General features: G+C 41.1%; 1 protein-coding gene across 1 annotated transcript; it reads right to left on the minus strand.

Moving 5' to 3' along the window:
• Positions 1-5,571: 5,571 nt before the first annotated feature.
• On the minus strand, positions 5,572-110,635 carry LOC147376727 (T-lymphocyte surface antigen Ly-9-like). Its single transcript, XM_086394076.1, has 6 exons — positions 110,573-110,635; positions 109,706-110,006; positions 90,228-90,524; positions 20,374-20,751; positions 6,144-6,440; positions 5,572-5,609 (listed from the first exon to the last, which is right to left on the minus strand). Exons 1-6 carry the CDS (start codon positions 110,633-110,635, stop codon positions 5,572-5,574), a joined length of 1,374 nt encoding a protein of 457 aa, XP_086250202.1.
• Positions 110,636-144,179: the final 33,544 nt, after the last annotated feature.

Here is a 144,179-nt window from a genome sequence, read left to right on the forward strand (position 1 = left end):
TTCTCTGTGCTCTTTTTCTGAGTCTGACTTCCATGATTCTCTTTACAATTTGGGGCTCACATTGTCCTCTGCACATATTTCTGGTCTCACTTACCAGCTCCTTACTCACCTAAATTCCTTGCTTGTAGTTCCAGAATGTGTCCTGCTACCGCAACCTATTGTACCTCTGAAAATTCTGCTTCCCCATCACTAGCCCTTCTTAACCATGTATCCTTGATTTTCTGTCTTATTCTCTATGAAGAATACTTCTCAATCACTGCTAGATTCATGGGGATATGAACATGCATACACATATATGACTCTGCCCTTAAAAGAGCCCAATGATTGGTTTGAAATCTGTGCTGTTGACTTGCAACTTTAATATATTTTCAACAAGCAGTCTATTTTTAATTTCTGCACAGAGCTCTACACTGATGTATTCACCCTCCCCTCCAGCATCACCTCCTTTAAGGTGCTGTCAATAGCCACCCCCACAATGAGTGGTAATGTTCTGTTGTAGATTTGTCTCTTCCATAGACAGGAATACCTTGATGACAAGAGCCACATTTTGTCCTCCTTGGAATCCATGGGCCAAGTACAACTTCTGGCCAAATTCTGATTGTAATCAGTATTTTATTGAATTAATGAATGACCTTGTAATCCTGTGTGCAGCCTCATCCTCTAAAGCATCCTCAATAATCTAGTATCTAGAGATACCTGATGTGTCAGTCTCGCTTAAAAGGTCTGTTACTTAGCTTCACTTCTAAATAAAGGCAGAAGTGTCAGATAAATTTCAACAGTCCCTTGGCCACACTAGCCCTCTAACCCACCTTGACCACATCTCCTCACTGCCCTATCATCCTACCTGCCTCAGTTGGGTACTGGCAACTCCCAGGGACTGACCTTTTGACACATTTTCTGAATGTGGTACTCCTCTCCGGAATGCAAAGGCCTACCAGGATGGTAAACTCCTACTCCTCCCTTAAGTCTCATGTTACACATTACTTTGTCTGAGAAGGAGCCAGAAAGTCCTGTGTACAAACTATAAAGCTCTATTGCACTGCAGTTTCACTGGCTGGCAGACTTTGGCTGGTATCTTCTCAGTCTTCCCCGTGGGTGACCACATCTTGTTCATTTCAGTATCTCTGGCATCAAGCAGCAGTTCAGGACCTGCTTGAGTGAATGCCATGTCCTCCCACTCAGCTTCTGAACCAGGCCCTTCGACCTCTCCACCTGCGATCTCCCCTCAGCAACGGCTATCTCAGGTTCTTTCCTGTCTTAACATTCATCCTTCTCTCTGTGTGAGAAAAACAGGTTTGCATCAAGAGACCAGTGCTGTGCCCCTGCAAGTCATCCTAGGTGCTGTCTTGGTCATGCTGTTGATCCTCGGAGGTGGACTGTGCCTTTGGAAGACATGTGGTAGTTCAGTTCAGTTCGGTCACTCAGTCATGTCCGACTCTTTGCAACCCCATGGACTACAGCACGCCAGGCCTCCCTGGACATCACCAACTCCGGGAGATTACCCAAACTAATGTCCATCAAGTCGGTGATGTCATCCAACCATCTCATGCTCTGTCATCCCCTTCTCCTCCTACCCTCAATCTTTCCCAGCATCAGGGTATTTTCAAATGAGTCAGCTCTTTCCATCAGGTGGCCAAAGTATTAGAGTTTCAGCTTGAAAATCAGTCCTACCAATGAACACCCAGGACTGATCTCCTTTAGGATGGACTGGTTGGATCTCCTCACAGTCCAAGGGACTCTCAAAAGTGTTAAACAACAAAGTTCAAAACCATCAATTCTTCTGCGCTCAGATTTCTTTGTACTTCAACTCTCACACCCATACATGACCATTGGAAAAACCATAGCCTTGACTAGACGGACCTTTGTTGGCAAAGTAATATCTCTGCTTTTTAATATGCTATCTAGGTTGGTCATAACTTTCCTTCCAAGGAGTAATTCTCTTTTAATTTCATGGCTGCAATCACCATCTACAGTGATTTTGGAGCCCCCCCCCCAAAAATAAAGTCAACCACTGTATCCACTGTTTCCCCATCTGTTTCCCATGAAGTGATGGGACCAGATGCCACGATCTTAGTTTTCTGAATGTTGAGCTTTAAGCCAACTGTTTCACTCTCCTCTTTCACTCTCATCAAGAGGCTTTTTAGTTCCTCTTCACTTTTTGCCATAAAGGTGGTTTCATCTGAATACCTGTGGTAGCAGATATCAAGTAGCACGCTGCTGCTGCTGCTAAGTCGCTTCAGTCATGTCTGACTCTGTGCGTAGAAGGTTACTAACACTACAGTAACACTTCCCTCTTTCTTTCTCTCTCTCTCTCTCTCTTTCACTTTCTTATCATTGACTTCACACCACCAGGTTCCAGTCCATTAAAGGAACCCAAAAAGTGACCAGGACAAAACTTGACCCATTATAGGCTCTGAAACTCCAGCTCAGTCTCTTGCTGAGTTGGCATAACATGGGTCAAAGTAAAAGGCCAGGGGCAGCTGGGGCTGAAACTGAATTGGAGAAGCGGGTGTCTGAATGATGTCAGCATTAGAGTGGAGGTGTCCCAAGAGTACCCTGTTTTTTCAATTATCTTCATGCTCTGGCCTGTGTTCTGGATCACAGAGTAAACAGTGGTGAGAGGCAACTCTTCTTTCAGACATTGCTCACTGATACCCTGGGAATAAAAGACAGTGTATAATAAAAGTAGATGAAGTATAAAGCAGATCCAAATTTGGAAAATTCAGCAGTGGCCATAGGAAAGGACAGTTTTCATTCCAATCCCAAAAAAGGCAATACCAAAGAATGTTCAAATTACAACACAATTGCTCTCATTTCACATGCTAGCAATGTAATACTCAATATCATTCAAGTTAGGAGTCAGCAGTACATGACCAAGAACTTCCAGATGTATAAACTGGATTTAGAAAACACAGAGGAACCAGAGATCAAATCGCCTACATGCCTTGTACCATAGAAAAAGCAAGGGAATTCCAGAAAAACATCTACTTTGCTTCACTGACTACACTAAAGCCTTTGACTGTCTGGATCACAACAGACTGTAGTAAATTCTTAAAGAGATGGGAATACCAGATCACCCTACATGTCTCCTGAGAAACCTATATGCACATCAAGAAGCAACAGTTAAAACCAGACATGGAACAACAGACTGGTTCCAAATTGGAAAAGGAGTACATCAAGGTTGTATATTGTCACCTTCTTACTTAAATTGTATGCAGAGTACATTATGGGAAAAGCTGGGCTGGATGAATCACAAGCTGGAATCAACATTGCTGGGAGAAATATCAGCAACCTCAAATATGTAGATGATACCACTCTAATGGCATAAAGTGAAGAGAAACTAAAGAATCCCCTAATGAGAGTGAAAAAGCTGGATTAAAATTCAACATACAAAAAACTATGATCATGCCATCCAGTCCCATCACTTCATGGCAAACAGACTGGGAAAAAGTGGAAACAGTGACAGATTTTATTTCCTTGGGCTCTAAAATCAGTGCAGATGGTGACTGCAGCCATGAAATTAAAAGATGCCTGCTTCTTGGAAGAAAAGCTATGACCAAACTAGACAGCATATTAAAAAGCAGAGACATCACTTTAACAGAAAGAACTGTATAGCCAAAATATGATTTTTCCAGTAGTTATGTATGGATGTGAGAATTGGACCATAAAGAAGGCTGAGAGAGAACCAAAGAATGAATGTTTTCAAACTGTGGTGCTAGAGAAGACTCTTGAGAGTCCCTTGGACTGCAAGATCAAACTAGTCAATCCTAAAAGAAATCACTCTTGAGTATTCATTGAAAGGACTGATGCTGAAGTTGAAGCTCCAATAATATGGCCACCTAATGCAAACAGCTGACTCATTGGAAAAGACCCTGATGCTAGGAAAGATTGAGGGCAAGATAAGAAGGGGGCAAAAGAGGTTGTATGACATCGCTAATTCAATGGACATGAGTCTGAACAATCTCCATGAAATAGTGAAGGATAGGGAAGCCTGGCATGCTACAGAACATGGGGTCACAAAGAGTAGGACACAACTTAGTGACTAAACAATAAACAACAAAGGAACCCACATGGAACCAATGCTGCTGACACGCACTGTTTATGGATGCCCCCCAAGTTCCCAGTACTACACAGGCCTTAGATGTAAAATTTCCCAGTTAATACTGTTGATAGTTCAGAAAGAGGCAGTGGGACCAGTAGCAGTGATTAGGTTTGATAAGCACAAATGCAGCTGCAGAGGAACCTGGTACAGCCCTCGATGATCAGAGCTCCCGCCTCTCACCTGGTACGTGCCTTCTTGATACTCTTCTTAACTCGGCTCTGTCCCATTGCCATCATGGTTCCTCTGGTCCTCCTGCAGTGCTTCTCCTGAGTCACACACATACACAGAGTGGAGATTGAATCTCAGTCTCAAAAACCTGTGCCCAGTTCCATGGTTATGACCCCAATGCCATTATCACACCCACCAGCCCTTTTGCAGGGGGAAATCTCTGAGCAGCAAAGTGAAGAAGAAAGGGTTTCAGTGGAAGAAAGGAGTTATCTGAGGAGGAAAAAGAAGTGCAACTTGCTTCTTCCAGTATCCATGTTCCTTTCCCTCTTATACATTTTCCAAACGCACAGTCCAGTTCCCCGGAAGTATAGCAGAAGCACGGTGATCCATAGGACCACTCCTAGGGGGCCAGAAATCATCTGTCTGTGTGAACCTGTTTCCCTCACACAAAGAGAATGGAGAATGGCTAAGGGAAGACAAAAATTTAAATATCCATTGCTATAGGGAGATAGAAAGAACACATGGAGAAGTTGAAGTGGTAAGAGTGCAGTAGGTTCATTCATAACTGAACTGAGAAAATACCACCTGTACACATGCCTTCAGGGTGGGCCTTCCAGAGGAGGTGATGCATAAACTGAGTCTTGAGGGAGGAGTAGGAGTTCCCCAGATATTCAAGGTGGGCACAGAATTTCAAAAGGAGGAGCACCATTTCAGGGAATGTTATTGTCAGATCATCAACCCTGGGGGTTGCCATCACCCCACACTGCAAGCTGGAGAGGGACAGAGCAGGAAGGAGCCAGATGAAGAGGATAAGAGGGAGAGAGAATCTCTTTCCCAAGGGTCTTGCTGAATATTTATTTTATCTGAGAGTCCATGATGAGGCTGAGGGGAGGGTAATAGGGGTTTAAGTGATGCTGACATATCAGATCCCTCCAGCAGGTCAGGTATCCCTTGTGGAGGATGGGTTAGAAGGACAAACTACATATATTCATTCCCGATTCAATGAAACAGTGAATGTGAGCAAACATTGCCAGAATCTTTGCTTGGGTCAAGAATTCAAAGAAAACAAGACATGGCCTCTGCCCTCAAGGTGTTCTAAGTTACACAGGAGACAAGTCCATAAACAGAATTCTTAACTCAGTGTGGGGTGGCCTTAGACCAACCTTTAAAAACATAATGTCTATGCTGGAAGGTTACAGCACCTGCAAGGCCTCGAACCAAATGAGATGGAGGTTCCTTTTCTCGAACATTATTAAGAGCAGAACCATAACCAAGCACAGGACCCTGTGTAACCATATTGATCACTCCGCCATGAAGCTGGCCTTAACTGAGAGACATCCTTCAACAGGAGTAAATAAGAAAGTGAAGGGTTCCTGACTTTGGAAGACTGATGGTAGAGGAAACGGCATTTCCAGAGGGTCAGAAGCTTGTAATAACAAGACTCATTCAGGGTCTCTAGTTAAGCAATCCAGTGTGGAATACATGAGGAGAGAGACATGGGCAGAAAAGGATTTGAGCCCTGGATCATACAGGGAGACACTGGAGGTCAAATCCCTCAGATGACACAGTTGACACAATCCAATTCACTTTTTCTAAAGACCACAATAGACACACAATGAATGATGAATGAGTGTGGGGAGAGGTACTGGAAGGCTACTGTCTGGACCAGCAATGGCAAGAGGTGGAGAGGAGAGCATGGATGTGAGAGAAATTCAAAAGCAGAAGCAAATTGGCTGTGCTTCGCAGGCTCCTGTATCGGGTGACCCTGATGGAAGGTGGTGCTAATAACAGAGTGGGGAGAAAAGCCCAGAGCTCTCACCCCAGTACACTTGAACTCCAGGAGTGTCCCTCCCCTCTGGCAGGTTGCACTCACCATGGGAACAGACTTGCTCGAAGTCTACAGAGACAGTTTTCTTGTCCACATAGTTGCTGACCACACAGGTGAGGCTGGCATTGGGCTGACTCAGAGGCAAGTTCATAGTCAGTTGCCAGGTGTTGGGGGCTAGTTCTGGTGTCTCACTCCACACCAGCTCCCTGGGAAGGCCCTCGCTCTCCCAGGTCACATTCAGGTCTTCTCTGTTTCCTGGGGTCTTGCACTCCAGGGTGACATTGCACCAGCTTGGTGTGATGGATGATGACTTGACCAGGATCTCAGGAAGGATCACGGGCTCTGGGACAGGTGAGACAAAAGAATGGAGCATCACATGTGTGGAGAACATGGCAGTTCACATTCTCTCATCCATTGTCTCACTGAAGCTCAGGCAACCTCCCTCTCAGGATGGTAAATGCATTTTCCAGAAGAAACACCATTTTCCCCAAATCCCAAATATGCAGGAATGACAAGAAAGGAAACAATTGAGGTAAGCCCTATGTGATCTCAGTAGATTAGCAAGCCTTAAAATTCTTCCATTAAAAAGAAAAGCTATATGCTGGACCTCACCTTCCAGGATTCATTGTATATAAGAAATTGGGATGTTTCCTTCTTTCCAGGGAAAGAAGTCAGGGAAGGAAGGAGTTGACCTGTCCAAGACCATTGCCCTGCTTCTCCTGTTCAGATGATGCCTGGGACTGCACAGCCCTTATGGAGCATTGACATATGGCCTGTGCTGAGATGCCAAAAGTAGAGACATTTCTGAGAAATACAGTGGTAGTGACCAGCAACTACAACCCAAGTGTGATCAGAACATGCCACTAAACTTGAGGTCCACACAGGCAGAGAAGTCACTGACAAGTTTGTCATAGATATCACATGGGAAACTAAAGCTGTCAAAGTCACTGTCATAGCAGATATTTCCCTATGCAACAGAAACTTTAGGGAAAAAAGAGTTGATTAAATGAGGCTCTTAAGATGTATCACTGTGTAAATTTCCCCCTATATCTATTGAGCATTTGAGAGCTAGATTTGAGGGGTCTTTGTGAGCAATTGTATCTCTGGCCTTTCCATACCAGAGTTTGAGCAAGCTCCGGGAGTTGGGGATGGACAGGGAAACCTGGTATGCTGCAGTGCAGGGGGTGGGAAAGTCAGACACGACTGAGTGACTGAACTGAATTGATACCTCTGACTGGTGAGAAGAGAGAGGACAGGGAGGACTGCCTACATGTGGATTTCCAAATTGTGGTAGATGAATAGGGCCCCAAATCCAGAACCTCTGAATGTGTTAGCTTATTTGGCAAAGGGAAATGAAAGTAACAGATGAATTAAGGATATTTATTAACTGACCTTCATATGGGGAGATTATTCTGGAATATCTGGTTGGAACCAAGGTAATTACAAGGGTCCTTACAAGAAGGAGGAAGAAGAGGAGGAGGTCAGAGAGATCAATGTGAGAAGGAATTGTCCCTCCATTGCTGGCTCTGAAGATGGACAAGTGTGACCATGAGCCAAAGAATGCAGGCAGCCACTAAAAGGTACAAGGTGAAAGAAAATGTTTGTTCCTCTGGAACCTCCAGGAAGGCACACAGCCCCGACAGCACTGAGAAATGGAGCATTTCCTGCCATGTCAATAAACAAGGATGTCACAGCCATCAGCGATTCCAGCCCCTAAATGTGAATTTCTGAGCTCAGAAGGGACCCAGGAAGAACAGTGCCTGTTATCTTGCAGCCATCAGTCATTTCCTATGGTGATCTCTGAGGAGTTGGGGTGGTGGGGGCAGGAGGTGTGAGAAAAAGCCCCAGAGAGCTGAGATGAATATGAAAGGAGTGATTTCAGTAAGCCCAGACTTTTGCACCTTCCCACACATAGAAGAAAATTAGAGATACCAATGGAACATTTCAGGCAAAGATGGGCTCGATAAAGGACAGAAATGGTATGGACCTAACAGAAGCAGAAGATATTAAGAAGAGATGGCAAGAATACACAGAAGAACTGTACAAGAAAGATCTTCATGACCCAGATAATCACGATGGTGTGATCACTGACCTAGAGCCAGACATCTTGGAATGTGAAGTCAAGTGGGCCTTAGAGAGCATCACTACGAACAAAGCTAGTGGAGGTGATGGAATTCCAGTTGAACTATTTCAAATTCTGAAAGATGATGCTGTGAAAGTGCTGCACTCAATATCCCAGCAAATTTGGAAGACTCAGCAGTGGCCACAGGACTGGAAAAGGTCAGTTTTCATTCCAATCCCAAAGAAAGGCAATGCCAAAGAATGCTCAAACTACCGCACAATCGCACTCATCTCACACGCTAGTAAAGTAATGCTCAAAATTCTCCAAGCCAGGCTTCAGCAATATGTGAACCGTGAACTTCCTGATGTTCAAGCTGGTTTGAGAAAAGGCAGAGGAACCAGAGATCAAATTGCCAACATCTGCTGGATCATGGAAAAAGCCTGAGAGTTCCAGAAAAGCATCTATTTCTGCTTTATTGACTATACCAAAGCCTTTGATTGTGTGGATCACAATAAACTGTGGAAATTTCTGAAAGAGATAGGAGTACCAGACCACCTGATCTGCCTCTTGAGAAATTTGTATGCAGGTCACGAAGCAACAGTTAGAACTGGACATGGAACAACAGACTGGTTCCAAATAGGAGAAGGAGTATGTCAAGGCTGTATATTGTCACCCTGCTTATTTAACTTCTATGCAGAGTACATCATGAGAAATGCTGGGCTGGAAGAAACACAAGCTGGAATTAAGATTGCCGGGAGAAATATCAATAACCTTAGATATGCAGATGACACCACCCTTATGGCAGAAAGTGAAGAGGAACTAAAAAGCCTCTTGATGAAAGTGAAAGAGGAGGGTGAAAAAGTTGGCTTAAAGCTCAACATTCAGAAAATGAAGATCATGGCATCTGGTCCCATCACTTCATGGAAATAGATGGGGAAACAGTCGAAACAGTGTCAGACTTTACTTTGGGGGGCTCCAGAATCACTGCAGATGGTGACTGTAGCCATGAAATTAAAAGATGCTTACTCCTTGGAAGGAAAATTATGACCAAGCTAGGTAGCATATTGAAAAGCAGAGACATTACTTTGCCAACAAAGGTCCATCTAGTCAAGGCTATGGTTTTTCCAGTGGTCATGTATGGATGTGAGAGTTGGACTGTGAAGAGTCTGAGCACCGAAGAATTGATGCTTTTGAACTGTGGTGTTGGAGAAGACTCTTGAGAGTCCCTTGGACTGCAAGGAGATCCAACTAGTCCATTCTGAAGGAGATCAACCCTGGGATTTCTTTGGAAGGACTGATGCTAAAGCTGAAACTCCAGTACTTTGGCCACCTCATGTGAAGCTTTGACTCATTGGAAAAGACTCTGATGCTGGGAGGGATTGGGGGCAGGAGAGAAGGGAATGACAAAGGATGAGATGGCCGGATGGCATCACTGACTCGATGGACATGAGTCTGGGTGAACTCCGGGAGTTGGTGATGGACAGGGAGGCCTGGCGTGCTGCGATTCTTGGGGTCGCAAAGAGTCGGACACGACTGAGCGACTGAAGTGAACCGACACATAGAAAAGTGCTAAATTCCTTGAAATATTTGTTTTTCTTTAATTAACAATTATCTTCTGATGTTCAGACTACATGCCCCTTGTTGCAAACTTCTACATGACCTGACTCCTCCTCCTGCCTCCTCAGAGTAGTTCTCTCAGGGTTACTTGAGATGCTGTCTCTCAGGCTTGAAGTCCTAAAAATGTCCACTGAATAAAACATAATTCTCAATTTCTAGATTGCGACTATTGTTTTTTAAATCGACTTGATTTAGCCCAGTGAGACCCCTATCTGGCTTCTGATCTCCAGAAAGATAAAATAATACTTTTGTGTTTTAAGCCACTAACTTTACACTAATTTGTGGTAGAAGCAATAGAAAATTAATACTCAAATCAAATAAACTGAGTCCTATAAAGAATAATAATTATTATGACAAATACTAATGAATAACTATGGATGGAGGTTCATAACGTTGTACTGGAGGTGGTGCTTATAATCATCCCCAATAAGAAATGCAAAAAGGCAAAGTGGTTATCTGAGGAGGCCTTAAAAATAGCTGAGAAAAGAAGAGAAGTGAAAGGCAAAGGAGGAAAAGAAAGATATATCCATCTGAATGAAGAGTTCCAAAGAACAGCAAGGAGAGATAAGAAAGCTTTCCTTAGTGATCAATGCAAAGAAATAGAGGGAAACAATAGAATGGGGAAGACTAGAGATCTCTTCAAGAAAATTAGAGATACCAAGGGAACTTATCATGTAAAGATGGGCACAATAAAGGACAGACACTGTATGGACTTAACAGAAGGAGAAGATATTAACTGAGGTGGCAAGAATACACAGAAGAATTATACAAAAAAGATCTTAATGACCCAGATAACCATGATGGTGCTCACCTAGATGGCATCCTAGAGCCAGACATCCTGGAGTATGAAGACAAGTGGGCCTTAGGAAGCATCACTACAAACAAAGCTAGTGGAGGTGATGGAATTCCAGCTGAGCTATTTCAAATCCTAAAAGATGATACTGTTAAAGTGCTGCACTCAATATGCCAGCAAATTTGGAAAACTCAGCAGTGGCCATGTTGCAAAAATCCAACTGTTGATACTAAGCACCACACTTGGAGGCTTGGAGAACTCAGGTTTATTAAGCCAGCTGTCCCAGATGAGCTAACACTCTGAAGTTCTGGGAGCCCAAACTCAGGGTGAGCTTTACTCTTATAGGTTCAGTACACACAATTACACTTGGCACTGGTTGATTGGTTACCTGGTTGCTATGGGATATGGGCAGTTACACAGCACGGGAGTTGCTATGGGTTATGTGCAGGGAATTGCCAAACAGAAACTCATAGAAGCAGAAACAGAACATTCCATACTTATCAGAACATCTTATGGTAATAGTCGATTGCTAGGTTGTCTTGTTCCTATCTTGGTGCAGCAAGCATATTTTACAGAAGTAGAACTAGCATGCAGTTATTTCTGAGTGTAAGTTTTAAATTTTCCTCTTCAGTCTCCCCTCTGGAAGCCCCTTAAATCGTATAAGGCATAAACTTCTTGATTTTCTTGGCCCGGGAGCTGATAACCTCTCAGGGCTAGGAGGTGTGTGGTGCTCTCCGTCTGCGGCAGCTTCTGCTAGGCTGGAAACTGTCCTCATGATTGATTAATGGCAAAAGGCACGATAAGAGGAGACAGGTCCCAGGGAAGAGTAGGACTATTCATACTAGAGTTTTGAATCATCCTAGATAAGAAAACCATCCCTCAAGTAGCTCTCCAGGATTCCATCCCTTCCAAATCTGGACTGGAACATGAGCTATTTTAGTCATTTTCCTGGTTATTTCTTCTATGACCTTGCCTTTATCATCTATCTGTAGACAACAGTTGCTAAGATTGAACTTCCCACTGATGCCTCCCCTGCCCACCCTGACGCTGTAGCCAGTAAGTAATCTAGACCAGGTGGTTCTGATAGATAACATTATGTATCTTGGTTTGTTGTTCTGCCAATAAGTTATGAAACTTGACCATTTCATTAGTAAAGATCTCAACCGCTGCCTGGAGCCAAATAATTCTGTTATGCATGTAAATTGGGGTTCGGTAGCCCCAGGACCCATCTTCTGCCCAATTGGCTGGCACATAGTATAGGATTATGCATTCAGGAGGCCATTTGTCATCTTTCCAATTTCCAATCTGTAGAGATCTGCGCTTTTTGATGAGGCCTCTGTCCTTATAAACTGGGACTCCCAGTGATTCACCTTGGGCTAGGGGAAGCAGGAAAAAGGAGAGATGGATAGTCCCCAATAAGCATGCCTCCTGACCAGTTGGCTGGCAAAATTGAATATGCATTAGCCCCACAAATCCAATATAGTAATCCTTCTGGAGCAGGAAAATGGCCTTCACTGGACAAGTCATCCCATTTGGTCTTTAAATTTGGGAAGCTTGCTAGAGGGTGAGGATTAAGCTCTGCATAGTTTGTGTTTCCCCACCAATCAGAGATGTGAGTAGTTGCATTATAATATCTTTGGCCAAGACAAGTGAGGCTTCCTACCAGAACATTGAATATTGGACCCACAGCGCCAGACAGTTCTTGCCAATTATGGAAGTCTTCAAATGCCAAATTCTGACCCTGGTTTTCTTGAATTCCCCTGAGCTGTTGAAGGGTCTCTGGGGATTTGATTCTTTAGCTTCCCAGGGCCATTTGTCTCCCATCTTAGTTACCCCACAGAGCAAGAAATAACCATTAATGTCTGGGCTATGGTCTCTGCTAGAGCTAAGAACAGGTTTTTAGTTTTGACTGAAACAGGAGGGGGACCACTTTTTATCTCTTCATTAAAAGAATGGAAGAGCTTGTGTGTAGATTCCAGGAATGGAACAGAAATACTCCAGAAATCCAACACAGTTCTTGGGTCAGCACCTCTCCCATTGATATAAATACCGATTTTGAGACCATTTTTTTCATTTTGAGTCCACGGGATTGAAGATAGTGAAACTGTCAGGATTATCCATCCCTAGTTCACAACTGGGGCCAACAGTTCCCTTTTGAAGGAGAGTTATCTTCTTTTATCTTTCCAGGTCTTCCATGTGACACAGCTCCAGTGAGGGCAGTAAGCCCAGCAATCACCATAGCAAGAGGAGTGGGTGGGTGCTAATTCACATATATATTTGTCATTGTATTCTTGTTCCCATGATAAGCCCCACATTTTATAGTATTCCAGGGGTTTCTGTTAATAGCAGCACACACATCAAAGGGTACCGACACCAGAAGTTCTAAATTTGTAATTTGTGTCTGGTTAATCAGAAGCCCTCCTTCTTGGTGCTGAACCTCTAACCAATCTTCATTAGATGATGATCTGGGTGTCAAAACAAATATATTGGCCTTCTTGTTGACAAATAGAATAGGTTGCCTTGTTATGAACATAGGTTTCTTGGGCCTCTCCTTGGCAGGGGAAGTGAGTATGGTGAAGGAAGGCCCAAGTGACCCCCTGACCTGATCTAGTCATGTGAATACATGGAGTACATGTGGGATCTGTTTTACTTTCTAATACACTATAGCTCAGCAGGATATAAACTGCTATTATACAAAACATTTGATTCCACTTAATAATCCTGTTACTTTGGGAATAGATTGTAGCCAAAGCAATCCCTCATGTTTGACCCACAGAAAGCACTAACGTCAGTGGTGCAACCAGTCCCTACCTGGCAAGGGGTCATCATAACTCTGACTCTCAGATGTCCCTCATCAAATCCTTCAAGTTTCCACCATGTGTGGATGGACCAGCCAGCCCTGGAGTGACTAGAGCAGGGTTGAAGATCTTGGGCAGGATTTGGGCAGGATTTGGGTGTCTATGAAGGAAGTGGCTGGTTCGGATGAGCCTCAGTAGTCCAGTTCTCTCGCCCTTCTAGAGGCACTGCTATCTATACCCAGGTATGGTGAATCCTGTAACTGAAGTGAAATCCTGTAACTGGAGTGAAACTTGTAACTGAACAGCAGTAGGGGTCACCAGGACGACTGTTTGAGGGCCTGTCCAGACTGCCTGAAGTGGTTCCTATTTCCAATCTTTAACCCATACCTCATCTCTGGGCTTATAGGAATGAACCCAATTGCCCAGAGGAATGGGAGGCCTTTCTAAGGTTTCTCGAGTGATATGGCGGAAGGCTCTTCCCAGGGCCTGAGGTGTCAGGATGTCTTCAGGTCAGCTAGTTTTTGGGAGTCCCTTGAGCTTCCCTATCACTGGGGGTGGTCTCCTGTATAAGACCTCAAAGGGAGAATAGCCTGAGGACCTCAAGGTGCTCTGGGCTCAGAGCAAGGCTGGGGTACCATGTCAACCCAAGGAAACTGGGTCTCCTGACAGAGCTTAGCTAACGTAGGCTTGAGGGTCTCATTCATGTGCTCAACTTTCCCTGAGCTTTGTGGCCTGTTAGCAGTGTGGAGCTTCCATTTGATTCTCAGTCTTGGACAAAGTCTGGATTATCTCAGACACAAAGGCTGGCCCGTTGTCATACCCTATGGAGAGAGGTAGCCCATACCTCGGGATTATCTCTCTTAGTAGGGCTTTGGCCAACTCGTGTGCCTATTTAGCTTGTCTGAGATAGGCCTCAGCACATCCCGAGTAGGTGCACACTACCACAAGTATCTATAAAACTCCTAGAGGAGAACATAGGCAAAACATTATCCAACATAAATCACAGCAGGATCCTCTATGACCCACCTCCCAAAATATTGGAAATAAAAGCAAAAATAAACAAATGGGACCTAATTAAAATTAAAAGCTTCTGCACAACAAAGGAAACTATAAGCAAGGTAAAAAGAGAGCCTTCAGAATGGGATAAAATAATAATAAATGAAGCAACTGACAAATAACTAATCTCAAAAATATACAAGCAACTCCTGTAGCTCAATTCCAGAAAAATAAATGACCCAATCAAAAAATGGGCCAAAGAACTAAACAGACATTTCTCCAAAGAAGACATACAAATGGCTAACAAACACATGAAAAAATGCTCAACATCACTCATTATCAGTTCAGTTCAGTTCAGTCGCTCAGTCGTGTCCGACTCTTTGCGACCCCATGAATCAGTACGCAAGGCCTCCCTGTCCATCACCAACTCCCGGAGTTCACTCAGACTCACTTCCATCGAGTCAGTGATGCCATCCAGCCATCTCATCCTCTGTCATCCCCTTCTCCTCCTGCCCCAATCCCTCCCAGCATCAGAGTCTTTTCCAATGAGTCAACTCTTCGTATGAGGTGGCCCAAGTACTGGAGTTTCAGCTTTAGCATCATTCCTTCCAAAGAAATCCCAGGGCTTATCTCCTTCAGAATGGACTGGTTGGATCTCCTTGCAGTCCAAGGGACTCTCAAGAGTCTTCTCCAAACCACAATTCAAAAGCATCAATTCTTCGGCACTCAGCCTTCTTCACAGTCCAACTCTCACATCCATACATCACCACTGGAAAAGCCATAGCCTTGACTAGACGAACCTTTGTTGGCAAAGTAATGTCTCTGCTTTTGAATATGCTATCTAGGTTGGTCATAACTTTCCTTCCAAGGAGTAAGCATCTTTGAATTTCATGGCTGCAGTCACCATCTGCAGTGATTCTGGAGCCCCCCAAAATAAAGTCTGACACTGTTTCCACTGTTTCCCCATCTATTTCCATGAAGTGATGGGACCGGATGCCATGATCTTTGTTTTCTGAACGTTGAGCTTTAAGCCAACTTTTTCACCCTCCTCTTTCACTTTCATCAAGAGGCTTTTGAGTTCCTCTTCACTTTCTGCCATAAAGGTGGTATCATCTGCATATCTAAGGTTATTGATATTTCTCCCAGCAATCTTGATTCCAGATTGTGTTTCTTCCAGTCCAGCGTTTCTCATGATGTACTCTGCATATAAGTTAAATAAACAGGGTGGCAATATATAGCCTTGACATACTCCTTTTCCTATTTGAAACCAGTCTGTTGTTCCATGTCCAGTTCTAACTGTTGCTTCGTGACCTGCATACAAATTTCTCAAGAGGCAGATCAGGTGGTCTGGTATTCCTATCTCTTTCAGAATTTCCACAGTTTATTGTGATCCACACAATCAAAGGCTTTGGTATAGTCAATAAAGCAGAAATAGATGCTTTTCTGAAACTCTCAGGCTTTTTCCATGATCCAGCAGATGTTGGCAATTTGGTCTCTGGTTCCTCTTTCTTTTCTAAAACCAGCTTGAACATCAGGAAGTTCATGGTTCACATATTGCTGAAGCCTGGCTTGGAGAATTTTGAGCATTACTTTACTAGCGTGTGAGATGAGTGCGATTGTGCGGTAGTTTGAACATTCTTTGGCATTGCCTTTCTTTGGGATTGGAATGAAAACTGACCTTTTCCAGTCCTCTGGCCACTGCTGAATTGTCTAAATTTGCTGGGATATTGAGTGCAGCACTTTCACAGCATCATCTTTCAGGATTTGAAATAGCTCTACTGGAATTCCATCACCTCCACTAGCTTTGTTCGTAGTGATGCTTTCTAAGGCCCACTTGACTTCACATTCCAGGATGTCTGGTTCTAGATGAGTGATCACACCATCGTGATTATCTGGGTAGTGAAGATCTTTTTTGTATAGTTCTTCTTTGTATTCTTGCCACCTCTTCTTAATATCTTCTGCTTCTGTTAGGTCCATACCATTTCTGTCCTTTATCGAGCCCATCTTTGCATGAAATGTTCCCTTGGTATCTCTATTTTTCTTGATGAGATCTCTAGTTTTTCCCATTCTGTTGTTTTCCTCTATGTCTTTGCGTTGATTGCTGAGGAAGGCTTTCTTATCTCTTCTTGCTATTCTTTGGAACTCTGCATTCAGATGCTTATATCTTTCCTTTTCTCCTTTGCTTTTCGCTTCTCTTGTTTTCACAGCTATTTGTAATGCCTCCCCAGACAGCCATTTTGCTTTCTTGCATTTCTTTTCCATAGGGATGGTCTTGATCTCTGTCTCCTGTACAGTGTCATGAACCTTAGTCCATAGTTCATCAGGCACTCTACTCATTATCAGAGAAATGCAAATCAAAACCATAATGAGGTACCATTTCACACCAGTCAGAGTGGCTGCTATCCAAGAGTATACAAGCAATAAATGCTGGAGAGGGAGTGGAGAAAAGGGAACCCTCTTACACTGTTGGTGGGAATGCAACCTAGTACAGCCACTATGGAGAACAGTGTGGAGATTCCTTAAAAAACTGGAAATAGAACTGCTTTATGACCCAGAAATCCCACTGCTGGGCATACACACTGTGGAAACCAGAATTGAAAGAGACACGTGTACCCCAATGTTCATTGCAGCATTGTTTATAATAGCCAGGACATGGAAGCAACTAGATGTCCATCAGAAGATGAATGGATAAGAAAGCAGTGGTACATATACACAATGGGGTATTACTCAGCCTTTGAAAAGAATACATCTGAATCAGTTCTAATGAGGTGGATGAAACTGGAACCTATTATACAGAGTGAAGTAAGCCAGAAAGAAAAACACCAATACAGTATACTAACGCATATATATGGAATTTAGAAAAATGTTAACGATAACCCTGTATGCAAGACAGCAAAAGAAACACAGATTTTTGGAACAGTCCTTTGGACTCTGTGGGAGAGGATGGGATGATTTAGGAGAATGGCATTGAAACCTGTATAATATCATATAAGAAATGAATCGCCAGTTCAGGTTCGATGCAGGATACAGGATGCTTGGGGCTGGTGCCCTGGGATGACCCAGAGGGATGGTATGGGGAGGGAGGTGTGAGGGGGTTTCAGGATGGGGAACACGTGTACACCCATGATGGATTCATGTTGGTGTATGGCAAAACCAATACAATATTGTAAAATAATTAGCCTCCAATTAAAATAAATTAATTCAAAAAAAGAACACTTGCAGGGCTTGACTTCAGTGAATTCAATTTCTAAATCTTCAAAAGGCAGTGTCCCAATTGTCTGAACCCCTGGGCTGGGTCTTGGTCCTTGGCTGGCATGGTTTTGCGTACAAGTCACATACCTAGCACTGATCTGGGGACACAAGGTCGGGAGCTTAGGAACGAAATAGTAGCACCTCAGTAAACTTTCCAGCACAGTTTTCTTTAAGTGAGTTGTCTCATGGTGCTGTTTCACCAGCTGGACTGCTATATTGCTGGAGACAGAGAACCTTTGGTTTGGAAGCCTCCACCAACCCTCTTTTTCTTTTATTCCTCCCTCATCGAAAGCCCATAGATCTTCTTCCTTGGTATATCTCAGGGATGGAGGCAATTTTGGTGCCAAGAGTACCTTAGAAATTGACTTAGGGCCTATCGTGGGACTTGGTTGGGTTGCTGCCTTCTTGGCTATGGTCAGCCAATCAATTCCCTTTGCTAACTGGATCAGTTCCTCTTTGATGGCCTTTGCAATGGATGACTGCCACTTGGGAAGGCTTTCAGACTGCCTCTAACAGCTGAAGGATTTCTTCTTTGTTTTTGATCTCCTTTCCCCCTGCTATCAGTAGTCCCCTTTCTTTATCAAGGACTCCATGAACATGTAAAGCAGCAAAGACGTACCTTGAGTCAGTGTAGATATTGACTCGCTTTCCTTCAGTGTGCCTTAGTGCCTGGATAAGTGCCCACAGCTCAGCCCATTGTGCTGCCAACCCTTGTGGAAGGCCTCAGAATTTACTATCTTGTCTGTTGTTGTTATTGTGTAGCCTGCCTTGTGTTGTCTGCCCTGACGAAAGTGCTTCCATCAGTGAACAGTTCCAGTTCTGGGTTTTGGAGGGGAACATCCATCAGGTTTGGCCAGCCCAAGTAAATTTCATCTATGACAGCTTTGCAGTTATGATCAGGGGTTCCTGCCTCCTTAGGTAAGAAGATTGTGGGATTCAGCATCTGCACAGTCTTGAGGTGGACCCGAGGGTTTTCACAGAGTAGTCCCTGATTGGAGAAGGCAATGGCACCCACTCCAGTACTCTTGCCTGGAAAATCCCATGGATGGAGGAGTCTGGTAGGCTGCAGTCCATGGGGTTGCTAAGAGTTGGCTTCAACAGTACCTGAACTCTGGGTCATCCCAGTGCACCAGCCCCCAGAGTTCAGGTACTGTTGAAGCCTATTTTGGAGAACTTTGAGGCAAAACCAATACAATCTTGTAAAGTAAAAAAAGATAATAATAATAAAAAATTTTTTAAAAGCAAAAACAAAACAAAACAAAACAAAAAAAAAACAAAACAAAAAACCAGTACCTGAACTGAGAATTTCCAGCTGTTCAAGCTGGATTTAGAAAAGGAAAAGGGACCAGAGATCAAATCATCAACATCTGTTGATAATAGAAAAAGCAAGAGAGTTCCATAAAAACTATTACATCTGCTTTACTGACTATGCTAAGGCCTTTGACTATGTGGATCAAAAAAAAAAAACTGGTAAATTCTGAAAAAGATGGGAATACCAGACCACCTTACCTGCCTCGTGAGAAATCTGCATGCAGGTCAAGAAGCAACAGTCAGAACTGGACATGGAACAACAGACTGGTTCCAAATAGGGAAAGGAGTATATCAAGGCTATATGTTGTCACCCTGCTTATTTAACTTCTACACAGAGTAGAAATGCTGGGCTGGATGAAGCACAAGCTGGAAACAAGATTGCCAGGAAAAATATCAATAACCTCAGATATGCAGATGACACCAGCTTATGGGAGAAAGAAAAGGGGAACTAAAGAGCCTCTTGATGAAAGTGAAAGAGGAGAGTGAAAAAGCTGGCTTAAAACTCGACAACAAAAAACTAAGATCATGGCATCCAATACCATCACTTCATGGCAAATATATGGGAAAACAATGGAAACAGTAACAGACTTAATTTTCTAAGGCTCCAAAATCACTGCAGATGGTGATCACTGCCATGAAATTAAAAGACACTTACTCCTTGGAAGCAAAGCTATGACCAACCTAGACAGCATATTAAAAAGCAGAGACATTATTTTGCCTACAAAGGTCCATCTAGTCAAAGCTATGGTTTTTCCAGTAGTCATGTATGGATGTGAGAGTTGGATTATAAAGAAAGCTGAGAACCAAAGAATTTATGTTTTTGAACTATGGTGTTGGAGAAAACTCTTGAGAGTCCATTGGACTGCAAGGAGATCAAACCAGTCAATTGTAAAAGAAATCAGTCCTGAATATTCATTTCAAGGACTGATGCTGAAGGTGAAGCTCCAATACTTTGGCCACCTGATACAAAGAACTGACTCTTCCCAGCATCAGAATAGTCTCTGATGCTGGGAAAGACTGAAGGTAGCAGGATAAGGGGAAGACAGAGGATGAGATGGCTGGATGGCATCATCCACTCTTTGGTCATGAGTCTGAGCAACCTCTGGGAGTTGGTGATGGACAATGAAGCCTCGCATACTACAGTCCATAGGGTCACAAAGAGTCAGACATGACTGAGTGGCTGAACTGAACTGAACTGAACTGATGATAAATGCACTTACCCCCAAATTTTCTATCTCCTTTTCCAAAACACTGAAATGATTTTATCCCTGGTTTGAATCTCAGATCTGTTCATGTCTGGTAAACCTACTTATCCTAATTCTGAATGAGAAAATAGGATATGAAGACTGGTGTCTTGAAGGGATCCTGAAAAATGGGGCCTGTGTGAAACTCCTAGCACAAAAGCAGGAGGGAAGCCTTAGGGTGGGGTGAGGAGGTGTCACTTACCATAGACAGTGAGGTGGAAAACCTGGGTAAGTTCTCTTCCTCCAGTGAACCTGGCTCGAGCCCGGTACTGCCCACTGTCCTCTTGGGTCAGGTTCTCAATTTTCAGGGATGTCACATTGGGCACATGGACCCTCTGCTGGTACTTGTCCTGGAGGATGACCCAGGTTAGGTTGTCTGCCCAATGGTGGACTTGCAGCAGGACTCTGTAGTTTGACAGAGGACCAAAGCTCCATAAGACCTCCTCTGGGTCAGCTTCTTGCTTCTTGATCACATGAAACAACACAGAACCTCCTTGTATCCCATACATGGGAACAAATGCAGAATCCTGAGCCTCAGAACCATGTGGTCCAGAACTATGGGCCACTGTGCTGCAGATGCCTAGGACAATGGAGATGGAAACTGTGAGTAATTTTTCAGTTAAGAAGAAAACAGAAAGCAACATAACTTATCTTTTTCATGAAATCCAACCAATATACTCTCCTGATTCTTGGAATGCAAGTACAATGAATTTGAAATAATTCTGGAATCTAATCCTGGTTCTTGTGGTGCCTAATCTTGAACAAGTTACTTAAACTTGCTAACCCAGATTTTCCTTGCTTGGCTGATATTGATGTGTGTGAATTATGTCAGATCATGGTCTGAATCACATTTTCAGGTACATATAAGTGTGAAATTGTAGAAGGAGCTCCCAAAGTATCTCCCAAAGACCCCCCCTTCCTCCTGTTCTCACCCTTTTGACACCTCTTCCCTGGAATATGGGCTGCACCTAGTGATCTTCTTCCAAGGAACAGAATATGGACACAGATGGATGTCACTGCATGATACTAGGTTACACAAGACTGTGCTGTCCCTCTTCCTTGCACACACACTCTTTCTCTCCTTCACTCTCTTTCTTTCTCACTCTGAGGAACCCAGCTATCATGTTGTCAGCTGCCCTAAGGAGGGGCCCACATGGCAAGGCACTGAGGGAGCCTCTGGCCCACAGCCAGGGAGGAACTGAGGCCCTCAACTCAACAAGCACAGAAACTGCCTCCCATCATTAATCGCACAAGTAAGCTTAGAAGCAGATCCTTCTCAGATGACCCTAGGGCTGATGCAGCCCCAGCCAAAACTTTGATTTTAGTTGGGGACACTTTGAGCCAGAGAGGACCCAGCTGAACTACCCCTAAGCCCTGACCCACGGAAACTCTGAAACCATATTGGGTGGTGATTAAGGCACTACGTTTTGGCGTGACAGGTTATACAGCAGTAGACACCTAATACAAATATGAAGGCTGCTCTCCTTCCTGTTCTTTACAGGCAGTGTAGTAGTCAGGACAGATAGACTGTGCTGTGTAAAAAACAGTTATAATACCTCAGGGTCTTAGAACAAGGGGTGTTTATATCACCCACCCCAGGTCCCAAAAGAGAGTGAGAGAGAAGTCCTATCACACATGGAGGAGGTGCCACCTCCTTGTAGCTGCACCATGGAACTCAGCATCCTCACAGGCTCCCAACCCCCCAGCAAGGAGGGGAGACAGGAGAATCACCCAAGAGTTTTCCTGCTTCTGTCCAGAAATAGTGTGATTTCTGTTTTTGCTTTTTTGCCAGCGCTGGTCACAAGGCCCTGGCTAACTGCCAGCTACTCGAATATGAGAGGGAGCAAGTGAGCATTTAGTGAACTCTGCAGTCCATGCCACCAAGTCAGCACTTCCCAAAGAGTCTCTGAGAGATCGCAGTGGGCCTTACTCAGACACTTTAGTGCAGAACTGTGACCAGTTGGCACATTACCCTCAGGGCCAATTGCTCCAGAACTTACTTTCCACCTTGAGGCTTACATTCCAGGGACCTGATACTCTCTGCCCTTTAGGAGACCAAGGTAGGACAGGGAAAGTGCCACAGAATAACTTTATCCTGAAAGGAAAAACAATCTCCTTCTTCCAGCATGTCAAGATTTGCCTGGGTGGGCCTCTGACTGCCGGAGACACAGTCTTCTCTCCAAATCAGTACATTCTCATCTCAAACCTGCCTTCCTCCTGCTGTACTAATACCCATTCCTGGTCTCACTGGAAGCAAAGAATAGCTCATACCAGCATTCATATGCACAGGTGTTTAAGATATTTTTGTATTCATTTAATCACCAACTCATTTAAGAAGGCATTTCCTCAGGATCAGGCCTTCACCACAGTCCTTTCAGCTCCTCTTACAGAACTCATAGTCCCTCTTACAGACCTTCACACTGACCTTAATGACCTTTTAGTCCCAGGTCAAAAGGCTTCACAACATGTATATTAGGGAAAGTGGCTCATGAGAGCAAAAGGTATTCACTCATCCATATATCCTGTCTGGCTCCTCAGAGCTCCTCTTTTGTCCCTTCTTTCCACACTTCACTCCCCTATGAGACCCTAGTGCAAGACTAAGTCTGGTGCAAAGGACTGCTGCCCTGTAGAGCAGTAGTCACCAACCTTTTGACACTAGGGACTGCTGTCATGGAAGACCATTTTTCCACAGACTGGGGATGGTTTCAGGATGATTCAATCGCATTACACTTATTATGCACTTTATTATCATAATAATACATTGTGACATATAATTAAATAATTATACAGCTCACCATAATGCAGAATCAGTGGAAGGCATGAGCTTGTTTTCCTGAGCTTTGGCAGTAATTTGAGTGATGGGGAGTGGCTGTCAATACAGATGAAGCTTCACTCACTCACCTGCCACTTAGCTCCTTCTTTGTGGCTAGGTTCCTTACAGGCCAGGGATCAGTGCTTGTCCATGTCCCAGGAATTGGGGGCCCCCACTGTAAAGCACACACCCTGGTGTGAGAATGGACACCCCCACACAGTTCACAGGAGGTCAGTTGAGAAAAACTGGGCAGAACTTTGCTACCAGTCCCTCTAAACAAATCAGGACACAAACACTGTGGCCAGCAGGTGCCCATGAAACAGACCCCTATCCTTCTCTCATCAGAAACAGCTGGCACAAAACTTGATCTTAGACTATAACCTCCAGAACTAAGGGAAAACAAATTTCTGTTGTTAAGCCACTTGGTCTGTGGCATCTTGTTTTAGCAGTCCATGCAGTGTAACACAGCCTACAAGTTTTAGAGAGAATATATTCCTGCTGACACCTTGCTTTTGGACTTGTGAGCACCAGAACTGAAACCATACATTTTTGTTCTTTTATGTCATCCAGATTTGGGGTTCTCATGAAGAGATTAGTGCCTATAAAGGAAGAAGAAGAAGAAAGAGAGAAGTTGTCTCTCCCCTCCACCATTCTCTCCCCCTTTCTCTCTCCACCATCTCTACATGTCTGTCTGTCTTTCTTATGTAACCTTTGAGTCTCAGGAACTATAGGAAAAACAAAATAACTCTAACATATCTCTCTAGTGAAATAAAATTGACAGAAGAGAAAGCTTACATTTTACTGTTGACACAAAAGTACTTAATCAAACAGGATGCAATGTCATGCAAAGTTCATTGTTGTTTCAAAACATCTGTTTACAAATGCTTTCCAGGTGGCACTGGTGGTAAAGAACTGGCCTGCCAATGCAGGAGACTTAAGAGACATGAGTTCGATCCCCGGGTCAGGAAAATCCCCTGAAGGAGGGCATGGCAGTCGACTCTAGTATTCTTGCCTAGAGAATCTCATGGACAGAGAAGCCTGGAGGGCTATAGTCTATAGGGTCACAAAGAGTCAGATACAACTGAAGCAACATAGAATGAATGTTTGCAAATGCTCTCTAATCCACTGAATTTTGTATAACTCCGAAAAGTTCATATAATGACTGAGCTACTAAATCCAAAAATTAAAACAATAAAAGTTTTCCAAACTTTCTTCAGAATTGATACTTCACTGGGTCTTATTATTTCTCATCAATTTTTATTTAATTTCACTATAAACACATAATCTGTGATGAAGTCATAAATGAGATATACAGAGAACAAGATGACAGAGGAGTAGGTGGATGCAGAGCACATCTCCCTCCACAGATACCTCAGGAACGCACCTTCAGACACAGAAGTGCTTGCGGAACACCACCTGAGAGCAGACAGGAGTGCCTGGCCACTGGAAAAGCATATATGGAAGCATGAAAAACTCGGTAGGATGAAGGAACTAGGGGGGGGGGGGAACAGTGGGACTGGACCCGCCCTCAGTGGTTGGGGGAAATGAAGCAGAGGTCTGACCCCATATCAGGGCAATTATCTGGGTAAGAGGAGAAACATTTAAGGCTGAGAGTGAAACAGCTGATCTGTGGCAGCCTAAATGGAAGGAGAATCAGACAGTCCTTGGCACAGTCATACCCCAGACAGGGACACAGGTCCCCCAGAAGGCACAGTGTCTGGGAGCTGGAGTGCAGGGATTGTGGAGCAATCCCAGGGCGAGGGCTGCTGCTGACTGCAGAGAGGCAAACCTAGGGGACATGAGGCAGCAGGTTGTGGTGGGAAATGCCTGTGGGGAAACTCAAGCAGCCATGGAAAGCAATACTGCTGAGTCATGCATCGAGGGTGGAGCCAAGGGGGTTTCACAAGTGAAATCCAGGGGCACCTTGCTTTGGCTTTTTTTTTCCAGTGTCTGCTTCAGTTAGTTGTGTTCTTAACTGGTAGATATCATTTTTGGTTTCCTTTGTTCACCAGGTCAGTCTATTGTACTTTATTTTTGTTTGTTTTGATTTTGCTTAGGGGTGTATATGTATATGTGTATATTCCATTATTTAAATGATTACTTTCCTGATTTTGTAACTGCCATTTGTCAATCAAAAAATTCCTAGAAACAAATGACAAATTGATGACAACTCAAGATCCATGGGATGCAGCAAAAGCTGCTCTAAGAGGGAAGTTCATAGCAATACAATCTTATCTCAAGAAACAAGAAAAACCTTGAATGGACTACCTAACTTTACACCTAAAACAACTGGAAAAAGAACCAAAAAAGTCCCAAAATTAGCAGAAGGAAGGAAATCATAAAGATCAAAGTGGAAATAAATGAAAAAGAAATGAAAAAAATAATAGTAAAGATTAATAAAACTAAAAGCTGGTTCTTTGAGAAGGTAAGCAAAATTGACAAACCTTTAGCCAGACTCATCAAGAAAAAAGAGAGAAGAATCAAATCAACAAAATTAGAGATAAAAAAGGAGATGTTAAAAGGCAATGCAGAAATACATAGGATTATAATGAAAGACTATTATGAACAACTATATGGCAATATAATGGATAACCTGGAAGAAATGGACAGATTCTTAGAAAACCTCAATCTTTAAGACTGAAGCAGGAAGAAATAGAAATTATGAACAACACAATTACAAGCACTGAAATAGAAGCTGTGATCAAAATTCTCCCAAAAAATGAAAGCCCAGTAACAGATGGCTTCACAGAATTCTATTAAACATTTAGAGAAGAGCTAATGCCTATCATTCTAAAACTCTTTCAAAAACTTTCAGAGGAAGGAACACTTCCAAACTCATTCTATGAGGCCACTATCACCCTGATACCAAAATCACACAAAGACAACACACAAAAAAGAAAACTATAGGCCAATGTCACTGATGAGCATACATGCAAAGATCCTCAACAAAATTTTAGCAAATAGAATTCAACAACACATTAAAAAGCTCATACACCATGATCAAGTTGGGATTATTCCAGGGATGCAAGAATTCTTCAATGAACACTAATCAATCAGTGTGATACATCATATTAACAAATTTAAAGATAAAAACCACATGATAATCTCAGCAGATGCAGAAAAACCCTTTGACAAAATTCAGCACCCATTTATGATTAAACTCTTCAAAAAATGGGCATAGAAGGAACCTACCTCAACATTTCCTTCTCCAGTGGACCACATTCTGTCATACCTCTCCACCATGACCCATCCATCTTGGGTGGCCCCACACAGCATGGCTTAGTTTTATTGAGTTAGACAAGGCTGTGGTCCATGTGATCAGATTGGCTAGTTGTCTGTGACTGTGGTTTCAGTCTGTCTGCCCTCTGATGCCCTCTCTCAGCGTTTACCGTCTTACTTGGGTTTCTCTTACCTTCGATGCGGAATATCTCTTCACGGCTACAGCAAAGCAGTGCTCCAATGGAGAAGGGAATGGCTAACCACTTCAGTATTCTTGCCTTGAAAACCCCATGAACAGTATGAAAAGGCAAAAAGATAGGACACTGAAAGATGAACTCCCCAGGTCGGTAGATGCATAGTATGTTACTAGAGATCAGTGGAGAAGTAACTCCAGAAAGAATGAAGGGATGGAGCCAAAGCAAAAACAACATGGAGTTGTAGGTGGGACTGGTGATAGAAGCAAGGATCTATGTTGTAAAGGGAATATTGTATGGGAACCTGGAATGTTAGGGTTCATGAATAAAGGCAAATTGGCAGTGGTCGAACACGAGATGACAAGAGTGAACATTGACATTCTAGGAATCAGCGAACTAAGATGGACTGGAATGGGTGAATTTAACTCAGATGACCATTATGTCTACTACTGTGGGCCAGAATCCCTTACAAGAAATGGAGTAGCCATCATAGTCAACAAAAGAATCTGAAATGCAGTACTTGGATGCAATCTCAAAAATGACAGAATGAACTCTGTTCATTTCTAAGGCAAACCATTCAATATCACGGTAATCCAAGTCTATTCCCTAACCAGTAACACTGAAGAAGCTGAAGTTGAATGGTTCTATGAAGACCTACAAGACCTTGTAGAACTAACACCCAAAAAAGATGTCTTTTTCATTATAGGAGACTGGAATGCAAAAGTAGGGTGTCAAGAAACACCTGGAGTAACAGGCAAATTTGGCCTTGGAGTACAGAATGAAGCAGGGCAAAGGCTAATAGAGTTCTGCCAAGAGAATGCACTGGTCATAGCAAACACCCACTTCTAACAACACAAGAGAAGACTCTACACATGGATATCACCAGATGGTTGGCACCAAAATCAGATTGATTACATTCTTTGCAGCCAAAGATGGAGAAGCTCTATACAGTCAGCCAAACAAGACTGGGACCTGACTGTGGCTCAGATCATGAACTCCTTATTGCCAAATTCAGACTTAAACTGAAGAAAGTGGAGAAAACCACTAGACCATTCAGGCATGACCTAAATCAAAGCCCTTATGACTATACACTGAAAGTGGGAAATAGATTTAATGGACTAGATCTGATAGACAGAGTGCCTGATGAACTATGGACAGAGGTTCATGACATTGTACAGGAGACAGGAATCAAGACCATCCCCAAGAAAAATAAATGCATAAAAGCAAAATGGCTGTTTGAGAGGGCCTTACAAATAGCTGTGAAAAGAAGGGAAGTGAAACGCAAAGTAGAAAAGGAAAGATAAACCCATTTGAATGCATAATTCTAAAAAATAGCAAGGAGAGATAAGAAAGCCTTCCTCAGTGGTATATGCAAAGAAATAGAGGGAAATAATAGAATGGGGAAAACCAGAGACCCCTTCAAGTAAATTAGAGATACCAAGGGAACATTTCATGCAAAGATGGGCTCGATAAAGGACAGAAATGGTAGGGACATAACAGAAGCAGAAGATATTAAGAGGTGCCAAGAATACACAGAAGAACTGTACAAAAAAATCTTCACGACCGAGATAATCACGATGATGTGATCACTAACTTAGAGCCAGACATCCTGGAATTTGAAGTCAAGTAGGCCTTAGGAAGCAGCACTATGAACAAAGCTAGTGGAGGTGATGGAATTCCAGTTGAACTATTTCAAATCCTGGAAGATGATACTGTGAAAGTGCTGCACTCAATATGCCAGCAAATTTGGAAAACTCAGCAGTGGCCATAGGACTGGAAAAGGTCAGTTTTCATTCCAATCCCAAAGAAAGGCAATGCCAAAGAATGCTCAAACTACCACACAATTGCACTCATCTCACATGCTAGTAAAGCAATGCTCAAAATTCTCCAAGCCAGGCTTCAGCAATATGTGAATCATGAACTTCCTGATGTTCAAGTTGGTTTTAGAAAAGGCAGAGGAACCAGAGATCAAAATGCCAACATCCACTTGATCATGGAAAAAGCAAGAGAGTTCCAGAAAAACATCTACTTCTGCTTTATTGACTATGCCAAAGCCTTTGACTGTGTGGATCACAATCAACTGTGGAAAATTCTGAAAGAGATGGGAATACCAGACCACCTGACCTTCCTCTTGAGAAGCTTATATGCAGGTCAGGAAGCATCAGTTAGAACAGGACATGGAACAACAGACTGGTTCCAAATAGGAAAAGGAGTACGTCAAGGCTGTGTACTGTCACCCTGCTTATTTAACTTATACGCAGAATACATCATGAGAAACGATGGGCTGGAAGAACACAAGCTGGAGTCAAGATTGCCAGAAGCAATATCAATGACCTCAGATATGATGACACCACCCTTATGGCAGAAAGTGAAGAAGAACTAAAGAGCCCCTTGATGAAAGTGAAAGAGGGGAGTGAAAAAGTTGGCTTAAAGCTCAACATTCAGAAAACGAAGATCATGGCATCCGGTCCCATCACTTCATACCAAATGGATGGAGAAACAGTGGCTGACTTTATTTTTCTGAGCTCCAAAATCACTGCAGATGGTGATTGCAGCCATGAAATTAAAAGATGCTTACTCCTTGGAAGGAAAGTTATGACCAATCTAGACAGCATATTAAAAAGCAGAGACATTACTTTGCAAACAAAGGCCCACTAGTCAAGGCTATGGTTTTCCCAGTAGTCATGTATGAATGTGAGAGTTGGACTATAAAGAAAGCTGAGCACCGAAGAATTGATCCTTCTGAAGTGTGGTGTTGGAGAAGAGTCTTAAGAGTCCCTTGGACTGCAAGGATATCCAGCCAGTCCATCCGAAAGGAAATCGGTCCTGGGTGTTCAATGGAAGGTCTGATGCTGAAGCTGAACTCCGATACTTTGGCCACCTGATGCAAAGAGCTGACTCATTGGAAAAGACCCTGATGCTTGAAAAGATTGAGGGCAGGAGGAGAAGGGAACGACAAAGGATGAGATGGTTGGATAGCATCACCGACTCAATGGACATGGGTTTGGGTGTACTCCGGGAGTTGATGATGGACAGGGAGGCCTAGCGTGCTGTGGTTCATAGGGTTGCAAAGAGTCAGACATGACTGAGTGACTGAACTGAACTGAACTGACCTCAACATAGTAAAGGCCATTTATGATAAGCCCACAGCAAAAATTACTCTCAATGTTGAAAAATTGAAAGCATTCCCCCTGAAATCAGGAACAAGACAATGGTGTCCACTTTCCCCACTATTATTCAACATAGTTTTGAAAGTCCTAGCTAAAGCAATCAGAGAAGAAAAAGAAATAAAAGGAATCCAGATTGGAAAAGAAGAAGTAAAGTTCTCACTGTTTCCAGATGGCATGATACAATACCTAGAAAACCCTAAAGATAGTATCAGAAATTTTCTAGAAATAATTAGTGTATTTAGCAAAGTCACTGGATACAAAATCAATACAGAAATCACTTGCATGCCTATATACTAACAATGAAAAATCAGAATGGGAAATTAAGGAATCAATCCCATTCACCATTGCAACAACAACAAAATATCTAGGAATAAACTTACCTAAGGAGACAAAAGAATTGTATACAGAAAATTATAAGACACTGATGAAAGAAATCAAAAATGACATAAACAGATGGAGAGATATTCCATGTTCCTGAGTAGGAAGAATCAATATTGTGAAAATGGCTATACTACCAAATGCAATCTACAGATTCAATGAGATCCCTATCAAATCACCAATGGCATTTTTCACAGAACTAAAACAAAAAATTTTGCAATTCATGTGGAAGCACAAAAGACCCCAAATAGCCAAAACAGTCTTGAGGAAGAAGAGTAGAGCTGGAGGAATCAACCTTCTTGACTTCAGATTATACTACAAAGCTACAGTCATCAAGACAGTATGACATTGGCACAAAAACAGAAATATGGATCAATGGAACAAGATAGAAAGCCCAGAAATAAACCCAGGCACCTATGGGTACCTTATTTTTGACAAAGGAGGCAAAAATATATAATAGGGCAAAGACAGCCTCTTTAATAAGTGGTGCTGGGAAAACTAGACCGTCACATGTAAAAGAATGAAATTAGAACACTTCCTAACACCATACACAAAGATAAAATCAAAATGGATTACAGACCTAAATTTAGGATTAGAAAGTATAAACCTCTTAAAGGAAAACATAGAACACTCAATGACATAAATCAAAGAAAGACCCTCTATGACACATCTTCTGGAGTAATTGAAATAAAAACAAAAGTAAAGACCTGATTAAACTTTAAAATTTTATATTGTAATTAACTTCCAATTAAAATAAATAAATTTATATTAAAAAATTTGCACAGAAAAGGGAATTATAAGCAAGGTGAAAAGAGCACTCAGAATGGGAGAAAATATTTTTGAGATTAGTTGTTTGTCCATTGCTTCATTTGCTATTATTTTCTCCCATTCTGAAGCCTGCCTTTTCACCTTGCTAATAGTTTCCTTAGTTGTGCAGAAGCTTTTAAGTTTAATTAGGTCCCATTTGTTTATTTTTGCTTTTATTTCCAATATTCTGGGACTCTGTGGGAGAGGGAGAGGATGGGGAGATTTGGGAGAATAGCATTGAAACATGTATAATATCATGTATGAAACGAGTCGCCAGTCCAGGTTCGATGCACGGTACTGGATGCTTGGGGCTGGTGCACTGGGACGACCCAGAGGGAGGGTAGGGGAGGGAGGAGGGAGGAGGGTTCAGGATGGGGAACCCAGGTATACCTGTGGTGGATTCATTTCGATATTTGGCAAAACTAATACAATATTGTAAAGTTTAAAAAAAAAAAAAAAGAATGGGACAAAATAATAGCAAATGAAACAACTGACAAAGGATTAATTTCCAAAATATACCAGCAGCTCATACAACTCAATAGCAGAAAAACAAACAACCCAATCAAAAAACGGGGGAAAGACCTAAAGAGACATTTCTCCAAAGAAGACATACAAATGGCTAACAAACACCTGAAAAGATGCTCAACATCGCTTATTATTTGAGAAATCCAAATCAAAACTACAATGAGCTAGTACATTCATTGTAGAACTACAATCACCTCACACTGGACAGAAAGTCATCATCAAAAAGTCTACAAACAATAAATTCTGCAGCGGGTATAGAGAAAAGGAAACACTTGCACTGTTGGTGGGAATGTAAATTGATACAGCCAGTAAGGAAGACGGTATGGAGATTCCTTTAAAAACTAGAAATAAAACCAATATATGACGCAGCAATCCCACTCCTAGGCATATACATGAGGAAATATCAGTCTCACTCCTAGGCAATATCATGAGGAAAACGAAATTGAAAAAGACACACATATCCCCTTGTTGATTTCAGCACTATTTACAACAGCTAGAACATGGAAACAACCTAAATGTCCATCAACAGATGAATGGATAAAGAAGTTTGGTACATATACACAATAGAATATTATTTCACCATAAAAAGGAATGCATTTGAGTCAGTTCTAATGAGGTAGATGAACACAGAGCCTATTATACAGAATGAAGTAAGTCAGAAAGAGAAAAATAAATATCGTATACTAACGCATATATACGGAATCTAGAAAGATGGTACCAAATAATTTATTGGCAGGGCAGCAATGGAGAAACAGACACAGAGAAGAAACTTACAGACATGATAAGAGGGGAGGGGAGGGTGAGATGTATGGAGAGAGCAACATGGAAACTTACACTAGCATATGTAATGTAGATATACAATGGGAATTAGCTGTATGTCTCAGGAAACTCAAACAGGGGCTCTGTATCAACCTAGAAGGGTGGGATGAGGAGGGAGATGGGAGGGAATTTCAAGAGGGATGATATATATGTATATCTATGGCTGAATCATCTTGAGGTTTGACAGGAAACAACAAAATACTGTAAAGCCATTATCCTTCAATGTAAAAAAATAAATAGAAAGCTAAAAATAAATAAATGAGATATATAGCTTTCTCATGACTGTCATTCTTTAAGTTCCCTTTTTGCTTAATTCCATCCTCTCTGCTTCACCCTCCTTTCTTTCTTCTCCAAGTTCACCCCCTGCTGCAACCCACTTAGCAGTTTACTGTTCCTTCCATGGTTTCTTCATTCTTTTACAACAGGTGGCTATATAGACACCCTTAAATTTTGGAGGCTGCTCCTCCTTTTACAAAATTAGAATTTTACTGTATTCAACATCCTGCATCGGCCCAAGAAAACTAGACTCCAGGTGCTTCCTCCAATTCAGATACAGTGTTCTAGGTCTGCCCCTTCTCCATGGACAGTGTCAGAGCCTGTTACATTCCCTCTGTCAGGTCAAGGGGACCTTGTTCCCACTCCTTTGGTCCCCATAAGCTGCTTCTGTATCTCTCTCTATTCCTCTCCCCAAGTAGCTCCAGGATCTCTTGGCTTTCCTGTTACTGAAACAGTAGTGACCTCACCTCCCTAGTAATGGATCCCTTACTCTAGCCAAGGCTGCCTCCAATCAGGGGTCCCAGCCTCAACACAACTTAAGACTTCAGAGAGAGAGAAAGGGTCCCTGTATCTTGCCCCCTGCCACAAAAAGCCCAGGCTACTCACTGAGGAGGAGGCTGGTGAGTCCCAGGAGCCGGGAGGTCCAGTAGAGGTGGGGGTCTTCTGAGGAGGGCTCCATCTCAGGCTGCCTGCCAGCTTATGCAGCTACAGAGGAAACATTTAGGAGGAACAGAAAGAGAGTGGGAAAGGCTTCACTCCTGAGAGTTCTTGGGCTCTTCTCCACCCCAAGGGTGGGGCTAACAAGTTAGTTCTGGATGTCAGCTCACAGGGCTCGAAAAAGCCATTCAGATGTTTCATATTATCCCTAGAACCTACAATGGGCCTCAATAAACTATTGCAGAATAAATATATAAACAACTCTACTTTATGATATACCTATGTTGGTGATGGACAAGGAGGCCTGGCGTGCTGCATTTCATGGGGTCGCAAAGAGTCAGACATGACTGAGCGAATGAACTGAACTGAACTGATACTGTATTGGCAAGGTGCCCCATTCCTCTGGTCATGCTAGTTTGGTGATCTCACACTCCTTACCCCTACCCTCATTATAATCCCTTTACTAGTTTCCCCTGGTTAACAGCTCAGTCCAGGCATCCTTGGCCACTAATATCAACTTATGATCCAGCACAGAAATTACACTATTAAACCCAGGATGGGCAAGATATCTTCTTCTTTATGCCATTTAATGAGATAAATTTCCTGTTTGATTTTCTGTGAACTTCAACTATCAGTTGCCCAAGTCAGAAGCCATTAGCAAAAGAAACTAAAAGTTGTTGTGAGAAGTGTCGAGTTCTCATACGCCCAGTACAAATATTAACATATATCTGTTCTTGCACTCTTCTGGTTTTCTTGCTTGTCACTAGTAGCAGTTATCCTCCCTACACACAGGACAAAGCCAGACTCCATGGTCTCTGATAGGCTCTTGTCTGCATCACACCCACCACTTCCCTTTCATCCTCTGCCAGCCCTGCTCCTGTTATCACAGAGGGGCAGGCGTGGATATCTACACTCCTCCTGTCCAGAGCCTCAGCTGCCTCAGACTCACTTCCACCTGCTGAGGCTCAGGCTCTGGTGTCTTCTCCCTAGACTGAGTCCCCACACCTGAGAACTGTCTCATCCCACACTCCACAGGAGCAGCCCTATCTACCTAACTCCTGGTCCATGCCTCCTTCTCCCCACTGAGGCTTTCTCCTCAGCTGCCCAGATCCAATGCTGCATCCACAAGACTGGCATGCACTCAGTCATGCACTCAAGGTATTCATAGCACGGTACATTAAACCCATTTTTGGATGTGAAAACCGAGATCAAGTGTGGCTGCGTGACCTGCAAAAAAGTCACACAATGAATCAGGGAAAGATATGTACTCTCAACAACAAACTCTAGAAAAAATTTCACTACATCACAGCCACTGTCCCATCCCACTCTGTGACCTCAAACAACTCACAAGAGTCCATTTTCTGCTCCCTTAAACTGCTCCGTAACATCTCAGACAAGAGAATATCCACCAGGCTCATTGCCTCCAACCCAATGTATTATCGAGGAAATTACTTCAAAAGATGGTCTGTGGGTGGTCACTAACTTCTGTATGCCATCAAAATCCAGGCAGCTCATCCACTGGTCATTCTCAGGGTGAAGACGAATGAGGCTGGTATGTCCTTCTCTCTCATGTCCCTATATCTGTTGTGAGCAATCTTTGTGTGAGAAATGTTTGGTTTTGGAAATCATTTGCTAAAAGGGGGTTGGGACGGAGGAGCCTAGAGAGAAAGAAGCAGGAATGTGGTACAGGCCAAGGACACTGGGAGAGAGCCACACAGTAGAATTTATATGCTGGCAAAACACCTAGAATTTTTAAAAAGTTGAGGTAGCCTATCTCATATTCAACATACTAACTGGCCTGTACTAGTCCCTTAAATCTATTTCTCACTCCCACTGTATAATCATAAGGGATTTGATTTAGGTCATACTTGAATGATCTAGTGGTTTTCCCTACTTTCTTCAATTTCAGTCTGAATTTGGCAGTAAGGAGTTCATGATCTGAGCTACAGTCATCTCCCGGTCTTGTTCTTGCTGACTGTATAGAGGTTCTCCATCTTTGGCGGCAAAGAATAAAATCAATCTGATTTTGATGTTGACCATCTGGTGATGTCCATGTGTAGAGTCTTCTCTTGTGTTGTTGGAAGAGGGTGTTTGCTATGACCAGTGTGTTCTCTTGGCAAAACTCTATTAGCCTTTGCCCTGCTTCATTCCGTATTCCAAGGCCAAATTTGCCTGTTACTCCAGGTGTTTCTTGACTTCCTACTTTTGCATTCCAGTCTCCTATAGTGAAAAGGACATCTTTTTTGGGTGTTAGTTCTAAAAGGTCTTGAAGATCTTCATAGAACCGTTCAACTTCAGCTTCTTCAGCATTACTGGTTGGAGCATAGACTTGGATTGCTGTGATATTGAATGGTTTGCCTTGGAAAAGAACAGAGTTCATTCTGTCGTTTTTGAGATTGCATCCAAGTACTGCATTTCGGACTCTTTTGTTGACCATGATGGCTACTCCATTTCTTCTGAGGGATTCCTGCCTGCAGTAGTAGATATAATGGTCATTTGAGTTAAATTCACCCATTCCAGTCCATTTCAGTTCACTGATTCCGAGAATGTTGACGTTCACTCTTGCTATCTCCTGTTTGACCACTTCCAATTTGCCCTGATTCATGGACCTAACATTCCAGGTTCCTATGCAATGTTGCTCTTTACAGCATCGGACCTTGCTTCTATCACCAGTCACATTCACAGCTGGGTACTGTTTTTGCTTTGGCTCCATCCCTTCATTCTTTCTGGAGTTACTTCTCCACTGATCTCCAGTAGCATATTGGGCTCTTACTGACCTGTGGAGTTCCTCTTTCAGTATCCTATCATTTTGTCTTTTCATACTGTTCATGGGGTTCTCAAGTCAAGAATACTGAGGTGGTTTGCCATTCCCTTCTCCAGTGGACCACATTCTGGCAGACCTCTCCACCATGACCCGCCCGTCTTGGGTGGCCCCACAGGGCATGGCTTAGTTTCACTGAGTTAGACAACGCTGTGGTCCTAGTGTGATTAGATTGACTAGTTTTCTGTGATTATGGTTTCAGTGTGTCTGACCTCTGATGCCCTCTTGCAACACCTACCATCTTACTTGGGTTTCTTTTACCTTGGACGTGGGGTATCTTTTCACGGCTGCTCCAGCAAAGTGCAGCTGCTGCTCCTTACCGTGGTCGAGGGGTAAGGACCCCTGTTGACCTAGAATGTGGAGTAGCTCCTCTGGCCCTCCTGCGTCCGGTAGACACCACTCCTTGGACGTGGTGTTGCTCCTCTCAGCCACGGTCCCTGACCTCGGACGCGGGGTAGCTCCTCCCCGCCGTGACCCCTGACCTTGGACACAGGGTAGATCCTCTTGGCCGCGCTGGTGTGCCGTCGCAGCTGCCGCGCTTGTAGATTTAAAGGACTAGATATGATAGATAGACTGCTTGATGAACTATGGACTGAGGTTCGTGACATTGTAGAGGAGACAGGGATCAAGACCATCCCCATGGAAAAGAAAAGCAAAAAAGCAAAATGGCTGTCTAGGGAGGCCTTACAAATAGCTGTGAAAAGAAGAGAAGCAAAAAACAAAGGAGAAAAGGAAAGATATAAGCATCTGAATGCAGAGTTCCAAAGAATAGCAAGAAGAGATAAGAAAGCCTTCCTCAGTGATCAGTGCAAACAAATAGAGAAAAACAACAGAATGGGAAAGACTAGAGATCTCTTCAAGAAAATTAGAGATACCAAGGAAATATTTCATGCAAAGATGGGCTCAATAAAGGACAGAAATCGTATGGACCTAACAGAAGCAGAAGATATTAAGAAGAGATGGCAAGAATACACAGGAGAACTATACAAAAAAAATCTTCAGGACCCAGATAACCACAATAGTATGATCACTCACCTAGAGCCAGACATCCTGGAATGTGAAGTCAAGTGTGCCTTAGAAAGCATCACTACGAATAAAGCTAGTGGAGGTGATGGAATTCCAGCTATTTCAAATCCTGAATGATGATGCTGTGAAAGCGCTGAACTCAATATGCCAGCAAATTTGGAAGACTCAGCAGTGCCCACAGGACTGGAAAAGGTCAGTTTTCATTCCAATCCCAAAGAAAGGCAATGCCAAAGAATGCTCAAATTACCACACAACTGCACTCATCTCACATGCTAGTAAAGTAATGCTCAAAATTCTTCAAGCCAGGCTTCTTCAATATGTGAACTGTGAACTTCCAGATGTTCCAGCTGGTTTTAGAAAAGGCAGAGGAACCAGAGATCAAATTGCCAACATCTGCTGGATCATTGAAAAAGCAAGAGAGTTCCAGAAAAAACATCTATCTCTGCTTTATTGACTATGCCAAATCTTTTCACTGTGTGGATCACAAGAAACTGTGGAAAATTCTGAAAGAGATGGGAATACAAGATCATCTGACCAGCCTCTTGAGAAACCTGTATGCAGGTCAGGAAGCAACAGTTAGAACTGGACGTGGAACAGACTGGTTCCAAATAGGAAAAGGAGTACATAAAGGCTGTATATTGTCACCCTGCTTATTTAACTTATATGCAGAGTACATCATGAGAAATGCTGAGCTGGAAGAAGAATAGCTGGAATCAAGATTGCCAGGAGAAATATCAATAACCTCATATATGCAGATGACACCACCCTTATGGCAGAAAGTGAAGAGGAACTAAAAAGCCTCTTGATGAAAGTAAAAGTTGAGAGTGAAAAAGTTGCTTAAAGCTCAACATTCAGAAAACAAAGATCATGGCATCTTGCCCCATCACTTCATGGGAAACAGTGGAAACAGTGTCAGACTTTATTTTTTGGGGCTCCAAAATAACTGCAGATGGTGATTGCAGCCATAAAATTAAAAGATGTTTACTACTTGGAAGAAAAGTTATGACCAACCTAGATAGCATATTGAAAAGCAGAGACATTACTTTGCCAACAAAGGTCCCTCTAGTCAAGGCTATGGTTTTTCCAGTGGTCATATATGGATGTGGGATTTGGACTGTGAAGAAAGCTGAGCGCCGAAGAATTGATACTGTTGAACTGTGGTGTTGGAGAAGACTCTTGAGAGTCCCTTGGACTGCAAGGAGATCCAACCAGTCCATTCTGAAGATCAGATCTGGGATTTCTTTGGAAGGAATGATGCGAAAGCTGAAACTCCAGTACTTTGGCCACCTCATGTGAAGGGTTGACTCATTGGAAAAGACTCTGATGCTGGGAGGGATTGGGGGCAGGAGGAGAAGGGAATGACAGAGGATGAGATGGCTGGATGGCATCACTGACTCGGTGGACATGAGTCTGGGTGAACTCCGGGAGTTGGTGATGGACAGGGTGGCCTGGCGTGCTGTGATTCATGGGGTCGCAAAGAGTTGGACATGACTGAGACTGAACTGAGCTGAACTGAACCATCCTGTACTAGGCATAACACATAAAGAAGCACCATACCAACTTCAGAAACGTTGCAAAGAGTTTACTGAACACCAACACTTGGTGCTGGGAATCTTTGGGGAATTAAAGGAAGACAGACCTGGATCTACATAATGTGTGCGTCAGGAAGATCAGATAGGAGGAAAGTGTAGAGTCCAGTGATTTGAAGAGTCCAGGAAACAGAGATCTGAGAGATGACCAAGAGAAATTAAGCCCAAGAAAATGCACAGAAATTGTCAGGAACTCTAGATGTCCAAGAGACTTGATAGGTGATAATATCTATTTTTATTTGAATTTCCAAAAGCAAACTGTTCCAGTGGAGAGCTGAGTCATGTGAAGAATACTTTTATTGAATATATATTCTATGTGTTTTTAATTATACATTAAAATTCACTGCACATTGTTGTTATACATAATTATGTGCAAAAAAAATTACACATAAAACCTTACCTACAGTATATGCTTAGTTAAATCCTCAAAACATTATATTACCTAAGCATTACATGCATCTAATGAAAGATCATCCTGAAATTACAAAGTGATTAAATAACTTGCTCAAGGTTGTGTTTTAAGTAACCAAGAAGTTGCTCACAAGGATCAACATCAGCCCAGCCACGGACTTGCTCAGGAGAGTGTAATTTCTGAGGAACTTACATCATGATTGGGAAAGATCTGAAGAGTTAGAGGTTGGCTATTTCCTTATATGGAAGGAAACTTCTACTCTGGGAGAAGGATTAGGTAGGCTAGGTAAAGAAAAATTGGGGGTAGAGGATCTCATTAGTCTTTTCTACAATCACCCTTCCTGGGTGAAAGACAAGAGGAACCAAGCCAGCCATGCATTGTTTACCACAGAACAGCAGAGAATTCCTAGAGTTGGGCTTGCAGGAGAAGCAGACATAAGCAGGTAGAGACTAGCCATCAGTAATCCTCCTCTCCTCTTCTCTTCCTTTGTAATAGAACTAATAATTTTCCAGTTTAAAATTATATTTAATATTTTTAATGAAAAATAAACAGCACTAAAAAATTTTAAATTATTAAGAGGATGATGGGTGCTTTCAATGAGTCATTCAGGGAAAAGTAGGTAAATATTGAGCAACTATAGCCATAAATAGAAAACAATGAATAATTCAACATGCATGTTAAAATGTGAAAGGTATAAAATTTCAGATTAATAAAACTCTCTCCTTTATAAAACAAATGTGAGAAATGGCTTCCCTTGTAGATCATTTTTTCAGAACTCTGGAAAATAACTATGACACACAGTAATATGATGGGGCACTTATTCAAGAAAAACAACAGAATCCCAATAAGAACAGGAAGTGTTGTGGTGGTTTAACTTGCTCTATGTTCCCAAGTAGCATAATTCACCTGAAAAAGAATAGCCTATATTCTTGGTAAGCACCAGAGACCTTGCAGCCACCACAGAGAGCCAATTCAGAGTTTTATTCCCAATAAATCTGTTATGATTTGACATACCTGTTGGTATTCCTGAAGATCCCACTTGCAAGAAAAAAAAAAAAATCTATATTTGCCCTAACAAGGGATATTCTTTTGAGCTTCCCAAAGTATTGAATAACAGTTAATGCACACTAAAAGCCTCTTGATGAAAGTGAAAGTGGAGAGTGAAAAAGTTGGCTTAAAGCTCAACATTCAGAAAACGAAGATCATGGCATCCAGTCCCACCACTTCATGGGAAATAGATGGGGAAACAGTGGAAACAGTGTCAGACTTTATTTTTCTGGGTTCCAAAATCACTACAGATGGTGACTGCAGCCATGAAATTAAAAGATGCCTACTCCTTGGAAGGAAGGTTATGACCAACCTAGATAGCATATTCAAAAGCAGAGACATTACTTTGCCAACAAAGGTTCGTCTAGTCAAGGCTATGGTTTTTCCAGTGGTCATGTATGGATGTGAGAGTTGGACTGTGAAGAAGGCTGAGCGCCGAAGAATTGATGCTTTTGAACTGTAGTGTTGGAGAAGACTCTTGATCCAACCAGTCCATTCTGAAGGAGATCAGCCCTGGGATTTCTTTGGAAGGAATGATGCTAAAGCTGAAACTCCAGTACTTTGGCCATCTTATGCGAAGAGTTGACTCATTGGAAAAGACTCTGATGCTGGGAGGGATTGGGGGAAGGAGGAGAAGGGGATGACAGATGATGAGATGGCTGGATGGCATCACTGACTCGATGGACGTGGGTCTCAGTGAACTCCGGAAGTTGGTGGTGGACAGGGAGGCCTGGCATGCTGCGATTCATGGGGTTGCAAAGAGTCGGACACGACTGAGCGACTGATCTGATCTGATCTGATCTAATAGACTAATTAAAGTCTTATAAGGGAAAACTGGGGAGTGAGGGTGTTTTGAAAGGAGCCACAGATCAAATTGCCAACATTCATCGGATCATGGAGAAAGCAAGGGAATTTGGAAAAACATCTACCTTTGCTTCATTGACTACACTAAAGACTTTGACTGTGTGGATCACAACAAAACTGTGGGAAATTCTTAAATTAATAGGAGTACCAGACCACCTTACTTGTCTCCTTAGACACCTGTATGTGGATCAAGAAACAACAGTTAGAACCAGACATGGAACAGCTGAATGTTTGAAAATTATAAAAGGAGTATGAAAAGGCTGTATATTATCACCCTGCTCCTTTAACTTCTGTTCAGAGTATATCATGTAAAATCCAGGCTGGATGAATCACAAGCTGGAATCAAGATTGCCAGGAGAAGTATCAACAACCTCAGATATGCACATGATACCACTCTAATGGCAGAAGTTGAAGAAGAGCAAAACAGCCCCTTGATGGAGATGAAAGAGTGAGACAGTCAATTCCTAGGCATGTTGATAAGAAGTCTGGGGTCCCCAAGGAGGAGAAACCAGTCCAGGGATCTCAAGGAGAAGATAGGGGTCTGGAGTTCTCAAGGAAGAGAAAAGGACAAAATTTTTTTTCTTATAACCCCAGAACTGCTGCTGCTGCTGCTGCTGCTGAGTCACATCAGTCGTGTGTGACTCTGTGTGACCCCACAGACAGCAGCCCACCGGGATCCCCCTTCCCTGGGATTCTCCAGGCAAGAACACTGGAGTGGGTTGCCATTTCCTTCTCCAATGCATGAAAGTGAAAAGTGAAAGTGAAGTTGCTCAGTCGTGTCCAACCCTCAGCGACCCCATGGACTGCAGCCTTCTGGGCTCCTCCATCCATGGGATTTTCCAGGCAAGAGTACTGGAGTGGGGTGCCATTGCCTTCTCCGCCAGAACTGATGATTGCACAACAAAACAACTCATCTTGCTCAAGGATATGTTTTCCCGTAAACTCTGTTCAGTTCAGTTCAGTTGCTCAGTCGTGTCCAACTCTTTGTGACCCCATGAATTACAGCACTCCAGGCCTCCCTGTCCATCACCAACTCCCAGAATTCACTCAAACTCATGTCTGTCAAGTCGGTGATGCCATCCAGCCATCTCATGACAAATGAATCCTCCTAGATCTGCCAACCCTACAGAGAATGTGGAGTGGACTCGACTTCCCTCCTCCATATATTCCCTAGCAGAAGGCTTAGGAGAAAGAAAAGGTAAACAGTGTTACATAGTAATACATTATTAGAATGCACAAAGGCCAGCTCGCTTGACAAGCTTGAAGAGACTCAGAGGCTTGCTGAGACTCGGTGGCAGATCTAAGTATGTGGATGGTTTCAGCCCACAGTAGGAGCTATTTCTAGCAAGAACATATTCTTTTTTCTCTCTGTTCTTATTTTATTTATTTTTAATTGAAGGATAATTGCTTTACAATATTGTGTTGGTTTCTGCCATACATCAGCATGAATCAGCCGTAGGCATACACATGTCTCCTCCCTTTTGAACTTCCCTCCCACCTCCCACCTCTTCCCACCCCTCTAGGTTTACAGAGCTCAGATTTGAATTCCCTGAATCATACAGCAAATTCCCACTGGCTATCTATTTTATATATGATAGTGTATATATTTCCATGCTACTCTCTCCATTTGTCCCACCCTCTCCTTCCACCCCTCCCCACCTCAATCCAGGTCTGTTCTCTATGTCTGCCCCTCCATTGCTGTCCTGCAAATAGGTTCATCAGAACTATCTTTCTAGATTCCAAATACATGCATTAATATACTATATTTGTTTTTCTCTTTCTGACTTACTTCACTCTGTATAATAGTCTCTAGGTTCCTCCATCTCATTAGAACTGACTCAAATGCATTCTTTTCTATATCTAAGTGATATCTTATTGTATTAATATACCACAGCTTATTTGTCTATTCATCTGTTGACGGACATCTAGGTTGCTCCATTACAAGCTATTGTAATAGTGCTGCAGTGAACATTAGGGTACATGTGTCTTTTTCAATGTTGGTTTCTTCAGGGTATATGCCTAGTAGTGAGCTTGCTGTGTCATATGGGGCTTCCCAGGTGGCACTAGTGGTAAAGAACCCACCTGCCAATGCAGGACATATAAGAGATGCAAGTTCGATCCCTGAGTCAGGAAGATCCCCTGAAGCAGGGCATGGCAATCCACTCCAGTATTCTTGCATGGGCAATTACCTGGACAGAGGAGCCTGGAGAGCTAAAGTCCATAGAGTTGCAAAGATTCAGACACAACTGAAGCAACTTAGCACACACACACATGATAGTTTTATTCCTTGTTTTTTTTTTTTTTTTTAATAATCTCCATACTGTCTTCCATAGTGTCTGTATCAATTTACATTCCCACCAACAGTGCAAAAGGGTTCCCTTTTCTCCACACCCTCCCCAGCGTTTATTCATTGTGGATTTTTTGATGATGGGTATTCTGGTCAGTGAGAGGTGATTTTGAAGTTATAGTTTTGACTTCCATTTCTCTAATAATGAGCAATGTTGAGCATCTTTTCTTTTCTTTAATAGCCATCTGTATGTCTACTTGATGATCTTCTTGTTTCTTGAAGTAGAATTGCATTGCTTTAAATTTCCTTCTTAGAACTGATTTTGCTGCATCCCATAGGTTTTGCATAGTTGTGTTTTCTTGTCATTTGTTACTGGGAATTTTTAAATTTCCCTTTTTATTTCTTCAGTAAGCCATTTATTATTTAGAAGTATATTGTTTAATCTCTATGTCTTTGGTTTTTTACAGTTTTCTTTTCCCTGTAAGTGAAATCTAGACTCCTAGTGTTGTGGTCAGAAAAGATGCTTGATATGATTTTTATTTTCTCAAATTTACTGAGGCTTGATTTGTGACCCAAGATGTGGTCTATCCTGGAGAATGTTCTATGTGCACTTGAGAAGAAAGTATACTCTGCATTTAGATGGAATGTTCTGAAGATATCAATCATGTCCACCAGGTCTAATGTGTCATTCAAGGCTTGTGTTTCCTTATTAATTTTCTGCTTTGATAATCTGCCCGTTGGTGTAAGTGGGGTGTTAAACTTCCCTACTATTACTGTGTTACTGTCAAGTTCCCCTTTTATGTCTGTTAGTCTTTGCCTTCTGTATTAGGTGTTCCTGTGTTGGGTACAATATTTAAAACTGTTATGTCTTCTTCTTGCTTCTCCTTTGCCCTTGGATGTCAGGTATGATTTTTTCGTAGGATGCAACGTTCTCTTGTCAATGCTTGCTCAGCAGTGAGTGTAATTTTGGAGTTCCAGCAGGAGAAGATGAGTGCACACATTCCATTCTGCCATCTTGGCCATGGTGGGGCAAAGTAAAAGCCCCAGCAAGATGGAAGAAGGGGCAAAATCATGTTGAGACTCAAACCCCATACCCACCCCTGAGATGCTCAGAGAACTCAAACAAAACCTTGTGCACATAAGGACCCAGAGACCATAGAGACTAAACCACACCTGCCTTTGAGTGTTTGAGTGTCTTGTGCAGAGGGACAGGTCAGCAGTGGCCTGCCACAGGGGCAGGGGCTCTGGGTGTACCAGACTTGGGTCACACAGCATGTGGCATAAAACCTCCCAGAGGAGATCACCAGTAACCCTACCATAGAGCCACTGAGCAGATGATGCACAAACTGCAGAACAATTATACCAAATAAATTCTTACACTGTTGATAAAGTTCTAGGACCCACAACAGATTTCCCAACATGGGGATCTGGCAAAGGGACTGAGAACCCACAGGCAATTTGACTTTGGAGGCCAGTTGGACTTGATTACAGAACTTACACAGGACTGGGGAAACAGACTCTTGGAGGGCACAAACAGAACCTTGTGTGTAACAGGACCCAGGAGAAAGGATCAATGATCCCACAAGAGACTGAGCCAGACTTGCCTGTGAGTGTCCAGGAGTTTCCAGTGGAGGCATGGATAGGCAATGGCCCTGCTGCAGGATCAGGGTACTGAGTGCAGCAGTTGCATGCATGGGACGTTTTGAAGGAGTTGGCCATTATCTTCATTACCTCCACCATAGTTTGGTCTCTGGTCAAAAAACAGGGAGGGAACACAGCTCCACCTATCAACAGAAAATTGAATTAAAGATTTACTAAGTATGGTCCTGACCATCAGAACAAGACCCAGTTTCCCCCACTGGGGAAAGAGTGGGGGGAAAACTGATGGGAGAGTTAGTCTCTCCCATCAGGAAGCTTCCATAAGCCTCTATCCTTACCCATCAGAAGGCAGACAGGATGAAAACCATAAACACAGGAAACTAATCAAGCTGATCACATGCCCCACATCCTTGGCTAACTCAATGAAACAATGAGCCACACCACGTAGGGCCACCCAAGATGGACAGGTCATGGTGGAGAGTTCTGACAAAATATGGTCCACTGGAAAAGGGAATGGAAAAACTACCTCAGTATTCTTGCCTTGAGAATCCCATGAACAGTGTGAAAGGCAAAAAGATATGATACTGAAAGATGAACACTCCAGGTCAATAGGTGCCCAATATGCTACTGGAGAAGAGTGGAGAAACAACTCCAGAAAGAATGAAGAGCTAGAGCCAAAGCAAAAACAACACCCAGTTGTGGATGTGACTGGTGATGGAAGTAAAGTCTGATGCAACAAAGGACAATATTGCATGGGAAACTGGAATATTAGGTCCAAGAATCAAAACAAATAGGAAGTGATCAAACAGGAGATGGCAAGAGTGAATATTGACATTTTAGGAATCAGTGAATTAAAATGGACTGGCCTGGGTGAATTTAATTCAGATGACCATTATAACCATTACTGTGGGCAAGAATACCTTAGAAGAAATGCAGTAGCCCATGAGTCAACAAAAGAGTCTGAAATGCAGTACTTGGGTGCAATCTCAAAAGTGACACAATGATCTCTGATCATTTCCAAGACAAACCATTCAATATTACAGTAATCCAAGTCTATTCCCAAACCAGTAATGCTGAAGAAGCTGAAGTTGAATGGTTCTATGAAAACCTATAAGACCTTCTAGAACTAACACCAAAAAAAAAAAAAAAAAAAAAAGATGTCCTTTTCATCATAGGTGACTGGAATGCAAATGTAGGAAGTCAAGAGCTACCTGTAGTAACAGGCAAGTTTAGCCTTAGGGTACAAAATGAAGCAGGGAAAAGACTAACAGAGTTTTGCAAAAAGAATGCACTGATTGTAACAAACACCCTCTTGCTACAACAAAAGAGATGACTCTACACATGTACATCACCAAGGCAATGGCACCCGACTCCAGTACTCTTGCCTGGAAAATCCTATGGATGGAGGAGCCTCGTAGGCTGCAGTCCATGAGGTCGCTAATAGTTGGACACGACTGAATGACTTCACTTTCACTTTTCACTTTCATGCATTGGAGAAGGAAATGGCAACCCACTCCAGTATTCTTGCCTGGAGAATCCCAGGGATGGGGAAGCCTGGTGGGCTGCCGTCTATGGGGTCGCACAGAGTCAGACAAGACTGAAGCGACTTAGCAGCAGCAGCAGCAGCAGCAGCAGATGGTCAATACCGAAATCAGATTGATTATATTATTTGCGGCCAAAGATAGAGAAGCTCTATACTGTCAACAAAAACAAGACCAGGAGCTGACTGTGGCTCAGATCATGAACTCATTATTGCCAAATTCAGACTTAAATAGAAGAAAGTAGGAAAAACCACTAGACCATTCAAGTATGACCTAAATCAAATCCCTTACAATTATACATAAAAATGACAAATAGATTCAAGGGATTAGATCTGATAGAATCCCTGAAGAACTATGGACAGAGATTCACGACATGGTACAGGAGGCAGGGATCAAGACCAACCCCAAGAAAAAGAAATGCAGAAAGGCAAAATGGTTGTCTGAGGAGGCCTTAAAAACAGCTGAGAAAAGAGAAGAGAAAATAAAGGCAAAGGAGAAAAGGAAAGATACACCAATTTGAATGCAGAGTTCCAAAGAATAGCAAGGAGAGATAAGAAAGCCTTCCTCAGTAACTAATGCAAAGAAATAGAAGAAAACAATAGATTGGGAAAGACTAGAGATCTCTTCAAGAAAATTAGAGATACCAAGGGAATATTATATGCAACTGCTGCTAACTGCTGCTAAGTCGCTTCAGTCGTGTCCGACTCTGTGGGGCCCCATAGACAGCAGCCCACCAGGCTCCCCCATTCCTGGGACTCTCCAGGCAAGAACACTGGAGGGGGTTGCCATTTCCTTCTCCAATGCATGAAAGTGAAAAGTGAAAGTGAAGTAGCTCAGTCGTGTCTGACTGTTAGCGACCCCATGGACTGTAGCCCACCAGGTTCCTCCATCCATGGGATTTTCCAGGCAAGAGTACTGGAGTGGGGTGCCATTGCCTTTCCACCTCTTCTTAATATCTTCTGCTTCAGTTAGGTCCATACCGTTTCTGTCCATTATTGTGCCTATCTTTGCATTTGGACAGAAACGGTATGGGCCTAACTGAAGCAGAAGATATTAAGAAGAATACACAGAAGAACTATACAAAAATATCTTAATGACACAGACAACCATGATGATGTGATCACTCATCTAGAGACAGACATCCTGAAATTTGAAATCTAGTGGGCCTTAGGAAGCATAACTACAAACAAAGCTAGTGGAGGTGATGGAATTGCAGTTGAGCCATTTCATATCCTAAAAGATGATGCTGTGAAAGTGCTGCACTCAATATGCCAGCAAATTTGGAAAACTCAGCAGTGGCCACAGGACTGGAAAACATCAGTTCTCATTCCAATCCCAAAGAAAAGCAATGCCAAAGAATGTTCAAACTACTGCACAATTGCACTCATCTCATGCACTAGCAAAGTAATGCTCAAAATTCTCCAAGCCAGGCTTCAACAGTACTTGAACCGTGAATTTCCAGATGTTCAAGTTGGATTTAGACAAGGCAGAAGAATCAGATATCAAATTGCTAACATTTGTTGGATCATAGAAAAAGCAAGAGAGTTCCAGAAAAACTTCTACTTCTGCCTTATTGACTATGCCCAAGCCTTTGACTGTGTGGATCAGAGCATACTGTGGAAAATTCCTAAAGAGATGGGGATACCAGACCACCTTACCTGACTTCTGAGAAATCTGTATGCAAATCAAGAAGCAACAGGTACAACCAGATAGGGAACAATGGACTGGTTTCAAATTGGGAAAAGAATATATAAAGTCTGTATATTGTCATCCCGCTTATTTAACTTCTATGCAAAATGCAAATGTATCATGAAAAATGCTGGACTGGATGAAGCACAAGCTGGAATCAAGATTCCCAGGAGAAATATCAATGACCTCAGATATGCAGATGACACCACCCTTATGGCAGAAAGTGAAGAACTAAAGAGCCTCTTGATGAAAGCGAAAGAGGAGAGTGAAAAAGTTGGCTTAAAATGCAACATTCAAAGAACTAAGATCATGGCATCTCATCCCATCATCGCAGGGCAAAAGATTTGAAAACAGTGGCAGGATTTATTTTGGGAGGCTCAAAAATCACTGCAGATGGTGACTGCAGCCATGAAATTAAAAGATGCTTGCTCCTTGGATGAAAAGTTATGACCAACCTAGACAGCATATTAAAAAGCAGAGACATTACTTTGCTGACAAAGGTCCATCTAGTCAAAGCTATGTTTTTTCAAGTGGCCATGTATGGATGCGAGAGTTGGACCACAAAAAAGGCTGAGTGCCAAAGAATGATGCTTTTGAACTCTGGTGTTGGAGAAGACTCTTGAGAGTCCCTTGGACAGCAAGGAGGTCAAACCCATCAATCGTAAAGGACGTGTTTGAGTAATCTCCGGGAGTTGGTGATGGACAGGGAAGCCTGGCATGTTGCAGTCCATAGGGTTGCAGAGTCGAACATGACTGAGCAGCTGTACTGAACTGACTGTCTGATGTCTTCTTCTTGCGTTAATCCCTTGATCATTATGCACTGTCCTTGGAAGGACACATTCTTCCATTACTCATCTGGTAGGTTTTGAGGAGTTCGGTGGTAGATGCCAGTACCATTTGCCCTGTACCATTGACTCTGAAGATCAGTAGGGAAGAAAGCATCAACTCCTTGATGGAGCTGGTATCTCAAATGATGGGAAAATTAACAAAACTTCCCTCTCTAAATAAACTCCCAAGTGATACAGAGGGGTCTCTGAATCATCCTATCTTTTCTCTCTCTTATAGTTGATGAAGCAACATAGGAGCCTGCCCTACACTCAAAACTTCACTCCAGAGGCTACAAACCTAGCAAAAAGTTATTCCATTCCCCATCTACTGTACATGTAAAGTAATTACATTTCTTGTTTTCTGACTTGACTTTCCTCATTCTTTGTCCATAAGTATATAATCTTGTCTGCTTATCCATTTGCTTAGGTTTATGACATTTCTTTCTGGTAAGTGAAACATCTACTATGTGTGAGCAGATATGTTATAGAAGCACATTCACATTTTTCATTAACTGTAAGTACTGAAACAGTGGCTCACATTTTAAAATATAGAACTGAGTTGAATGAAGGACTTAGTATGTGCCTATCTTCAGTATTTACCATCCCCAGTGACCATTTTACTTTTTATTGAAAATGTAGTGTCATGAAAGGGAATCCCTGAAATTCTGGTCTACTAGTACAATCAACACCTTCATAATGAAAGAAATAGCTCATAGACAGGGGATTCAAATAAAAACAGGTATGTTGTTGAACATCTACAAGTGATCTGACTGATGGCATGATCAAGGGGACGACTTACTAAACCCTTCAGAGACTGCTGAAATAGATAAATATTCCCCCTGCCAGCACCACAGCTGTGAAAAGCTCACAGGCTCAAATAAGTTCAGCAGTTTCCAGGGTTATTCATATAATAAGTGAATAAGATGAGATTCAGACATAATTCTGTCAGGTCCCAAAGCCCTAGTTTTCCAGGACAGCAGAGTATGGAACCAGCACATGTAAAGAGTTTATAATTTGAAAGGCACTGGTCAGGGCAGAAGCAATGCAGGTCAGCATGCATCCCCAGAATAAGGTCACCAGCAACCTGTGCGCCAGAGCAGTATTTCCAGTCTGGTAGGAAATCCCCAAATATGGGACACTAAGCCAGCTCAGGGCTTAGTGACTGAAGCAGTGACTGGACTGGAAAGGAGGGCCCTGCTTGTGCAGAGACACAACGGTGATCAATAAATATGTGCTAGGTGAAATACAGCCCAAGTTGCCACTTGCAATGTAAGTGAAAGATGGTTGCCTTAGGGAACATGTGTGACACTGCAGCATTCTCACAGGAGGCCTGGGACAAAAGTGAGACAACAAGACTCCCACTCTCAGGTGCTAACCCTGGACTTGCATCAGCCAGAGAGTGGGATCTCCTTGCCTTCTCTGTGCACAGGGCCAGGGGTCTGCATCACAAGGGGGAGGGCAAGAGCCAGTGATCTGGTCACATCACAAAATACAGACAACTTGCTGAAGTGCTGTGGGAGCCCAGCAAAGAGAGCACCTAATTCCATCTGGGGCAGCATGGGGAAGGCTCCCAGGAGGTCATTTGAGCTTTATTTGAAAGAGGAGGGAGGAAAGGGTCTTACTCCAGGGAGTGGGAGCAGATATGCAGTCTGGAGACTGATGGGGTTTCTTTACTTAGGCTCATAAGGGCTATTAACCCTTAATATGGAAAGGTTTTTCCCAATTAACTGCATCTTCTGGGGCTCTCCTTCTCCTCCTGTCCCCACTGTGGTTCTCAGGGGCTGTGAGTGGAGATCTGCAAAGCCTGCCCTCTTCCCTATGGGGTAGAGCAGTGTGGTTTGAGCCCTTGGGGTGGGTAGAAGGTTGTGTTGGATGTTGTGGTCTGTTCTCCTCACACTGGAGAGAAAAGAGATGCTGAGAACCAGTCCAGCCAAGAGCTAAGAGGGAAGTTTTGTGGTAAAGGAAGCCCTGCAGAAAGAGGCCTGACCAATGTGCCTGGGGAGAGAGTCACCGACACACTATGGTTGGGCAGGAGCCATGCATGGGGTATAAGCACAATGTGGGAGCAGTCTCTCTACCATGGGGGGCTTCTCCAGGTTTAAAAGGTGATGTAGTTGGTGAGACTGATCAGATGGTGGTTAGACTAAGATGAAAAGGCCCTGTGAAAGCTGGACCATGAGACTTTCTAAGAGGAAAGGAAGGACAGCGGGGTCCACTAGCCTTCAGCTCTCAGACAGTGAGGGTCCCTAGGCCCTGCTGGGAGGCCGGCCGAGCTTCTTGTGCTAGTGGCTTTTGCAGGTGTGGGAGAAGCTGGAGGTTCTGGCCTATCTGTGATGCACTGAGCATAGAGGGAAGTGGCTGTGTTTGGCCATATATCGCTTTATTTCTCAGAGGCTAATGAGACACATCACAGGCCTTTGTTCCTCTCCTGAGGTGGTGTGAGGGAAGTGAGAAGCTGTGCTGGGACAGGTCTGGCCTCCTTCCCCTCATGTGGCTTTTCAAGGCTTGAAACCATCTTAATGTGGGAGATTCACTGCGATGAAAGAGACTTGGATTCAGAAAGACCTTTGGCTGTGTAGTGGAGACCTGGTCCGAGTCTTGACTTTATCATGTATTGACTTTCCAGACCCTGGGCTTGTCTATTAATGTCTTTGGATCCTCAGTTTCCACACCTGGAGAATGGGAAGTGATCACAATTGTACCTATCTGCATCTCATGGGTGAAAGTGTTTCATATACATACCAAAAGCTATGATATGACGTTGATGGGCAAATGATGGGCAAATGATGGGCATTTGTTGCAGCCTGGCGGAGCAGAGACCAGAACCTGCCCCATGACTCGAGGGTGCAGCAAACTGTACCATCGTAATTGTGCTAGTAAGCATGCCAAAGGGACACACTTGTGGTAGGTGGTGCTCTCTGCTCTGCTTCACTGCCTGCCCCTGTGTCCGGCCCCCTGGAAACAAAACAAGATGTTCCTGATCAACAGCAGAGCCTTAACTTTACTCCTGCTTTATGGTGCACTGATCAAACTCCCCAATATAGTTATTTCCTAAAGATCTCATGTGACTTCTACCAATAAATGTGCGGGTTGAAAGGAGCCATTTTGTCTTCCTGCCATGGAGAGCAGGAGGGTCCCTTGACTCCCAACTTACCAAATTACACTTGTCTGTCTTTTCACTACGGGCTCGCCCCCTTTTCAGGTTTTTCTCACCTGCTGTGCCAGACGCGGCAGGCATTGATGGTGATTACCTAAGTGGCCTGAGACCAGAGGAAATGTCCATTATGTTGATTTAGCGGTAGTAGATCAAGCAGTGACCTCATTTATCCACATCAAGCTTCCTCACATCCTTAACCCTTTAGATCTTAGCACCAGCAGTATTCCTATTACACTGCCATGGACACAGGGTCCCATTTCCTTAACCTGAACCCAGGACCTCTTATCATCCACCTTTTGGAGCTCAGCATCTCTACAGGAGTTTCTCGTGGACCCAGTCTTACAAAATGGAGATAATTTTCATTTGTCACATGGAACAATATAGCTGTTTTTATTTTATCTTTGATACTGCAGCAAATAAGTTAAACAACATATTCATATCCAAATGGCCTTCAAACCCACCTGGGTCAGATAGAAATTTTATACTCATTCTTTAGATTCTCTCACTATCAACTATCTTTTATATAATTTATTACAGTTTCAAAATTTTAGTTGAGAGTGAAGCATTCTCTTAGCTAGTTCTAAAAAAATTTTTACTAAAAGGCATATTTTATATCAATGATTTTTTTGTAGAATCAAAGAAACAAATTCAAATCAAAAATCCCAGAAACTGCATCTGGAACCACACTGTAGAACTGGGCTGCTAACAGTTGCTGCCTCTGCCATGAACAAGAATCTGCAGTATCAAGAGATGCTACTCTCTAATCATGCTATCTCTGCTTGCATTCCATGCCAGCAAAACAGAGGTTCAACTCCTTGCCTAGGCCCCAATATATCTCAGTATCAATAGTCTTGTGTATGTAAAAACAATGGTGGAAACCTAGCCATCAGAAGTCTAAAAATGGGTTGAAAACTTTTCATAAAAATTAAAACATAATGTGTCAAAATTCATGAACTGAAACTAAAGTAGCACATAGCAGGAAATTTGTAGAATTAAAGATTTAGATTAGGAAAGAAGAAACAGCTGATTAACACTTCATGCTCTAACTTTAGAACAAGCAAAAAAAAAAAAAAAAGGAAACAAGAAATATCAGAGCAGATAAAACCGATAAATCTAAAAAAAGGTATACAGTTTTTTTTTTTTTCTAATAAAAAAAATTTTTTCTTTGCGAACTCCGGGAGGGAGGCGCTCGCAGCTTCCGCGGCGCTGGGATCCGCTCCGTCGCCCGCGCGCGCCAGCAGCCCTCTCGGGTCTAGGCGAGCCCCCGCGCGCGTGCCGTCGTCTGGCCGGCGCTGCGTGAGGAGGAGGCCGGTGGCAGGGGGACGAGGCTGTCGCCGGCTGAGGAGAATGGAACACCGCGGCGGCAGCAGTGGCAGTGCTCGCGTCACTGGGCCAGCTGTACGGCGCGGGCGGGGGAGGCCGCGGAGGGGGGAGGGGAAGGGGCGGGCGAGCTAAAAAAAGGTATACATTTTTTAAACTATAGTTAAAATCACACTTAATTGTGAAAAACTGAAAGTTTTTACCTGGTTAAAAAAAAAAAAAAGATGTTCTGGTAAACCGCTTCTATTCAACATCACACTAACTGTTCTATCTATCCACTAAGACAATAAAATAAATAAAAAGTATACAGATCTTAAAGGGCAGGGGGTGGGAAATGAAACATTTTTGTAGACAAAATGCTTGGCTATGGAGAAAGCTTTCTAGAACTAATAAGTTTACTAAGATTAAAAGAAAAAAAGGCCAATTGAGGAAAAACCATACTTTTGTGTACTAATGAAAGATACCAGGTTTAAAAGTTTTAATTCCATGTTGCAGGAAGTCCATTGAGATTCTTGAAAAAATCTGTAGGGACAGAGATCATCTAGCAAGCTGTGCGTAGTGATCAAGAGGGTTCAGTAGGCACTGGTGGAACAGAGCCCCAACAGGATTTGAAGGTTTATCCTGGCCTCAGGTACTCACCTCTGGTCCCCGATTCATCCCCATTACCATTCAGTCTATATTGAAAATATGAATGTTTTTAAAATTCAAATTGGGGCACTTCTCCCACAGATTGTTTGCAGAGTACTTAATGATAATATCCTGTATACTGTGTCTAGTGCACCTTGTGTCCTGTCGAATTCTTCCTTCTTATTCCCCGCCACTAGCAAAGCTGAGCTTCTGAAAAACTTTAGGGGAAGAAACCCGGTTCAATGCATTCACTGTACAATTCAGAGAAGCAACTTTGTCCCTATCCATTGAGAACATTGCATTTCAAGTACTTTGTGTCCTCCTTTCTATTTGTAGTCTGAGTTTGGGGGGCGGCTTTAGTAATAACTGACACAGCTGCATGACTCGGGGGCTGGTGTGTTGGTGTATATATGTGTGTGTGTATCTGTGTTTGTGTGTGTGTGCTTGTATGAAGAGGCTGGATTGGCAAGATAGATTCCCATGGTTCTTTCTGATCTTTGGGAATCTAATTTAGGTGGAGCTTGCAGGCTAAGCTGGGAAGATTGAAGGAAAGAGAAGAGACACAATTTTGATTTGTTTGCATTTTATTTTTTTTATTATTATTTTTTTTACTTTACAATATTGTATTGGTTTTGCCATACATCAACATGAATCTGCCATGGGTGTACACACAAATTCCCAATCCTGAACCCCCCTCCCACCTCCCTCCCCATAGCAAACTTTGGAGACTTTCTTTATTTGTACTGGGGGGTAATATTGGTGGTGAAAAAAAAAAAGAGAATTTGCTATGCAAGAGAAGATAACTTTTCAATGAATTGTTAGACTCAGGTAAACCAGCTTATGCTGTTAATACTTTAACCTCCCCCACTAAAGAAAGAATACATGTATTGCCTGAATACTCAAGCAGTGATTATTTCTGCATTTATTTCGTATGAGAGAAGAATCCTATTTCTCACTAGGTTCAATATAATACTAAAAAAGGAACGTGGAACATTGCAATACAGTGTGATGACAAGTTATAGGGAAATAAGAGGAGTATCTCCACTGGTCAGCGACCAGAGAGAGGGGTGGGGATGGGCAAGCCTATTCTAGGCACCACAGCTCTAGGCATGTGAGGTAAGCTGAGAAACAATGTGATGACTTAATGGAACTCTGCTTAAGTGTCCTCATCTGCTGCTGCTGCTGCTAAGTTCCATCAGTCGTGTCCAACTCTGTGCGACCCCATAGATGGCAGCCCACCAGACTCCCCCGTCCCTGGGATTCTCCAGGAAAGAACACTGGAGTGGTTTGCCATTTCCATCTCCAGTCCTCATCAACAAATACCAATAACAACTAAAGTTTCACTATTTCTTTCTTCCCTAAGATTCACTATTTCTTTCTTTCCAACAATAAGAAAAAAATAATCACATGGGAGGTGCTTAGCACAAGACCTGGCATGTTGCTTGCACTTGATCAACTGCTTCTCAAGGTGGAAGAGAGAAAGGAGCTGAGTACAAGCTCCAGGTTTATGAAATGGGCCACTTACTGAAAATTGCTATTGTTCAGTCGCCATGTCATGTCCAACTCTTTGCGACCCCATGGACTGCAACATGCCAGGCCTCCCAGTCCTTCATCTTCTCCTGGAGTTTGCCCTAGTTCATGTCCATTGAATAGGTGATGCCATCCAACCATCTTATCTTCTGTTGCCCTCTTCTCCTTCTGCCTTCAATCTTTTCCAGCATCAGGATCTTTTCCAATGAGTCAGAACTGAGAATAGGGCCCCAGAAATAGGTTGAAAGTTGAAGACAATAAATGTGGCATCAGACCTGAGCCCCAGTGGTGACGTCTAGTAAAGTTGAATGCAGGGTCTGATGCTTAGTAGAGAATATGTTGGGGAAATACTTTGGAGCATTAGCAGCATGTGAATGATAATAGGAGCCAATGAAGTAGGTGTCAGTGAGAGAACGAGAACTGAGATGAAAAGGCAACAGTCCCCAAACACTTGGAAGCAGCAACATTTGAGGGAAGGACAGAAGTAAAGGAAGAGGAACCAGAAAAAGAGCCTGAGCAGGGTAACAGATGGGAAGGGGAGATCCAGGAGAGTGTGATATTAAGGAAACTGAAAGAAGATAGACTTTACAAAGGAAAGATGAGTCAATAGTGTCAAATGCTGGAGTGGTAGTGGGTCACTCTGTGATAGCCTAAGGAGTCCTGATGAAGAAAGGCCAAGAAGTGAGTGTCTTGAAGCAAGTGGAGAAGTGTGACTGTGATATGGAAGAGACAGAATTAGGACAGTAGCTGTGGGTATGGAGTAAAGGGTGAAGTCAAGAAAGGGGTGTGCTAAGAGCATGCAAGGGCTTCAGGAAAGGAGTGAGCAAAGTGGATCAGTTGAAAATACCAGAAAAAGAGGAAATATGTAGGTACTGTTAACCATTGAGAAGTTTACACACTCTCCTCAAATGTACACGGGACATTCTCCAAAATAAGCCATATGTTAGGACATAAACAGCCTTGATAAAAGATGGAAATCATACAAATTATATCCTCTAACTCCAACTGAATGAAAGTGGAAAACGGTAGCAACAGGAAACATGGCAAACATGTGGAAATTAAACAACACATTCTTCATCAACCAAAGGGCAAAAGAATAATTCACAAGGAAATTGGAGAGTTTACTGAGATGAAAAAAACTGAAAACACATAACATTCCGAACCTATGGGATGCAGCAAAAGCAGTACTTGAGGGAAAGTGTAAGTATAAAAGCCCATGTTAAAGAAGAAAGATCTCAAAACAATAACCCAAACTTCTAACACAAGAAACTATAAAAACAAACAAACAAACAAACCAAACCTAAAACAAATAGAAATACAGAAATAATAAAGATTATATATGTCAATGTATGGATTGATACATCACATTTTATTTATTCACTCATCAGCTGATGAATATCTGTGTTATTTCCACTTTGTGACTACTAAGAATAATGCTGATTATTTTCTGTGAACACGGTATCAATTTTCTTGGATGTTTACCTAGAAGTGGCATTGCTGGGTCATATGGAAGCTCTATGGGCACCTTGCTGAGGAACTGCCAAAATATTGTTCAAAGTGGCTGGACCATTTTATATTCTTAGCATCAGTGTATGAGGGTTCCAGTTTCTCCACATGCTTGCCAACCGTTGTTACTGTTAGACTTTTTGGTTCTAGTCATCCTAGCAGGTGTGAAATGGTATCTCAATATGGGTTTGATTTTCATTTCCTAATGATTAATGTTGTGCACCAGTATGTTTGTTTATTGGACCTTTATATATCCACTTTGGAGAATTGTATATTCAACTCCTTCATCCATCTTACAAAATATTTGTCTTTTATTACTGAAGTAGAAGAACTCTTCACATAATAATGACACTAGACTTATCAAATATGTAACTTGCAAATCTTTTGTCCCATTCTCTGGGATGTTGTCTCAGTCTGTTCATGCTGCCACACAAAAACGTCATAGACTGGATGACTTAAACAACAAACATTTATTTCTGTCTGTTCTAGAGACAGCTGCTGCTGCCGCTAAGTCGCTTCAGTCGTGTCTGACTCTATGCGACCCCAAAGACGGCAGCCTACCAGGCTCCTCCGTCCCTGGGATTCTCCAGGCAAGAATACTGGAATGGGTTGCCATTTCCTTCTCCAATGCATGAAAGCAAAAATGAAAGTCAAGTCGCTCAGTCGTGCCCAACTCTTAGCGACCCCATGGACTGCAGCCTACAGATTTCCGAAATCAAGGTACCAGAAGATTCAAGGTCTGATAAACCAGGCCTGCTTCCTAATTTATAGATGGAAATCTTCTCTCTCTGTCCTGAATGGTGGAAAGGGTGAGAGAGCTAAATATTTGGGCCACCTGATGCGAAGAGCCAACTCATTGGAAAAGACCCTGATGCTGGCAAAGACTGAAGGCAAAGGAGAAGACAGCAGCAGAGGATGAGATGGTTAAACAGCGTCACTTACTCACTGGACACAAGCTTGAGCAAATTCCAGGAAATAGTGAAAGGCAGGGGAACCTGACATGCTGCAGCCCATGGAGTCACAAAGAGTCAGACATGACTTAACGTCTGAACAACAACAACAAGGCAGAGAGAAAAGTCGCAAAGATGAGACTATGAAGCTGAAACTCCAGTACTTTGGCCACCTCATGCAAAGAGTTGACTCATTGGAAAAGACACTGATGCTGGGAGGGATTGGGGGCAGGAGGAGAAGGGGATGACAGAGGATGAGATGGCTGGATGGCATCACTGACTTGATGGACGTGAGTCTGTGTGAACTCAGGGAGTTGGTGATGGACAGGGAGTCCTGGCGTGCTGCAATTCATGGGGTCGCAAAGAGTCAGACATGACTGAGCGACTGAACTGAACTGAACTGAATCTGCTGGATGCAGCAGCAGATGGGATTTCTCAATTAAACCCCACTCATCACTTGAAAACTATCAGAGGCTCAATGGCTGGTTTTATATTGATTGTTACATGTCTTTTTTTCTGTTTCTACATAGTCTGGTGGTGTATCATCAAAAAAGCTGATGGACAACAACAGCAATTAGTGACTATCACTTTAGCTTCTATGATCGCCAGTAATCACCAAAAATAAGCTTCAAAAAATAAAAAAAGGGGGGGTTATGTAGGGAATATGCTATGCACAAGCCTGTACTATAATTAACAGGGCTTCTTTGAAAAATAAGAATGACTTTCTCATCACCCCCAGGTGAAGGGCTGGGAGCAGTAAAAGGCGAGCGTGGGATGATTTGAGAGAATAGCATTGAAACATGTATATTATTATATGTGAAATAGATCGCCAGCCCAGGTTCGAGGCATGAGACAGGGTGCTCAGGGCTGGTACACTGGGATGACCCAGAGGGACGAGATGGGGAGGGAGGCAGGAGGCGGGTCCAGGATGGGGAACACATGTACACCCATGGCTGATTCATGTCAATGTATGGCAAAAACCACTACAATATTGTAAAGTAATTAGCCTCAAATTTAAATAAATAAATTTTTAAAAAAGTACATCATGGAAAAACATCTTGAAAACAAGATGTTGGAGTACTGATGTGACTGATGGAAAACCATTAGTGACTGTTCCCATAACCAGAGCCTTGAGGGAGTTCCTGAGAAAGGGTGTCACTAGCTAAAGAGCTAGGAGAAGTCAATGGCACCCCACTCCAGTACTCTGAGAGACTTCACTTTCACACATTGGAGGAGGAAATGGCAACCCACTCCAGTGTTCTTGCCTGGAGAATCCCAGGGACGGTGGAGCCTGGTGGGCTGCCGTCTATGGGGTGGCACAAAGTCGGACACGACTGAAGTGACTTAGCAGCTAAAGGGCTAAACAAAGTCATGAAAGGCCTGACAGTTTGACATTGAGGACTGTGCATTGTGTATCTTTATCCCCGATCTGAGATCGTAAAGAACAGATATCTCTAGAGCACGAACAAGGAAGTAGAAGTTAACAATAAAAGGCAAGGATTAGAATCTGGGCTTTTGCCTGAAAATGGCATCAGCCCCCTGATCCCCACCTTATTTCTGAGTCTTGTTTTTCCCTTATTCTTTGTGGCACTGCTCCCTCAGGTCGGTTCCTTGTTGGGCTGGTCCTGACAAGTAACACACAGATTACACACTTTCCTATGTTCTCTAGCCCCTTCCACCTCCTCTACAATAGTGAACATTGTGGAAACTTCTAGAAAAGTCAGTTCTCCCTCACAAATCAGTAACATTTATCAGGAGAGGAATCTGAAGCTCAGAGATGTAAAGCCACTTGTTTTACGGTATATCCGAGTTGCCCAAGATTTTATAGCCAATAATGGGAGAACCAGAAATTGAGACCCAGTGTCTGACTGCAGAGTTAAGTCCTTCTTTCCAACATAAATTCTGGGGACAAGGGCAGGTCACCATGTTGAAGCCTGTTTCACATGAGGCAGTATCTGCAGTATACCAGCCTCCCTCCATAGAGAGTGTGTAAATAGCTTGAAACCATAGAGGTCACCAGCCACAGGCCGCAGAGATCCCAGTGTGCCTTCTCTCCTATGTCTGCTGTTGCTGTTGCTGCTGTTAAGTTGTTTCAGTTATGACTGACTCTGTGAGACCCCATAGATGGAAGCCCACCAGGCTCCTCCATCCCTGGGACTCTCTAGGCAAGAATACTGGAGTGGGTTGCCATTTCCTTCTCCAATGCATGAAAGTAAAAAGTGAAAGTGAAGTTGCTCAGACGTGTTCGACTCTTAGCAACCCCATGGACTGTAGCCTACCAGGCTCCTCCATCCATGGGATTTTCCAGGCAAGAGTACTGGAATGGGTTGCCATTTCCTTCTCCATCCTGTGTCTGCAGATGGCGCTATAGGTCAGCTGTCCCTGAATGATGGGGCAATGGAGGGCTGTAATGGCCCTCCCATTCCCACATGTTCTCAGTCTGGGAGTAGAAGAAGGAAGGAGGTTGAGGGGAAAATACTGGGTGGAGAAAAGGGCCTCAGGTTGTGGACACTGTACTCCCAAGTAACAGGAAACTGGAAGATAAAACATCACTCTTAAGACTGAAAAATAAGAACTTAAGATGACAGCTGCAGTAGCTGAGCAAAGCAGGACAAATATTTGCCTTTCGAAATTTAGTGGTGATTTTCCTATTCTGAGGGCTGGAATGGCCTGTTCTGTTACTCACCATAAAAAGAGGCTGATTTGGAACATGAAGGTAGTTGGGGAATCAGCTGCTGCAGAAAGAACTATGAAATGTCTCTCCTTGCTTGATGAGCTAAAGGGATTTCTTTTTTTTATGAGATAGAGACTTACTTTTACTTAATATTTACTTAATATTACTTAAGATTTACTTAATAGAGATTTACTTTTCACGGATAGAGGAACGTGACAGGCTACAGTCCATGGGGTTGCGAAGAGTTGGACATGACTGAATGACTTTCACTTTCAAGGAGGAGCCCTGTGACACTATTTTTCATAGTTCTGGAGGTTAGAAACTCAAGATCATGATGTTGGCAGGTTTGGTTTCTTCTGAGAACTCTCCTCTTGGCTTGCAGATTATCAACTTTCTAAGTTCTCACATGGTCTTGTGGGCATATATACCTGATGTCTCTTTGGGTATCCAAATTTCCTCTTCGTATAAGTATATAGTCATATTAGATTAGCACAAGCTTTAAGTCCTCATTTCCATCTAATTTACTTTAATACCCTTAAAAGATCAAAAACAGGTATAAATCTAACAAAGTAGGTATAAGATCTATATGAAGAAAATTATAGAAATCTGATGAATTAAAGAAGTACTAAATAAATAGATATTCCATGTTCATGGGTAGGATTCAACACCTCAGGATGTCAATTCTTTGGAACTTGATCTATAGATTCATTGCAATTCCAATAAAAATCCCCAAAAAATACTTTGTGAATATTGATAAACAAATTCTAAAGTTTATTTGGAGAGATAAAAACCCAGAATAGCCAACACAATACTGAAAGTGAGCAAAGGTGAAGGACTAACACTACTCAACTTCATGACTTACACAAAGCTATAGTCATCGAGACACACAGCAATGGCAAAACAATAGACAAATGGATCAATGAAAATAGAGTAGAGAGCCCAGAAATAGCTTATCATTGACAAAGCAGCAAAGGTGACACAGTAGAGCAATGACAATCTTGCCCACAAATAGTGCCAGAACAACTGTACACAGACATACAAAAAATGAATCTGGACACAAATTTACACCCTTCACAAAGCTTAATTGAAAATGGGCCATAAACCTATACATAAAATACAGCACTTTAAAACTTCTGGATGACCTAGAGGGGTGGGATGTGGGAGTGGGAGGAAGGTTCAAGAGGGAGGGAATACATGTATACATATAGCTAATTCACTGGAAAAGACCCTGATGCTGGGAAAGATTGAGGGCAGGAGGAGAAGGATGTGACAGAGGATGAGATGGTTAGATAGCATTGCTGACTTAACAGACACAAATTTGAGCAAACTTCAGGAGATCGTGAAGGACAGGGAAGCCTGGCATGCTGCAGTCCATGGGGTTGCAAAGAGTTGGCATGACTGAGCAGCTGAACAACATAGCTGATTCACATTGTTGTACAGGTACTAACACAACGTCGTAAGGCAATTATGCTCCTTAAAAAAAATAAATATCATACTTCCAGAAGATATAATGGGAGAAAACCTAGATGACCTTGGGTATGGTGATGACTTTCAAATACACCAAAGACATAATCAATGGAAAAAATCATTGATGTGTTGGACATTTAAAACTAAAAAAAAAATTACTCTGTGAAAGACAATGACAAAAGAATAAGAAGTCAAATTATATGCTGGGAGAAAATACAACAGACACATTGGACAAAGGACTTTTATCCAAAATATGAGAGAAACTCTAAAAACTCAAGAATAAGAAAACAAATGACACGATTAAAAAAAAAAAAATAGGCCAAAGACTCCATCAGACACCTCACCAAAGAATATACACAGATGACAAATAAACACATGAAAAAAATGCTTCACATGATGTGTCGTGAGGGAAATGTGAATCAAAACAACAATAAGACATCTCTATGCACCAATCAGAATGGCCAAACCCAGAACACTGACAACAGGATGTGATACAATAGGAAGTATCATCCACTGCTTGTGAGAGTGCAAAATGGCGCAGCAACCTTGGAAGGCCATATGGCAGTTTCCTAAAAAACCAAACATACTCTTTCCAAACTACCTGGCAATTGTACTCCTTAGTATTAACTCAGAAGAGTTGAAAACTTCTGTGCAGGTCCACACAAAAACCTGCACACAGATGTTTATAGCAGCTTTATTCAAAAGACTATACATTCATTTAAGTGTCTAACTTTAATGAAAATTGTATAAATATTTATACAATTGAGCTTTAATCAGTTATATTTTAGAAAACTATTTTTAAAATATAGTTGGCTTGATTTTTAAGCCTGCACATTAGAACATTAATATATTGATATATTTGAAATATTTATAACAAGGAAATTCTGAGATCATTAGCCTTAAGTTCTCTTATAAATCTTATAAACTTTGTGACTAAAAAATACAGAAATCAGATCTCAGTAATCAGGAATCATTAATTATTCACTAATACAACACACTTTTGCTCTTTTAGCATTAGGACAAACAAATTTTTAAAAGTGAATTTTTTCCTGATAAGAATAATCCATGGTAATCAATAATCCATTTTGATTATATAACATTTGAAAAACATTGAAAAATTGTACAGAAGAATAAAAATCACTTGTTATCACACCTCACAAAAGTACATCAAAGTACTCTCTATTTTTTTTCCACCTCTATTGAGATATTATTGATTTATAGGACATGTAAGCTAGTGTTAAATGTGATTATGAAATGTATAATATTATGAAATAATTAATACAATGAGGTTAGTCAAACTTCAACCCCTACATAATTACTAATTTTTTTTTTGTAATAAGAATTAAAAGATATCCAACTTGCAAGTATATATAAAGCCATTTCCTTCTCCAGATTCTTTACTGTCTGAGACACCATGGAAGTTCCATGAATACTGGAAAGGTAGCCACTCCCTTCTCCAGGGGATCTTCCCAACCCAGGGACTGAACACAGGTTTTTCCACACTGTAGGCAGTTTCTTTACCATCTTTGCCACCAGGGAGTCTGCTAATTATTGTCACCATGCTGTACATTAGATCCAAAGAGCTTATTCATCTTGTAAGTGGAAATTTGTATGTTTTGACCAACATCTCCCAATCTCCTGCATCCTGAGTCCTAGTAAGTATCATTCTACCATATTTCTATGAGTTTGGGTTTTTAAAATTTCACACATAAGTAAGAAACATATAGTATCTGTTTTTCTCTGTTACTGGTTTAATGCCTTCAAGGTCCATCTATCTTGTCACAAACAGCAGGATTTTCTTCTTATTTATGGCTGAACAACATTTCTTTATGTATATACTGCATTTTTCTTCATTCTTTGTTCTGTTGATGGATATTTAGGTTTCCTTCTTGTGGCTACTGCAAATAATGCTGCAGTGAACATGAGAGCTGGGTATCTCCTCCAGGTAGTGATATCACTTCCTTTGGATATGTACCCGGAAATGCGTTTGATAGACCATGTGGTAGTTTTATGGCTTCCGAGGTGGTGCTAGTTGTAAAGGACCCACCTGCCAGTGCCGGGAGCCACCACGGGAGATCCCACCCATGACAAAGGTCATGCGGAAGAGACCTGACAGGCAAAGGTGGATCAGGCCTCGAGGGACCCCCTGAATCTGCTCGAGCATCTACCCCAAAACCAAAATCTGTCTACTGTTTATTATATTATGCCTTTCACCAACTCTTTTGACATTAGCGGGGGGCTATCCCCAACTACTTTTTTCTGGAAAAAGTCAACTTAGGGCTTTAGTTAATAAGTTTCCTGGGCACGAAAGGAATATTTCTATTTTAACCCCTCTGATGGCTTTCTAGCTTGCTTGACAGGTTTATCCATACTCTTGCAATTAACACAAATGATTGTTCACGACTCCCCAACCTTGAAAGGCACGGGAAGCCAAAACATTCTAAAAGTCCTAATGAGCATAGAGTCCTTTAAGAGATGAAAAATTATTAGAATAGATAGTACTGGTAAAGGGCTTCATTATTGGGCCAATGCTTGCTGCCAAGTACCCATATCCCTTACCCATTGTGCACCTGGGAGTGCATTGGTTAACATAGTTGGAATGTAAGAAAAACAAGTAGCAGCCTTGGAATTCACCACATCAGACCTTTGAGTTAATTGGTTCTTTCTTTGTTGTGACCCACTGCACCTTTGCTCCATGAGAATGTACCTCTGTTTAGTACTTTCTGAGGCTGGGAGAAACAAAGAAGAAACACTTCAAGGGAAAATAAGTTTTCTGGTTGAGCAGCCTTTATCAAAAAAGGGTCATAAAATGTCCACAGGCCTCCAAGGCCAGAAGATATTGTACACAACATTGTTTATGGGAAAGGTATGCAGAAAAAAATCCTGGTTTTGATAAAGACAAACAGATGTAATGTTTGGGCTGACTCTGTATGACTTTGCATCTTTAATTTCCCTCTATGTACAAGTCAAGTTATAAAATTTCCTCTTGAAAATAAAGTTATGGGCCTCACTCACCGAAGCTTGGTCTCCCCGTGTTGTTCTTTTTTTCCTTTTCTCTCTTTTTCTTTCTCTGTTCTTCTTTCAGGATTACTCCTTGGAACACAGGAGCTTTATTGGCTTTCTGTGTAAACCAAGGAAGATCAAGTTTCTTTCTCTTCTATCTATCCCTAATCGCCTAGGCCGTCATCCTGAGGGTACCCCTGTATCCTGCTAGGGCTGGACCCTGGCACTGCCAGTGTATGAGATATAAGAGACACAGATTTGATCCCTGGACTGGGAAGATCCCCTGGAGAAGGGCATGTCATCCCACTCCAGTATTCTTGCCTGGAGAATCCTATGGACACAGGAGACTAGAGGGCTACAGTCCATAGGGTTGCAAAAAGTTGGACACGACTGAAGCAAATTAGCACGTGGTAGTTTTATTTATTTATTTATTTTCTTGAGGAACATTAGCTTTTTCTCCCATTGAGTTGTATGAGTTATTTATAAAGGTTGTATATTAACCCTTTATCAGATATATGTTTTGAATTTTTAAAAAATCAATTCCTTTCATTAGGTTGTGTTTTCATTTTGTTGGTAGTCTCCTTTGTTGTGCACAAGCTTTTAGGTGTTATGTGGTCTCACTTATTTATTTTTTCCTTTATTGCTTTTGCTTTTAGAATCAGATTAAAGAAATCATCACCAAGACCTAGTTCAAGGGGATTGCTGCCTATGTTTTCTTCTAGAAGTTTTATGATTTCAGGTTTTATGTTTAAGTCTTTGACTCATTTTGAGTTAATTTTTGTGTATAGTGTGAAATCACGGTCATTTCATTTTTTGACATATGGCTGTGCAGTTTTCCCAACACCGTGTATTGAAGAGACTGTCCTTTCCCCACTGTATATTCTTGGGTCCCTTGTTAATAATTACTTGTATATGCATGAGTTTAGTTTTTGGCTCTCAGTTCTGATTATTGATATGTGTCTGTCTTTATGTCAACACCATACTGTTTTAATTCTTACAGTTTTGTAATACATTATGAAATCATGCAATGTGATGCCTCCCAGGTTGTTCTTCTTTCTCAATATTGCTTTGAGTGTGTGTGTGTTTCCATAAATTTTAGGGTTATCTGTTCTATTTCTTTGAAAAATATCACAGGTATTTTGGTAGGGATGGCACTGAATCTATAGATTGCTTTGGGTGGTGTAGACATTTTAGCAATATTGATTCATCCAATATTGAAGCACTGAATATTATTCATTTATTTGTGTCTTCTTCAATTTCTTTCAACAATATCTTATAGTTTGCAATATACAGGTCTTTTATCTCTATTGTTAAATTTATCTCTAGGTGTTTTATTCTTTTTGATAAAGTTATATGTAGGATTCTTTTCTTAATTTCTCTTTGATAAGTGTTATTATTGCATAGGCATACATCATTTTTGTGTATTGATTTTTAATCCTGCAACTTTACTGAATTTATTAATTCTAACAGTTTCTTGATGGAGTCTTTAGAGTTTTCTATATATAATATTCTGTCTTCTGCAAATAGTGACGTTTTTACTTCTTGTTTTCTAATATTGATGATGTTTACTTCTTTTTATTTCCCAGTTGCTCTAGCCAGAACTCCCAATACTATGTTGAAAAAAAGTGATGAGAGTGGGCATCCTTGTTTTTTTTCTAGAGTTTAGACTGAAAGCTTTAAGCTTTTCACTGTTAAGTATAATGTCAGCTGTGGGCTTGTCATATATATATGGCCTGTGTTATGTTGAGGTACATTCCATCTATATTTAATTTGTTAAGAGTTTTAAAAATCATAAATGAATATAACTTTTATCAAAAGCTTCCTCTGTATCTATTGAGATGATTCTATAAATATTATTCTTCAATTTGGTAAAGTGATATATCACATTGATTGATTTGTGAATATTGAACCATCCTTGAAATCTTGGGATAAATCCTACTTTTAATGTATTATTGAATTCAGTTTGCTAATATTTTGTTGAGGATTTTTGCATCTGTGTTCATCAGTGATATTGACTCACAATTTTTAAATTCTGTAATATCTTTGTCTGGTTTTGATATCAGAGTGATGCTTACTTTGTAGAATGAGTTCAGAAGCTTTTCTTGCTCTTTGATTTTTTGGAATAGTTTGAGAAGGATAGTTGTTAACTCGTCTTTATATGCTTGGTAGAAGTCACTTGTGAAGATTTTTGGTCTTGGACTTTTGCTTTTTGGGAGTTTTAGTTTCATTACTGATACAATTTTGTTACTGGTAGTTGGTCTGTTCATACTTTCTATTTCTTCCTGATTCAGTCTTGGGAGATTGAACATTTGTAGGAATTTGTTCACTTCTTCTAGACTGTCCATTCTATTGGTGTAAAGTTGTCTGCATTACACTTTTACGATCCTTGCTATTTCTGTGGTGTCAATTGTGACTTTAAAAAAATTCTTATTTTATTTAATTTATTTTTTTTTCTCTAATTTTATTTTATTTTTAAACTTTACATAATTGTATTAGTTTTGCCAAATATCAAAATGAATCCGCCACAGGTATACATGTGTTCCCCATCCCGAACCCTCCTCCCTCCTCCCTCCCCATACCATCCCTCTGGGCCGTCCCAGTGCACCAGCCCCAAGCATCCAGCATCATGCATCGAACCTGGACTGGCAACTCGTTTCCTACATGATATTTTACATGTTTCATTGCCATTCTCCCAAATCTTCCCACCCTCTCCCTCTCCCACAGAGTCCATAAGACTGTTCTATACATCAGTGTCTCTTTTGCTGTCTCGTACACCGGGTTATTGTTACCATCTTTCTAAATTCCATATATATGCGTTAGTATACTGTATTTATGTTTTTCCTTCTGGCTTACTTCACTCTGTATAATAGGCTCCAGTTTCATCCACCTCATTAGAACTGATTCAAATGTATTCTTTTTAATGGCTGAGTAATACTCCATTGTGTATATGTACCACAGCTTTCTTATCCATTCATCTGCTGATGGACATCTAGGTTGCTTCCATGTCTTGGCTATTATAAACAGTGCTGCGATGAACATTGGGGTACACGTGTCTCTTTCCCTTCTGGTTTCCTCAGTGTGTATGCCCAGCAGTGGGGTTGCTGGATCATAAGGCAGTTCTATTTCCAGTTTTTTAAGGAATCTCCACACTGTTCTCCATAGTGGCTGTACTAGTTTGCATTCCCACCAACAATGTAGGAGGGTTCCCTTTTCTCCACACCCTCTCCAGCATTTATTATTTGTAGACTTTTGGATCGCAGCCATTCTGACTGGTGTGAATTGGTACCTCATAGTGGTTTTGATTTGCATTTCTCTGATAATGAGTGATGTTGAGCATCTTTTCATGTGTTTGTTAGCCGTCTGTATGTCTTTTTTGGAGAAATGTTTATTTATTTCTTTGGCCCATTTTTTAATTGGGTCGTTTATTTTTCTGGAGTTGAGCTGTAGGAGTTGCTTGTATATTTTTGAGATTAGTTGTTTGTCGGTTGCTTCATTTGCTATTATTTTCTCCCATTCTGAAGGCTGTCTTTTCACCTTGCTAATAGTTTCCTTTGATGTGCAGAAGCTTTTAAGGTTAATTAGGTCCCATTTGTTTATTTTTGCTTTTATTTCCAATATTCTGGGAGGTGGATCATAGAGGATCCTGCTGTGATGTATGTCGGAGAGTGTTTTGCCTATGTTCTCCTCTAGGAGTTTTATAGTTTCTGGTCTTACGTTTAGATCTTTAATCCATTTTGAGTTTATTTTGGTGTATGGTGTTAGAAAGTGTTCTAGTTTCATTCTTTTACAAGTGGTTGACCAGATTTCCCAGCACCACTTGTTAAAGAGATTGTCTTTAATCCATTGTATATTCTTGCCTCCTTTGTCGAAGATAAGGTGTCCATATGTGCGTGGATTTATCTCTGGGCTTTCTATTTTATTCCATTGATCAATATTTCTGTCTTTGTGCCAGTACCATACTGTCTTGATAACTGTGGCTTTGTAGTAGAGCCTGAAGTCAGGTAGGTTGATTCCTCCAGTTCATTCTTCTTTCTCAAGATCGCTTTGGCTATTCGAGGTTTTTTGTATTTCCATACAAATTGTGAAATTATTTGTTCTAGCTCTGTGAAGAATACTGTTGGTAGCTTGATAGGGATTGCGTTGAATCTATAAATTGCTTTGGGTAGTATACTCATTTTCACTATATTGATTCTTCCAATCCATGAACATGGTATATTTCTCCATCTATTAGTGTCCTCTTTGATTTCTTTCACCAGTGTTTTATAGTTTTCTATATATAGGTCTTTAGTTTCTTTAGGTAGATATATTCCTAAGTATTTTATTCTTTCCGTTGCAATGGTGAATGGAATTGTTTCCTTAATTTCTCTTTCTGTTTTCTCATTATTAGTGTATAGGAATGCAAGGGATTTCTGTGTGTTGATTTTATATCCTGCAACTTTACTGTAGTCATTGATTATTTCTAGTAATTTTCTGGTGGATTCTTTAGGGTTTTCTATGTAGAGGATCATGTCATCTGCAAATAGTGAGAGTTTTACTTCTTCTTTTCCAATTTGGATTCCTTTTATTTCTTTTTCTGCTCTGATTGCTGTGGCCAAAACTTCCAAAACTATGTTGAATAGTAATGGTGAAAGTGGGCACCCTTGTCTTGTTCCTGACTTTAGAGGAAATGCTTTCAATTTTTCACCATTGAGGATAATGTTTGCTGTGGGTTTGTCATATATAGCTTTTATTATGTTGAGGTATGTTCCTTCTATTCCTGCTTTCTGGAGAGTTTTTATCATAAATGGATGTTGAATTTTGTCAAAGGCTTTCTCTGCATCTATTGAGATAATCATATGGTTTTTATTTTTCAATTTGTTAATGTGGTGTATTACATTGATTGATTTGTGGATATTGAAGAATCCTTGCATCCCTGGGATAAAGCCCACTTGATCATGGTGTATGATCTTTTTAATGTGTTGTTGGATTCTGATTGCTAGAATTTTGTTAAGGATTTTTGCATCTATGTTCATCAGTGATATTGGCCTGTAGTTTTCTTTTTTTGTGGGATCTTTGTCAGGTTTTGGTATTAGGGTGATGGTGGCCTCATAGAATGAGTTTGGAAGTTTACCTTCCTCTGCAATTTTCTGGAAGAGTTTGAGCAGGATAGGTGTCAGCTCTTCTCTAAATTTTTGGTAGAATTCAGCTGTGAAGCCGTCTGGACCGGGGCTTTTGTTTGCTGGAAGATTTTTGATTACAGTTTCAATTTCCATGCTTGTGATGGGTCTGTTAAGATTTTCTATTTCTTCCTGGTCCAGTTTTGGAAAGTTGTACTTTTCTAAGAATTTGTCCATTTCTTCCACGTTGTCCATTTTATTGGCATATAATTGTTGATAGTAGTCTCTTATGATCCTTTGTATTTCTGTGTTGTCTGTTGTGATCTCTCCATTTTCGTTTCTAATTTTGTTGATTTGATTTTTCTCCCTTTGTTTCTTGATGAGTCTGGCTAATGGTTTGTCAATTTTATTTATCCTTTCAAAGAACCAGCTTTTGGTTTTGTTGATTTTTGCTATGGTCTCTTTTGTTTCTTTTGCATTTATTTCTGCTCTAATTTTTAAGATTTCTTTCCTTCTACTAACCCTGGGGTTCTTCATTTATTCCTTTTCTAGTTGCTTTAGGTGTAGAGTTAGGTTATTTATTTGACTTTTTTCTTGTTTCTTGAGGTGTGCCTGTATTGCTATGAACTTTCCCCTTAGGACTGCTTTTACCGTGTCCCACAGGTTTTGGGTTGTTGTGTTTTCATTTTCATTGGTTTCTATGCAAATTTTGATTTCTTTTTTGATTTCTTCTGTGATTTGTTGGTCATTCAGCAGCGTGTTGTTCAGCCTCCATATGTTGGAATTTTTAATAGTTTTTCTCCTGTAATTGAGATCTAATCTTACTGCATTGTGGTCAGAAAAAATGCTTGGAATGATTTCTATTTTTTTGAATTTACCAAGGCTAGCTTTATGGCCCAGCATGTGATCTATCCTGGAGAAGGTTCCATGTGCGCTTGAGAAAAAGGTGAAATTCATTGTTTTGGGATGAAATGACCTATAGATATCAATTAGGTCTAACTGGTCTATTGTATCATTTAAAGTTTGTGTTTCCTTGTTAATTTTCTGTTTAGTTGATCTATCCATAGGTGTAAGTGGGGTATTAAAGTCTCCCACTATTATTGTGTTATTGTTAATTTCTCCTTTCATACTTGTTAGCATTTGTCTTACGTACTGTGGTGCTCCCGTGTTGGGTGCATATATATTTATAATTGTTATATCTTCTTCTTGGATTGATCCTTTGATCATTATGTAGTGACCTTCTTTGTCTCTTTTCACAGCCTTTGTTTTAAAGTCTATTTTATCTGATATGAGTATTGCTACTCCTGCTTTCTTTTGGTCCCTATTTGCATGGAAAATCTTTTTCCAGCCCTTCACTTTCAGTCTGTATGTGTCCCCTGTTTTGAGGTGGGTCTCTTGTAGACAACATATGTAGGGGTCTTGTTTTTGTATCCATTCAGCCAGTCTTTGTCTTTTGGTTGGGGCATTCAACCCATTTACGTTTAAGGTAATTACTGATAAGTATGTTCCCGTTGCCATTTACTTTATTGTTTTGGGTTCGAGTTTATACACCGTTTTTGTGTTTCCTGTCTAGAGAATATCCTTTAGTATTTGTTGGAGAGCTGGTTTGGTGGTGCAGAATTCTCTCAGCTTTTGCTTGTCTGAAAAGCTTTTGATTTCTCCTTCATACTTGAATGAGATCCTTGCTGGGTACAATAATCTGGGCTGTAGGTTATTTTCTTTCATCATTTTAAGTATGTCTTGCCATTCCCTCCTGGCTTGAAGAGTTTCTATTGAAAGATCAGCTGTTATCCTTATGGGAATTCCCTTGTGTGTTATTTGTTGTTTTTCCCTTGCTGCTTTTAATATTTGTTCTTTGTGTTTGATCTTTGTTAATTTGATTAATATGTGTCTTGGGGTGTTTCTCCTTGGGTTTATCCTGTTTGGTACTCTCTGGGTTTCTTGGACTTGGGTGATTATTTCCTTCCCCATTTTAGGGAAGTTTTCCACTATTATCTCCTCAAGTATTTTCTCATGGTCTTTCTTTTTGTCTTCTTCTTCTGGAACCCCTATGATTCGAATGTTGTAGCGTTTAATATTGTCCTGGAGGTCTCTGAGATTGTCCTCATTTCTTTTAATTCGTTTTTCTTTTATCCTCTCTGATTCATTTATTTCTACCATTCTATCTTCTAATTCACTAATCCTGTCTTCTGCCTCTGTTATTCTACTATTTGTTGCCTCCAGAGTGTTTTTAATTTCACTTATTGCATTATTCATTATATATTGACTCTTTTTTATTTCTTCTAGGTCCTTGTTAAACCTTTCTTGCATCTTCTCAATCCTTGTCTCCAGGCTATTTATCTGTGATTCCATTTTAGTTTCAAGATTTTGGATCAATTTCACTATCATTATTCGGAATTCTTTATCAGGTAGATTCCCTATCTCTTCCTCTTTTGTTTGGTTTGGTGGGCATTTATCCTGTTCCTTTATCTGCTGAGTATTCCTCTGTCTCTTCATCTTGTTTAAATTGCTGAGTTTGGGGTGTCCTTTCTGTATTCTGGCAGTTTGTGGAGTTCTCTTTATTGTGGCGTTTCCTCACTGTGTGTGGGTTTGTACAGGTGGCTTGTCAAGGTTTCCTGGTTAGGGAAGCTTGTGTCGGTGTTCTGGTGGGTGGAGCTGTATTTCTTCTCTCTGGAGTGCAATGAAATGTCCAGTAATGAGTTATGAGATGTCTATGGTTTTGGGGTGACTTTGGACAGCCTGTATCTTGAAGCTCAGGGCTGTGTTCCTTTGTTGCTGGAGAATTTGCTTGGTATGTCTTGCCCTGGAACTTATTGGCCCTTGTGTGGTGCTTGGTTTCAGTGTCGGTATGGAGGCATTTGATGAGCTCCTGTCAATGAATGTTCCTTGGAGTCAGGAGTTCCCTGGAGTCAGGGTTTGGACTTAAGTCTCCTGCTTCCGATTATCGGTCTTATTTTTACAGTAGTTTCAAAACTTCTCCTTCTATACAACACCATTGATAAAACATCTACATTAAAGATGATAAGTTTCTCTACAGTGAGGGTCACTCAGAGAGGTTCACAGGGTTACATGGAGAAGAGAAGAGGGAGGAGGGAGTTAGAGGTGACCCAGATGAGATGAGGTGAATCAATAGTGGAGAGAGTGGGCTAGCCAGTTGTCACTTCCTTATGTGCACTCCACAACTGGACCACTCAGAGATGTTCACGGGGTTATACAGAGAAGAGAAGAAGGAGGAAGGTAACAGAGGTGGCCAGAAGGATAAAAGGGGGGAATGAAAAGAAGGGAGACAGATCCAGCCAGTAATCAGTTCCCTATGTGTTCTCCACCGTCTGGAACACACAGAAATTCACAGAGTTGGGTAGAGTAGAGAGGGGTTAGGGAGGAGACACAGGCGACCTGGTGGAGAAAAAGGAGAGTCCAAAGGGAGAGAGAGCAGTCAAGCCAGTAATCTCACTCCCTAGTGAAAAATGGGTCCTGAAGATTGGGTCCTTAAAGGTACAAAATTGGTAACAAATACATAAAAGCAAAAATTAAAAGTCTAGAGTAGAGTTTGGAATTTCAAAAATACGACGTTAAAGAAAAGAAGAAGGAAAAGAAAGAGAGAAAGAACGAACAAACAAAAACAAACAAGGTCGCGAAAATTATAAAGAAAGTACAGGTACAAAATTGATAACTAATACCAGAAAGCGAAAATTAAAAATCTAGAGTAGAGTTTGGAATTTCAAAAATACAATGTTAAAGAAAAGAAGAAGGAAAAGAAAGAGAGAAAAAACGAACAAACAAAAACAAACAAGGTCGCGAAAATTATAAAGAAAGTACAGGTACAAAATTGATAACTAATACCAGAAAGCAAAAATTAAAAATCTAGAGTAGAGTTTGGAATTTCAAAAATACAATGTTAAAAAAAAAAAAAAAGAAAAGAAAAGAAGAAAAATAAAGAGAGAAAACAAACAAACAAATACGAACAATGTCACAAAAATTATAAAGAAAATACAGGTACAAAATTGATATCAAATACCAAAAAGCATAAATTAAAAATCTAGAGTAAAGTTTGGAATTTCATATATACAATGTTATATAAAAAAAGAAGAGAAAGAAACAGAGAAGAAGAAAAAAAAAAAAAAGTCACAGAAATTATATAAAAAAAAACTATAGGTACAAAATTGATAACATATACCAAAAAGCGAAAATTAAAAATCTAGAGTAGAGTTTGGAATTTCAAAAATACAATGTTAAAGAAAAGAAGAAAAAAACAAAAACAACAACAACAAGAAAAAACCAAGGTCAAAAAATTATAAAATATATATATATGAAGTTTGCTGAAGAAGAAAAAAATAGGGTCTTTTTTTTTTTTTCCTTTTTTTTTTTTTGCAAAGTAATAGGTTATAAAAGTGAAAATTAAAGGAACAATAGAAGACTTAAAAATTTTTTTTTAATTAAAAAAAAAAGAAAGAATGATCGTAAAAATAATAAAAATATATCTAGGACTTTTTTGTGTTTTTTTTTTGTGGGTGTTGTGGGTTCAGTTCATTTTTGGCTAGTTCCTTGGTCAGATTTATATTTCTCAAGATCTATAGGCCCCTTCCTATGTAGTCCGTAGTAACCACAGGGTTTTGATCTATTGCCTGTAGCTTCCAAGGCGTTTCCCTCTGTTATATCTTCTTCTGTTTGCTAGTCTCTTCAGTATCTGGTTTCCGCCCTGACTCAAAGGGCACGGTGGAGGACACTTTTTTTTTTTTTTTTTTTTTTTTTTTAGGCTTACTTGTTCAGTCGCGCTGTGGGGAGGGAGGGAGGGATGCTGCAAACAAATAACACTGGCGTGGGCTCGCAGTGCCTCAGCCACCCTGGGTCTGCCCCCGCTCACGGCGCGTTTAGCCTCCCTGTCCACACTGCTCGGACTCTAGGTTGTTCCGCCGGGAACAATCCGAGGCTGGCCCTGGGCTGCATGCACCTCCCAGGTCCAAGCCGCTCAGGTTCAGGCACTCGGGTAGTCCTCAGAGGCGCAGACTCAGTTGGGCCTGCGTTTTGTGCTCTTCCCAGGTGAGTGCCAACGCTGCGACTTATCGCCTCCCCGCCACTCGGTTATCTGGATGTAAAACCGGCGCACCTTCTCAGGCAGATGTTGACCGTCCAGACCCCCAAGAAGTTTTAGTTAGCAAAGAAGCCTGCTTACAATTTTATAGATAATGTCTCTCTGGGGCTGCGATTGCCCCCTTCCGGCTCTGGCTGCCTGTCACCGGAGGGGGAAGGTCTGCAGCCGGCTATCTCTGTTCAGTCCTTTGTTCCGTGCGCGGGCCTGGCGGTCTTAGGTTAGGGCTGGCTTTTCGCGTGGTAGGTATCCCACAGTCTGGTTTGCTAGCCCAAATTATTTCGCTCAGATAGCGCTCAGGGTATTCAGGCCAGATTCTTACTCTCAGCGATGCAGCCCACGCCGCGCCTCCCTGCCCAGCCCCGGTTTGCTAATGGCGGATGCAGGCGTCTGCGCTGCTTCTTTGCTGAGGGAGTTACCATAGGGCTCGCAATCTGCGAGTTTTAACTGTTTATTTATTTTTTCTCCCTGTTATGTTGCCCTCTGTGCTTCCAAAGCTCGGCACAGATTCGGCAGTGAGAAGGTTTCCTGATGTTTGGAAACTTCTCTCTTTTTAAGATTCCCTTCCCGGGACGGAACTCCGTTCCTCCCTCTTTTGTCTCTTTTTTTTTGTTTTTAATATTTTTTCCTACCTCCTTTCGAAGAGTTGGGTTGCTTTTCTGGGTGCCTGATGTCCTCTGCCGGCATTCAGAAGTTGTTTTGTGGAATTTACTCGACGTTTAAATGCTCTTTTGATGAATTTGTGGGGGAGAAAGTGTTCTCCCCGTCCTACTCCTCCGCCATCTTGGCTCCTCCCTCCAAAAATTCTTATTTTATTTATTTGTGTCTACTTTTTTTTCTTGATGAATCTGGCTAAGAATTTACCAACTTTGCTTGTCTTTTCAAAGAACAAAGGTCTTATTTCACTGATCTTTTATATTATCTTTCTAGTCTCTATTTTCTGCTCTGATCTTTATTATTCTTTCATTCTACTAACTTTGGGTTTGGTATTTTTTTTTTTAAGTTCCTTTAGTTATAAAGTTTGGTTGTTTATTTGAGCTTTTCCTTATTTCCTGTAGTAAGCTTGTATTGCTATAAACTTTCTTCCTAGAACTGGTTTTGCTGCACCCCATAAAATAAGAATCATGTATTTTCATTTGTCTCCAAGTAGTTTTTGATTTCTTTTTAAATTTCTTCAATGACTCTTATTCATTAGTAGCATACTGTTTAGTCTCCACAACAGTCCACTTCAGTTCAGTTGTCAGTTGTCTCCGACTCTTTGCAACCCCATGGACTGCAACACGCCAGGCCTCCCTGTCCATCACTAACTCCCAGAGTTTACTCAAACTCATGTCCATTGAGTCGGTGATGCCATCCAACCATCGCATCCTCTGTCGTCTGCTTCTCCTCCCATCTTCAATCTTTCACATCATCAAGGTCTTTTCAAATGAGTCAGTTCTTCACATCACGTGGCCAAAGTATTGGAGTTCAGCTTCAGCATCAGTCCTTCCAATGAATATTCAGGACTGATTTCTTTTATGATTGATTGGTTGGATCTCCTTGCAGTTCAAGGGATTCTCAAGAGTCTTCTCCAACACCACAGTTCAAAGGCTTCAATTCTTCAGTGCTCAGATTTCCTAATAGTCCAACTCTCATATCTATATATGACTACTGGAAAATCGTAGCTTTGACTAGACAGACTTTTGTTGGCAAAGTAATGTCTCTGCTTTTCAATATGCTATCTAGGTTGGTCATAACTTCTTTCCTTCCAAAGAGTAAGTGTCTTTTAATTTCATGGCTGCAGTCACCATCTGCAGTGATTTTGGAGCCCAGAAAATAAAGTCTGTTATTATTTCCATTGTATCTCCATCTTTTTGCATGAAGTGATGGGACCAGATGCCAATGATCTTAGTTTTATGAATGTTGAGCTTTAAGCCAACATTTTCAAGCTCCTCTTTCACTTTCATCAAGAGGCTCTTTAGTTCTTCTTCACCTTCTTCCATAAGGGTGGTGTTATCTACATATCTGAGGTTATTGATATTTCTCCTGGTAATCTCGATTCCAGCTCATGCTTCATCCAGCCCAGCGTTTATCATGATGTCCTCTGCATATAAGTTAAATAAACAGGGTGACAATATACAGCCTTGACATACTCCTTTTCCTGTTTGGAACCAGTCTGTTGTTCCATGTCCTGTTCTAACTGTTGCTTCCTGACCTGCATACAGATTTCTCAAGAGGCAGGTCAGGTGGTCTGGTATTCCCATCTCTTTCAGAATTTCCCACAGTTTACTGTGATCCACACAGTCAAAGGCTTTGGCATAGTCAATAAAGCAGAAATAGATGTTTTTCTGGAACTCTCTTGCTTTTTCAATGATCCAACAGATGTTGGCAATTTGATCTCTGGTTCCTCTGCCTTTTCTAAATCCAGCTTGAGCATCTGGAAGTTCCTGGTTTATGTACTGTTGAAGACTGGCTTGGAGAATTTTGAGCATTATTTTACTAGAGATGAGTGCAATTGTGTGGTAGTTTGAGCATTCTTTAGGATTGGAATGAAAACTGACCTTTTCCAGTCTTGTGACCATTGCTGAGTTTCCAAATTTGCTGGCATATTGCATGCAGCACTTTCACAGCATCATCTTTTAGAATTTGAAAAAGCTCAACTGGAATTTCATCACCTCCACTAGCTTTGTTCATAGTGATGTTTCCTAAGACCCACTTGACTTCACATTCCAGGATGTCTAGCTCTAGGTAAGTGATCACACCATCGTGATTATCTAGATCATGAAGATCTTTTTTGTATAGTTCTTCTGTGTATTCTTGCCACCTCTTCTTAATATCTTCTGCTTCTGTTAAGTACATACCATTTCTGTTCTTTATTGTTCCCATGTTTGCATTAAATGTTCCCTTGGTATCTCTAATTTTCTTGAAGAGATCTCTAGTCTTTCCCATTCTATTGTTTTCCTCTATATCTTTGCAATGATCACTGAGGAAGAATTTCTTATCTCTTCTTTCTATTCTATGGAACTCTGCCTTCAAATGGGTATATCTTTCCCTTTCTCCTTTGCTTTTGGCTTCTCTTCTTTTCACAGCCATTTGTAAGGCCTCCTCAGACAGCCATTTTGCTTTTCTGCATTTCTTTTTCTGGGGAATGGTCTTGATCCTTGTCTCCTGTACAATGTCATGAACCTCTGTCCATAGTTCTTCAGGCACTCTGTCTATCAGATTTAATCCCTTGAATCTATTTGTCTCTTTCACTGTATAATCGTAAGAGATTTGAGTTAGGTCATACCTGAATGGTCTAGTATCTTCCCCTACTTTCTTCAGTTTAATTCTGAATTTGACAATAAGGAGTTCATGATCTGAGCCACAGTCAGCTCCTGGTCTTGTTTTTGCTGACTGTATAGAGCTTCTCCATGTTCATCTGCAAAGAATATAATCAATCTGATTTTGGTGTTGAACATCTGGTGATGGCCATGCATAGAGTCTTCTCTTATGTTGTTCGAAGAGACTGTTTGCTATGACCAGTTCATTCTCTTGGCAAAACTCTATTAGCCTTTGTGATGTTTCATTCTGTACACCAAGGCTGAATTTGCCTGTTATTCCAGGTGTTTCTTGACTTTCTACGTTTGCATTCCAGTCCCCTATAATGTAAAGGACATCTTTTTTGGGTGTTAGTTCTAGAAGGTTTTGTAGGTCTTCACAAATCTATTTAATTTCAGCTTTGTCAGCATTACTGGTCAGGGCATGAACTTGGATTACTGTGATATTGAATGTTTTGCCTTGGAAACGAACAGAGATCATTCTGTCGTTTTTGAGATTGCATCCAAGTACTGCATCACAGATTCTTTTGTTTACTATGATGGCTACTCTATCTCTTCTAAGGGATTCCCACCCACAGTAGTAGATATAATGGTCATCTAAGTTCGATTCACCCATTCCGGTTCATTTTAGTTCGCTGATTCATATAATGTTGGTGTTCACTCTTGTTATCTGCTGTTTGATCACTTCCAGTTTGCCTTGATTTATGGACTTAATATTCCAGGTTCTATGCAATATTGCTCTTTACCGCATCAAACCTTGCTTCTATCACCAGTCCCATCCACAACTGGGTGTTGTTTTTGCTTTGGCTCCATCTCTTCATTCTTTCTGGAGTTATTTCTACACTGATCTCTAGTAGCATATTGGGCACCCACTGATCTGGGGAGTTCATCTTTCAGTGTTCTATCTTTTTGCCTTTTCCATTGTTCATGGAATTCTCAAGGCAAGACTACTGAAGTGGTTTGCCATTCCCTTCTCCAGTGGACCACATTTTGTCAGAACTTTCCACCATGACACATCCATCTTGGGTGGCCCTACATGGCATGGCTCACAGTTTCATAGAGTTAGACAAGGCTGTGGTCCATGTGATCAGATTCGTTAGTTTTCTGTGATTGTGGTTTTCAGTCTGTCTGCCCTCTGATGGAGAAGGATAAGAGGCTCAAAGATAAGAGTCTCCACATGGGTTTTTTTTTTTGTTTGGTAGTTGTTCTCATAGCATTGTAGTCAGAATACTGTGAGCATCATACTATGAGCATAGTAGTCTCAAAGAATTGTTGTCAGAAAAGATGCTTAATATGATTTCAGCTTTCTTAAATTTACCGAGACTTGTTTTGTAGCTAGAATATGATCTTCTTGGAGAATGCTCCATGCACAGTTGAAAAGAATATGTATTCTTCTACTTTGGGATGGAATGTTCTATGTAGATCTATAAGTCCATTTGATCTAATGTGTCATTTAAGGTCAATGTATCCTTATTGATTTTCTGCCTGGATGATTTTTCCATTGATGTAAGTGTGGTATTAGAGTCCCCTGCTATTACTGTATTACTGTCAGTTTCTACTTTCATGTGTGTTAATATTTACTTTAGGTTCTCTTGGGGCAAATACAGTTATTAATACAATTGTTATATCTTTTCCTAAAATTAATGCTTTTATCATTATATAATGTCCTTCTTTGTCTCTTGTTACAGTCTTTGCTTGAAAGTATATGTTGTCTTATGTAAGTATTGCTACCCTAGCTTAGTTTTGTTTCCGTTTGCATAGAATATCTTTTTCCTTCTCCTCATTTTGACTCAGTGTGTATTTAGAGCTGAAGTGAGCCTATTGCAGACATCATATATAGGAATCCTTTTTTGGGGGATATCCATCTGGTCACTCTATGTCTTTTGATTGGCACTTTTAGTTTATTTAAATTTACAGTAATTATTGATATTATGTACTCATCGCCATTTTGTTAATTGTGTTTGTAGTTCCTTTTTATTTGTTTGTTTGTTTGTTTTTGTTCTTTAGCTCTCTTCTCTTGTGGTTTGATGACTATCTTTAGTATTATGATTGGATTCTTTTCTCTTTCTGTGTATGAATCTGTTATAGATTTTGTCTTGTGATTACTATGAGGCTTAAATGTATATGAAACATATACATTGGCATATGTGTGTGTATATATATATATATATATATATATATAATATATATAATTTCAAGTTACTGATCTCTTAAGTTCAAATGCATTTTAACAATCCTGCATTTGTACTCTCCTCCCCTGATTATTACTGTTTTTGATATAATATTTTACATCTGGTTTGTGTATCCCCTAACTGCTTATTGTGAATGTAGATAATTTTTACTACTTTTCTCTTTTAACCTTCTTCCTAGCTTTGTGTATGGATGATTTCTTATCTTTACAATATATCTGCCTTTACTATTAACCTTTTGTATTTTTTATATTTCTAGTTGTGGTATTTTCTTTTTTTGGTTAGAGAAGTTCCTTTAACATTTGTTATAAAGCTGGTTTGTTGATACTGAACTTTTTTAGAATTTGCTTACCTGTAAAACTTTGATTTCTCCATCAACTCTGAGTGAGATCCTTGTCAGGTAGAGTGCTCTTGGTTGTAGGCTTTTCCCTTTCATCACTTCATCATGCCATACCCTCTGACAGACAATATCTGCTGAAAAATCAGCTGATAGTCTTATGTGATTTTTCTCTGCACATAACTTGTTGCTTTTAATATTTACTCTTTATCTTTAATTTTTCCAATTTTAATTACATTGTGTCTTGGTGTAATTCTATTTGGGTTGATCATCCTTGGAACTCTGTTCTTTCTGGAGTTGGATGTCTGTGCCCTCTTTCAGATTAGGGAACTTTTCAGCTATTATGTCTTCAAATATGTTCTATACCCATTTCTCTTTCTTTTATTCTTTTGGGACCCCCTGTCTTGTGAATGCTAGTATGCTTGATGTTGTCTTAAAAGTCTCTTAAATGATCATAATTAAAATTTTTTCTTTCTTTTTTTTTCTATTTCCCACCACACTATCAATATTCGTGTTAACTGATGTTTTATTATTTGTCAATCGGATATAATCCACCTATAATGCAGGAGACTCCAGTTTGATTCCTGGGTGGGGAAGATCCGCTGGAGAAGGGATAGGCTACCCACTCCTGTATTCTTGGCCTTCCCTTGCAGCTCAGCTGGTAAAGAATGAGCCTGCAATGTGGGAGTCCTGGGTTTGATCCCTGGGTTGGAATAATCCCCTGGAGAAGGAAAAGGCTACCCACTTCAGTATCCTGGCCTGGAGAATTTCATGGGCTCTATCATCCATGGGCTCGCAAAGAGTTGGACATAACTGAGTGAATTTCATTTCACTTCACTTCAATCTGATGTATCTTTTATTGTTCAGCTATTGTTTCTCTGATTAACAGTGTGAGAGAGTATGTCTTTATAAGTGTTCTTGCCATTCAGATTTTCACCCATCGAAACTGTCTCGTATCATTTTGCATGTAGGATAAGTTGCAGGGAAAGTGCTGTAAGGATATGGACATGACAGTGTTTCAGTTTTCACGATGATTTTCAATATTTCTTTGAATAATCTGGTTTCTGTACATTTTTGTGTTTTATTTAAAAACTCATGTTTCATTCCAGGGTCCTAAACATATTCCTTAACATTTTTATTCTATTAGCTTTGTAGTTTTAGTTCCCTATTTATGTTGTATGAGGCAGGAATGAAATTATATTTTTCTTTTTGCTTTTTTTTTTTTTCCTTTTTTTTTTATTTAAAACTTAAAGAAAAAATTAAAAACTGGCATCTCGTTTCATACATGACATTTCACATGTTTCAATGCCATTCTCCCAAATCTTCCCACCCTCTCCCTCTCCCACAGAGTCCATAAGCCTGTTCTATACATCAGTGTCTCTTTTGCTGTCTCGTATACAGGGTTATCATTACCATCTTTCTAAATTCCATATATATGCATTAGTATACTGTATTGGTGTTTTTCCTTCTGGCTTACTTCACTCTGTATAATAGGCTCCAGTTTCATCCACCTCATTAGAACTGATTCAAATGTATTCTTTTTAATGGCTGAGTAATACTCCATTGTGTATATGTACCACAGCTTTCTTATCCATTCATCTGCTGATGGACATCTAGGTTGCTTCCATGTCCTGGCTATTATAAACAGTGCTGCGATGAACATTGGGGTACACGTGTCTCTTTTCCTTCTGGTTTCCTCAGTGTGTATGCCCAGCAGTGGGATTGCTGGATCATAAGGCAGTTCTATTTCCAGTTTTTTAAGGAATCTCCACACTGTTCTCCATAGTGGCTGTACTAGTTTGCATTCCCACCAACAGTGTAAGAGGGTTCCCTTTTCTCCACACCCTCTCCAGCATTTATTATTTGTAGACTTTTGGATTGCAGCCATTCTGACTGGTGTGAAATGGTATCTCATAGTGGTTTTGATTTGCATTTCTCTGATAATGAGTGATGTTGAGCATCTTTTCATGTGTTTGTTAGCCATCTGTATGTCTTCTTTGGAGAAATGTCTATTTAGGTCATTGGCCCATTTTTTGATTGGGTCATTTATTTTTCTGGAGTTGAGCTGTAGGAGTTGCTTGTATATTTTTGAGATTAGTTGTTTGTCGGTTGCTTCATTTGCTATTATTTTCTCCCATTCTGAAGCCTGTCTTTTCACCTTGCTAATAGTTTCCTTTGATGTGCAGAAACTTTTAAGTTTAATTAGGTCCCATTTGTTTATTTTTGCTTTTATTTCCAATATTCTGGGAGGTGGGTCATAGAGGATCCTGCTGTGATGTATGTCAGAGAGTGTTTTGCCTATGTTCTCCTCTAGGAGTTTTATAGTTTCTGGTCTTACGTTGAGATCTTGAGAAAGAAAAATGGAACTGGAGGAATCAACCTACCTGACTTCAGGTTCTACTACAAAGCCACAGTTATCAAGACAGTATGGTACTGGCACAAAGACAGAAATATAGATCAATGGAACAAAATAGAAAGCCCAGAGATAAATCCACGCACATATGGACACCTTATCTTTGACAAAGGAGGCAAGAATATACAATGGATTAAAGACAATCTCTTTAACAAGTAGTGCTGGGAAATCTGGTCAACCACTTGTAAAAGAATGAAACTAGAACACTTTCTAACACCATATACAAAAATAAACTCAAAATGGATTAAAATTTTTTCTTTTGTCTGCTAAGCTTGAGTTATTTCCACTCTTCTCTTTTCTAGTTTGCTGATCTTCTTTTTTTTCTGTAGCGTCTAATCTATTATTAACTCATTATAGTGTAATTTTTAGTTCAGTTATTATGTTTCTCACTTCTCTTTGGTCCTTTTTTAAAAAAAATTTTTTTTGTTCAACATCTCACTCTGTTCATGCATTTTTTTTCTGAACTAAAAACTGCACTATAAGGAATCAACAATAGATTAGAACATTTAATATTCATAGACACTTTCCAGTTTAAATATATAAAGATGTATTTCAGTATTTTAAATCCTAAATAGTATCCCTTCATATAATTTATTTAATCAATATAATGTAGTGGTCAAGATCAGGAACTTGATCTGACTCAAACACTTAAATCATAGTTCTGCCAACTTATTAGCTATATAACCTGGAGTAAGTTCATTAACTTATCAGTGTTGCAATTTCCTGGGAATAATAATGATATTTGTATACTAGCATTTGCAGGTTACTCTTTGAGAACTGATTTGCATATTTGTCTTAGAGGACAGCCTAGATTAAGTACATCCTTATTATGAGTGCTGTAGATAAAACAGATCAGGGAGGAGTGAGGAGGTGCCAGAAGAAGGGTGCAGTATTAAATAGGGGGGTGAGGAAGACAAAATTTGTGCAATGATCTGAAGAAGGTAAGAAGGTAAGAATGAGACATATAAATGCCTGGAATAAGAGTATTCTAGGCAGAAACAAAGACTCTGAGGCAGGAGCATGAGTGTTATGTTAAAGGTATAGCAAAAAGTCCCAGTGTCCTAGAGTGGACTAAGAAAAAAAGGGAATGTGGGAATTGAGGTCAGCTGGTGTAGGGCCTTGCAGGAAAAGTGGGAGTGAAGGAAGAATATTCAGCTAAGGAGTAATGAAATGAAACATGTTTGAAGGGATCATTTTTGATGCTATTTTATGAACAGTTTTTAAGAGACCAAGAGCAGGAACAGAAAGACTGTGAGATTATTGCAGTGGTCCAGATGAGAGATGATGGTCATATTAGATCAAATAGGTAGTGACAGGTAGTTATATTATATATATGTGTTTATATATATAAAATGAAAAGATAATTAGTATTTGCTTAGAGAATTTGGAGTATAAATAAAGAATTAAGGATGACACCAAGGTTTGGTAGCCAGAACAAAAGGAAGGACAGAGGTAACATTTATTTAATGGATGTATATGGAAAACACGTTTAGGGAGCTCAAATTTAGACATGCTAGACATCCAAATGAAGATGTGATGTAAGTAGTTGATCTTTTAGGTAGACAATGGGGTTAAAAGAATAAGAGAGTGGAATATAAGAAACTTAATGAGGATTATCTCAATGGCACATGGTGATTGGTTGGGTGTCTGGGATGGGGAGAAGAAGGAGTCAAAATGAATGAAATTATGATTCCCTGTGACCCAAAGCATTTACACTCATGAGACTTTATGGAAGTACCTAATATCTGTGGGTTATATGTCTTCATCTATATAATGGGGATCTTTGCTCACAGAATTGTTAAAGGCAAACGTAGACTTATGGAAGGAAATGGCAACTCACTCCAGTGTTCTTGCCTGGAGAACTCAGGGATGTGGGAGCCTGGTGGGCTGCCGTCTATGGGGTCGCACAGAGTTGGACTTAGCAGTCCAACTTAGCTTAGCAGCAGCAGCAGCAGCAGACTTATGGAAAGCCTATTGAATGTTGAATGATTTTATGATTAACATTGCAAAGAGGAAGCTGGTTTGAAGATGAGGTGATGACATCCACACACACCTTGCATGGAAAGAGACACAAGAGGCAGAAACATCTCTTAAAATGTCTCATTTGCATCAGAAGTCAAGATTTTTCATTCTATGGTTTCCCACCCACCAAGACCTCATTGTCCACTTCAGGAGAATCTTTTTTAACCCACCAGCTGCTCCATATCAATTAGGATATTGAGACACCTCAGTCAGAGTCCAAGATCCTTGGGAGAGGAAAAATTGGATAGTCCCATCTGAATACTCTAGAATAACAAGGTCTCCAGTGACTAATGGTAAAGGGGTAAGCTGTGAACTTTGTTAGATTAAGGTTTTGCTCTACCAACAAACTAGTCTGAGATATCAGTTTCCTGTTATTCAAATGAGAATAATTATACCGACCTTAGAGTGTCCTTACAAAGATTATAAGAATAATATTTCTAAAATGCATGGGACAAACCCTGGTTCACTATAGGTTTGGAAAAACCCAGGTCCCTTCATTTTACTTTTTTCTACTTTTGGTGGAGTGGAAATGGCTACTGGGTGGTCCCATCTTACAATGCTCTTGGGCTTATGGACACTGATGCCCAGGAAGACCAGTTACATGGGAACTCTGTGAGGAGATGGTGCCTATATCTCCCTCAGGTTTCTGCTCCACCTGAGGGACAGGAGATCAGAAAAGGTGACTTATTGCAGATCCCCTACCTCCCCCTCTCACCTGCTTATATATATAAACACATCAAATAGGCTCATGGCATTGCTTCATGATGCTCAAGCCCTCAGCAGGAACCATGTTTAGACAGTCTGAAGGCAGGTGTGAAGCAGCTGAACCGAGCTGAGCAAGAAGGAGAACCAAGTGACTCAAGAATCTGGGTCAGTTGAGAAACCACAGCAGCTCACTACTAGACTGAACCCACTTCTTACACAAGAGCTGGGATCCAAGGCAGGAATCAGGGGCTTCCAGGAGGTGAGGACCCCCAGAGAAAGTAGAAGCTCTCACACACCACAGTGCAGCTGAAACAGGTCTTCGGGCCATGTGAGGCTGGAGCTGGTGTGAGGATATCCCCACCTCCGACCTCTGGGACAGGTGGGGTTGCTGGAGGTCATCACATCCATCTTTGCTTCCTTGTGGACTCTTGCCAGAAAAACCTTCAACAGCCTCTGCTCTTGGTCTCAGTCTGCTGAGTTCCCCAGGAGTTGGAAAGAAGGGTTGCCCAGATCTTTAACAGACAGAGGTGCTTGTCTCCTTGGCGCTGGCTTCTTGTGGCTCCAACACCCTCCTGAGGGAGCCCAAGGTGAGTCCAGCAGGAAAGACTCTTGATCAATCCAGGGCAGACTGTGTAAGGGCCTCCAAGGTGTTTGAAAAGGTCAGATATTGGAGAGACCATTTCTTAACCTTTGGGAACCAGATAGGCTTCATGGAACATGTGGTTTGGAAGAGGGCTTTGGGCAGGATGATAGGATTCCAGTAGGCAGGGGTGGGAGGAAGGAGCAGGGAAAGGGAGGCATCTTTCTGGGCAAAGGGATGTGAGTGAGCAAAGAGGAGGCTGACATTTAGATTGAGGCCAGAAAGACTCTTCAATAGAAAAGACCAGAAAGGGCTGGTTCAGATCTTCCTACAAACTTCACTCTTCCTATCCCCCGGAAGCCTCATTGAGGATGGTCAGAGGATACTGCACATTCATCATCATGACCAAGTACCCCTATCCCAGAAAGGGACAGGCTGAAGCTATTTTCCTAAGAATGCAATTCCTGACTTCTAGGTTCTAGGATTATTTTCTGAGAAAATTAAGTCCTGGAAGGGGGTGAAGAGTTACAAATTCCTCTTCCCACTTGACAAGAAGGTGGGTTTGGGGCCCATGGGCCAACTTGAAGCCAAAGTCCAGGTTAACACAAGTAACCAAGAAGAAGGTTATAAGATACACTAGACATTCTTCCCAGTACAAGTGTACTGCTTGACACACATGCTTTGCTCTATGTAAGGTGCAATGGAATCCTCAGGCCAGTCCTTTCCAGATTCATACCTACCCATGCTCCTTCCATTGACCCCCAACTCAGCACTCAACACCAAGGTCATAACTCCATCCTCTGTGGCATGGGCCATCAAGCAGTCCCCATGCCTCGGCTCATGCTCTTAAGGAAACACACACACTAACCACATAGCAGAGGCTGTGGGGTTAACACAGTCAGAAAAGTCTTCTTTGGAAAGCTTCAGAAGGTGAGGGGTCAGGAGTTGAGTCAATGGCAGAGGAGGAGTTCTCATCCTGTGACTGTGAGGATCCTGAACAGGAGGGCAGTTTGGAGAGGTGTCAGAGGAAGTAATAAGGCCACATAGGCCCAGGTAACGGATAAAGGGCAGATGGAACTGGACCAGAGGCGGAGCAGGCGGGTGCCTTCAGGGGTCAAACTCCTGGCGGAGGTGTCCTGGGAGTGTCAATTCTTCTGTTTCCTCCAATTAAATTGTCTTCATGGCATGACATGACTTACAGACCTCACTGTAGATAGTACTGAAAGGTCACTTTTCTTTCAGTGACCTGATAACCTGGAAATGCAAGATAAAAGGTTCCTGAAACAGCTGAGGAATAGAGGAGCCCTAGAAGAACCAGAAAAAAATCAATGCTATTGACATGTAGTACTTATGAATTTCCCTAAGTGCCCAGAGGTATATTTGTCCCCAAAGTAAATTTTCTTATATAACACTGTTGATTGTCTGGAAAGTGTTAAAGAGGAAGTAGGAAAAGAAACATCAGTGACTAGATAGGACAAACCCAGGCCAGGCAGTGAGAGACCTGGAAAAGCACAGTGCCCAGGTCTCACCTTGTCCATGTGCTCTAGAGATTCCTGCTGGCTGCATACTGAATGCTGTCATTATCATCCTCTTGTGACCTTGCACCTGAGAGATAGGCAGAGTGGCTTGAGTCTGAGCCTTGGAAATCTGTACCCTCTTCCACTGCTATGGACACACACCATGGCCACACCCACTAACCCCTCTGCAGGGACATTTTGTAGGAGAAAGAATGTCAAGAATCCAGTGAAGAAAGAGAGGTATGTGGGCCTGGAAGGAGAAGGGCAACCTGCCTCTTCCAGTCTTCATCTTCTTCTCATGTATCTTCCAAAGGTACAGTCCACCTCCGAGGATCAATAACACAGCTGCGACTGCCCTAAGGATGTCTGGCAGGAGGTCAGCATTGGCCTGGTTGGCTGAATCTGTTTTCCTCAAACACAGAGGGCAAATAAGTTAAAGTCAAGAGAGAACTTGAGATACCCACTGCCAAAGGAAGATAGACAGTAGATGGAGAAGTCTAAAGAGTCCTGGTTCAGAAGGTGAAGAGGGAAGAGTCTGGTAGTATCATTCATTCAACCAGATCCTGAACTTCTGCTGGTACCAGGGGTACTGAGATGAGCAAGATGGAGTCTCCCGGTGGAGAGGACTGATAAAATATCAAAGTCTGCTAACTAGAGGGATTACAGTAAAACAGAGATTTACCCCTTGCACAGAGGTCCTCAGGGAGGGTCTCCCAGAGGAGGTGATGCATAAACCGACCTTGAGGGACGAGCAGCAGTTTCCCAGATATTCAGAGTGGGCATAGCATTCCAGGAAGGAGAGATGCCACATTTGGGAAATGGCAGTATCTAAAGCCAGCCCCTGGGAGTTGCCAGCACCTTATTGCAGCAGGCAGGACTGAGCAGGGAATGAGATGTAGGTGAGAGGGATTAGTGAGGGCTTGTGGGTAATGCTGAGTATTGAAAATTACCTGATACTCTAGCGTTGGAGTAGAGAGGTCCAATTAACATATGTTTTAAGAGATCCTGGCATTTCAGACCCCTGCACCAGCTCATGGAGGATGGTTTACAGAGGGTGAGACCGCACACAGGATAAGGTTATTCATTCATTCAATGCAACTTTGATTACATAAACTTTGGCCAGGAGCTTGTGCTTGCATAGGGATTCAAAGGAGAACAAAACATGGCTCCTGCCTTCATAGTGTTCCTGTCCATGCAGGAGACAAATCCATAAATAGATAATCAGCACTCAGTATAGGGGTGGCCACAGACACCCCAAGGGAGTCGATGCCTGAAGGCAGGATGGCTACATTATTGCAGGGCTCTGTGCAAAATGAAAAGGCAGACTCCTTGTTAAAAATTTATTAAAATTTTAAGACATCAGTAGAATTTAGACAAATTAGCAGATTTTTAGACCAATCATGGGGCCTATCTTAGGGCAGGGCCATGTGTGAATGCATTTTCACAGCCCACATATCTGCAGTGGCTGAGGAGAATCCTCCATGAAGAATGAGACAGGAAGTCAAGGACACAGGATGAAGAAGGGCTGATGGTCAAGAAAACAACATGTCCAGAGGTACAAAAACTCGCCAAAGCAGGGCACATTCTGGAACAGCAAACAAGGAATTCAGTGTTAAGTGTATAAATAAGATCAGAAATGTGGACAGAGGAGCGTCTGAGCCCCTCCATGACATCCCACAGGAAGTCATGGAGGTCAGACTTGAAGAAAAGCCACAATGACTCATTATGATTACTTTCCTGAAGACCATGCTGAATGCACAATGGATGTTGGATAGTGGTGGAGAGAGGCACTGAAAAACGACTACCTGGACTAGCAGGGGCAAGCAGTTTAGAGCAGGTCATGGATGTGAGACACACTCAAAAGCAAAAGTAAGTTGGATGTTTTTCCTACACTCCTGTATGAAGTGGTCAGAAAGCAGTGCTAAGAAAATGGTGGGAAGAAAAGCCCTGAACCCCCAGACCTCAGTGCTATCTGAGCTCTGAAAGTGCTCCTCCCCTCTGGCAGATTGCACTCACCATGGACGCAGACTCCCCCAAGGTCGAAGAAGGCAGTTTTATATTCCACCGGGTTGCTGACCACACAGACGAGGCTGGCATTGGGCTGGCCTCTCGGCACGCTCACAGCCACAATGTATGGGCTGCAAGCTGGTTCTAATGTCCTTCTCTGCTCCCATTCTCTGGGGATGCCCTTGTTCTCCCAGGTCACATTCAGGTCTTCTGTGGCCCCAGAGGCTCTGCACTCCAGGGTGACGTTGCACCAGTCTGGTGTGATGGATGTTGATCCCACCAGAATCTGGGGAGAGGGCACGGACTCTGGGGTAGGAGGCAACAAAAGAACTAAACTTCACACATGTGGAAAACTTTACATGCCACAGTTTAATATCTGTTATCTCACTGAAGCCAAGGAGTATAAGGAAGCCTTATAAAGAAAGTGAGGGAGTGAGTGATAGTTGTTCAGTCATGTCTGACTCTCTGCGATCCCATGGACTGTAGCCTGCCGGTCACCTCTGTCCATGGAATTTTCCAGGCAAAAACATTGTAGTGGGTTGCCATTTCCTTCTCCTATAAAGAAAGTGGGTGCATTTTATACTTAAAACATAATTTTCCTAAAGCTAAATATTCACCAAGAGACTAGGAATGGGGCCATTGTGTTAGGCCCTATGCAACGTCACTAGATTTCACAAGCCTTAAAAATCAGCCACAAGAAAATAAAATTTAGATTGCATTTTCTTAAGGCCTATTATTTTTAAAAAATTGGGATTTTTTTTTTTCCCAGAAGAGAAAGAAGCTTGGTACAGAAGGGCTTGTCTTGGTTCATGGCCCTTACCCTGTGTCTCCAGCTGAGTTGAAGCTTGGGACAGCACAACTCTTATGGGGAAGGACATCTGGGAGTAGTTTTTGGAGGCCAGAGAAAGGCACTAGCTTCCTAAAGTAGAGACATTTGTGGTAGATGCAGTGGTTACAACTAGGAATGACAATTCCAAGTGTGGTTAGAACATGCCACTGAAGTTGTATAGACAGGAAGAAAAGTGACAGATTTACAAGCTGCCTTGAAATCCTATGGGGACTTATGAGTTGTCTTCTCCATAGAAGGGTATTTCCCTATGCAGGGAGGATTTTTAGGGAAAGACAGTGTTTGCTAAATGGGTTCATTAATAAGCATTGCAGTGTAAACTTTCTCCTATGCTCATGTAGCATTTAAGAGCTAAATTGTGGTGTCTTTTCTGAGTGAGGCCATTAACAGATTGGCTCTGAGCAAGAAGACAGTGTTCACTGGGTACTGACAACACTCAGATTTTCAAATAATGGTAGAAAAATGGCCCCTCAAAGATATCCATGTCTTAATCCTTGGAATCTGTGGATATGTTACATTATATGAAAAGGTGAATTAAGGTAGCAGATAGAATGAAAGCTGGTAATAAGTTGACCATACAATAATGAGATTATTCTGGATTATCCGAGCAAGATGCAATCATAAGCTTCCTTAAAAGAGAAAGAAGTCACTGATGCCAGCAATACACCAGGATATATTATTTTAACAACTATCCATGGTCAGAAATACCCCTAAGAAATCTTCAGAGTTCAGTTGCGGTTCTAGCACTTTGATGGACCAAAAATCCTAATTCCACCATAGGGAAAGGGTAAGAACAGTTTCACTTTACCTCATCACCTTGATCCCAGGCCAGCATGACTCAGTGCTGAGAGAGATACCTCTAGACTGTGACTTTTCCCACAAGAGGAAGAGAGAATGAAGTGACAGTCTAGCTTCCCCATAATTTGTGAGGCATTGCCTGGGAAGCTGGCTTCTGTCTCACAGCACCCAGAACAGTGAGGACATTATCTGAGGGTTCATGCACGCATGCTAATTCATTTCAGTTGTGTCCAACTCTTTGTAGATCTATGGACTGTAGCCCACCAGGCTCCTCTGTCGATGGGATTCTCCAGGAAATAATACTGGACTGGATTGCCATGCCCTTCTCCAGGGGATCTTCCCAACCCAGGGGTCGAACCTGCCTCTCTTATGTCTCCTGCATTGGCAGGTGGGTTCTTTTCCAAACAAATATAAGTGGAAGGAGATCACAGCAACAGAGACACATGGCACTGAAAACCATTTCTCACATATACCCACAGACGGTAGTCAATTCAACCCTATACCCAGAACCTCACATACTCCTGCAACCAACATCCCACATGCCTCTACAGCTGAAGCCTCAAACTTTGTTGAGCTTTACAGTGACTATCTTTTTTTCCCCTTAGAGCCAGCCCTAAAAGACTGGAAGAAGAGACTGCTTATTCAAATACACAGACACCAATGCAAGGCTACAAGAATGGAGAATCAGGAAAACATGACAATACCAAAGGAGCAAAACTAACTCCAATAACCAATCAGAAAGAAATAGAGATCTATGAATTGCCTAACAATGCAATATCATCATGTTAAATAAGCTCAGCAAACTACCAAAGAACACAGACAGATCACTAAGTAAAATTTGGAAAACAATTTGTGAACAAAATGAGAAGTTCAGCAAGAGATAGAAAACATTCAGAATAACCAAACAAAAACTCTGGTTCTAAAAACAAAATGACTGCATTAAAATTGAATAGTGTCTCATTAGCAGATTTGACCAAACAGAAGAAACGAACAAGAAATTCAAAGACAGAGTATTTGAAATTATCCAGTTAGAGTAGGAAAAGGAAAAAAAAAGTCTATGGGATACTACAGGAAAATCAATACATACATTATGGGAGTTACAAAGAGAATACAAAGAAAAAGTGTTGATAATTTATTTAAGGAAATTATGGCTGAAAATTCCCATGTCTGGGCAAGTAATGGATATTCAGATTCATGAAGCCCAAAGGTCTCATCATGATAGAATCAAAGAAGTATAAATCAAGACACATAGTAACTGAATATTCAAAATTCAAAGACAAAGACAAACTTTAAAAAAAATATTGTATTTTATTTTATTTAACTTTACAATATTGTATTGGTTTTGCCATATATCAAGATGAATCCACCACAGGCATACATGTGTTCCCCATCCTGAACCATCCTCCATCCTCCCTCCTTGTACCATCCCTCTGGGTCATCCCAGTGCACCAGCCCCAAGCATCCAGTATCGTGCATCGAACCTGGACTGGCGACTCATTTCATACATGATATTGTACATGTTTCAATGTAATTCTCCCAAATCATCCCACCCTCTCCCTCTCCCACAGAGTCCAAAAGACTGTTCTATACATCTGTGTCTCTTTTGCTGTCTCGTACACAGGGTTATTGTTACCATCTTTCTAAATTCCATATATATGCGTTAGTATACTGTATTGGTGTTTTTCTTTCTGGCTTACTTCACTCTGTATAATAGGCTCCAGTTTCATCCACCTCATTAGAACTGATTCAAATGTATTCTCTTTAATGGCTGAGTAATACTCCATTGTGTATATATACCACAGCTTTCTTATCCATTCATCTGTTGATGGACATCTAGGTTGCTTCCATGTCCTGGCTATTATAAACAATGCTGCAATGAACATTGGGGTACACGTGTCTCTTTCCCTTCTGGTTTCCTCAGTGTGTATGCCCAGCAGTGGGATACCTGGATCATAAGGCAATTCTATTTCCAGTTTTTTAAGGAATCTCCTCACTGTTCTCCATAGTGGCTGTACTAGTTTGCATTCCCACCAACAGTGTAAGAGGGTTCCCTTTTCTCCACACCCTCTCCAGCATTTATTGCTTGTAGACTTATGGATTGCAGCCATTCTGACTGGCATGAAATGGTACTTCATAGTGGTTTTGATTTGCATTTCTCTGATAATGAGTGATGTTGAGCATCTGTTCATGTGTTTGTTAACCATCTGTATGTCTTCTTTGGAGAAATGTCTGTTTAGGTCATTGGCCCATTTTTTGATTGAGTCATTTATTTTTCTGGAGTTGAGCTGTAGGAGTTGCTTGTATATTTTTGAGATTAGTTGTTTGTCTGTTGCTTCATTTGTTATTATTTTCTCCCATTCTGAAGGCTGTCTTTTCACCTTGCTTATACTTTCCTTTGTTGTGCAGAAACTTTTAAGTTTAATTAGGTCCCGTTTGTTTATTTTTGCTTTTATTTCCAATATTCTGGGAGGTGGGTCATAGAGGATCCTGCTGTGATGTATGTCGGAGAGTGTTTTGCCTATGTTCTCCTCTAGGAGTTTTATAGTTTCTGGTCTTACGTTTAGATCTTTAATCCATTTTGAGTTTGTTTTTGTGTATGGTGTTAGAAAGTGCTCTAGTTTCATTCTTTTACAAGTGGTTGACCAGATTTCCCAGCACCACTGGTTAAAGAGATTGTCTTTAATCCATTGTATATTCTTGCCTCCTTTGTCAAAGATAAGGTGTCCATAGGTGCATGGATTTATCTCTGGGCTTTCTATTTTGTTCCATTGATTTATATTTCTGTCTTTGTGCCAATACAATACTGTCTTGATGACTGTGGCTTTGTAGTAGAGTCTGAAGTCAGGCAGGTTGATTCCTCCAGTTCCATTCTTCTTTCTCATGATAGCTTTGGCTATTCGAGGTTTTTTGTATTTCCATACAAATTGTGAAATTATTTGTTCTAGCTCTGTGAAGAATGCCGTTGGTAGCTTGATAGGGATTGCATTGAATCTATAAATTGCTTTGGGTAGTATACTCATTTTCACTATATTGATTCTTCCAATCCATGAACATGGTATATTTCTCCATCTATTAGTGTCCTCTTTGATTTCTTTCACCAGTGTTTTATAGTTTTCTATATATAGGTCTTTAGTTTCTTTAGGTAGATATATTCCTAAGTATTTTGTTCTTTTCACTGCAATGGTGAATGGAATTTTTTCCTTTTTTCTCTTTCTATTTTCTCATTATTAGTGTATAGAAATGCAAGGGATTTCTGTGTGTTGATTTTATATCCTGTAACTTTACTATATTCATTGATTAGTTCTAATAATTTTCTGGTGGAGTCTTTATGGTTTTCTATGTAGAGGATCATGTCATCTGCAAACAGTGAGAGTTTTACTTCTTCCTTTCCAATTTGGAATCCAAATTGGAAAGGAATCCAAATTGGAAGGACAAACTTTTGAAAATAGCAAGAGAAGAGCATCATATACAAGGGAATCTCTATAAAAATATCATCAGATTTCTCAGCAGAAACCTTATAGACCAAGAGAGAATGGAATGATGTAGTCAAAGTACTGAAAAAACCCCATTGGTAACCAAGATTATTATACCTGGTAAGAATGTTCTTTAAAAAAGAAAAAGAGATAAAAACTCTCCATGACAAGAAAAACTGAGAGAGTTTTCCTCATTAAAGCTGCCTTATAAGCTATGCCAAAGGGAGCTCTTAAAGTTGAAATAAATAGATGCTAAAAATATACAAAATCGTATGAAAATATAAATCTCACTGTCAATATAGATAAATATAATATGCAATATTGCAATAATACTCTAATTGTGGCACATAAACCACTTTTAACATGATATGACAGTTAAGAACAAAAGTATTCAGAATAACTATAATAGAAACATATGCTAATTAGTACAAAATATAAAAAATTTAACTGGTGACATAATAACATAAAATGTGTGTGTGTGAGTAGAAGTAAAAGTGTAGAGTTTTTGTATGTGACTGAAATTAAATTAGTTGTTCAAAACAGGCTGTTATAAGTATGTTTTATCTAAGCTGCATGGTAACCACAAAGAGTACACCTAAAAAAGATATATGCAAGAAAAAGAGGTAAAAACCAAAGCATGTTAATACAGAAAAACCATCAAGTCACAAGGGAAGACAGTAAGAGAGAAAGAATGGAGTAAAAGAACTACAAAACAAAAAACAATTAAACAAGATGACATTTATAAATAAACAAATGTGACCTAATTAAACTTAAAAGCTTTTGCACAGCAAAGGAAGCCATAAACAAGATGAACTCTCAGAATGGGAGAAAATATTTGCAAGTGAAGCAATAAAAGATTAATCTTTAAAATATACAAGCAGCTCATGCAGCTCAATAAAAAAAAAAATAAAATAGGCAGAATACCTAAATAGATGTTTCTCCAAAGAAGACATACACATGACCAAGAATCACATGAAAAGATGCTGAACATTGCTCATTACTAGAGATATGCAACTCAAAACTATAATGAGGTATCACCTCACACAGGTCAGAATGGCCATCATCAAAAAGTTTACAGACAATAAATGCTAGAGAGGGTGTGGAGAATTTGCACGGTTTGTGGGAATATAAATTGACACAACCACTATTGAGGACAGTATGGCGGTTCCCTAAAAACTGAAAATACAACTATCGTATGATCCAGAATTCCACTGCTGGGCACACACCTCAGAAAACCATAATTCAAAAAGACACATGTCTTTTGGATGTGGCTTTTTTCACTTTAAAATACATTTAGGACTCATCCACCTGTTGCATGCATCAAGAATGTTACTTTTATTGCCAACTAGAATTGCATTGTAACAGTCTTATGGACTCTGTGGGAGAGGGAGAGGGTGGGAAGATTTGGGAGAATGGCATTGAAACATGTAAAATATCATGTATGAAACGAGATGCCAGTCCAGGTTCAATGCACGATACTGGATGCTTGGGGCTAGTGCACTGGGACGACCCAGAGGGATGGTATGGGGAGGGAGGAGGGAGGAGGGTTCAGGATGGGGAGCACATGTATACCTGTGATGGATTCATTTTGATATTTGGCAAAACTAATACAATTATGTAAAGTTTAAAAATAAAATAAATTTAGAATTCCATTGTATAGATAACTAATACAATTATGTAAAGTTTAAAAATAAAATAAAATTAATTAAAAAAATGTGTTTGTTTTTGATAGCTGTCTTTTACAAAACATCTTGGCTGTTGCTAATTTGGAGTGATTATGAATAAAGCTACTCCAAACATTAAAAAATAATTAAACTTTAAAGAAGACACATGCACCCCAATGTTCATAGCAGCACTATTTACAATAGCCAGGACGTGGAAGCAATCTAGCTGTCCATCAATAGATGAATGGATAAAGAAGTTGTGCTACATATATACAATAGAATACCATTCAGCCATAAAAAGCAATGAACCTGAGTCAGTTGTAGTGAGGTGGATGAACCTACAGCCTGTTACACAGAGTGAAATAAGCCAGGAAACAAAAACAAAGATTGTATATTAACACATATATGTGGAATCTAGAAAAATGGTACTGATGAACTTATTTGCAGGCAGGACTAGAGATGCAGATGTAAAGAATGAGCTTGTGGACACAGTGGGGGAAGGAGAGGGTGGGAGGAACTGAGACAGTAGCATTGACATATATACACTGCCATGTGTAAAATAGATAGCTAGTGAGAAGCAGCTGTAGAACACAGGGAACTCAGCTTGTTCTGTGATGACCTAGAGGGCTGGGATAGGGGATGGGGTGGGAGAGAGATTCAAGAGGGAGGGGATATATTTATACTTATACCTGATTCACATTGTTGTATGGCAGAACCCAACACAACGATGTAAAGCAATTATACTCCAGTAATAAAAGTATCCCCCAAACCAAAAATGAACTTATAAATTCTTACAATTAACATTTACTTTAAATATAAATAGATTAAATGCCCCAATAAAAGACATAGAGTGACTGAATGAATAAAACAAGATTCAACTAGATATATTATGTATGTATATATATATGATATCTACAAGAGACTCACTTTAGTTTTAAGGGCACACATAGGCTAAATGTGAGGGATGGGAAAAGATATTCCATGCAAATGGGAATCAAAAGAGAGTGTGGGTGGCTACACTTATAGCAGACAAAATAGATGTTAAATCAAAAGCTGTCATGAAGGCAAAGAAAGTCATTACATAAAGATAGAGGGTCAATTCAATAGGAAGATATAACAATGATAAATATTTATGCACTCAACATCAGAGCACCTATGATATATAGAGCAAACAGTGACAGAAGAAATAGCAATAGAATGATCATGGACTTGAATATCTTGCTTTTAAGAGTGGATAGAAAATTCAGATAGGACATGAAGAAGGAAACAGCAGACTTGAACAATACTATAGACCAAATGGACCTAACAAGCATGTATAATTGAACCATATAGACTTAACAAACAGAATATTATACCCAGCAGCAGTAGAATTCATATTCCTATCAAGTGCACACAGAATATTCTCCAGGATACATCATATGTTAGGCCATGAAACAATACTTGAGATTTAAGAAATTATATAAAATATCTTTTTCAATCACAATGGAATGAAATTGGAAGACAATAAATGAAGGAAAATGGGAAAATTTACAAATACATGGAAATTACCAACACACTTTTGAACAATCACTGGGTCAAAGAAGAAATCATAAGGGAATAAGAAAATATCTTGAGTACAAGAAAAGGAAAAAATATAAAACACAGAAGGAAGCAAAAGCAGTACTAAGCCAACAAACACACGGAAAGATGCTCAAAATTGCTCATTATTAGAGCAATGCAAATCAAAACTACAATGAGGTATCACCTCACAGGTCAGAATGGCCATCATCAAAAAAATCTACAGACAATAAATGCTGGAGAGGGTGTGGAGAAAAGATATATCTCTTGCACTGCTGACAGGAATGCAACCTGATATAATCACTATGGAAAACACTATGGAGATTCCTTTAACAACTAGGAATAAAACTACCATGTTGTTGTTCAGTCATCCAGTTGTATCTGATTCTTTGTGACCCCATGGACTGCAGCATGCCAGGCCACCCTGTCCCTCACCATTTCCCAAAGTTTGCCCATATTCATGTCCATTGCATTGGTGATGCCATCCAACCATCTCACCCTCTGATGCCCTCTTCTCCTTTCACCCTCAATCTTTCCCAGGATCAGGGACTTTTCCAATGAGTCAGCTGTTCGCATCAGATGACCAAAACACTGGAGCTTCAGCTTCAGCATCAGTTCTTCCAATAAGTATTCAAGATTGATTTCCCTGAAGATTGATTGGTTTGATCTCCTTGCTGTCCAAGGGACTTTCTGGAGTCTTCTCTAGCACCACAGCTCAAAGGCATCAGTTATTTGGCATTCTGCCTTCTTTACGGTCCAGCTCTCATAACTGTATGTGACCACTGAGAAGACCATAGCCTTGACTATATGGACTTTTGCTGGCAGAGTAATGTCTCTGCTTTTCAAAACACTGTCTAGGTTTGTCATAGCTTTCCTGCCAAGAAGAAACTGTCTTCTGATTTCATGGCTACAGTCACCATCCACAGTGATTTTAGAGCCCAAGAAGAGGAGATCTGTCACTACTTCCACTTTTTTCCTTCTATTTGCCGTGAAGTAATTGGGCTGGATGTCATGATCTTAATTTTTTTCTTTTTTTAAATTTTATTTTATTTTTTAACTTTACAATATTGTATTGGTTTTGCCATATATCGAAATGAATCAGCCCCAGGTATACATAATGTTTAGTTTTAAGCCAGCTCTTCCACTCTCCTCCTTTACCCTCATCAAGAGGCTCTTTAGTTCCTCTTCACTTTCTGCCATTAGAGTGGTATCATCCGCATATCTGGGGTTGTTGTTATTTCTTCTACCGATTTTGATTCCATCTTGTAACTCATCCAGCCGAGCATGTCTCATGATGTGTTCAGTGTATAGGTTAAACAAACAGGGTGACAGCAGGCAGTGATGTTGTATTCTTTTCTCAAAAGCTACCATACGACCCAGCAATTCCCCTACTGGACATATACCTGGAGAAAACCATAATTCAGAAAGACACATGTACCCCAATGTTCCCTGCAGCACTATTTACAATATCCAGGACATGGAAGCAACCTGGATATCTACCAGCAGATGAATGGATAAACTGTTACATATACAATGGAATATTACTCAACCATAAAAAGGAATGACTTTGAATCAGTTTTAGTGAAGTGGATGAACCTAGAGCCTATTATACAGAACGAAATAAGTCAGAAGGAGAGAAACTAATATTGCATATTAACACATATATATGAAATCTAGAAAATGGTACTGATGAACCTAATTTCAGGGAGGAATAGAGATGTAGAAGTAGAGAACAAACTTGTGGACACAGTCGGGGAAGAAGAGGGTGGGATGAATTAAGAGAGTAGCTTTGCAATATATACATTATTATGTGCAAAATAGGTAGCTAGTGGGAAGTTAACACAGCAGGCTCAGCCCGGTATTCTGTGATGACCTAGACGGGTGGGCTAGCTGGAGTGGGAGGGAGGATCAAAGAGGGGACATACGTATACTTATGACTGATTCACATTGTTGTAAGGCAGAAACCAACACAACACTGTAAAGCAATTATCCCTCAATTAAAAACTAAATTTAAAAAAGCAGTACTAAGAAGGAGTGTTATAGTGATAAACACAATAAAAAATAAGAAAGCTTTCAAACTACTTAAGTTTAAATCTCAAGGGACTAGAAAACAAAGAAAAACCTAAGCCAGAAGTTAGTGGAAGTAAGGAAGTGATAAGGATTACAGCAGAAATGGATAAAATAGAACCTAGAAAGACAATAAAAAATTCAGTGAACCTAAGAGTGTGTTGGAAAGATAAGCAATATTGGCTAGCCCTTAGCAAGACAAGAAAAAAAGAAGGAAGAATCAATTAATATCAGAAAATGAGATTACTGGTGCACAGAAATAAAGAGCTCATAAGAAACTCTTATGAACAATTCTATATCATCAAATTGGACAATCCTGAAAAAAAAGTGGATAAATTCTGAGAAACATACATCCTATAAAGCTTGAATTAAGAAGAAATATACAACTCAAAAAGATTAATAATAACAAATAATTAGTTTTAATCAGCAATCAAAAACTTCCCAACAAAGAAAATTCCAAGATTGAATGGAGTCATAGGTGAATTTTATCAAATCACATACCAAAGAATTAATCCAATCCCTCTAAAACTCTTCCAAAAAAACAGTAGTATAGAGAACACATTTAAAGATGTTGGCATATCCTAAGCCAAACTAACACACCACACAAAAACTTATAGGCCAATAACCCTGATGAACAAAAATGCAAAATCTCCACCAAAATACTAGCAAATGGCATTCAACAAAATATTAAATGGATCAAACACCATGACCAATTAGGGTTTAATCTAAAGAGGCAAGAATGTTTCAGCATATGCAAATCAATAATGTGATATACCATGTTAAAACAATGAAGGATAAAAATCACACAATAATTCAATAGATGTGGAAAAACCACACAAAAAAACCCAAAATTCTTTCATGATTAAAAACTCTCAAATTAAGAATTGAAGGAAGTTATTTTAACACAATAAAGGCCATATGTAAAGTCCACAGCTAACATCAAACTCAATGGTTAAGGATTTAAAGCTTTTCCTCTAACGTTAGGAACAAGGCGAGTGTGTCTATTTGCTGTTTCTATTCAACTTAGGACTGGAAGTTCTAGCAACAGCAAGCAGGCAAGCAGAAGAAATAAAAGGCACCCAAATTGGAAAGGAAGAAGTAAAATTATTTTTATTGCAAATGACATGATCTTGTATGTAGAGAAATCTAAAGATTCTACAGAAAAATCCTTTTAGAACTAATAAGTGATTTCAGCAAAATTGCAGAACACAAAATCAACATATGGAAGTCTTTTGCACTTCTATACATTAACAATGAACTATCTGAAAGGGAAAACAAGAAAACAATCCCACTTACATTACAATCAAAAAGAGTAAAATACCGAGGAATAATCTTAACTAAAGATTGAAATATCTGTGCACCAGAAACTATGAATACTGATGATAGAAATCTGCAAACACACAAATATATAGAAAGACATTACACGTTCATGAATCTGAGGAATTAATATTGTTGAAATGTTCACAGTACCAAAGCAACATAGATTCTATCCAAACTGTGTGAATATAATTAGGGAGTTTTACAAAAACAGAAAAAAAATCTTAAAATTCTTATGGAACCACAAAAGATCCCAAATAGCAGAAGCAACTTAGAGCATGAGGTACTGAACTGGAGGCATCACATTCCCTTATTTCAAAGTATATCACAATGCTTTTAAAGCAGTATGGTACAGACATAAAAACAGATATATAAACCAATGGAACAGAACAAAAATCCCAGAAATAAACCCATGCATATATGGTCAACTGATCTTTAACAAGGAAACCAGGAAAACACAATGGGAAAAGGGAAGTCTTCTCAGTAAATAGTGCTGGGGAAACAGGATATCCACATGAAAAAGTATGAAATTAAACCCTTACACATACACAAAATAACCTAAAAATGGATTAAAGATCTAAAAGTAATACTGGAGAGTGTAAAAGTCTTAGAAGAAAGCAAAGGGAAAAATCTTCCTGACACTGGCCTTGACAATAATTGTTTGAATATGACAACAACAGCATAGACAATAAAGCAGAAATAGCAAATGGGATTATATTAAACTGAAAAAGTTTTGCACAGCATGGGAAACATCAACCGAGTGAAAAGGAAACCTAAAAAATGGAAGAAAATAGCTGCAAACTATATATCTGATAAATGGTTAGTATCCCAATTTTGTAAGGGAACTCAATACATAATTTTATTTTTACTTTACATAATTTTATTTTACTCAGTGCTCAATTTTATAAGGGAACTCATACAACTCAATAGGAAAAAAACTAAATAATCCAGTTAAAAATGGGGAAATGAACTGAACAGATATTTGTCAACAGAAGATATAAAAATGGCCAACAGGTATATGAAAAATCACTCAACATTATTAATCACCAGGAAAGTGAAAATCAGACCCACAGTGTGTGCAAGAATACTGGAGCAGGGTGTCATTTCCTCCTCCAGGAGATATTCCTGACTCAGGTATCAAACCCGCATCTCCTGTGTCTCCTTCATTGCAGGCAGATTCTGTGCTGCTGAGCCACAGGGGAAGCCTAAAACCACATTGAGTATACAAGCTTTAATGGCTACTATTAAAAAGAAAAAAAAGATGTGTTGATGATGGGGTAGAGAAAAAGAGATATTCATACACTGTTGATGGGATTGTAAATTGGTGCAGCCATTTTGGAAAATAGTATAGAGTTTCTCAAAAATTAAAAATATAACTGTTGTTCAGTCACTCAGTTGTGTCCGACTCTTTGTGACCACATGGATTGCAGCACATCAGGCTTCCCTGTCCATCACCAACTCCCCGAGCTTGCTCAAACTCATGTCTGTCAAGTCAGTGATGCCATCTAACTGTCTCATCCTCTGTCATCCTCTTCTCCTTCTGCCTTCAATCTTTCCCAGCATCAGAGTATTTTTCAATGAGTCAGTGCTTCGCATAAGGTCCCAAAGTATTGGAGTTTCAGCTTAAGCATCAGTCCTTCCAATGAATTTTCAGCACTGATTTCCTTTGGGAGAGACTGGCTTGATCTCCTTGCAGATCAAACTCTCAAGGACTCTCCCAAGGACTGATTTCATTTAGGATTGACTGGTTTGATCTCCTTGCAGATCAAACTCTCAAGGACTCCCTCAAGGACTCTCAAGAGTCTTCTCCAACATCATAGTTCCAAAGCATAAATTCTTCAATGCTCAGCCTTCTTTATGGTTCAACTCACCATACCTGACTACTATTCCATGCCCAACATCCGTACCTGACTACTGGAAAAACAGTAACTTTGACTATGATTTATAACTACTCTATGATTCAGCAATTATACTTTGGGTATATATTTAAAGGAATTGAAATCAGGATTTCAAAGCTATATCTGCACTTTCATGTTCACTGCAACATTTTTACAATATACAAGACATGGAAACAACCCAAATGTCTGTTGCCAGGTGAGATGATAAACACGTGGTGAAAGTTGCTCAGTCGTGTCTGACTCTTTGCGACCCCATGGACTGTAGCCTACCAGGCTCCTCCTTCCATGGGATTTTCCAGGCAAGAATACTGAAGTGGGTTGCCATTTCCTTCTCCAGAATATCTTCCTGACCCAGGGATTGAACTTGAGTCTCCTGCATTGTAGGCAGACACTTTACCTTCTGAGCCACGTACAAAGGAATATTGTTGTTGGTCAGTCACTGAGTCATGTCCAACTCTTTGCAACCCCTGGATTTGCAGCATGCCAGGCTTCCCTGTGCGTTCTCTTGGCAAAACTCTATTAGCCTTTGCACTGCTTCATTCCGTATTCCAAGGCCAAATTTGCCTGTTACCCCAGGTGTTTCTTGACTTCCTACTTCTGCATTCCAGTCCCCTATAATGAAAAGGACATCTTTTTTGGGTGTTAGTACTAAAAGATCTTGTAGGTCTTCACAGAATTGTTCAACTTCAGCTTCTTCAGCATTACTGGTTGGGGCATAGACATGGATTACTGTGATATTGAATGGTTTGCCTTGGAAATGAACAGAAATTTTTCTGTTGTTTTTGAGATTGCATCCAAGTATTGCATTTCAGACTGTTTTGTTGACCACGATGACTACTCCATTTCTTCTAAGGGATTCCTGCCCACAGTAGTAGATATAATGGTCCTCTGAGTTAAATTCACCCATTCCAGTCCATTTTAGTTCACTGATTCTTAGAATGTTGATGTTTACTCTTGCTATCTCCTGTTTGACCACTTCCAAATTTGCCTTGATTCATGGACCTGACATTGCAGGTTCCTATGCAATATTGCTCTTTATAGCATCAGACCTTGCTTCTATCACCAGTCACATCCACAACTGGATATTGTTTTTGCTTTGGCTCCATCCCTTCATTCTTTCTGGAGTTATTTCTCCACTGATCTCCAGTAACATACTGGGCACCTACTGACCTGAGGAGTTCCTCTTCCAGTATCCTGTCATTTTACCTTTTCATACTGTACATGGGGTTCTCAAGGCAAGAATACTAGAGTGGTTTGCACTGGTCATAGCAAACACCCTCTTCCAACAACACAAGAGAAAACTCTACACATGGACATCACCAGATGGTCAACGCTGAAATCAGATTGATTATATTCTTTGCAGCCAAAGATGGAGAAGCTCTATACAGTCAGCCAAAACAAGGCTGGGAGCTGACTGTGGCTCAGAGCATGAACTCCTTATTGCCAAATTCAGACTTAAATTGAAGAAAGTAGAGAAAACCACTAGACCATTCAGGTATGACCTAAATCGAATCCCTTATGATTATACAGTGGAAGTGAGAAATAGATTTAAGGGACTAGATCTGATAAATAGAGTGCCTGATGAACTATGGGTGGAGGTTTGTGACATTGTACAGGAGACAGGGATCAAGACCATCCCCATGGGAAAGAAATGCAAAAAAGCAAAATGGCTGTTTGAAGAGGCCTTACAAATAGCTGTGAAAAGAAGAGAAGCAAAAAGCAAAGGAGAAAAGGAAAGATATAAGCATCTGAATGCAGAGTTCCAAAGAATAGCAAGGAGAGTTAAGAAAGCCTTCCTTAGCAATCAATGCAAATAGAGGAAAACAACAGAATGGGAAAGACTAGAGATCTCTTCAAGAAAATTAGAGATACCAAGGGAATATTTCATGCAAAGATGGGCTCGATAAAGGACAGAAATGGTATGGACCTAACAGAAGCAGAAGATATTAAGAAGAGGTGGCAAAAATACACAGAACTGTACAAAAAAGATCTTCACGACCTAGATAATCATGATGGTGTGATCACTGACCTAGAGCCAGACATCCTGGAATGTGAGGTAAAGTGGGCCTTAGAAAGCATCACTATGAACAAAGCTAGTAGAGGTGATGGAATTCCAGTAGAGCTATTTCAGATCTTGAAAGATGATAAGGTGAAAGTGCTGCACTCAATATGCCAGCAAATCTGGAAAACTCAGCAGTGGCCACAGGACTGGAAAAGGTCAGTTTTCATTCCAATCCCAAAGAAAGGCAATGCCAAAGAATGCTCAAACTACCGCACAATTGCACTCATCTCATATGATAGTAAAGTAATGCTCAAAATTCTCCAAGCCAGGCTTTAGCAATACATGAACCGTGAACTTCCAGATGTTCCAGCTGGTTTTAGAAAAGGCACAGGAACCAGAGATCAAATTGCCAACATCCGCTGGATCATGGAAAAAACAAGAGAGTTCCAGAAAAACATCTATTTCTGCTTTTTTGACTATGCCAAAGCCTTTAATTGTGTGGATCAAAATAAACTGTGGAAAATTCTGAAAGAGATGGGCATACAAGACCTCCTGACCTGCCTCTTGAGAAACCTGTATGCAAGTCAGGAAGCAACAGTTAGAACTTGACATGGAACAACAGAGGGGCTCCAAATAGGAAAAGGAGTACATCAAGGCTGTATATTGCCACCCTGCTTGTTTAACTTATATGCAGAGTACATCATGAGAAACGCTGGGCTGGATGAAGCACAAGCTGGAATCAAGATTGCCGAGAGAAATATCAATAACCTCAGATATGCAGATGACACTACCCTTATGGCAGAAAGTGAAGAGGAACTAAAAAGCCTCTTGATGTAAGTGAAGGAGGAGAGGAAAACGTTGGCTTAGAGCTCAACATTCATAAAACTAATATCATGGCATCTGGTCCCATCACTTCATGAGAAATAGATGGGGAAACAGTGGAAACAGTGTCTGACTTGATTTTGAGGAGCTCTAAAATCACTGCAGATGGTGATTGCAGCCATCAAGTTACAAGACACTTACTCCTTGGAAGGAAAGTTATGACCAATCTAGATAGCATATTGAAAAGCAGAGACATTACTTTGCCAACAAAGGTCCATCTAGTCAAGGCTATGGTTTTTCCAGTGGTCATGTATGGCTGTGAGAGTTGGACTGTGAAGAAAGCTGAGCATCAAAGAATTGATGCTTTTGAACTGTGGTGTTGGAGAAGACTCTTGAGAGTCCCTTGGACTGCAAGGAGATCCAACCAGTCAATTGTAAAGGAATGAGTCCTGGGTTTTCATTGGGAGGACTGATGCTGAAGCTGAAACTCCAATACTTTGGCCACCTCATGGGAAGGGTAGACTCATTGGAAAAGACTCTGATGCTGGGAGGGATTGGGGGCAGGAGGAGAAGGGGATGACAGAAGATGAGATGGCTGGATGGGTTCACCGACTTGACGGACGTGAGTTTGTGTGAACTCCTGGAGTTGGTGATGGACAGGGTGGCCTGGTGTGCTGCAATTCATGGGGTTGCAAAGAGTCGGACATGATTGAGCGACTCAACTGAACTGAACTGAGGCTTCCTTGTCCTTCACTCTCTCCTGGAGTTTAATCAAACTCATGTTAATTGAGTTGGCGATGCCATCCAACAACATCATCCTCCGTGTCCCCCTTCCCCTCCTGCCCTCAATCTTTCCCAGCAGCAGGTCATTCCAAAGAACTTGCTCTTTGCATCAGGTGGCCAAATTATTGGAGCTTCAGCTTAAGCATCAGTCCTTCCAATGACTATTCGGTATTGATTTCCCTTAGGATTGACTGGTTTGATCTCCTGGCTGTCCAAGGGACTTTCAAGACTTTTATCCAGCAACACTATTTGAAAGCATCAATTCTTCAATGTTCAGCATTCTTTATGGTCCAACTCTCACATCTGTACATGACTACTGTAAAAACAATAGCTTTGACTAGATGGATGTTTATCTAGGTTTGTTATAGTTTTTCTTCCAAGGAGCAAGCATCTTTTAATTTCATGGCTTCAGTCGTTGTCTGCAGTGATTTTGTAACCCCCCAAAATAAAGTCTGTCACTATTTCCATTTTTCCCCATCCACTTGCGATGAAATGATGGAACCAGATGCCATGAGCTTAGTTTTCTGAATATAGAGTTTTTAGCCAGCTTTTTAACTCTCTCTTTTTACTTTCATCTAGAGGAATATTATTCAAACTTAAAGAGGAAGATATTTTGGCCTTTGTGACAAACAGATGAAGCAGTAGGACATTGCACTAAGTAAAGTAAGCCAGAGAGAGAAGAACAAATAAATACTACATGAAACTACTTATATGATGAGTCTTATATTTTCAGTCTTATAGAAGCAGAGAGTGGAAGGGTTTTTGCACAGTTCTGGGAAGAGGGTGAAATGAGTAGGTATTAGTCAAAAGGTACAAAAGTTCAGTTACACAAGATGAATAAATCCTAGAGATCTACTGTATGCTGCTGTCGTGTCGGACTCTATGCGACCCCATAGACCGCAGCCCATCAGGCTCCCCCATCCCTGGGATTCTCCAGGCAAGAACAGTGGAGTGGCTTGCCATTTCCTTCTCCAAAAGTTAACAATACTATATAATATACGTAAAAGTAATTTTAATGCCTATAATTAATAACACTGTAGAATACACTTAATTTTGTGCTGTTACATAAGCAACAACAACAACAATCAAATACAGAAGGCAGGAGGAAGCTTTTGGAGAGGATGAATCTGTGTTTTTGGTGTAAGTTACAGTGACGGTTTCACTAGTGTATGTACATGCTCAGTTACTTCAGTCATGTCTACCTCTTCGTAACCCTGTGGACCACAGCCCGCCAGGCTCCTCTGTCCATGGGATTCTCCAGATAAGAATATTGAAGTGGGTTACCATGCCCTCCTCCAGGCGATCTTCCCAAACCACGGATAGAATCCATGTCTTCTGCGGCTCCTGCACTGCAGGTGTGTGTGTGTGTGTGTGTTTCTTTTTTTTACTGCTGAGCCTCTGGGGAAGTCCACACACACACACACACACACATATATATATATATGAAAATTACCTATAGTTCTTTTGAAAAATAATACTATACAGTTAATATAAACTTTTTTATAATTTAAGAGCCCATCTGATATATCTCTGTATTTTAGCAACTGCAAATGTTCAAGGACTTCTTAATTTTTTTATAAAAAATTTGCTTGTTGCTACCAAGCTGTTGTTGTTGCTGTCATTGTTAACTACAATGCTGAATCTAGATGATTTGTCACAGATCACAGGAAAAGGCATACTGTAAAAAAAATTAAATACTTCTCATTAAAAAAAAAGTGAAAAAGACAGGCATAAGAACAGATCAGATGGATGCAATGTGAGATGAATTTGATGATTTGAAGATGAATGAAGGGGGGACACCAGCCAAGGAAATCATGTATCCACTTGAAGGTGGGAAAGGCAAGAAATGGATTCTCTCCTGAGTCACCAGGTAGGAATAGAGGCCTGCCAACACCTTGATTTTGCCCCATGAGAAACAAGTCTGACTTATGACCTACAAAATGGTAAGGTAATCAGTTTGAGAGGTTTTAAGGCCATAAGTTTTTCTGGTAGTTTGTTACAGTAGTAATAGAAAACAAATCGAGAAATTAAGCAACTCAGTTTTAGAAAGAACAATTAACGTTACTATATAAATTCCCATTTTACTCCCTCAGAATCTCAAGTCTGTTCTCCTTTTGTGGCTAACATACACACCTTATTGTTGGGTGAGAAGACAGAGTCTGAAGGTTGGGGTCTAAATAAAATCTTACAAAATGGGGTCTATGTGACCCTCCTAGGACAAAAGCAGGAGGGAAGCCATGGTGAGGAGGGGTCACTTACCATAGACAGTGAGGAGGAAAACCTGGGTATATTCGACTCCTCCAGGGAAGCTGACTCGAGCCCAGTACTGTCCACTGTCCTCACAGGTCAGGTTCTCAATCTTCAGGGACAGGATGTTGGGCACATGGACCCTCTGCTGGTACTTGTCCTGGAGGCTGACCCAGGTTGGAGTGTCTGCCCCACGATGGACTCGCAGCAGGACACTGTAGTTTGACTCAGGGCCAAAGGCCCACGAGACCTCCTCTGGTTCAGCTTCTTGCTTCGTGGTCACGTGAAACAACACAGACCCTCCTCGGATCCCCTGCAGGGGAACACGGGCTCCAGGATCCTGAACTTCAGAACCACGTGCACCAGGACTCTTGGCCCCAGTGCTGCAGATGCCTAAAGGACTGGAAACTGGACATGTTTTTTTCATCAATAATAAAGGAAAGAACCCACACAAACCTCTTTTTAAAGAAATCCACCCAGGATAATTCCTTGATTCTAGTAAGACAACCAAGTACAATTAACTGAAACAACTTTTGGAATCAAGTCCTCTTTCCAATGAAGTTTAACATTGAATAGTCACATAAATTTGCTAACCTGACTTTTCCTTACCGACCTCATAAGGTCAGTATAAGTTAAATGACATCACAAGTGAAAAGCACGAGCACATTTTCAGGCACAAATTAGGTGCATAACTGTAGAAGGCGCTTAAACTGCCTCCTTACATCCCTGCCTCCTTGTGCTCGCACATTTGTTTAGCCCCTTTCCCTGCAGCGTGGACTGCACCTAGTGACTTGCTCTCAGGAATGGACCGCAGCAGACACGATGGATGCCACTCGGTGATTTCAGAGTACACAAGACTGCGACTTCTCTTTTGCTTACACTCACATACACTCTCTCCCTTTCACTCTCTCCCTTGCTTGCTCTGAGGAATCCAGCTGCCATATTGTCAGTTGCCCTATAGGGGTGACCCATGTAACAAGGAACTGAGGGAGCCTCTGGTCAACATCCAGGGAGGAGCTGAGGCCCTCAGTCCAACAGCCACAGGAGCTGCCTGCTAGCAGATCTCTCCCAGATGACCTGAGCTGATGTAGCCTCAGTCAAGGCCTTGATTTCAGTCTGAGAGACCCTGAGCCAGAGGACCCAGCTGGGTCCTGGCCTAGAGAAAATGTGACACTCTACCTGATGGTGTTTAAGGCATTAACTTTTGGGGTGACAGGTTATGCAACAGTAAATACCTAATACAAATATGAATGCTGTTCTCCTTCTTGCCTCTAGGCAGTGTGTAGTCAGGAGAGGCTAGGCTGTGCTGTGTAACAAGCAGTTAATACCTCAAGGTCTTAGAACAAGAGGAGTTTATGTCCACCACCACAGGTCCCCATGAGAGAGCGAGAGAGGGTTCCTGTCACACAGAGTGGAGGCTCCACCACCTCCATGGAGCCCACAGCATCCTCACAGGGTCCCAGCCCCACAGCAGGGAGGGGAAATGGGGAAATCATACTTCTGTCCAGAAGTAGCGTGCTCTCGGCTCTTGCTTTCTGGCCAGCACAGATCATAAGGCCCTGGCTAACTGCCAGGGACTAGAATATGAGAGTGAGAAAGTGATCATTTAGTGAGCTCTGCTGTCCCTGCCACCGAGTCAGCACTTCCCTAGCCAGTCCCCGAGAGGTTGCAGTGGGCCTTCCTGGATCACTTTCCTGCGGAGCTGAGACCAGTGGGCACATTACCCCATCCTGAGCCCACCCCCCCTCTTAAGACACAGGCCCCAGGGACTGGATATCCTCTGCCCTTTTTGGGGACAGGGTAGGACAGAACAGGACCAGAGAAAGTAATGCAGAACAGCCTTATCCTGAAGGAAACAATAATTTGCTTTTTCCAGGAGGTCAGGATCTGTCTGTGTTGGCTTCTGCCTACCAGAGAAAAAAAAAGTTCTCTCTCCAAATGAGTAAGTTCTCCTCATCTCAAGCCTGCCTTCCTCTATTGTACTTATACTCATTCCTGGCTCTCATTAGAAGCAGAGAATGAATCAGGCCAGTATTCATATATATGTGTATTTTAGATATTTCTTTGTATTTATTTAATCACTTATTCACTGAATTAGGCATCTCCTTGGGGTTATGCCTCCATCCCAGTCCCTTCAGCTCCCCTCACAGGCCTGGAGCCTTACATTAGGCTTACTACTGCTTTACTGCATTTCCAGAGCATGGTGTGCAAACAAGTTTTCATAGACTTAAAGATGATGTCTTTCAGGAGGTGGTCTAAACACCCCTCTTAGGAGCAGAGGCAGGGAAAACAGAGGGCCATACTGGATTCCAAAGGGGATGCTTGAAGAAGAGCATCCCTCATTCCACGCAGGGCTGAGAAGTGACCACAGTGATGGTCCGGGGTCTCCTCTTTGAAGGAACCCTAAACAGGTGCACTGCTGTCAGTCCCTGGCGTGACACAGGGCTAGGACAACATGGGATGAAGAGACAGAGCAGAGGCCTTGATGTACACACAGGAGAGTCCTCTCGGGGGACAGAAGCTGGGAAGGGCCTTAGGGGGGCATCTTCCCAGGCCCCTCCTGTCACAGAGGAGGAGGCCCCCCAGTGGGTGAACTTGTCCTGGGTCACATAGGGCAGAACCACACCTGGCACTGGGGCTCCCCTCTCCAGCCCAGTGCTTCTCCCCTGCAGGAGCTCCCACCAGCTCCCCACCCTGTCCCTGCCCTCCCTGGGGGCTTCTCTCCCAGCACTGCTGTCTTATCACCAGGATCTGAGCAGCTCTTGCAGGCTAATCCTTCAACTTTCTCTCCTGGGAAAAGGCAAGCAAGTAATTACAGGGGTTTAGCAGAGCAGGGGTAGCTTTCCAGGTGGCACCAGTCATAAAGAACCTGCCTTTCAATGCAGGAGACATAAAAAATGCAGGTTTGATCCCAGGATTGGGAAGATTCGCTGGAGGAGGGCATGGCAACCTAGTCTAGTATTCTTGCCTGGAGAATCCCATGGACAAGGGAGCCTGGTGGGCTACAGTCTATGGAGTTGCAAAGTCAGACATGACTGAAGTGACTTAGCATGCACACACAGCAGAGTAGGGACTTCTGGCCAGCAGAGAGTTAAACAGCAGACCCACCAGACTCTACACTTGCTGGAAATGAGGGAACCAGGGAGAGAGGAGGCTCAGCTCTCAGGCTGCAGGGAGGATGGATCCAGAACCTGATGGAGCACCAGCTGTGAGGAAGATGAAAGAAGACATATAAAAAGAAGCCAGACAGTAAGAGCATTGTGAACTACAAAAGGGCTAATCCTGAAGAAGAAAATTAAGCCAGAAAGGCTGTGGTTATAAACAAGAGATAAAGTTTATTTAAATGATATAAAATTTAAAAATCAACATAAAATTTTGTTCACGTTTCTGACCCTTCCTTGGTCATCACACTAGTAAATCAATTGCCGTTTTCTCTCAACTCATAATCAAACCCACTTGTGTCTTGGCACATCTCCTCCATCTCCATGACTCTCTCTAGATGCCAGTGATGGTAGGGACCCTTTCTTCTTTGTGTTCTGCCAGTAGACACAGGGGCAAACTGAGGGCATGGAGGAGACTATTGCTATGGTGAGTGCATCTCCCCAGGACCTCACCAGTGGCTTCTGTGTCTCTGGGAAATTCCAGTGCGAACTGAACTCACCTTCAAGCTTCCTTTCCCACTACTTCTAAACTCATGTCCAGAAAAGGGTTAAAGATGTTAAGAATGATGAAGAAAAAGATACTTCACCCACAGCATCACTCCTCACTACCCATCATTCCAAATGTGTAGAGCAGTTTAACATTCCTTCCAATGATGCCTCTTCTGGTTCACCCAGGGTGCCCAACCCCCGCTGGGAAGCGCCCATCTCACTCAGTACCGTGGAGGATGGGGCTAAGGGGGCAACAAGTTCCACTCCTTCCCAGATCCTGGGGGACCCCGAGGAAGTCATGTTCCTTCTCTGTGTGTAGATTATCTCATCTCTAACATGAGAAATTAAACCATTTCTCTCTCTTTTTTTCTCCCTTTATCTCACTTTGTCTGCATCTCTTTATTTTTTAATTTGTGAATTTCTAGCCCCAGACTTTGGATAAGACTATAATTTGGGACATATTTTTGCAGTTAAATAATACTGGAAAAGTGAAGAAAGTCTACATTTTACTGTAGACAGAAGCAATCTAGTTAAATGGGATATATTTCAATGCCCTTTATTAATATAAGTTGGCCCGTTTTTACAAATGCTTTCTAATTTTTTAAAATTTTATCCAGAATTCACAATCCACTATATTTTCCTCTTTTTTCCATTCATTTGTATTTAATTTTTATATGTACAAATGTCTAATCTTTCATAAATTTATAGATGTATTCACATCATTCCTGTGAATTTTCTAAATTAATTTATTTTTAATTGAAGGATAATTGCTTGGTACACATCCTTCTTTAGGACATTCTCTTTTTCTTTCAGTTCCCCTCTTTTGCTCAACTCCTATTCTCTCCACTTTTTCTTCTCCCACCTCCAAACTTTTCCTCCATTTAATCCTCTATTAGTCATCTGTTACATTTTCTTCTGCATTTTCTCCTACTCTCATAAATACGTGGGTGTATAGATGATTTTAAATATCAAAGATTACTGTTTCATTTGTAAGATTAGGATTTTATTATATGCTGTTTTCTTCATCTTACTGATGGAAATCCATGCATCTAAGATTATGAAAAATTAGAAATACCTCCCAGCCAATTGGTAGACTGTTTTTTTCCTTAAGTCTTCATAATACATCACTGTACTGAAACTTCCCATCTTGTTCAATCATTTCCAAATTGATGTAAAGATTCATTGTTTCTAGGATTTTGCCCTAAAACAGTGCTTTGCATTATAGAGGGCATCCTCCCAGAGAATTTGTTTTACTGGGAGGTAATTTTTCAACTTTTTGAAGTGAAAACTAACACTGAGGTGGAATGCAAAATTTATAAACTGTTGTGAGATAAACTGGAGACTGCAAGGACCCTCTCCTTTGTGAAGGTCTGCTAGGATCTGCACCCCAAACCCTGGTGGAGAGTGCGTGTTCACTATCCCTTTCTAGTAGAGAAGCCCAAGGAGCCTGACTAGAGTTGCTTTCTCTGGCTCAGACCTGGGGCTCTAGTCGGCCTCCTCCTCCATGATGTCTTGTATAAGCTTCCAGGGCCCCTCTGAGTCTAGATCAGGAGAACCTCAATCCCTTGCCCTCTGCCCCAAGGAGCCATGTTCTTTGTCTCCCTCTCTCTCCCCAGGACCCCGGGCAGGCTCTCTTGGCTTCCCTGTTACCACAGCAGAAGCAACCTTACCTCCCTAGAAATGGTCCTCTTAATGCGGACAAGGTGGCCTGAGCTCAGGGGTCCCAGACTTGCCACAAAATCAGAAGGCCATATTATTCTTTCCTTGCACTCTGGGGTTCTAAACCAGGTACGCTGCATTTGAAAACTTAGAGTTGTTTTTCCTTTTTGTTCAACAAAGACGTCAAAACCTAAAGAGCATTCCAAGTGGTAGGGTCCTGCCTTGCTGGCTTTATCCGACATCCCTCCCTCCCCAGGAGCCCAGGCCACTCACTGAGAAGGAGACTGATGAATCCCAGAAGCCAGGGGGCCCAGCAGAGGTGGGCGTCTTCTGAGCAGGGCCTCATTGCAGGTTGCTTTCCAGCCCGTTCAGCTGCAGAGGAAATATTGATGAAAGTAGCTGCAAGAGAAGAGAAAAGCTTGGGCCCCAGCTTCCCCTCAGGGTGGAGCTAACAAATTTGTTTCTAGTTGACCACTGGCCAGCAGGTTAGTTCTGTCAGTCTGTGTCACCTGCATTGGCAGGCGGGTTCTTTACCACTAGCGCCACCTGGGAAGCCTGAGCTCAGGCAGTCTAGAGAAACCCCTTTAATCTTATCCCCAGCATATACAGTACACACTCAATAAGTAATTCTAAAATGAAGGTATAAATAATCTCACTCTGTGATGTGCCTGGCATACTGTTGCACAGACCCCACTCAGTGAAGTCACAGCCAGCTTGGAGTTCTCACATACTCTTCCGTGATTCCCTGGGGCAGCAGCTCTGACCCGGGCAGCACAGCTCACCACTGCAGTGCTGTGGTCAGGCACAGAAGTCATGCTCCGCAAAAAGGCTAGTCTAGCCCCATCTTGGGCTTTGCAGGAGCTTAGGGGTAAAGAATCCACCTACCATCGCAGGAGATGTAGGAGATGCAAGTTCAGTTCACAGGTTGGGAAGATTCCTTGGAGAAGCAAATGGCAAGCGACTCAGTATTCTTGCCTGGAAAATTCCACAGATAGAGGAGGCTGGCAGGTTATAGTCCATGGGGTCGCAAAAGAGTTAGACACGATTTAGAGACTAAAGGACAATAATGCCCCATCTTGGCTTGGTGGTTGCTCTCTCTCTTTTCTATTTAATGAATCAAATTTTCTAATTTTTCAGAAACTTCAACTCTCAGTTGCCTATATAAGAAGCTGTGGGCAAGGAACAAAATTCTTTGGGGGAAGTGTGAACTTCCCACATCCCAACACAAATATTGGTATTTACCTATTTCTTGCATCTGTATGGCCTTCCCAGCTGTCACCAGGGTTCCCTATATACACAAGGTAAAGCCAGACACTCCCCCTGCCCCACAGAAATTGTACGACAGCCAAGCATTTGCCTTTAGTCTCCACCAGGTCCTTTCCTGCTCTCACAGAGGGAAAGAGATAGACATCTACACACTGCTCCTGACCACAGCCTCAGCTGCCTCAGCCTGCACACAACTGGCTGAGAGTCAGGCCCTGGCTTCTTCTCCCCATGCTGGATACCCCACATTATTCGAGACTCTCACCTCCCATGTTCTGGAGGAGCAGCGCCATCCTCCGAATGTACCTCCTTTTCCTTCCCATTGAGGCTTCTCCCTTAGCTGCTCAGACAGAAAGCCCCAAAGCTGGGTCCACAGGACTGGCCCCATGACCATTCACTTAAGGTAGTCAGGTACTGCATATTAGATCTTTTGTGGATGTAAAATCCTCCTCCAAGAGGGATTTTTTTTTTACCTGTAAAAGGCCACAGAGGTAAACAAAGGGCAAGACCTGGACTCATGACAGCAAACTGAGACACATCCCCCCAATCACAGCCCCTTTCTCTGTGCATCTTAGTGGCTTCAAGCAAGTCTTCTGAAGACTAGTCTGTGCTCCTTCCAAAATTATCTCTGCAATATTCAAACTAGTTTTATTTTTTCCCTACTCCACTTAATAGCAGACAAATCAGCATAAATGTGGTTTGTGCATCCTGTGGTCAGAAACTATTTATATTGAATTAAAATACTGGCTGCTCATTCACTGGTTGCCTTTAGGGCATTGGAGAGCAAGTCATAATCCCCTCCTCCAATTGGTCCTCACAACTGTCATGAGAGAAATCCTAGTTACATTTTAGTTACAAAATGTAACTAGAGAACATTTTAGTTACAAAAACCATGTGGGTGATGGGCAGTGGGAAGGAGGACCCTGGACAGGGGAAACCAGCGATGTCACTGGAGACCAGGGACATTGGGAGAAGAGTCAGGCAACAGTTAATCCATGCTGGTAAAATGTCAGGGACTTTAAAAATATCCAGAGGTCTTATCTCATTTTTGTTATCCCCCTTCCTGTGCTAATGCATAGCACATACACATGCACACATTGCCTTACAGACCTTTGGTAAGAGCTTACTGCATGGAAGTACCTGGTACTGGTAATGTTTTGGGAAATTAAAGGAAGGCATGCTTGAAACTGCTGCATCCAAGTGTATAGATGTGTATGTATGGGGTATAGGATAAGAAAGAAATGTAGAGCTGAATGAGATGGGGAGCTCAGGAAAACCAGTCAGAGAAATGACAATGAGAGTCAAAATTCCTAGGAAATGACAGAAATTATAGGAAGGCTCTGGACTTCTAGAAAACATCATGAGTGATGATGTCTATCTTACTTGAATTTGACAGGACAGAACACCCCACTTAAGGACTGAATTACACGAAGAATTTGTGGTTATTCAGTCACTAAGTCATATCCAACTCTTTGTGATTCCATGGACTGCAGCACACCAGGCTTCCCTGACCTTCAGTATCTCCCAGAGTTTGCTCAAACTCATGTCCTCCTGTCCTTTGAGTCAGTGATGCCATCTAACTATCTCATCCTCTGTTGTCCCTTTCTCTTCCTGCCCTCAATCTTTCCCAGCATCTGGGTCTTTTCTAATGAGTCAGCTCTTCACATCAGGTGGCCAAAATTTTGATTCAATACCTACACTCTACCAGAAGATTTATGCATGTCTTTTCAGCCAATTGACATTATTTGCTGAATCAAATCCTCAAAACAATTCTATTATCTAACCATCACATACACCTTATAGAAGAGTGTCCAGAATGTCCAAAGAGATTAAATAACTTGTCCAAGGTTATATTTTAAGTAAGCAGCAAGGTGTTCATGCGCTGTTGACATCAGTTGAGCCATGGACTTGACCAGGAGGGAGAGAAGAGTGTAGATTTTGAGAAACTCAAGTTTTAACTGAAAGAGAAAGGACCTCAGTATGGAAAGGATGATTGCTGCCTGATGTAGAAGGAAACTTAAGCTCCAAGATTAAGGAGGTATAGGTACTTAGATAAAAGATGTTGGTAGAGAGGAACTGAGGTATGATCTTCTCCTTGACCATTCTGCCTGGCTTGAGAGAGAAAAGCCACCATTCCAGCCTGTAGCATTTGCAGCAGAGCACCAGGGCATTTCATAGCTGGGCCGGGGAGGGGAACAGATGGCAGCGGTTTCAGGGTGACAACTTACCTTCATTGTCCATTTTCTCCTCCTTACCTCCTGCTCTATAATCAGGTATCTATTTGGTGTTAAAAGTTATCAGATAAAACCAATGAAAATATATAGAAAAGCAGAAACAGAATCACAGATATAGAAAACAATCTATTGGTTACTAGTGGGGAAAGGGAAGGAGGGAGGGACAAAATGCAAGAATGGGACTAAGAGATGCAAACTACTATATAAAATAGATAAGCAGCAAGGATATACTATGTAGTTTGTTGTACGTTGGTTTAGTTGCCCTGCAGCACATGGAATCTTACCGGACCATGAATGGATCCCATGACCCCTACACTGGCAGGCAGATTCCTACCACTGGATTAATAGGGAAGTCCTGTAATAACTTTTAATGGAGTATAAGCTATCAACATACTGAATCACTATGCTGTATACCGGAAACTAACATAACATTGTATATCAAGTATACATAAATAAAAAATTATAATAAAAAATTATAAACTGGATGAAGGATGGTTTCAATGAGCCAAACATTCACTGGATCATGGAGAAAGCAAGGGAGTTCCAGAAACACATCTACTTCTGCTTCATTGACTACACTAAAGCCTTTAACTGTGTGGATCACAACAAACTGGAAAATTCTTCAACTTATTGGAGTACCAGACTTCCTTACCTGTCTCCTGAGAAACTTGTATGCAGGCCAAAGAGCAATAGTTAAAACTGGATATGGAACAACAGATTGGTTCCAAGTTGGGACAGGAGTATGACAAGGCTGTATATTGTCATCCTGCTTATTTAACTTATATGCAGAATACATTATGAGAAATGCTGGAATAGATGAATCAGAAGCTGGAATCAACATTGCTGGGTGAAATAGCAGTGACCTCAGATAAGCAGATGACACCATCCTTATGGCAGAAAGTGAAGAGGAACTAAAGGAGTCTCTTGATGAGGGTTAAAGAGGAGAGTGAAAACCTGGCTTGAAATTGAACATTAAAAAAACTAAGATCATGGCATCTGGTCCCATTGCTTCATGGCAAATAGATGGATAAAAAGCAGATTTTATTTTCTTGGGCTCCAAAATCAGTGTGGACTGTGATGTAACCATGAAATTAAAATGTGCTTGCTCCTTGGAAAGACTGCTATGACAAACCTAGATAGCATATTAAAAAGCAGAGATATCACTTTACTGACAAAGTCCGTATAGTCAAAACTATGGTTTTTCCAGTAGTCATCTGTGGATGTGAGAGTTGGACCATAAAGAAGGTTGAGCACTGACAAATTGATGCTTTCAAATTGTGGTGCTTGAGAAGACTCTTGAGAGTCCCTTGGACTTCAAGGAGATCAAACCAGTCAATCCTACAGGAAATCAATCCTGGACATTCATTGGAAGGACTAATGCTCAAGCTGAAGCTCTAATACTTTGGCCACCTGATGTGAAGAGCTGACTCAGGAAAGATCCTGAAGCTATGAAAGACTGAAGGCAAAAGGGGAAGGGGATGGCAGAAGATAAGATGGTTAGATAGCATTGCCCACTCAATGAACATGAATTTGAGCAGTCTGGGAGATAGTGGAAGACAGAGGAGCCTGGCCTGCTGCATTTCATGGAGTTGTAGAAAGTCAGATGTGACTTAGTGACTGAACACATAACACACACAGCACACACTGAAAAACTTCAAATGTGATTAGAAAAGAATGAATAATTCAACATATGTGTTAAAATGTGGAAGGTAGAAAATTTAGGAGCATACAAAATTCTCTTCTTTTTAAAAGGTGTGAGAAAACCAACTACACTTTTGGAGATCTTTTTCAAAATGCTAGAAATTATCCAATGGTTTGTGGCAACTGGAGGAGCATCTAGTCAAAAAAAATGGCTGAATCACATTAAGAACAGTATTATGAACCAAATGTTTGTTTTCTCCCCAAATTTTTATGTTGAATCATTAACCTCCAATATGATGTTATCTGGTGATGGGGCATTTGGGAGCTAACTGGAATCGGATGAGGTCAAGAAGGTGGGGCCCTCATGATGAGATTATTGTCTTTACAAGAAGGGATACTAGAGAGCTCTTTCTGTTTCTTCCTTGTGAGATACAGCAAGAACTGGCCATCTGCAAGCCAAGAGGAGGGCCCTCACCAGGAACTGATTCAGTCAGCACCTTGATTTTAAACCAGTCCCATAACTGTGAGAAATAACTGTCTTGTTAAATCACCCATTCTATGGTATTTTGCTATAGTATCTCAAGGTGACAGAGACAAACAAGGAGCTTTGAAAAGACAGAATCATTGCTAATAAATTGTCATGAAATCAAATATTTGCTGGTAATTTGGAAGACTTTGTTTACAAGGAAGTCTGTATTTAACCTAACTCAGAGCTCCTCCATTGTGAAATGATTTTACCCAGTGGCATTCATCAAAGCAATTATGAGCAATTTTTCCATTTTGTGGATACCTGAGGAGTTGGATAACTGGTAATGCAAACAAGAGACTAACTAATATCTTAGAAGGAAAATCTTGTTAATGATATGTTCATAGATGCTTTGAAAAGTTCTGACATATTCTATGGGCTCTATAAGTCAAGACAATGCATACAGCTGTGTACATTTTCAGAAAAAGCCTGAGATGGTTCTATTTCTTGATTTTTAGCTGACTTTGGAGATCATCGCAAGTAGGAACTGAGGCCTATGGCAAAGCTGTGAATTGTATGAATGAGTATTGAAGACAAGCCCAAAATTCAGAGATCTTCACCAAAGACTAAAAGATGTATTAGTTTCAGACATTTAAGGAGATTTCCTTTCAACACTAGTTGCCTATTAAGCCAACCAATCAGAAACTCCACTGGACACACACAACAAAATTCAGAATATTCTCAGGAAAGTCAAATAAAAAGTCAACTTTTAAATAAAAATTACAGGGATAAACTAGTGTTGAAAGGAAATCTTAAATGTCTGGAACTAATACATCTTTTAGTCTTTGGTGAAGATCTCGGTTTGAATTTTGGCATTGAAACATGTGTAATATCATGTATAGAAACGAATCGCCAGTCCAGGTTCGATGCAGGATACAGGAAGCTTGGGTCTGGTGCACTGGGATGATCCAGAGGGATGGTATGGGGAGGGAGGTTGGAGGGGGGTTCAGGATTGGGAACATGTGTACACCCGTGGCAGATTCATGTTGATGTATGGCAAAACCAATACAATATTGTAAAGTAATTAGCCTTTAATTAAAATAAATAAATTTAAATTTAAAAATAAATAAATAAATATGACTGACCAAAAAAATAAATAAATATTACAAAAATTTACAAGCAGTAGCAGTAGCAACAACAAAGCAATTAGAATCATATCATGATAGAAGTGTTAGCTAATGTTGTCATAATAATTATATTGCAATCACTATTTACTCAACATATTGTACATTTTAAACGTACACAATATTATATGTCAATTATACCTCAATTTTAAAAAGTCTTTTTAGGGAAGAGATTCTGACCTCCAGAGTTGCTACATTTTATCATTTTAAATGTATAATTTCCAATAAAACATACAAGAGAAGGAAGCAAGAATATATGATCCATGCTGCTGCTGCTGCTAAGTCGCTTCAATTGTGTCCGACTCTGTGCGACCCCATAGATGGCAGCCCACCAGGCTCCCCCATCCCCTGGATTCTCCAGGCAAGAACATTGGAGTGGGTTGCCATTTCCTTCTCCAATGCATGAAAGTGAAAAATGAAAGTGAAGTCTCTCAGTCATGCCCGACTCTTAGTGACCCCATGGACTGCAGCCTTCCAGGCTCCTCTGTCCATGGGATTTTCCAGGCAAGGGTACTGGAGTGGGTTGCCATTGCCTTCTCCGATATGATCCATACACATAGAAAAAAACAATCAGTAGAAAATATCCCTGAGGAAAACCAAATATGGAACTTACTGGCAAAGACTCTAGGTAAGCTCTTTAAATAAGTTCAAAGAATTAAAGGAAATCAAATATGAAGAACAGAAGGAAAACATAAGATCAAAGTATCATCAATAGTAAGTGTCATCAAAGATACAGAAATTAAGATAAAGGACCAAGTAGAAATTCTGGAGTTTAAAAATATGATAACTTGTAGAAAAATCACCAGAGGAACTCAATAACATTTATGAACAGGTAGAAAAAAACCCCATAAATCAAAAATATGTCAATTTAGTTAATACAGCCTGAAGAATGGAAAGAAAAAAAAAAAAAGAAAAACAGATTTTCAGGGAACTGAGGGACAGCATCAGCAATAAACTGAGGGACAATATCAGCACAAAAAACTGAGGGACAATATCAGAACACACATAATGGATTCTCATAAAGAGAAGAGAAAATAAAAGGACCACACAGAAGATTCAAAGCAATAAATGGTGGTAAATTTACCAAAATCGATTTTAAAAAAAGCTCAATATATCAAAATACAATAAATTCAAAGAGGTCTACACATAGGCATTTCATAGCCAAGTTATCAAAACACAGAGAATCTTTAAAGTAGAAACAAATAGTGACTCATCATATTGCAAGGGATTACTCAATAAGATTAACAGTTTATTTCAGAAACCAAGGCCGTGAGGAGACCCAGGGATGACAAATGCAGGTGTTGAGAGAAAAAAGTCAACCAAGATCTCCATAACAGCAAGCTATTCTTTAAGTACCAGTTAAGACACACTCAGATAAACAAAACTAATTTTTTACTTGCAGACCTGCTTTATCAGGCAAAAATAGAAGACAATGTACAATAAATAAAACCATATAAACTAAGGAAGAGTACCAGTAGAGGAAACAAAAAGGTAAATATTAAAAGCAATGTGATTTTTTGTTGTTGTTGTTTATCCTATAAAAATAGTGTTTTTTCTCCTATCTTATTTAAAAGACAACTTGCAGAAAGCAGTTAAAATAAAAATGTGTTATGGGCACACTAGATAAAAGATAACAACAGTACAACAGTAGCAGTAAAAATGAAAGAGAAACAGATACGTAAGATCAAAGCTTTTGTATACTGCGTGCGTGCTAAGTTGCTGTGTCCTGTGCTTGGTGACCCTATGGACTGTAGCCCCATAGGCTCCTCTGTCCATGGGATTCTCCAGGCAAGAATACTCGAGTAGGTTGCCATGTCCTTCTCCAGGGGATCTTCCCAACCCAGGGATTCAACCCACATCTCTATGTCTCCTGCCTTGGCAAAAGGGTTTTTTACCACTAGTGCCACCTGGGAAGCCCATTGAACTTAGTTGGTATTAACCTGAACAAACTTGTATAAATTAGGATGCTAATTAATAATGCCCAGAAATAAAAAAGGTTATGAGGAAATAGTATGAATAATTGTATGACCAAATTTGATAACCTAGAGAAATTCCAAGAAATACACAAAGTATCAAAATGAACTGAAGAAATACAAAATCTGGACAGATCTATAACAAACAATGAGATTGAAAAATTATTCAAAACACTCCAGTTGTGGGCTGAATTATAACCCATCCTCTCGTCCCTTATTTTCAAATGTTGAAGTCCTAACTCTTAATGTGACTGCATTTGGAGATAGGGTCTTTAAGGAGGCAGTTAGGTTAAAAAGTCCTAAAGGTAGGGCACTACATCTGTATCACTGGGCTCCTTAGGTGAAGAGGTATGTGCAAACACAGAGAAAGTCCATGTGAAGACACAGCAAGAAGGGGCCTTATGCAAGCCAGGGAGCAAGACCGCAAGAGAAAACAAACCTGCCAACATCTTGAACTTTGACTTTTAGCATCTAGAACTGTGAGAAAGTAAATGGTTGTTGTTTGAGACACCTTGTCTTGGTATTGTGTTGTGGCAACCCTTAGAGCCTAAAACGATTCACAGAGTAACTTTATCTGTGACACTCCCAACTAATTCCATGATGTCAGAATTACTCTGATCCAGAACCAGACAAAAATATCAAAGGAAAACTATAGAGCAATACCTTTCATTAATAAAGGTTAAAAAGTCTTCAAAAATTAAGAAAACAAAATCCACCATCACTTTAAAAGGATTATATAGCATGACCAAGTGAGATTTTTCTTAGGAATTCAAGGGTGATTGAACATGTGAAAATCAATCAATGTAAAATACTGTACTAGTAGGTTAAAGGGAAAACACAATAGTCATACTCAGTAGACAACAAGATAGTATTTGACAAAATGCAACATCATTTCAGTAAATAATGTAGGAATTGAGGAGAAATTCCTTAAATGATTTAAAGGGTATCTATGAAAATTCATGGCTAACCTCATACTTCATAGCGAAAGACTGGAAAGTTTTCCACCTAAGATCAGAAAAAAGAGTCTGTTCTCCCCTCTTGTATTCAGCACTGTGCTGTAGATTCTAGCCAGACAAGTAACATAAAGAATAAATGTATTTATTATTGTTCCCAAATAATAACTGCCCTTCCTGTGTGAAGATGGTGCCTCTCTGCACTACTCATATTGGACTTATCTAGGTGATTTGTTTTGATCAACAGAATATGAGCAGAAGTACAACTACCACTTCTGACCAGAAGCTATAAGACTAATCAAATAGTCTCATCTTTGCAACTTTTCTCTCTGCCTTGTTGTTGTTGTTCAGACGTTAAGTCATGTCTGACTCTTTGTGGCCCCATGGGCTGCAGCACGCCAGGTTCCCCTGCCTTTCACTATTTCCTGGAGTATTTCCTGGAGTTGTGTCCAGTGGGTCAGTGACACTATTTAACCGTCTCATCCTCTGCTGCCCTCTTCTCCTTTGCCTTCAGTCTTTGCCAGCATCAGGGTCTTTTCCAATGAGTTGGCTTTTCACGTCAGGTGGCCCAAGTATTTAGCTCTCTCACCCTTTCCACCATTCAGGACACAGAGAGAAGATTTCCATCTATAAATTAGGAAGCAGACCTGGTTTATCAGACCTTGAATCTTCTGGTACCTTGATTTTGGAAATCTGTAGGCTGCAGTCCATGGGGTCACTAAGAGTCAGGCACAACTGAGCGACTTGACTTTCACTTTTCGCTTTCATGCATTGGAGAAGGAAATGGCAACCCACTCCGGTATTCTTGCCTGGAGAATACCAGGGACGGAAGAGCCTGGTGGGCTGCCGTCTATGGGGTCGCATAGAGTTGGACACGACTGAAGCGACTTAGCGGCAGCAGCAGCTGTCTCTAGAACAGACAGAAATAAATGTTTGTTGTTTAAGTCATCCAGTCTATGACGTTTTTGTGTGGCAGCATGAACAGACTGAGACAACATCCCAGAGAATGGGACAAAAGATTTGCAAGTTACATATTTGATAAGTCTAGTGTCATTATTATGTGAAGAGTTCTTCTACTTCAGTAATAAAAGACAAATATTTTGTAAGATGGATGAAGGAGTTGAATATACAATTCTCCAAAGTGGATATATAAAAGTCCAATAAACAAACATACTGGTGCACAACATTAATCATTAGGAAATGAAAATCAAACCCATATTGAGATACCATTTCACACCTGCTAGGATGACTAGAATCAAAAAGTCTAACACTAACAACGGTTGGCAAGCATGTGGAGAAACTGGAACCCTCATACACTGATGCTAAGAATATAAAATGGTCCAGCCACTTTGAACAATATTTTGGCAGTTCCTCAGCAAGGTGCCCATAGAGCTTCCATATGACCCAGCAATGCCACTTCTAGGTAAACATCCAAGAAAACTGATACCGTGTTCACAGAAAATAATCAGCATTATTCTTAGTAGTCACAAAGTGGAAATAACACAGATATTCATCAGCTGATGAGTGAATAAATACAATGTGATATATCAATCCATACATCGACATATAATCTTTATTATTTCTGTATGTTTTAGGTTTGGTTTGTTTGTTTGTTTTATAGTTTCTTGTGTTAGAAGTTTGGGTTATTGTTTTGAGATCTTTCTTCTTTAACATGGGCTTTTATACTTACACTTTCCCTCAAGTACTGCTTTTGCTGCATCCCACAGGTTCGGAATGTTATGTGTTTTCAGTTTTTTTCATCTCATTAAACTCTCCAATTTCCTTGTGAATTATTCTTTTGCCCTTTGGTTGATGAAGAATGTGTTGTTTAATTTCCACATATTTGCCATATTTCCTGTTGCTACCCTTTTCCACTTTCATTCAGTTGGAGTTAGAGGATATAATTCGTATGATTTCCATCTTTTATCAAGGCTGTGTATGGCCTAACATATGGCTTATTTTGGAGAATGTCCCATGTACATTTGAGGAGAGTGTGTAAACTTCTCAATGGTTAACAGTACCTACATATTTCCTCTTTTTCTGGTATTTTCAACTGATCCACTTTGCTCACTCCTTTCCTGGAGCCCTTGTGTGCTCTTAGCACACCCCTTTCTTGACTTCACCCTTTACTCCACAACCACAGCTACTGTCCTAATTCTTTCTCTTCCACATCACTGTCACACCTCTCCACTTGCTTCAAGACACTCACTTCTTGGCCTTTCTTCATCAGGACTCCTTAGGCTTTCACAGGGTGACCCACTACCCCTCCAGCATTTGAGACTATTGATTCCTCTTTCCTTTGTAAAGTCTCTCTTTTAGTTTCCTTAATATCACACTCTCCTGGATCTCCCCTTCCCATCTGTTACCCTGCTCAGGCTCTTTTTCTGGTTCCTCTTCCTTTACTTCTGTCCTTCCCTCAAATGTTGCTGCTTCCAAGTGTTTGGGGACTGTTGCCTTTTCATCTCAGTTCTCGTTCTCTCACTGACACCTACTTCATTGGCTCCTATTATCATTCACATGCTGCTAATGCTCCAAAGTATTTCCCCAACATATTCTCTACTAAGCATCAGACCCTGCATTCAACTTTACTAGACGTCACCACTGGGGCTCAGGTCTGATGCCGCATTTATTGTCTTCAACTTTCAACCTATTTCTGGGGCCCTATTCTCAGTTCTGACTCATTGGAAAAGATCCTGATGCTGGAAAAGATTGAAGGCAGAAGAAGAAGAGGGCAACAGAAGATGAGATGGTTGGATGGCATCACCTATTCAATGGACATGAACTAGGGCAAACTCCAGGAGAAGATGAAGGACTGGGAGGCCTGGCATGTTGCAGTCCATGGGGTCGCAAAGAGTTGGACATGACATGGCGACTGAACAATAGCAATTTTCAGTAAGTGGCCCATTTCATAAACCTGGAGCTTGTACTCAGCTCCTTTCTCTCTTCCACCTTGAGGAGCAGTTGATCAAGTGCAAGCAACATGCCAGGTCCTGTGCTAAGCACCTCCCATGTGATTATTTTTTTCTTATTGTTGGAAAGAAAGAAGTAGTGAATCTTAGGGAAGAAAGAAATAGTGAAACTTTAGTTGTTTTTGGTACTTGTTGATGAGGACTGGAGAAGGAAATGGCAAACCACTCCAGTGTTCTTTCCTGGAGAATCCCAGGGACGGGGGAGTCTGGTGGGCTGCCATCTATGGGGTCGCACAGAGTTGGATATGACTGATGGAACTTAGCAGCAGCAGCAGCAGATGAGGACACTTAAGCAGAGTTCCATTAAGTCATCACATTGTTTCTCAGCTTACCTCACATGCCTAGAGCTGTGGTTGCCTGGAATAGGCTTGCCCATCCCCACCCCTCTCTCTGGCCGCTGACCAGTGGAGATACTCCTCTTATTTCCCTATAACTTGTCATCACACTGTATTGCAATGTTCCATGTTCCTTTTTTGGTCTTATATTGAACCTAGTGAGAAATAGGAAGGATTCTTTTCTCATAGGAAATAAATGCAGAAACAATCACTGCTTGAGTATTCAGGCAATACATGTATTCTTTCTTTAGTGGGTAGGTTATAGTATTAACAGCATAAGCTGGTTTACCTGAATCTAAAAAATTCATTGAAAAGTTATCTTCTATTGTATAGAAAATTCTTTTTTTTTTCCACCACCAATATTACCCCTCAGTACAAATAAAGAAAGTCTCCAAAGTTTGCTATGGGGAGGGAGGTGGGAGGGGGGTTCAGGATTGGGAATACATGTACACCTGTGGCGGATTCATGTTGATGTATGGCAAAACCAATACAATATTGTAAAGTAAAAAAAAAAATTAAAGAAAATAAAATGCAAACAAATCAAAATTGTGTCTCTTCTCTTTCCTTCAATCTTCCCAGCTTAGCCTGCAAGCTCCACCTAAATTAGATTCCCAAAGATCAGAAAGAACCATGGGAATCTATCTTGCCAATCCAGCCTCTTCATACAAGCACACACACACAAACACAGTTACACACACACATATATACACCAACACACCAGCCCCCGAGTCATGCAGCTGTGTCAGTTATTACTAAAGCCGCCCCCCAAACTCAGATTACAAATAGAAAGGAGGACACAAAGTACTTGAAATGCAATGTTCTCAATGGATAGGGACAAAGTTGCTTCTCTGAATTGTACAGTGAATGCATTGAACCGGATTTCTTCCCCTAAAGTTTTTCAGAAGCTCAGCTTTGCTAGTGGCGGGGAATAAGAAGGAAGAATTCGACAGGACACAAGGTGCACTAGACACAGTATATAGGATATTATCATTAAGTACTCTGCAAACAATCTGTGGGAGAAGTGCCCCAATTTGAATTTTAAAAACATTCATATTTTCAATATAGACTGAATGGTAATGGGGATGAATCGGGAACCAGAGGTGAGTACCTGAGGCCAGGATAAACCCTCAAATCCTGTTGGGGCTCTGTTCCACCAGTGCCTACTGAACCCTCTTGATCACTACGCACAGCTTGCTAGATGATCTCTGTCCCTACAGATTTTTTCAAGAATCTCAATGGACTTCCTGCAACATGGAATTAAAACTTTTAAACCTGGTATCTTTCATTAGTACACAAAAGTATGTTTTTTCCTCCATTGGCCTTTTTTTCTTTTAATCTTAGTAAACTTATTAGTTCTAGAAAGCTTTCTCCATAGCCAAGCATTTTGTCTACAAAAATGTTTCATTTCCCACCCCCTGCCCTTTAAGATCTGTATACTTTTTATTTATTTTATTGTCTTAGTGGATAGATAAAACAGTTAGTGTGATGTTGCATAGAAGCGGTTTACCAGAACATCTTTTTTTTTTTTTAATCAGGTAAAAACTTTCAGTTTTTCACAATTAAGTGTGATTTTAACTATAGTTTAAAAAATGTATACCTGTTTTTAGATTTATCAGTTTTATCTGCTCTGATATTTCTTGTTTCCTTTTTTTTTTTTTTTGCTTGTTCTAAAGTTAGAGCATGAAGTATTAATCAGCTGTTTCTTCTTTCCTAATCTAAATCTTTAATTCTACAAATTTCCTGCTAAGTGCTACTTTAGTTTCAGTTCATGAATTTTGACACATTATGTTTTAATTTTTATGAAAAGTTTTCAACCCATTTTTAGACTTCTGATGGCTAGGTTTCCACCATTGTTTTTTACATACACAAGACTATTGATACTGAGATATATTGGGGCCTAGGTAGGCAAGGAGTTGAACCTCTGTTTTGCTGGCATGGAATGCAAGCAGAGATAGCATGATTAGAGAGTAGCATCTCTTGATACTGCAGATTCCTGTTCATGGCAGAGGCAGCAACTGTTAGCAGCCCAGTTTTACAGTGTGGTTCCAGATGCAGTTTCTGGGATCTCTGATTTGAATTTGTTTCTTTGATTCTACCACAAAATCATTGATATAAAATATGCCTTTTAGTAAAATTTTTTCTTAGAACTAGCTAAGAGAATGCTTCAGTCTCAACTAAAATTTTAAAACTGTAATAAATTATATAAAAGATAGTTGATGGTGAGAGAATCTAAAGAAAGAGTGTAAAATTTCTATCTGACCCAAGTGGGTTTGAAGGCCATTTGGATCTGATATTTTGTTTAACTTATTTGCTGCAGTATCAAAGATAAAATAAAAACAGCTATATTGTTCCATGTGACAAATGAAAATTATCTCCATTTTGTAAGACTGGGTCCATGAGAAACTCCTGTAGAGATGCTGAGCTCCAAAAGGTGGATGATAAGAGGTCCTGGGTTCAGGTTAATGAAATGGGACCCTGTGTCCATGGCAGTGAAATAGGAATACTGCTGGTGCTAAGATCTAAAGGGTTAAGGATTTGAGGAAGCTTGATGTGGATAAATGAGGTCACTGCTTAATCCACTACCGGTAAATCAACATAATGGACATTTCCTCTGGTCTCGGGCCAGTTAGGTAATCATCATCAATGCCTGTCACGTCCGGCACAGCAGGTGAGAAAAACCTGAAAAGGGGGCGAGCCCGTAGTGAAAAGACAGACACGTGTAATTTGCCAAGCGGGGAGTCAAGGGACCCTCTTGCTCCCCATGGCAGGAAGACAAAATGGCTCCTTTCAGCCTGCACTTTTATTGGTAGAAGTCACATGAGATCTTTAGGAAATAGCTATATTGGGGAGATTGATCAGTGCACCATAAAGAGGGAGTAAAGTTAAGGCTCTGCTATTGATCAGGAACATCTTGTTTTGTTTCCAGGGGGCCGGACGCAGGGGCAGGCAGTGAAGCAGAGCAGAGAGCACCACCTACCACAAGTGTGTCCCTTTGGCATGCTTACCAGCACAATCACGACGGCACAGTTTGCTGCACCCTCGAGTCATGGGGCAGGTTCTGGTCTCTGCTCCACGAGGCTGCAACAAATACCCATCATTTGCCCATCAGCGTCATATCATAGCTTTTGGTATGTATGTGAAACACTTTCACCCATGAGATGCAGATAGGTACAATTGTGATCACTTCCCATTTTCCAGGTATGGAAACTGAGGATCCAAAGACATTAATAGACAAGCCCAGCGTCTGGAAAGTCAGTACATGACAAAGTCAAGACTCGGACCAGGTCTCCACTACCCAGCCAAAGGTCTTTTTGAATCCAAGTTTCTTTCATCGCAGTGAATCTCCCACACTAAGCCTTGAAAAAGGCTTTTCAAGGTTTCAAGCCTTGAAAAGCCACATGAGGGGAAGGAGGCCAGACCTGTCCCAGCACAGCTTCTCACTTCCCTCACACCACCTCAGGAGAGGAACAAAGGCCTGTGATGTGTCTCAGTAGCTTCTGAGAAATAAAGTGGTATTTGGCCAAACACAGCCACTTCCCTCTACGCTCAGTGCGTCACAGATAGGCCAAAACCTTCAGCCTCTCCGACACCTGCAAAAGCCACTAGCACAAGAAGCTCAGCTGGCCTCCCAGTGGGGCCTAGGGACCCTCACTGTCTGAGAGCCGAAGGCTAGATGATCCTGCTGTCCTTCCTGGGGCAGTGAACTCTCTTCCTAGAGAGTCTCATGGTCCAGCTTTCACAGGGCCTTTTCATCTTAGTCTAACCACCATCTGATCAGTCTCACCAACTACATCACCTTTTAAACCTGGAGAAGCCCCCCTTGGTAGAGAGACTGCTCCCACATTGTGCTTATACCCCATGCATGGCTCCTGCCCAACCATAGTGTGTCGGTGACTCTCTCCCCAGGCACATTGGTCAGGCCTCTTTCTGCAGGGCTTCCTTTACCACAAAACTTCCCTCTTAGCTCTTGGCTGGACTGGTTCTGAGCATCTCTTTTCTCTCCAGTGTGAGGAGAACAGACCACAACACCCAACTCAACCTTCTACCCACCCCAAGGGCTCAGGTCACACTACTCTACCTCATAGGGAAGACAGCAGGCTTTTCAGATCCCTACTCACAGCCTCTGAGGACTTGCCCAAGATCTTTGAGAATCACAGTGGGGACAGGAGGAGAAGGAGAGCCCCAGGAGATGCAGTTAATTGGGAAAAACCTTTCCATATTAAGGGTTAATAGCCCTTATGAGCCTAAGTAAAGAAACCCCATCAGTCTCCAGACTGCATATCTGCTCCCACTCCCTGGAGTAAGACCCTTCCCTCCCTCCTCTTTCAAATAAAGCTCAAATGACCTCCTGGGAGCCTTCCCCATGCTGCCCCAGATGGAATTAGGTGCTCTCTTTGCTGGGCTCCCACAGCACTTCAGCAAGTTGTCTGTCATTTGTGATGTGACCAGGTCACTGGCTCTTGCCCTCCCCCTTGTGATGCAGACCCCTGGCCCTGTGCACAGAGAAGGCAAGGAGATCCCACTCTCTGGCTGATGCAAGTCCAGGGTTAGCACCTGAGTGGGAGTCTTGTCGTCTCACTCTTGTCCCAGGCCTCCTGTGAGAATGCTGCAGTGTCACACATGCTCCCTAAGGCAAGCATCTTTCAGTTACACTGCAAGTGGCAACTTGTGCTGTATTTCACCTAGCACATATTTATTGATCACAGTTGTGCCTCTGTGGGGAGCGAGCTCCGCCCCTGGCAAAGGTCATGAGGAAGGAGGCTTGGCATACGCAAAGGCGGGATCAAGCCTCAGGAGTCTCCCTGGAAATTCTCGAGCATCTACCCCCAAAACCAGAGTCTGCCTACTTTCTGCTTTGTGCTTTCACCTACACCTTTGACTTTACGGGGAGCTGTCCCCCACTACCTCTCTGAAAAAAGAGTTAGCTTACAGCTCCAGTTAATAATTCCTGGGTGTGACAGTGTTTCAACCTACAAACTCCCTTGGAAGTCCTCTAGCCTGCCTGAATAGGTTTTTCCGGCCACATGTGATTGCTCAGAGCCTCCAAACTGTGAGAGGCATGAGATGTTCTAAACTGTCTAAATACAGATTCCTTTGAGCAGTCAAAAGATTGATTAGAAATTGTATTGGTGAAGGGATTTTCACTTGTTGGGCCAATATTTGCTGCTAAGTCTCCATATCCCTTACCTGCTGTGTCCCTGGCAGTGTATTGATTAGTATAAATGGTGTAAGTAGTAGCTTTAATGTTTGTAACCTGGGACCCTTGAGTTAATTCTTTTTCTTGTTATAGCCCACCACACCTTTGCTCTGTAGGAATGCAACTTTATCTAATGCTTTTTGGAGGCTGGCGCCTGACTTTAGAATAATCACCTTTAGAGAAAAAGGCCTCCAGGCCAGAAGATGATGCAAATCACCTAAACTTTTGCATATGATAAGTTTGCAGGAAGAAAGCCTGGCTTACTGCATGACTCTACCCCTCCCCCCATTATCCTCTATGCATAACTTAAGGTATAAAAACTACTTTGGAAAATAAAGTGCAGGCCTTGTTCACCGAAACTTGGTCTCACCATGTCATTCTTTCTCTTACCTTCTGGCTGAATTATTCAGCCTCTTTTCTCCACTGAATTTCCTCACTGAGCTATCCTCATTCTATTACTCTTTATATCCTTAATTAACGTTTAATTAAGCAATTGTTTCCTGATCCTCGCCGACGCCGTCCCCTCTTCGAATTCCCTGGATCCACCGGGGCTGGACCCCGGCATGCCTCTGCACAAGCAGGGCCCTCCTTTCCAGCCCAGTCACTGCTTCAGTCACTAAGCCCTGAGCTGGCTTAGTGTCCCATATTTGGGGATTTCCTACCAGACTGGAAACACTGCTCTGGCGCACAGGTTGCTGGTGACCTTATTCTGGGGACGCATGCTGACCTGCATTACTTCTGCCCTGACCAGTGCCTTTCATATTATAAACTCTTTACATGTGCTGGTTCCATACTCTGCTGTCCTGGAAAACTAGGGCTTTGGGACCTGACAGAATTATGTCTGAATCTCATCTTTTTCACTTATTATATGAATAACCCTGGAAACTGGTGAACTTATTTGAGCCTGTGAGCTTTTCACAGCTGTGGTGCTGGCAGGGGGAATATTTATCTATTTCAGCAGTCTCTGAAGGGTTTAGTAAGTAGCCCCCTTGATCATGCCATCAGTCAGATCACTTGTAGATGTTCAACAACATACCTGTTTTTATTTGAATCCCCTGTCTATGAGCTATTTCTTTCATTATGAAGGTGTTGATTGTACTAGTAGACCAGAATTACAGGGATTCCCTTTCATGATACTACATTTTCAATAAAAAGTAAAATGGTCATTGGGGATGGTAAATACTGAAGATAGGCACATACTAAGTCCTTCATCCAACTCAGTTCTATATTTTAAAATGTGAGCCACTGTTTCAGTACTTACAGTTAATGAAAAATGTGAATGTGCTTCTATAACATATCTGCTCACACATAGTAGATGTTTCACTTACCAGAAAGAAATGTCATAAACCTAAGCAAATGGATAAGCAGACAGGATTATATACTTATGGACAAAGAATGAGGAAGGTCAGGTCAGAAAACAAGAAATATAATTACTTCACATGTACAGTAGATGGGGAATGGAATAACTTTTCGCTAGGTTTGTAGCCTCTGGAGTGAAGTTTTGAGTGTATGGCAGGCTTCTATGTTGCTTCATCAACTATAAGAGAGATAAAAGATAGTATGAGGCAGAGACCCCTGTGTATCACTTGGGAGTTTATTTAGAGAGGACAGTTTTTTTTTTTTTTTTTAATTTTCCCATCATTTGAAATACCAGTTCCATCAAGGAGTTGATGCTTTCTTCCCTACTGATCTTCACAGTCCATGGTACAGGGCAAATGGTACTGGCATCTACCACCAAGCTCCTCAAAACCTACCAGATGAGTAATGGAAGAATGTGTCCTTCCAAGGACAGTGCATAATGATCAAGGGATTAATGCAAGAAGAAGACATCAGACAGTCAGTACAGCTGCTCAGTCATGTTCGACTCTGCAACCCTATGGACTGCAGCATGCCAGGCTTCCCTGTCCATCACCAACTCCCGGAGCTTACTCAAACTCACGTCCTTTACGATTGATGGGTTTGATCTCCTTGCTGTCCAAGGGACTCTCAAGAGTCTTCTCCAACACCACGGTTCAAAAGCATTAGTCTTTGGCACTCAGCTTTTTTAATGGTCCAACTCTCACAACCATACATGGCCACTTGAAAAACCATAGCTTTGACTAGATGGACATTTGTCGGCAAAGTAATGTCTGATTTTTAAAATGCTCTCTAGGTTGGTAATAACTTTTCATCCAAGAAGCAAGCGTCTTTTAATTTCATGGCTGCAGTCACCATCTGCAGTGATTTTGGAGCCTCCCAAAATAAAGCCTGTCACTGTTTCCAAATCTTTTTGCCCTGAGGTGATGGGACGAGATGCCATGATCTTAGTTCTTTGAATGTTGCATTTTAAGCCAAATATTTCACTGTCCTCTTTCACTTTCATCAAGAGGCTCTTCAGTTCTTCACTTTCTGCCAAAGGGTGGTGTCATCTGCATATCTGAAGTCATTGATATTTCTCCTGGGAATCCTGATTCCAGCTTGTGCTTCATCCAGTCCAGCATTTTTCATGATGCATTTGCATTTTGCATAGAAGTTAAATAAGCCGGATGACAATATGCAGACTTTATATATTCTTTTCCCAATTTGGAACCAGTCCATTGTTCCCTATCTGGTTGTACCTGTTGCTTCTTGACTTGCATACAGATTTCTCAGGAGTCAGGTAAGGTGGCTTGGTATCCCCATCTCTTTAGGAATTTTCCACAGTATGCTCTGATCCACACAGTCAAAGTCTTTGGCATAATCAAAAAAGCAGAAGTAGATGTTTTTCTGGAACTCTTTTCCTTTTTCTATGATCCAACAAATGTTAACAATTTGATCTCTGATTCCTCTGCCTTGTCTAAATCCAGCTTGAACATCTGGAAGTTCACGGTTCAAGTACTGTTGAAGCCTGGCTTGGAGAATTTTGAGCATTGCTTTACTAGTATATGAGTGAGTGCAATTGTGCAATACTTTGAACATTCTTTGGCATTGCTTTTCTTTGGAATTGGAATGAAAACTGATGTTTTCCAGTCCTGTGGCCACTGCTGAGTTTTCCAAATTTGCTGGCATATTGAGTGCAGCACTTTCACAGCATCATCTTTTAGGATTTGAAATAGCTCAACTGCAATTCCATCACCTCCACTAGCTTTGTTCATAGTGCTGCTTCCTAAGCCCCACTTGATTTCATGTTTCAGAATGTCTGGCTCTAGATGAGTGATCACACCATCATGGTTGTCTGTGTCATTAAGATATTTTTGTATAGTTCTTCTGTGTATTCTTTCCACCTCTTCTTAATATCTTCTGCTTCAGTTAGGTCCGTACCGTTTCCATCCATTATTGTGCCTATCTTTGCATATAATAGTCCCTTGGTATCTCTAATTTTCTTGAAGAGATCTCTAGTCTTTCCCAATCTATTGTTTTCCTCTATTTCTTTGCATTGGTCACTGAGGAAGGCTTTCTTATCTCTCCTTGCTATTCTTTGGAACTCTGCATTCAGATGTTTATATCTTTCCTTTTCTCCTTTGCCTTTATTTTCTCTTCTCTTTTCTCAGCTGTTTTTAAGACCTCCTCAGACAACCATTTTGCCTTTCTGCATTTCTTTTCCTTGGGGTTGGTCTTGATCCCTGCCTCCTGTACAATGTCGTGAACCTCTGTCCATAGTTCTTCAGGGATTCTGTCAGATCTAATCCCTTGAATCTATATGTCATTTTAATGTATAATTGTAAGGGATTTGATTTAGGTCATTCCTGAATGGTCTAGTGATTTTCTCTACTTTCTTCTATGTAAGTCTGAATTTGGCAATAAGGAGTTCATGATCTGAGCCACAGTCAGCTCCTGGTCTTGTTTTTGTTGACTTTATAGAGCTTCTCTATCTTTGGCTGCAAATAATATAATCAATCTGATTTTGGTATTGACCATCTGCTGCTGCTGCTGCTGCTGCTGCTAAGTCGCTTCAGTCGTGTCCGACTCTGTTAGACCCCATAGATGGCAGCCCACCAGGCTTCCCCGTCCCTGGTATTCTCCAGGCAAGAATACTGGAGTAGGTTGCCATTTCCTTCTCCAATGCATGAAAGTGAAAAGTGAAAGTGAAGTCACTCAGTCGTGTCCAACTCTTAGTGACCTCATGAACTTCAGCCTACCAGCTCCTCCGTCCATGGGATTTTCTAGGCAAGAGTGCTGGAGTGGGGTGCCACTGCCTTGGTGATGTATATTTGTAGAGTCATCTCTTTTCTTGTAGCAAGAGGGTGTTTGTTATAACCAGTGCATTCTTTTTGCATAACTCTGTTAGTCTTTTCCCTGCTTCATTTTGTACCCTAAGGCCAAACTTGCCTGTTACTCTAGTTAGCTCTTGACTTCCTACTTTTTCATTCCAGTCACCTATGATGAAAAGGACATCTTTTTTTTTTTTTTTTTTTTTTTGTGCGTGTGTGTTAGTTCTAGAAGGTCTTATAGGTTTTCATAGAACCATTCAACTTCAGCTTCTTCAGCATTACTGGTTTGGGAGTAGACTTGGGTTACTGTAGTATTGAATGGTTTGTCTTGGAAATGATCAGAGATCATTGTGTCATTTTTGAGATTGTACCCAAGTACTGCATTTCAGACTGTTTTGTTGACTCATGGGCTACTGCATTTCTTCTAAGGTATTCTTGCCCACAGTAATGGTTATAATGGTCATCTGAATTAAATTCACCCAGGCCAGTCCATTTTAATTCACTGATTCCTAAAATGTCAGTGTTCACTCTTGCCATCTCCTGTTTGATCACTTCCTATTTGTTTTGATTCTTGGACCTAACATTCCAGTTTCCCATGCAATATTGTTCTTTGTTGCATCAGACTTTACTTCCATCACCAGTCACATCCACAACTGGGTGTTGTTTTTGCTTTGGCTCTAGCTCTTCATTCTTTCTGGAGTTGTTTCTCCACTCTTCTCCAGTAGCATATTGGGCACCTACTGACCTGGGGAGTTCATCTTTCAGTGTCATATCTTTTTGCCTTTTCACACTGTTCACGGGATTCTCAAGGCAAGAATACTGAAGTAGTTTTTCCATTCCCTTTTCCAGTGGACCATATTTTGTCAGAACTCTCCACCATGACCTGTCCATCTTGGGTGGCCCTACGTGGTGTGGCTCATTGTTTCATTGAGTTAGCCAAGGATGTGGGGCATGTGATCAGCTTGATTAGTTTCCTGTGTTTATGGTTTTCATCCTGTTTGCCCTCTGATGGGTAAGGATAGAGGCTTATGGAAGCTTCCTGATGGGAGAGACTAACTCTCCCATCAGTTTTCCCCCCACTCTTTCCCCAGTGGGGGAAACTGGGTCTTGTTCTGATGGTCAGGACCATACTTAGTAAATCTTTAATTCAATTTTCTGTTGAAGGGTGGAGCTGTGTTCCCTCCCTGTTGTTTGACCAGAGACCAAACTATGGTGGAGGTAATGAAGATAATGGCCAACTCCTTCAAAACGTCCCATGCACCCACTGCTGCACTCAGTGCCCCTGATCCTGCAGCAGGGCCTTTGCCGATCCATGCCTCCACTGGAAACTCCTGGACACTCACAGGCAAGTCTGGCTCAGTCTCTTGTGGGATCATTGATCCTTTCTCCTGGGTCTTCTCCTGGTTCTGTTTGTGCCCTCCAAGAGTCTGTTTCCCCAGTCCTGTGTAAGTTCTGTAATCAAGTCCAACTGGCCTCCAAAGTCAAATTTCCTGTGGGTTCTCAGTCCCTTTGCCAGATCCCCATGTTGGGAAATCTGTTGTGGGTCCTAGAACTTTCTCAACTGTGTAAGAATTTATTTGGTATAATTCCACAGTTTGTGCGTCATCTGCTCAGTGGCTCTATGGTAGGGCTACTGGTGATCTCCTCTGGGAGGTTTTATGCCACATGCTGTGTGACGCAAGTCTGGTACACCAGAGCCCCTGCCCCTGTGGCAGGCCACTGCTGACCTGTCCCTCTGCACAAGGCACTCAAACTCTCAAAGGCAAGTGTGGCTTAGTCTCTGTGGTCTCTGGGTCCTGGGGTGCACAAGGTTTTGTTTGAGTCCTCTGGGCATCTCGGGGGTGGGTATGGGGTTTGATTCTAAACATGATTTTGCCCCTTCTTCCATCTTGCTGGGGCTTTTCCTTTGCCCCACCATGGCCAAGATGGCAGAATGGAATGTGTGCACTCATCTTCTCCTGCTGGAACTCCAAAATTACACTCACTGCTGAGCAAGCATTGACAGGAGAATGTTGCATCGTACGAAAAAATCATACCCGACATCCAAGGGCAAAGGAGAAGCAAGAAGAAGACATAACAGTTTTAAATATTGCACTCAACATAGGAACACCTAATACAGAAGGCAAAGACTAACAGACATAAAAGGGGAACTTGACAGTAACACAGTAATAGTAGGGAAGTTTAACACCCCACTTACACCAATGGGCAGATTATCAAAGCAGAAAATTAATAAGGAAACACAAGCCTTGAATGACACATTAGAGCTGGTGGACATGATTGATATCCTCAGAACATTCCATCTAAATGCAGAATATACTTTCTTCTCAAGTGCACATAGAACATTCTCCAGGATAGACCACATCTTGGGTCACAAATAAAGCCTCAGTAAATTTAAGAAATTAAAAATCATATCAAGCATCTTTTCTGACCACAACACTAGGAGTCTAGATTTCACTTACAGGGAAAAGAAAACTGTAAAATACCAAAGACATAGAGATTAAACAATATACTTCTAAATAATAAATGGCTTACTGAAGAAATAAAAAGGGAAATAAAAAAATTCCTAGTAACAAATGACAAGAAAACACAATGATGCAAAACCTTTGGGGTGCAGCAAAATCAGTTCTAAGAAGGAAATTTAAAGCAATACAATTCTACTTCAAGAAACAAGAAGATCATCAAGTAGACATACAGATGGCTATTAAAGAAAAGAAAAGAAAAGATGCTCAACATTGCTCATTATTAGAGAAATGGAAGTCAAAACTATAACTTCAAAATCACCTCTCACTGACCAGAATACCCATCATCAAAAAATCCACAATGAATAAACCCTGGGGAGGGTGTGGAGAAAAGGGAACCCTTTTGCACTGTTGGTGGGAATGTAAATTGATACAGACACTATGGAAGACAGTATGGAGATTATTAAAAAACAAAACAAAACAAAACAAGGAATAAAACTATCATGTGTGTGTGTGCTAAGTTGCTTCAGATGTGTCCAAATCTTTGCAACTCTATGGATTATAGCTCTCCAGGCTCCTCTGTCCAGGTAATTGCCCATGCAAGAATACTGGAGTGGATTGCCATGCCCTGCTTCAGGGGATCTTCCTGACTCAGGGATCAAACTTGCATCTCTTATATGTCCTGCATTAGCAAGTGGGTTCTTTACCACTAGTGCCACCTGGGAAGCCCCATATGACACAGCAAGCTCACTACTAGGCATATACCCTGAAGAAACCAACATTGAAAAAGACACATGTACCCTAATGTTCACTGCAGCACTATTACAATAGCTTGTAATGGAGCAACCTAGATGTCCGTCAACAGATGAATAGACAAATAAGCTGTGGTATATTAATACAATAAGATATCACTTAGATATAGAAAAGAATGCATTTGAGTCAGTTCTAATGAGATGGATGAACCTAGAGCCTATTATACAGAGTGAAGTAAGTCAGAAAGAGAAAAACAAATATAGTATATTAATGCATGTATTTGGAATCTAGAAAGATAGTTCTGATGAACCTATTTGCAGGACAGCAATGGAGAGGCAGACATAGAGAACAGACCTGGATTGGGGTGGGGAGGGGTGGAAGGAGAGGGTGGGACAAATGGAGAGAGTAGCATGGAAGTATATACACTATCATATATAAAATAGATAGCCAATGGGAATTTGCTGTATGATTCATGGAACTCAAATCTGAGCTCTGTAAACCTAGAGGGATGGGAAGGGGTGGGAGGTGGGAGGGAAATTCAAGAGGGAGGAGACATATGTATGCTTATGGATGATTCATGCTGATGTATGGCAGAAACCAACACAATATTGTAAAGCAATTATCCTTCAATTAAAAATAAATAAAATAAGAACAGAGAGAAAAAAGAATATGTTCTTGCTAGAAATAGCTCCTACTGTGGGCTGAAACCATCCACATACTTAGATCTGCCTCTGAGTCTCGGCAAGCCTCTGAGTCTCTTCAAGCGTGTCAAGAGAGCTGGCCTTTGTGCATTCTAATAATGTATTACTATGTGACACTGTTTACCTTTTCTTTCTCCTGAGCCTTCTGCTAGGGAATATATGGAGGAGAGAAGTCGAGTCCACTCCACATTCTCTGTAGGGTTGGCAGTCTAGGAGGATTAATTTATCAGAATCTAGGCAATTGATCAACATCTCCATTCCCACTTGTAAAACACATCTGCCATTAATTGTTCAGCCTGGGTATCACTATATTTTGGCTCTTGAAATAGTTTTGATCCATATTCTAAAACTAGTCTCACTAAAAGCCAAAAAATTGCAAGCATATCTGTGCAGAGAGTGCAACTGGTGGGCAGAGGCTGAGGCGTGCATGGCTTTTGGGGTTCCTCTCCCTGCACCCTAGAGTGGGTACCACCATGGGCCCTTCAGGTGAGCACCAGTCTCTGGGAGCTGTGAGTTGGGGGCAGACCATCGTGGCGCCAGGACCATGAAGCTGCACAATCAGGCGCCCACTTCAGGTGGAAGAACTTGGATGTGATCTTGTGGGAGGATGAGGTGCTGAGCTTGTACAGCTAGCAGGACATTGAGGGCTGGCTCAAGGGGATCAATAGCCTTGGGGCCCAGGTTTCTTCTTGGCCTCGTACGTGAAGGTGATCCATACCCCTTAGCCTGGACTGACAGGCAACAGTGGCCTGGGCCCATCATTGCCTTCACTGCACGTACCTAGAAAGCCATTGGTGAGCTCTCAGAGCAGGCCAGGCAGTACCTGGACCCCATCATGGACATGTTAGTGCTGTATCAGAGGCACCTGGCCAATTTCCCTGACATCATCCAAGTTCAGAAAAGAGCTCTTACCAAAGTAAAGGAGAATTGGCAACACAAAGAAGAAGGGAAAGATGGAGGTGCTGATGGCCTTGAGGATTGCTGTTACACTGTTTCTTTTTGCCACTTTGGCTGAAATTCATTACTTTCATCAAATTCCAATAAGAGACTTTAAATCACAGATGCAGCATTTCTTACAGCAATAAATAATATTTTTCCCAAAAGTGACACGGAAGTTAGAAGATGCTTTTCATAAATATGGTAGTATTTCATGACTGGACTTGGATTGTGGACTGTTTCCCAGTTCAAGGATAATTTCTACAGTAGAGTAAAACCTGCTATCAAAGAGTTATTACCAACTATAAGTAGTGGCACAAGGATGGTTCATGTTCAACTAAAACTTGGCTGAATAGATAATTATGTAGGAAAAAGCAGTTAATATGATTATATAATAGAAACAGTACCACATATTGTAACCAAATTATACTGTGTATGCCTACACCACTTTTGCAACTTTCAGAATGATGATTATACTATTTGTCTTATCGCTTTTTAAAGTATAGTGCATATTTTGTAGACTTCAAAACCTATGGAGGGTTTCAAAGAAGCTGACTGGTTAAAAGCCTACTGTGGATGCCTTTTTACTCTCATAGGTTGGGATTATTAAATTCAACCTATTCTCTGTTTCCAGACTCCAACTAGAGCAGCTATTGGACTTTGTGCCTTTAGACTCTTGGATTTTCATTTCTCCACTCCCACCCACTTTTTAATGTAACCACAAGTTTTCTGATTGAAAGAGTGAAAGTCCAGTATACACAATGATACACTGCTGGGAACCTCCTATTGGTACTGGAGGTGGGGTAGGAGGATCACCTGTCATCAGTCTCCTGATAACATGCTGGGAAGTGCAGTGGAAGGAGACTCATGCTCATCTTGAATATGGTGTCTGTCAGGGAAGAAAATGGTGCCACTCTGTTCTCTTAGATCCTAGCATAGTCTGTCCACTCAAGTGACCTGGAAACTTGGTGTAGAGATTTAATCAAACATGTCTTATAACCCGAAGAAGGAGTTTAATCAGTTGGGGACTTGAACACAGAATCAGTGACAACACACACTAGGTTTTAATATTTAGGATGGCTACTTTTTCTTTTCTGACTTGTATGATGTGAGCTCTCATTGTAGTTTTGATTTGCATTTCTCTAATAATTAATGATGTTGATCATCTTTCCATGTGTTTGTTGGTCATCTGTATAGAAATGTCTGTTTAGGTCTCCTGCTCATTTTTTGATTGGCTTTTTTTTTTTTTTTGGATATTGAACTTCATGAGCTGTTTGTATATTTTGGAGATTAATCCGTTGTCAGTTGCTTCATGTGCAAATACTTTCTCCCATGCTGAAGATTGTCCTTTCATCTTGTTTATGGTTTCCGTTGCTGTGCAAAAGCTTTTAAATGTATTTAAGTCCCATTAGCTTATTACACTAAGAGGTGGGTCATAGAAGATCTTGTCACAAGTTATGTCAAATAGTGTTATGCTTACATTTTTCTCTAAGAGTTATTATAGTTTCTGGCCTTATGTTTGAGTCCTTGATCCATTTTTTTTTCAGTTTTTTTTTCCTAATTTTATTTTATTTTTAAACTTTACATAATTGTATTAGTTTTGCCAAATATCAAAATGAATCCGCCACAGGTATACATGTGTTCCCCATCCTGAACCCTCCTCCCTCCTCCCTCCCCATACCATCCCTCTGGGTCGTCCCAGTGCACTAGCCCCAAGCATCCAGTATCGTGCATCGAACCTGGACTGGCAACTCGTTTCTTACATGATATTTTACATGTTTCAATGCCATTCTCCCAAATCTTCCCACCCTCTCCCTCTCCCACAGAGTCCATATGACTGTTCTATACATCAGTGTCTCTTTTGCTGTCTCATACACCGGGTTATTGTTACCATCTTTCTAAATTCCGTTCTAATGAGGTGGATGAAACTGGAGCCTATTATAC

Source organism: Bos grunniens, chromosome 3, assembly GCF_055505025.1.
Source record: "Bos grunniens cultivar Pamir isolate PY7600 chromosome 3, Bosgru_T2T1.0, whole genome shotgun sequence".
NCBI classification, from domain to species: domain Eukaryota; kingdom Metazoa; phylum Chordata; class Mammalia; order Artiodactyla; family Bovidae; genus Bos; species Bos grunniens.

Excerpts from the sequence above, each read along its gene's own strand:
- LOC147376727 (XM_086394076.1), bottom strand. The coding sequence starts at position 110,635 with ATGGCAGCTGGATTCCTCAGAGCAAGCAAGGGAGAGAGTGAAAGGGAG. Across the intron at positions 110,007-110,572 it reads GGGAGAGAGTGTATGTGAGT|GGGATCCGAGGAGGGTCTGT; the intron begins GTAAGCAAAAGA and ends GTTCCCCTGCAG. Across the intron at positions 5,610-6,143 it reads CGAGCAAGTCTGTTCCCATG|GATGTCTCTCAGTTAAGGCC; the intron begins GTGAGTGCAACC and ends CTCCTGTTGAAG.